Source organism: Camponotus vicinus, unplaced genomic scaffold, assembly GCF_025532165.1.
Source record: "Camponotus vicinus isolate PSW18456_S1 unplaced genomic scaffold, iyCamVici1.0 SCAF_1, whole genome shotgun sequence".
NCBI classification, from domain to species: domain Eukaryota; kingdom Metazoa; phylum Arthropoda; class Insecta; order Hymenoptera; family Formicidae; genus Camponotus; species Camponotus vicinus.
Genome location: NW_028141945.1, coordinates 24738684 through 24882862, shown reverse-complemented (window position 1 = coordinate 24882862; position 144179 = coordinate 24738684). Strand labels below are relative to the sequence as shown.

At 30.4% G+C, this 144179-nt stretch overlaps 10 protein-coding genes, 3 long non-coding RNA genes and 1 other non-coding gene across 18 annotated transcripts in view; 5 read left to right on the top strand and 9 right to left on the bottom strand.

Annotated features, from left to right (window-relative positions):
- The window catches only part of LOC145961392 (uncharacterized), a 3970-nt gene extending 3233 nt beyond the window's left edge, over positions 1-737 (bottom strand). The window contains exons 1-3 of the mRNA XM_083081570.1: positions 567-737; positions 387-439; positions 1-257 (exon numbers count right to left, since the gene is read on the bottom strand). The exon at positions 1-257 is cut by the window's left edge and continues 125 nt beyond it. Of these exons, the coding sequence (XP_082937696.1) occupies positions 1-257; positions 387-439; positions 567-737 (481 nt within the window). The remainder of the gene's footprint in view (positions 258-386; positions 440-566) is intronic.
- Positions 738-28120: 27383 nt separating this feature from the next.
- Positions 28121-70093, top strand: LOC145959838 (proto-oncogene tyrosine-protein kinase ROS-like). Its single transcript, XM_083079031.1, has 10 exons — positions 28121-28165; positions 39878-40104; positions 41618-41762; positions 41837-41930; positions 42070-42705; positions 42931-44405; positions 68014-68121; positions 68316-68533; positions 68792-69265; positions 69503-70093. Exons 2-10 carry the CDS (start codon positions 39961-39963, stop codon positions 69848-69850), a joined length of 3642 nt encoding a protein of 1213 aa, XP_082935157.1. The 5' UTR covers positions 28121-28165; positions 39878-39960; the 3' UTR covers positions 69851-70093.
- Positions 29211-29330, top strand: LOC145959909 (5S ribosomal RNA). The gene has a single exon (XR_014435226.1). It is a non-coding gene; the product is annotated as a 5S ribosomal RNA (ribosomal RNA).
- Positions 52868-54118, bottom strand: LOC145959839 (insulin-like growth factor 1 receptor). Its single transcript, XM_083079032.1, has 2 exons — positions 53588-54118; positions 52868-53353 (listed from the first exon to the last, which is right to left on the bottom strand). The coding sequence occupies exons 1-2, from the start codon at positions 53687-53689 to the stop codon at positions 53006-53008; spliced, it is 450 nt and encodes a 149-aa protein (XP_082935158.1). The 5' UTR covers positions 53690-54118; the 3' UTR covers positions 52868-53005.
- A 13461-nt stretch (positions 70094-83554) lies between the features above and the next one.
- Positions 83555-118385, bottom strand: LOC145959837 (RCC1 and BTB domain-containing protein 1-like). 4 transcript variants are annotated; one of them, XM_083079030.1, is made up of 10 exons: positions 118298-118385; positions 117976-118191; positions 117654-117793; positions 117361-117557; positions 116234-116664; positions 115978-116100; positions 115786-115879; positions 84087-84415; positions 83882-84012; positions 83555-83772 (listed from the first exon to the last, which is right to left on the bottom strand). In XM_083079030.1, exons 5-8 carry the CDS (start codon positions 116294-116296, stop codon positions 84351-84353), a joined length of 345 nt encoding a protein of 114 aa, XP_082935156.1. In that variant the 5' UTR covers positions 116297-116664; positions 117361-117557; positions 117654-117793; positions 117976-118191; positions 118298-118385; the 3' UTR covers positions 83555-83772; positions 83882-84012; positions 84087-84350. The 4 variants fall into 4 exon arrangements, with proteins under 4 accessions (XP_082935156.1, XP_082935155.1, XP_082935154.1 ...); XM_083079029.1 differs by lacking the exons at positions 83555-83772; positions 83882-84012 and having other exon boundaries at positions 84406-84415; positions 115793-115879; positions 115971-116100; positions 116191-116360; positions 116487-116664; XM_083079028.1 differs by lacking the exons at positions 83555-83772; positions 83882-84012 and having other exon boundaries at positions 84406-84415; positions 115793-115879; positions 115971-116100; positions 116191-116664.
- LOC145977603 (uncharacterized) lies at positions 85593-115168 on the bottom strand. Of its 2 annotated transcripts, XR_014440574.1 has the most exons (3): positions 114967-115168; positions 85703-86020; positions 85593-85625 (listed from the first exon to the last, which is right to left on the bottom strand). It is a non-coding gene; the product is annotated as an uncharacterized LOC145977603 (long non-coding RNA). The 2 variants fall into 2 exon arrangements; XR_014440575.1 differs by having other exon boundaries at positions 85597-86020.
- LOC145972871 (peritrophin-48-like) lies at positions 94004-95416 on the bottom strand. The gene is made up of 2 exons (XM_083101892.1): positions 95325-95416; positions 94004-95166 (listed from the first exon to the last, which is right to left on the bottom strand). Exons 1-2 carry the CDS (start codon positions 95329-95331, stop codon positions 94151-94153), a joined length of 1023 nt encoding a protein of 340 aa, XP_082958018.1. The 5' UTR covers positions 95332-95416; the 3' UTR covers positions 94004-94150.
- On the top strand, positions 104451-105851 carry LOC145972864 (peritrophin-48-like). Its single transcript, XM_083101880.1, has 2 exons — positions 104451-104542; positions 104701-105851. Exons 1-2 carry the CDS (start codon positions 104536-104538, stop codon positions 105714-105716), a joined length of 1023 nt encoding a protein of 340 aa, XP_082958006.1. The 5' UTR covers positions 104451-104535; the 3' UTR covers positions 105717-105851.
- LOC145972858 (uncharacterized) lies at positions 111837-112816 on the top strand. The gene is made up of 3 exons (XR_014439300.1): positions 111837-112076; positions 112198-112302; positions 112438-112816. It is a non-coding gene; the product is annotated as an uncharacterized LOC145972858 (long non-coding RNA).
- Positions 113792-114399, top strand: LOC145959168 (uncharacterized). Its single transcript, XM_083081405.1, has 2 exons — positions 113792-114272; positions 114350-114399. Coding segments are annotated over exons 1-2 (324 nt in total). The 5' UTR covers positions 113792-113950; the 3' UTR covers positions 114352-114399.
- Positions 118114-119478, bottom strand: LOC145961325 (RCC1 and BTB domain-containing protein 1-like). Its single transcript, XM_083081446.1, has 5 exons — positions 119383-119478; positions 118720-118841; positions 118516-118568; positions 118298-118428; positions 118114-118191 (listed from the first exon to the last, which is right to left on the bottom strand). The coding sequence occupies exons 1-5, from the start codon at positions 119476-119478 to the stop codon at positions 118114-118116; spliced, it is 480 nt and encodes a 159-aa protein (XP_082937572.1).
- LOC145961259 (RCC1 and BTB domain-containing protein 1-like) lies at positions 118730-121518 on the bottom strand. Its single transcript, XM_083081321.1, has 6 exons — positions 121285-121518; positions 120307-120450; positions 119978-120238; positions 119758-119885; positions 119383-119665; positions 118730-119057 (listed from the first exon to the last, which is right to left on the bottom strand). The coding sequence occupies exons 1-5, from the start codon at positions 121516-121518 to the stop codon at positions 119662-119664; spliced, it is 771 nt and encodes a 256-aa protein (XP_082937447.1). The 3' UTR covers positions 118730-119057; positions 119383-119661.
- A 1475-nt stretch (positions 121519-122993) lies between these two features.
- LOC145959836 (uncharacterized) lies at positions 122994-130854 on the bottom strand. The gene is made up of 21 exons (XM_083079025.1): positions 130570-130854; positions 130244-130383; positions 129961-130166; positions 128748-128948; positions 128394-128670; positions 128177-128304; positions 127771-128082; positions 127268-127392; positions 127047-127165; positions 126848-126978; positions 126540-126745; positions 126209-126351; positions 125918-126117; positions 125064-125216; positions 124710-124974; positions 124515-124642; positions 124141-124422; positions 123733-123857; positions 123536-123648; positions 123337-123467; positions 122994-123230 (listed from the first exon to the last, which is right to left on the bottom strand). The coding sequence occupies exons 1-21, from the start codon at positions 130647-130649 to the stop codon at positions 123090-123092; spliced, it is 3606 nt and encodes a 1201-aa protein (XP_082935151.1). The 5' UTR covers positions 130650-130854; the 3' UTR covers positions 122994-123089.
- Positions 130855-133286: 2432 nt separating this feature from the next.
- LOC145959834 (uncharacterized) lies at positions 133287-134439 on the bottom strand. Its single transcript, XR_014435194.1, has 3 exons — positions 134283-134439; positions 133951-134105; positions 133287-133531 (listed from the first exon to the last, which is right to left on the bottom strand). It is a non-coding gene; the product is annotated as an uncharacterized LOC145959834 (long non-coding RNA).
- Between the last annotated feature and the right edge of the window lie 9740 nt (positions 134440-144179).

Below are 144179 nucleotides of genomic sequence, written 5' to 3'. Positions count from 1 at the left end.
TTAATCTTTCACTGATGTACTCTATCTGCGCAATGTTGCTTTCATATTTCTGGGCTATTAAGATACCCACGCCCGATGTCGCTCTTTCATTTTTTTCCTTGCCACTATACACAAGCAGGTAGTCGCCGTATCTCACGCATTCTTTACCCTTTTTCTTTGTTTCTGAGAGTGCACACACGTCGAGACGATGGTTCCTTGCTTCGTCAATTATTTCTTGATCTTTGTTGTTAAAGAACGTGACGTTCCAACATCCTATTCTAAGTGTTTTCGCATTTCGTACTCGTTTGTTCCTTCTTCTTGCCAGGTCGTCATAGTTGTTTCCAATTCTATCCGAGGCATTTCTGTCGGTGCTAGGAGCGATGTTTTTTTACGGGCAGGCTGCTAACCTCACCCACGAACCCTCCTCTTTAATCCGGGCTTGGGACCGGCAGCGCAGCCGCTGTCACAGCAACCTCGCAGGCAGAGTTTATAAAAATTCATATAATTTATATCTTTATTAGAAAACTCACATTTGTTCTGTTAATTTAGAAATTAATTTGATACTGCTTGAAAACATTAATTCTTACCATTCCGAATGAGCCGCTACCAAGAAGTTTTATTAATGTGATTTGATTACGTTCGATTTTAGGTATCGCATATTCATCTGAATTATAATGTAACATAGGACTGTAAATCATATTGAATTCAGTATTTCGGCAAGGTACTTCATGTAGAATCGCTAATTCCATGTCGACCATTGTTGAAGACAAAAGTTGCTTATTATTATTTCTGCGTTGTCGATATACTATTATAAAATTTGGATTTAATTATGTAATAATATGCATTATAAAATTTATCGCTATCAATGGTAGGTAATATTTTGTAGCTAATATTCCGGGAGTGTTCGAAGTATCATCTATATTATGCAAAAATATAATTTTAATATCTTCGTATGTGTGTGCTTTTAAAAATTTATTTCTACTTATAACTATTATAAATATTTAATTTTTTAAATTTTAGGCCTATTTATATCTAAAAATATCATCACATAATATTATAATATCTCATGCAGCATACACCGAAAAAATTGTATTCTTGAAATGTATACTTTATAAGTCCTCTTAATAAATATTCTTAATAAATAAGAATATATTCTTAATGAATAAGAATATATTCTTAATTTGCGACTTCTACGCCGCAACTCGATTTTCGTGTGCGCGACATGTTTCTTCATTTGCCGCTACGCGGCGACACCACTCTTAATTTTTCTCGTATTCAATATTTATCATGAAATGTATATAAAGGACTTGTATTAACGTAAGATCTAAAGTATATTTTTTCCCTTGGCAGTGGTGCGAAAGAGAGGATGCTGCTCACACACAGGTTCTCTGTGTGCATGTGAGCTGGCATCCTCTTTCTGACATCACTGTTTATCAGTTTAATTTTAAGCTGAATTTAAAATAATTTATTTTATAATCTGGATTCCTTGTTGGGATTCAGAATATTAAACAGATTATTTGAAATTAGGCGGAAAAAAACTTTTAGACCAATAATTAAATTTATTTGACTTCAACAAAATTTATTAAATCTAAAGAAATATTTTTCTCTGTGTATTAAGAATATCTCTTTAGAAGATTTTCCTCTTAACTTAAGAGGATCCTCTTGGCGCCTATTTTAGTGGTATATATTCTAAAGATAAGTAGCATATTCTTAAGTTAAGAATACAATTTTTTCGGTGTAGAATTATACTAACTAGTTTGCAACAATGTTGCAATATTGCAAATTGTAATGCAACATTACGGAAACATTGTAGAAATATAAATTAACAAAATATCAGTTAGATATTAGCAATACGATATTTATATTTCAGAAGCATTGCAAAACTGTAACACTCTTTAATTTATCTATAAAAATAATGTAATGATATATTTTTTTTATAATAATATATATGCGACAATTTTTAATTTTTTGCAGGTAAAATCAAATGAATTAATAACACAAATATAATATCGATGGATTAATATAATTCTAAGTTAAAGGTAAGCAGTGCTATTTTCTCTATTAAAAGATATAGATAACATTTTATATCATTGTTACAATGTATTTTATGATATATTTTCAATACACTCATGTATAATATGATAAAAGATTTTCAAAGATAATATATTTTATTACTATATTAGTAATATTTAATATTTTATCTATCATTATACTTTTTATTTTTATATTTTTGTGCATTTTAAGTATTTTTCACATGCAAATATATGTGATTGTAACGGATTCTTAAAATTATTAAATGAAAGTATTATTAGTAATAAATATATAATTAATTCTAATTAATGTTTATATATTTGTACTCTCATTATAGAAGTATAGAACATTTAAAATAAAAAGAAAATTCATATAAATAAAAGTTTAAAATAACTTTGTATCCAAAATATTATATTTTAAGTTATATGATTATGCTTAAATATAATTGTATATTATCTTAGATATATGAAATCGCTGCAAATTTCTATTTATATCAAGCTTTTAAATTTAATTATGCTTCTATTGCTTTCACATGCTTCCGAGATACCTATTCATCCGTTAGAAATAAAAATATTCTAAGTAATATTATTAAATGATTGTAATAAATTGTAATAATATTATTAAATGGTTGCATTTCAAATTTATTACATTGCAATGTTGCTATAACGTTTCATTGCAAAATTACAAAAAATTGACATTTTAACGTTGTCACAATCTTGTAACAATGATTCAGCTGAGTTTTGCAATTGATTTGCAATATTGCAATGTTTCAATGAAATTACATCTTCATTATACATCTGCAACCTTTTTGTGCATGGGTATCTTCATTTGCTTACCAAGTGTTAAAAAATGAATCTTTCATTACCTGGCCATATAAAAATTTCCTCATATTCGAGGTATTTCAATATTAAGCGAAACTGGTATAAAGTTCCCGGCTGTAAATTTTTGATATAGTACATTACTTCTTTGTTATAATTCATTTTGTAATAATTCATTTTAATATAATCCGTTGTTTGCCACTTTTCTATTGCAACATCTTTATACTCTAGTGCAGAAAAAATCGTTGAATTGATATTTGAGATTCATGAAATGTCCATGCTATTTATGTTGACGTCGTTCAAAGTAATATCATTTGGCTCTAAATATATGTGAACGATCTCGTTTAAACACTCGTTGTAGAAATCGCTGAAATTAACTGGATATACACGCACGTATATCAAGTAATCTTGTCTGGTAGCGACAAGTTCATCTTTGTGAAAAATCGTCCGTCTGTCATGCGTTTCGGCATATTGATAAATTGTTCGCTCTTTTGCGTGTCGTTCACTAATGTAACTGATTCCAATGCACTTCGTAGATCACGGCCACGCAATTCAATTTCTTGGGTGGCATCCAATGAATTACTGCTATAGTAAGCGTCAGAGCTTGAACACTTAAGTTTTTCGGTGCATTGAGTTTGCCCGAATCAGTTTTAATTAGTATCACATTCGAGTCGAGTGGATTTATCGATAATCGATCAAAATAAAAATTACTTAAAGCAAACTTCAACTTGTACTCTGTAAGCGGTGTTAAGTTCTGAATCTCGTAATATCGCTCGAACGTCTGCACATTGAATTCTCCAGTCTTATTGAGATTGTTGTCTACACAATGGCTTACTGAGATAGTATATATAGTATTATATTTTTTGCATTTACTCTTTACAACCGGCTCCGGAAGATTTACAATAATGCTGTTTATTGTTGGAGTCACTTTTTCAAAATTGTAAACTTTTTCCTCAGGTGTCAGACATCTCATTGGAGGATATGGTTGTGACGATTTATCAAAAGCGTAAATTCTAAAAAAATATTGATTTTCAACTGAGCTTATCTTTTCAACATATTCGGCTGCATTTACGCTCTTGAGACTTGCATATTTCTTTTTCAAAACGTAGAGAATATATTGAAACGAATCAATTGCTAAAATGTAAATGTTTGTTTTGTCAATCGTCATAGATTTGAAATTGACGTTATCACCTACGTTTTTCTTGTGTAAAATCGTATTGCATATAGAAACGTTAATGTCTGTTACAATTGTGTAATTCTCACTTAACCAGTAAAATAACGGCTCCATTATTCATGTTATCAATTATCATATCACGAAAAGAATGTATATGATAAAATAGGCAAAAGGATGCATTTATCTGAAAAATTTGCTCGTTTTTTCCATCGAGATGATATTTCATCATATCATATTCTCCATTCTTCCGATTATATGATATGCGATATAAAATTCTAAAAAATATATAATTATTTCACTCATTATAAAACATTATTTTAACAAAAACAGAAACTTATATGTAGTAAAAATTCGAAATTCTTATAATTATATAATAACTTGTTTTTTTTTTTTTACTTACGATCATAATTATAAAACCACGTAAAATTATAGAAAAATTATAAATTTGCATAAATCTTTAATGGACAATTATTTTTTCAGGTGAACGGTAGTAAACGTACCCCATAGACGGTGGTACAATTAAATAGTCAAAAGTAGTTTTTGCTTGGAAAATCTCATCAAATTTAATTATGCCATTTTCCCACATTGTTAAGTCTAATTTTACAATATAAAAGTAGCCTGACTTTGTACAGGCTAAATATAGATTTCTTGCTACCCAGTCAAGGCAGAGATCATGTAGTTCTTTATTATATCTAGCCATCTTTGTGATATTATTTTCGTAAATCTTTAATGTCATTAGGTGTTTTCCGACACTCCAATAAATTTGATTGTCTTGTATCGAGTAAGCGACACCTAATATACTGAAAAAAAGAGCCAACTACAAATATATAGTGAAAAAATTATAGTTAAAATTTCTATTCTTATAATTATTACTACTATAATGTTGATAATAATAAACTTGTGTATAATAATAATAACTTTAACTTTATAGTTAGTGTTAAAAATAATTTATGATAATTATAACTATGTTTTTTTATCAGTATACGTACTTTGACATTACGAGATAAGTAGTGGTATTTGAATCTAGGTCCCATATTCTGATACTGTTATCTGTTGTGAGTAATAATTTAGGTATTGGATTTTCATGTATAGTCGACACATTGATTAAATCCGTGTAAGGATCAGCAACAATTTTAGTATGCGCACGTACTCGAAAATAATATGTCGTGTTAGATGTTAGATTGTGCACCGTGTGCTCCAATTTTGTAGTTGTGATATTTTTATCGTCGCAGATTTGAATCTCTTTTAAGTCCTCGATGGAAAAACATTGCACTGTGTACCCTTGTATTATTTCATCGGTAAAGTTAGGTTGGTTCCATCTGTAAAAGAATAACATTTCAGTCTTTTTATATTTAGTAAAATCATAATAGAATTAACATTTTGATATAGTTATGTCGTTGAATTTAAGAAAAGAAGAAAAAAATGAGAGAATATAAACTGAAAATTTAGATTTTTTACCTCAATGTCACAAAAATGTCGTTTACTTTTTTTGTGAATTGACTGTCGAATTGTACAAATGTTCTGAAAGATGTTGGCTTGTTCAAACTGCTTTCTAGAGATTTTAAGATCGTACATATTAACATAATTATATATAAGATTAAATGGATTATCTTAGTAAATCAGAAAGAACAATTTAATGTAACAATAAAGGAAAGAGAAAAAAATAAATGTAAACTACAAAATATGGAAATTAGCACAGTATTGACCTTTGAAAAAAATAATATAAGAATTCTTTGCGTCATTTAAGATTTAGGAAAATAATCGTCAATTCATGGCAAAAACGAATAAATAACTTTCAATAAAATGACAAGTACTTTTCGAAAAATTCCTATAAGAAATCAGAAGTATAATATTTGCGATTGCTTTAAAACAAAGTAGGAAATTAATAAAATTGACTTTACCTTAAATCATGACAATTTTTATGTACAATGTTATGTTTATATTATGCTTTTCTATTTCTTTTTGGACGGAATTAGAATTTATATTCGTCTCACTACTAAAAGACATTTTTAGATTTGATTTCCACTCTCTCTTGAATTTAAATTATATTTACACTTTTTCGTCATAGATTTTGTTATTAATGTTATATGCATTTTTTTGCAACTTACCGATAGATTCTGGGATGATAGAAATATTTGCAAGTGTAACTTCATCGACTTCTCGCTCATTTCTCACAGTACTATCAGAATGACTCCAGAATCAGATTTGAAATGTAGGATATGATGATCACTTTTCTCGGACATTGAAATATCCTTCATAAAGTGTAACATACGAAAAGAATTATAAAGTGAATATCGTTGAAGCGGTTGTTTCTGGTGCTTTTAATGATAAATTATATAAATTATAAAATTAAACGAAAAATTGCCATTCGTTTTTTGTTTGCTTAATAATGCCGGTTTGATATATACCATTTCTAAGTGATATATAAATGCGATGTAGTTTTATTCATATTGTAAAATCTACTTCTTATTTTTTTTTTAAGGCATCTTGTATATCAAACATAACTCATATTAAAAAGAAAATCATCATATAGGTTAACAAGAGTCAATAAGGAATTATAACAGCTTTTAGCAAGTAGTACAAGCGAAAGTGTAGCTCTTTGCAATTATTAAAACAATTTTGTCTAACAATTTGATTCTTTCTCATGATAGGTTAGTTAACTCTTCTCAATTTTACCGTAACTTAAATTTCTTTTCAAAAATTTGCTGATATTACTAAAGTTTTATTAATGTTTGTACTTCAAGAATAAAAAGATTAAAAATATTGTTTCTATACAGTTATTAAATATTAGTCATAGAATTATATAAATTCTTTTATTTATAACCTTGTCAAGTTTTTTCTCGAATGTCGTTATATTTTTAACACAAACAAATCCTGGAAATGATAGCATAAACCGATAATGCCTCGATAAAAATATGTGCATATAATTGTATACAGGATGTATCTGAAATGATACACTAAACTTTAGGAGCGTATTCTAGAGGTCAAAAGAAGACTTTTTTTTCCTATGAACATGGGTCCGCAAATGAACCCCCTTCCGAGCTAGAGGCCCCTAAAGTTTGGGGAAAAATTTAAAAATTGGCTGTATTTCAGAAAAAAAGAAGGTTTTGACGTTACCTATCACCCTCTCTTGAGAGCTAAATAAATTTGCGTTGCGGGTGTTTGGTCAATTTCACACATTTTCGAATTTTAGCTCGGAGAGGGGTTCATTTGCGAACCCATGCTTATAAGAAAAAAAAGTCTTATTTTGACCTCTAGAATACGCTCCTAAAGTTTAGTGCATCATTTCAGATACACCCTGTATCAATGGATATATACAATGAAAATTAATATAAATTCTAGCGATTGTTATTGAATATATTGTCGATCGAAATATTAGCGTTAATAGATACAATTTGAAGAATGTTTGATGAATGATTTTTTTATTAGACAGATTTTCTATCTCGATATTTAGTAGCTCTGTTCCGTTATATAATTATCCTTAACACAAAAGAAAGATGCTAACTTTCTAAATTAATTTCATAAAATAAAATCTACATTAGTATAAATCTTACTATATATCAATAAATGTTATAAATATCAACTAAAAATGAAAAGTGTTAACGGTCCGTAAAGTAATAACACAAATTTAAATAAGAAAAGGCTTAGGACCATGACGTAGGGTGGTGGTACGGAATAACAATTCAAAAAATTAATAATGCTAAGACAGAGCCACAAATTTAGAAAGTAATTTAATAAGGAAACGTCTGTCACACACACACACACAGAGCAAATAATTATTTAAAAACATTTAATAGACATAATTGTCTATTAAATGTTTTTAAATCATTATTTGCTCTGTGTGTGTGTGTGTGTGTGTGACAGACGTTTCCTTATTAAATTACTTTCTAAATTTGTGGCTCTGTCTTAGCATTATTAATTTTTTGAATTGTTATTCCGTACCACCACCCTACGTCATGGTCCTAAGCCTTTTCTTATTTAAATTTATTATAAATATCATTAAATAAATATCATTAAATAAATATCATTAAATAAATATTATTAATATCAAGAAAGATAAATAAATTTTAGAAATTGAAGAATAATAACATAAAAATCTGTTGAAGAGTGTCATCGTATGTATATATTAATGTAGCGGATAGTAGACAACTTCATTAATTTTAAAAATTATTTTTAGAAATAATAATTATATACATATATATATATATTTTTATGTTTCGGTATATGTCAGGCCCATTTCGGAGACGCAATGGCACATACCAGGACTTTTGGCACATATCAGGACCGTCCCGGTATTTTTCTATATAAAATGTGATTTACCAGGACCGGTCTCAATATTTCCAAAGATATGTAACGTATCAAACCAGGACCAAAATTACTTTTTACATATTGTATATTAGCAGGTCCGGTACCAATATTCACAATATATGTAACGTCAAAAATCGGGACCATCCAATATGAACAATTTTACTTTGTATTAAGTTGCATAGCCTCTGTCAACACTCATTATTTTTTAATCCTAAAAAAGTTATTGTGCACTAATACATTTAGAAAAATATTTGTCACCAGAACATAAACTTTTTCTTGCAACTTCGATTTATAAATAATGCATTACTGTTTAAAAAGAAAAATACGCGCGTGAAAAAATATTATGGTGATGAATATAACTAAATTTAGAAATTGCTTTAACGAAGTATTGTGAAATGTGGGGACCGATTTCCGTGATGTAATGGCACAAAGCAGGACCACTCATTTTGATTAAAATTTTTACAAAGTTTAGATAGAAACTATGTAATTCCGTTATAACGATTCAAATTGAAGCATTTGTCACTTCCACGTTTAATTAATTCTAATTGATAATTATTATTACTTAATTAACAGAAAATATTTTCGAGGCTCTAGTAAACTAAGAAGTTTAAGCTGGGAGAAATATTTATCATTTTCACGTACACACTCTGTTGCTTCTAACTTCGACTTTTTAAACAATGTACTGTTGTTTAAAGAAGAATACGCAAAGATATTACAGCTGCGCAGATTACTACAGCTAAATTGGAAAAATGCTTTCGCGATGTATCGTGAAATACGAGGACCGATTTCCGTGATGTAATGGCACAAAGCGGGACCACTTATTTAAATTACGACTTTAATTAATTTTACACAGAAATTATACATTTCCGTTATAACGATACAAGTTGAAGCGTTTGTCACTGCCACGTTTAATTGGTTCAAATCAATAATTATTATTCATTAATTAACAGAAAATGTTTTTGGGGCTCTAGTAATTTAAGAAGTTTTAGCTTAGAGAAATATTTATCATTTTTACATATACATTCTGTTGCTTCTAACTTCGATTTTTGCACAATGTACTACTGTTTAAAGAAGAATATGCAAACATATTACAGCTGCGCAAATAAATATAGCTAAATTCAAAAATTGTTTTTGCGACGTATCGAGAAATACGGGGACCGATTTTCGTGATGTAATGGCACAAAGCAGGACCACTTATTTAAATTACGACTATAATTAATTTTACACAGAAATTATACATTTCCGTTATAACGATACAAGTTGAAGCGTTTGTCACTTCCACGTTTAATTAATTCTAATTGATAATTATTATTACTAAATTAACAGAAAATATTTTCGAGGCTCTAGTAAACTAAGAAGTTTAAGCTTAGAGAAATATTTATCATATTTACATATACATTCTGTTGCTTCTAACTTCGATTTTTGCACAATGTACTACTGTTTAAAGAAGAATATGCAAAGATATTACAGCTGCGCAAATAAATATAGCTAAATTCAAAAATTGTTTTTGCGACGTATCGGGAAATACGGGGACCGATTTTCGTGATGTAATGGCACAAAGCAGGACCACTTATTTAAATTACGACTTTAATTAATTTTACACAGAAATTATACATTTCCGTTATAACGATACAAGTTGAAGCGTTTGTCACTTTCACGTTTAATTAATTCTAATTGATAATTATTATTACTAAATTAACAGAAAATATTTTCGAGGCTCTAGTAAACTAAGAAGTTTAAGTTGGGAGAAATATTTATCATTTTCACGTGCACACTCTGTTGCTTCTAACTTCGACTTTTTAAACAATGTACTACTGTTTAAAGAAAAATACGCAAAGATATTACAGCTGCGCAGATTACTACAGCTAAATTGGGAAAATGCTTTCGCGATGTATCGTGAAATACGAGGACCGATTTCCGTGATGTAATGGCACAAAGCGGGACCACTTATTTAAATTACGACTTTAATTAATTTTACACAGAATCAATTTTATACATTTCCGTTATGCCGATACAAGTTGAAGCGTTTGTCACTGCCACGTTTAATTGGTTCAAATCAATAATTATTATTCATAAATTAACAGAAAATGTTTTTGGGGCTCTAGTAATTTAAGAAGTTTTAGCTTAGAGAAATATTTATCATTTTTACATATACATTCTGTTGCTTCTAACTTCGATTTTTGCACAATGTACTACTGTTTAAAGAAGAATATGCAAAGATATTACAGCTGCGCAAATAAATATAGCTAAATTCAAAAATTGTTTTTGCGACGTATCGGGAAATACGGGGACCGATTTTCGTGATGTAATGGCACAAAGCAGGACCACTTATTTAAATTACGACTATAATTAATTTTACACAGAAATTATACATTTCCGTTATAACGATACAAGTTGAAGCGTTTGTCACTTCCACGTTTAATTAATTCTAATTGATAATTATTATTACTAAATTAACAGAAAATATTTTCGAGGCTCTAGTAAACTAAGAAGTTTAAGCAGTGAGAAATAATTATCATTTTCACGTACACACTCTGTTGCTTCATACTTCGACTTTTTATACAATGTACTACTGTTTAAAGAAGAATATGCAAAGGTATTACAGCTACGCAGATTAATATAGCTAAAGTGAAAAATTGCTTTTGCGATTTATCATGAAATATGGGAATCGATTTCCTTGATGTAATGGCAACAACCAGGACCACAAAGTTAATCGTTTATTTAAATATAAATACTGTCTGAAATTGTTTGATAAATTCTTATTGTAATTTGTAATTTTATTGTGAATTGATCTGAATGATTTTTAAATTTAAACTGTTTTGTCGCACGTTACATAAAAGTTTCAGAGGGCGGTTCGATTGATTGACTAATAGATCCTAGCAATAGCATTTATTTCAATAGCATTTATTGAAAGTTAACGTTACATATACTATACACTTAAAAGCACCTTATATCGATAAAAGAGGATTCAGAGAATATGGGCTATAGTATATTATATATAAATTTGATAGTCTTTTAATTTTATTCGATAACTTGAAATTTATTATTTGTGTTTAAAATTTTTCAGATTTTTACCAATCATCTATAAGTTGGAGCTCTTAATAATGGATTCTTAATGTCTCATTGTTGGAAAAACACGTTCTCGGGGAATTTTACACTCAGATTCGTGAATTTGACCTGTACTTTGTTAATTGACAAATTTAATTATCTGGGTTATATGTAAATAAAATAGGATACTATTTTTATAAGACACATATGTCTGTATATATTTTAAGAAACTTTTTTCTCACTACCTCTTTATCTGAATACATTTTTTTCTTACTACCTCTTTATCTGAATACATTTTTGTTTCTTTTATCATAAGAATAATTAAACTTAATTAAAAGAATAAAATATAAAATAACACTAATATTGCAAAATAATTACGACGTAAATAATATTAATTTTGCAACAAGAGATATTAAATGAAAAATACTGCAGCAATATAAACTCAAGATACATATAATAAACACAAAGTAAACTTAATAAACACAAAATAGATGTAATAAACATAAGCGAAAGTCATCATCTTTCAAACTTCTAAACATAAATTATCTTCATTAATTAAACAAATAATTCAGTAAATTGAATCAAATAAATAAAGAAATATCTTCTGTTTAAATAAATATAGTGAAAGAAACAAATATTTGTTTTATTTTAAGTAAATTCCTTATCATTTAGACCTTTCTTTATTTGATTGTTAATCCATGTTTTAATTGCTGCACAATTCCTATTAAAAATGCATGGATTCGCATCCTTTAATTTTTGAATTTCCTGGAGAGAAGGTAAAGTCCTTGAGATAATATGCTGCTTGAATGCTGCGTATGCAATATTCTTTTCTTCTGTAGTCCAACGTGAACGAACACATTTTCCAAATGGAGATGCTAATAATAAAAATAAATATGTAACTAATATGCCGGATGATTTGTTCTACAAGTGCAGGAATTCATATCCATTAACTTTTGAATTTCTTTGAGAGAAAGTAAAGTCTTTGAAGTGATATGTTGATTGAATGCTATAAACAAATCTAACTTACTTGATCGCTTCTTTTTAGTCTTATGATATATTTCTGAAGACGATAATGAAGATTTTTTCTTGAAAGACTTTGATCTGTACTGTTCTTACTTGCATTAGATTCTTCAAGATTTACTGAATCTGTAAGAACGTACATAAAGCATTAAAATATAGTGTTAATCAAGAGACACGGTAGTGTCTCGCGCCAAGTTCATGCGCAGCAACAGCATGCGCAGCAACAGCAAGGCACTCCGTGTATCTTTACGCGAGTCGGCTAGCTGAGAGTACCTTAAATTATTGCATCTCAATAACGGCTGAACCGATCATATTTTTAATAGGCTTAATCGATAGCCTGGGGTCGAATTATATAATAAAAGTATCTTTATTTTTCTTCTGCGTGTCGTATAAACGGAGATATCATGACGCAAAGTCGAAACATGGAAAATATCATTTTGTCCTGAATATTGCTTTGAGGGAATTTCTATTTAGATGGCAATCATGATCATAAAGTAAGTGACATTTTCTTGTATGTACATACTATGTACACATATTTCCATATAAAATGTTAGCAAATTGTTTGTGTAAAAATTCATTCTAATTTCTATATGTTAATTCAAAAGAAAAACATATTGCAATTATCATTATTATTAAACACTAATTTAATAATTATTGTGAAATATTTTTGTAGAAAGAGTACAATTTAAATATTGAATTTGTTTCAAATGTACAAATTTGTAAATTGGTTTAAATGAAAGAATATGTCTTTCATTTTTTATGACTATATAATATTCTGCGTACTGTTTATCAAATAATAAAGAATTAAAATAATATAAATTAATATCAAGAGACATGTTAACTTACATCATTTCAATTCTTTATTATTTGATAAATAGTAAAGAGAATTATATATTGCGATAAAAAAAAAAGACATGTTTTTTCATTCAAACCAATTTACAAATTTGTACATTTGAAACAAATTCAATATTTAAATTGTACTCTTTCTAGAAGAATATTTCACAATAATTATTAAACTAGTGTTTATTAATAATAATAATTGCAATATGTTTTTCTTTTAAATTAATATGTAGAAATTAGAATGAATTTTTACACAAACAATTTGCTAACATTTTATATGGAAATATGTGTAGTATGTACATACAAGAAAATGTCACTTATTTTATGATCATGATTACTATCTAAATAGAAATTCCCTCAAAGCAATATTCAGGACAAAATTATATTTTAGATGTAGATAACAAATCCATCGATGAATCATGACTCATTAACATAATGTTTCGGTTTGATGGAATCTCAATCATGAGAGGAAATATGTACCTTGCAGTATCTTTTACATCACGCACACATCATATTTCATTTCTGTCGTTCTTTTATAGAATCTGATATAAGATACAATATAATCTGAATTGGTAAATACTTTTATTTGAAAATTAGGTATATTATATCGTCATTATGTCCAATATATTGTTTTAAATAAAAAAACTGCTTTAATTATTAAATTTAAACAAAATTATAATTTTAAAAACAAATTAAACATTTTCATATTATATTATTAAACACATTAAACACAAAATTAAACACATTTGACATTTTTATACGTAAAGTAATATTTAATACTTATTTATTTAAAGATATTTAACATATACTATAAAAAAAAGAATGATATAATCCCTAAAAAACTAACCTTTTCAAAAAAAGGTAAAAAAAAAGGCGCCAAGTTCACGCGAACAAGTGGAAAACTATTATATATATGTATATATGCATTTATATACAAAATTAACAAAATTAAGTAAAAAAACTTTTGTAAAATCTATATAAAAATAATATTACTATAATTTAAAATAATTATCTTAATACTTGAAAATAAAAACTTATTATTTTAACCAAAAGTTGTACAAAAGATTTATTTTAATTTTCCACATTTGTCTTAATATATATCAAAAATTAATGATATCAAAAAATTGCGCCAACTGAAAATAAAAATCTAGAAAATAAAAATCTAGAAAAATTAATAATTAGAAACTAATGCAAAGAATTAAAAATTTATATAAAAATTAAAAATTAGTACAAATAAAAAAATTTTAATTAAAAAAAACTTGGCGCTGCTAAATAATATGCTGTATACTAAATTTGACATCAAAATTAAAATTACTATTTAACTGATTTAATATACTTTGAAATTTAGCAGCGCCGTTTTTTTTAATTAAAATTTTTTTATTTGTACTAATTTTTAATTTTTATATAAATTTTTAATTCTTTGCAGTTTTTAGTTCTTTGCAGTTTTTAGTTTCTAATTATTAATTTTTCTAGATTTTTATTTTCAGTTGGCGCAATTTTTTGATATCATTAATTTTTGATATATATTAAGACAAATGTGGAAAATTAAAATAAATCTTTTGTACAACTTTTTGGTTAAAATAATAAGTTTTTATTTTCAAGTATTAAGATAATTATTTTAGATTATAGTAATATTATTTTTATATAGATTTTACAAAAGTTTTTTTACGGTTAATTTTGTATAAATGCGTATATACATATATATAATAGTTTTCCACTTGTTCGCGTGTAATATTATACTTCTTTAAATATTAAATGAAATTTGCTTGTGTATCATAATAATATAAATCGTATTTTTTGGATTGTAATTGATTAGGATAACAATAGAAATTGATTTAGTTTAAAGATTTAGTTTAAAGTGCAATTCATGTTTTAAAATAAAAAATTAGTATAGCTCAGATGTTTAAATCACGTTGTAATATTAAAAATTACATTTTAAGAAAAAGTAGATTTATACATAAAGAGCAGTTATTAATTATGATAAACATATTTTTTTAGTATGGATTTGCACTATAACATTAAAAATTTAAATAAAATAAAAACTTATCACTAAATTTTTGCTTGTTCGTATTAAGTTTGCTTTCTTATATAGAATTACTATCTTCTATAAAAAACATCAAAATTATAATTTTAGAACTGTATCAATCTCACTGTAATTGTGTGCTATGCTTTGCTTTATTTTGTTAATTATGAATAATATAATAATTATTGGTATAACTAATGTTAATAACGTATGTTGACAACTTAAGTATTAAGATAAACAAAGAGAAACAAATAAACTTACGCGACGATATACTTTGATGAAAATTATTTTGCTCTATATCAATTTCCTCTGTTTCTTCATCACTGTCTTTTCCATGTACAATCTCTAATAACTTAGACACTTGGAATATTTCTCTACTCAAAATGGGCTGCCGATAATGTTCTTTGTGTACTTTATCCGCATGACCCATAAAATTAGCCAAATCGGAAACTTCATGATCTCTTAGATTTAAATTAGTGCACATGGTAGCTATGTGCTTTCTTAAATTAGTTCCTCGCAATGTATCTGGATTTGAAGCTCCACATTCCTGTGAATATTTTCTCATAAGCTCACATGCTCTTAAGTAACGATAATCTCCCTTTAATATGCCAGGTATTCCGAAAAGATATGGATTTTTTAGATGAACTTTTGCAGTTTCACGATGACTTAGAAATAATTGTAAATGTTCTAACATTTGCCTATGAAGTAAAACCGGTACAGTGCGGCCTAATTTCCCTCTCATAGTGAATCGAACATATTTTTGTGCTGCTTTCTTTTCTTCACTGCTAAGCGATAGGTAAGACGTACCTATTGTATTTTCATTCACTGATTCATAATTCTGGAAATCTTCAATTAAAGCACGTTCGATTTCTCCAGCTCTACGTCGGTTAAATAACTGAATAGACAGCAAACAACATTCTACCAATGTTTTCCAAGTGTTTAAAGAAAATGTTTGCTTTAATGAGTCGGAAGCTGTTTTCAGTGTATCATTTAAATAAGTTTCTAACTTCTTAATATCATCTTGAGATGGTAGTAATTTTTTGGAATATCTTTTTTTCTGATGCAGTGTTTCAACAGCTGTTCGAGCAATAGAAGATGAATAATCTTCTATTAATAGATTTAAAAATTGTTCTGCAAGTTTTCGTTTTTCTTTATCGCGTCTCTTTATCATTACGGTAATGCATCGCTTGCAAAGTTGTTTTAGTAAAGTACCCAAAGATGTTGCTACTGACGGGGTTTTAAAGCCAGTTCCTAACTCATTTAAACCTGCTAAAGTTCTAACAGCTCTGAGACAGTCATCATAATTGTCTGGTACAAAAATTGTAAAGAGATCATCGATTTTATCATTTTGATTCTTTATTTCAAGAAATAGACGACCAATCAGACGCAATTTTTGTCGTATCATGTCATAAAAGTGAGGATCTTGAAATTTTTCACATAGTTTATTTGCAAAATTAATAGCTAATTCATCATATCTTATAATTCTTGTAACATCGTCATCTCTCAATGTTGGAAAAACGCGTTCTCGGAGAATTTTACACGCAGATTCATGAATTCGACCAGTAATTTTCCTTGATTTGGATAATATATTTCTATTGTATGTAGAATTTCGTTTACTGCATCTTCTATAATCGAACAGCTGATTTGGAATAGTTACCCTTGCATTGAGGGCATATAGAAAAATCACTAGCATTTTTATTATGTTTAGCATTAGGACGTCGCATAACTTTCAATTCACCTGTATTGACATCTGAATTAGTATTAAAAAGATAATGTCCATTTTTACGAATTTTGTTAAACAAGATTCTACGCTCTGGTTGTCCCCTAGGAATATTTAAGATATCCTTTACTTCTTTTACATTGCTGTGTTTTCTGCTGAGATGACGACTCAGTTTGGATTGTTCCGTGTGGCAATAAACACAAAAATCTTTCTTATTTCCAGTTTCTACAGTTTTTACAAACATATTTGTGTCATCTGGCGCATGTCTAGGAGAAAGTGACCTTTCTAGAGTTGTATTGTGTGATGTTTTAGAAATTTGTAAATCTTGATTTTTGTCTATCATCGAAGTTTTCGAATTATTTTTATCTCCTATATTACTGTTTCCAGAAGTATCTGAATCAGGTCTATAAGATGAATCATTTGATTCACTGATCGAACTAGTACGACTTACTTCATCTTCGTCTTCTGCAATAAGAAATAAAATGTTTACTGCTACTCTTTTACTTAATATAAAAAATAATTATTTCAATATATATTTAATAGTGTCTAGATATTCTAAAATATAATGCGTAAAAATGTCAAAATTACTATTATAAATTAAAATGTATCTAATTGATTCTAATGATAAATTTTAATATAAAATTACAATATGAAATTGTTGTACCTTCTTCTCGTACGTTTATTAAATTAAAACGAGGTGGGTATGATACATCGTCAAAACTATTATCACAATATTCATTTATACTGTAATTTATAGCTTGAGAGTCAAATGTTTCTTGTTCTGTTATTTCAAGCGGTGATAAAATATTCCTACATCACATTATAATTTTAGTAAAAATGTTTTTAATTTAATAGCGAACGAAAAAAAGAAGCAACCCATTATTACCCATTATTATTAGAATTAGTGAGCAAATCCAAACTTATAGACGACCGTTGAAAATCTAAAAAATTTTAAACAGAAATGATAAATTTCAAGTTATCCAATAAAATCGAAAGACCATCAAATTTATACATAATATACTATGTATTTCTTTTACCTTGCTCATTTAATTCACCTATGCTAAAATCTAAAATGTTTTGACAATCCACAATAGGTTCTGTAAAACGTTGATTAGAATTATCTGATAGGTTAACTATATTAAAAGTAATCAATTCTGTAGTGATAAGACAGGTGTGGGGGATAGGTAAAAGGAGGTTTACGGGAGATTGGAAAAGAAGAATTTGGCTGTGTGAGAGGTTGGTAGGAACGGTAATGGAGTTCGGTGCAGAAATATGGGGGTGGAGGGAATGGAAAGAGGTGGAGGCAATGCAGGAAAGATGGATTAGGTGGACGCTAGGGGTGGATTGGTGCACACCGGGGTATATGGTAAGGGAGGAGACTGGAAAGGAGAAGTTTAGGATAGGGACAGGGAAAAGGGCAGTAGGATTTGAAAAGAAACTGGAAGAAGGGAGAGGCGGAGGCTTAGCGAGGAGTTGCTTTGAGGAAATGAAGAGGAAGATACGAGAGGGAGGGGAAATGACAGCGTGGGAAGAGGAGAGGAGGAAATTTTTTGAGGACAGGGGAAAAGAAGTGAAAGAGATGGAGGAGAAAAGAGGAAGGGGAGAAGAAGTATATGATGGGTGGGAGCAGAGGGATAGAGAGATGCAAAAGGAGGAAAGATGGGAAAGGATTAGAGATTCAAGGTACAATAGATGGTATGGGGAGGTGAAGGAGGAAGGAATACCGGCATATCTGGAAAAGGGATGGGGGGAGAGTAGATGGAGGAGGGTGATAAGATTTAGGTTGAATAACGAGATAAGAGAAGCGAGATATTGGGAATCAGAAGAAAGAAGGAAGTGTAGGCGGTGTGGGGGGGGGGGGAGGAGACATGGGAGCATGTACTGGGAGAATGCAGAGGAGGAAGAAAAGAGGGGAATTGGTGGGAAAGAATGGAAGAGATCTTGAGTCAGGAAGGGGAAGGGGAATGGTAGATGAGGGAGATAGAGAGTGAAAGAGAGAAGGAAAAGGGGGAGTATGGAGGAGAGGTGGAAGGAGAGAGTATGGTGAATGGAGGGGGGTGTGTGGAGTGAAGGAGAATATGTGGAGTATATGGAACCGGAAGTCGAAAAGTTAGGGGTAGATCTCTCTCTCTTAGTTAGGTTAGATAGGGTAGTTTGTAAGGTAGAATGTAAGGCGGTCATAAGCCGAGGATAGTCATAAGTTAGTGTTAAGCAAAGCGAGTGGTTGTTGGACAGGCGGTGTCTTCCCTGCGCGGCGAATCACAGCATAGGTGCTATGTTTGATGCAGTATGCTTATGGTTTATTTTTATTTTTATTTTTAGTTTATTTTTTGTTTTATTTTTATTTTTCTCCGTTTTCCTTTATTTTCACTGTGGTTTATTATATTATGTTTACTGTATTTATTTTTATTTTTATTTTTATTTTTATTTTATATTTTCTTGTTATTTTCCTTCTGTTTATTTTGGTTTGCGGATTCTGTATTCTTTTTATGTGAAAGGTTTGTAAGAGGTTCGGGTACGCTCCTCGAAAAAGCGCCTTCAATCCTCAAGGGGACGAATAAAGATATCATCATCATCATCATCATCAAGTAATCAATTCTGTATATTCATTATTAGTTGCTTCCGCACCTAAAATAATGTTACTTTATAATAATGTATAATAAATAATCATAGTTATTCTCAATATTGCTAACTCTATGATATATTATATATGCAAATAATTTTTTTACTGAAATATGTAATATTAAAATTTTTTGTCAAATTGGAAATATTAATAGAAACTTAATTTAATAATTTAAAAACAAGTACAAATAAGAGCAAAATTTATTGAAAGCAAACTATTCAAGGCTTAATAAACATAATCTATATAAAAAGGATAATTTAATACAATAATATTAATATTTATACCAATATTATTGAAAATGTTAGGCTTTTCATTTGTAGTATCTTTTGCAATATTTGATGGATCTCTATTTTCTGACTCTTCTCTATTGTGCCTGTCAACAGATACTTAAGAAACGTTTATTAATTACAAAATAAATAAAAATAAAATTGAAAGAAGTTATTTTCATTAATGTTTAACAATACAGTACTAAACGTAAAGTGCAAAAGTAATGAAAAATATTCAGTTAAATGAAAGAAATATTTCTACTAGTGTCATTCGAGGTTTCCATTATATCTTTTTCTGTTGACTTTATGTTATTTAAATTGTTAGATATATTTCCATCTTGTGTGGAATTTCCATTTTGCTGTAATTTGTTCGTATTGCGTCTAGGCACTAAAAACATGTATGAATGTTATTGTTAACTAAAGTGCAAATATAAATAATAATAAATATATTTTTTTTATTACCATTATATTTTTTAACCCGCTTTTTCGTATTAGTCACCAGGCCTGTTTTTTTATTTAGAGTGCACAAATTTTCCTTTTCATTACCATTATATTTTCTATTCTGCTTTTTCATTTTAATATTCATCTGGCTTGTATTTAGAGTGCATAAATTTTCCTTATTTTCAAATAATGCAACTTTTCTTGATTTTCTTTCATTAACATTGCTATTATAGACTTTAACTATAAATAAATGAAATAATAATATTAAGTTTTCTAATCCTTATACTTTCTAAATTGTAACAATGTGGGTTTACTTACTGGACTGCTTTTTATTTTTCATATCATTTTCATTCTCCATTTTAACTTTTAGGGTTTCCAATTTTTCATAATTATCTAAGGATTAATAAAAGGAGAGAAATTTATTACAAACCAAATATAAACAAATATTTAATCTAGTCTTTTGTCAAAAAATAGTCAAAATAGAATATTCTTTTAAATATAATATAAGAGTGACACAGTGATTTAATTGAATAGCAATAAAGTATTATATTTTAATCTATTTTTGTATAATACAAAAGAGTAACCTTTGTATTACAAAGTTAAAGTTACTTTTATAAGTAAGTAGCATTGTGATAAATATAAATTTAATCTATATATATAACATTAAAATGTAAACTCGTATTAACATTAGGTTACATTAATTTAAGTGCCATACAATTAAAATAGTATGTTGCAAAGATACTAAAAATTTTTACTACGCATATAATTTTTACATACTTTCATAGGCAATAATTTCGCCAGCATATCGTTTGCCATTTTTGTATTTAATACTGCAACTGCTTTTTCCTTTTATTATGTCTGTTTCTTTGCAGATGTAATATACATTATCAGAAAATAAAACTAATGCAAACATATTTTGTCTTTAACTCTGGAAACTGGAAATTTTGAATTAAATTCAGCATTACGCTTACAATTAACTAATGTATCTTCTAACAGAATGCTGTTAAATATTATAGAATTATATGTGCAAAAAATATATATTTATGAAATGTTTAGTTAATCGTCGAATGAAACAAACTTAGTAGCCATAAAACTTAGTTTAATACTTTAATTATTTTATTGACTCACTTCAGGAAAATAATCAGTTATAACCTCTATATTAAAAACATGAAATTTATGAGATGACTGCTACGAATTAGCAATATCAGAGATATTGTGCTGAATTTGTGTACAAAACACTTTCCTGCATAGAAAATAAAGATTAAATAATTATAGATGTGCATACGAAATAAAATTCAAGTTTGATAATATAAAACATGATGATTAAATAAAAATTAAAATTAAAATAACGCAAAAACAATTAAAATAACACAAAAACAATTACTGACAAATATTTACATACTAAACCCGTTTGTTAACAAGCGAATCATGCATATTCAATAAAATTTTTACGTAATAATACATTACATCATAAACTACGAAGTATAATAAAACAATTGGTATAATAAAACAGTAGAAACAATTGAACATATAGTCAATCAATTGAAAACGCCCTCTGCAACTCTTATGGCTGTGTTCCGAAATTCACTGGCAGTACTGCTAGCATGTCGTTATCCTTGTCTAACACTTGGTAAATAACAAAGATGACGATATGCTAGCAGTACTGCCAGTGAATTTCGGAACACAACCTATGTAACGTGCGACAAAACAGTTTAAATTTAAAAATCATTCAGATCAATTCACAATAAAATTACAAATTACAATAAGAATTCTGTGTCCGTTATATATCGATAATTTAGAGTAGTTTACGTATAATGCCCCGGTCCCATTAAAATACTATACATAAGAAACTTCCTTTTTTCGGTATAATGTTTATTACAATGCATACAAACTACAACTAACTACGAAATATAATGCATACAGCTATTGCAAAAACATGTATGCTGCATTTAACACTATGTATATCGTTTATAATAAGTTTTTGATACAGTTTTTAATGGTACCGACAATTAACGAATTATAAAAAAAATTAAATTTTCATGTATCTTTGTTCATTGGATATACATATAAAAAATAATAACGAAATACACATTAAAAGGTCAATGTAGACGAATGTATACATATGTATATGTCACTTGTAGATGGTCCCCGTATCTACCGAATCATAAATATATATATATATATATATATATATATATATATATATATGTATATATATATATATATATATATATATATATATATATATATATATATATATGTATATATACAAGGTGTCCCATTTTAACTTTCACACTCGAATATCTCGAAACCATAGCGGTTTCGGTGAAAATGTTTTAAACAAAAGTTGTATGGTTTTAAGGGACCCATAAGATGGTGTCATTGGTTTTACCTTGAAAAGTCGTTTGAAGGTCACGTGAAGGTCACCTCCAACTTTTTAAATGGGACACCTTATATACTTTTGCATATTCTTGTATCTTGCCTCGAGAGCTTTCCAAAACACTACAATTAAACATTTTTTCATTAAGTACTTTTCGAGTTATGAGGCTTGAAATAATTTCTTAATTTTACATAAACCATAAAATATCTAGTAAAATATTCATTTTTCGATTACCTTACCTTAATACTTTTATGTACAAAATAATGAGAGGAATCAATTGGTGTAAAGAAAAAACATATCATATTTAGAGAAATAATATTTCCTTCAGAAAGGAAAAAAAGAGAAACTATTATGGTGTGAAAATTTGTAGTATTATATAAACAATCGGGTCTTCAAAAGAGAATTTATGAAAACTTTTAGATTTCCATATCAATACCTGTGCATAACTTATGAAATCTCAGTGTCACCGTATTACATAATTCTCTTCGAAAATCATAGAATCTGTTATGTATAACAAAGTATGATTTGAAGATTTGTAATATTTTTATAAATATTATATATTTTACGAGTGTTATCTTTCATTTTTATAATGTATATCTTTTGTTAGATTTTATATCGATATATCTATCAAAGTGTATCAATCAAGTCAAATGAGATGCAAAGTACCATTAGTATAAAGTTAGTAAGTTCGACGCAAAGTATCGTTAGTAGAAATGTTTTACGCTAAAGAATATTTTTCTTAAATGTAAATAACAAAATATTTTTTGCTTCTATAAATACGTTACGTTCAAAACCAAGAGAAAGATGAGTCGAAGAAAAAACATATTGTTACAATTGTGTGTTCCCGAAGTCACACAATCAGTGGTGGATGACTCGAATCGAAGAAATTGTAAGGCTTAAAAAACAAGTAAACGGCCGTTTAGGATCGTTATTATTGTTATGTTCAAACGTATATTCGGTTTCCTTTTCTGCTAAGAGAATCTAGTCTCTTTTACATCACACGGGATCAAATGCAATTTTTAGACTGGAGAACTGGGTTAATCAGTTAATAATAATTTCTTAAAGATTTAAGTTTATTCAGAAAAATAATTCAACAGAAATACTTTTTGATCGATATACATGTTTAACAATAAACGATTATTATCTTCTTAAATGTGTGTTTATTTCAAGGTTACATTAGTATGGAGATCGTCAACAGACGTTATAGGATACTAATTTTTGTTGTGAGATATACTAGCTTGTTGTAAGATCACAGATTAATAGACAGATAGCCAAAGACCCGGGTTAAGGCGAGACCGGCATTTCTCACTTCAGCGCCATACCGTGTAGTAGTGGCTAATATAAATAAATAAATTAAAATAAATAAATGAAATTATTAAACTATTAAAATAAATAAATTAAAATAAATAAGTATTAAAAATTAATTAATTATTAAAAAGGTTTTCAAATTAAAAAAAATTTTCCATTTTAGAAAAGTCTTTCAAACTTTTCTAAAAACATTTTTAAACAAATATTATCAAGGAAAGGCATGGAAGTGTCTCCTTCCGATTTTGATAAGCTTTTAATATGTTGTTTCCTAGGCAAAAATAAGGGACACTTTTTTTTTATACGTGCCCATACGCGTGTTTAGGGGGTAAAACTCCTTTGAAAAAAATCGGTTTTTTTTCGAGATGAATATTTCAGAAATTATAAAAGATACAAAAAAATTTTCAAAGCAAAAGTTAAATGGCTGCAAGAGTACTTCACAACAATAACAAAAAAAATTTTATTTTTTTAATTTTTCAAAATACCCTCACCACTAAATATTTTTTTTAATTTTGAAATTTTTTTATTACCAAGTGAAAGGTTATTTTTTGCGAATCCAACCATATATGATTAAGTGATGTTTCGAAAAATCATTTTCCAGAATTAATTATAAATCTCTCTGTAAGTCCGCTATTCGTGTCCACCCATGCGTTCGATTTTTCGCGCAACACATCCTGTTTTTCCGTAATAGAAGATAATTAACAGATATATTTGAAAAACATTTTATATAATTATCGGAAGTTTTTATCGTGCTAGACATTTAATCCTAAACAGTTGAATAAATATAAATATCAGGACACAAAAATCATACAAAAATAATATATCATATAAATATATCTGACAAACATCATATAAATATATCTGAATCTGTTGGAGCGAGATAGGCTGCGTTCCATTTGAACGCTTACACGCTTAAAGCATCATTCTGTCTTTGTTGCACATCGAATATCAAACGAAGATAGAGCGACGCTTTCAGCGCTGAAAGCGTAAAAAGGAACGCAGCCATAGTATAAGAGGTTTTTGCGAGTGTTAACTTAATACGTGACATCGTTTAATGATATACTAAATCGATGCGTGTGCTCTTGTAAGAGTATTTATTGATATTTTAAAAATCTATTAATTTATATTTTTCTTACGATTTTTGTACTTTTGCGGCTGTATAAAATCACAATTATAACATAAATTTTTATTTTTTTAAAGTATTGAAATTTATTGATACTTATAACTTTTGTGGAAATAACAGATATGTTTATACAAAATTACCGTCAACAAACGTTTATTTAAAATTACCGTCTGTTTTATTGAACAGACTTCTCAAAAAAGAAGAAGAAAATTTAAATAAAAGGTAAAAATAAATACAATAAGCATAAAATAAAATTTATCATTCTTTAAGCATAATTACTAATTATATTTTTAACATATATATATATATTTTATTATATTTTTACAGCAAAATGCAGTTCAATCCGCGAAACATCATAATACTTCTGTTTACTGCCGTTACTTTTAATTTGCCACAAACTCCTATTACAAATGAAGAAACAAAAGTAAAAGAGAAAATAGAAAATATGTTGTAACAAATGTATGAAGAAAAATTTGAAATAGATGAAGAAGATTCTCTTGATTTTCAAAATTCTTTTGACATATACCCGAAACAGAACTAGTAACAGACGAAGATGGAGATGAAGAACAAGAAGCATCATATTATGTAAAAGAAATGATATGTATAAATGATGACATTTCAATTGAATATAAAAAAATGCTGTTGAGTTTTGGAAATCTGCTGATTCAGTTAAAAGAAAATCGTTAGAAACTGTAAAACATAGATTTCGGAAAGTGACATCATTACGTCAATTACAAAGATGAGGAGAATAAATCAACAGAGATGGGATTAAATTGCAAAAGTTAAAGGAAATTTCACCATACATATTAGAAAAATTCCAAGAAAGTCTAGAGAAAGGTGTAACTATTCACGATATTGATATTGCTCGATGGGCCCTCAAAGCGTAACAGGAGATTAATGTACCAGAATTTACAGCAAAGAGAAAAGGGGTAAGGAAATTTAAAATGGCACATAATATTGTTTCTCGTAAAGTCACAAAATTTGTTACAAAAAGGTCTATAAAATCAAAAGAATCTCTGTAAGTAGAAAACAATAAGTTTATTGAAATTGTAAAATATTATATTACGCGTTATGGATATGAAAATATATATCATTCAGACCAAAGCGGTTTTCAATTAGAATTTCGCAGTTCTTCTTCGGTCGTTCTTTAGCAATCTAAGGTACAAGAAAGATAAAGTGCACAGCACAGTTAATATTGGCAACTACAAATAGTTATACTATACAACCAACAATTTCAGGCGATGGTAGATTACTATCGCCTCATTTTATTGTTTTAAAAGAACCCACTGGATCATTTGGTCCGAGAGTAAAAGAAACAATGTTTAGGGAGAACAATATTTTTGTTATATAAATCTAGAAAATTAACATGACACAATCATTTTGAAATTTGGTTAAAAGAAGTTTATTTTCCAAATGTTGGTTCTAAATCAGTTTTATTATTGGATTCTTGAACTGGATATTGTCCAAATATAATTGCAAAAAATAAACCAGAATCTGTTGAAGATATTGTTTTTTTAACTATACCAGCAAGGACTCGGGGTCAAAGACAACCATTAGATGTGTATGACTTTCGCTTGTGGAAAAATTTTATAAAATAAAATAATTTTTCGGATATTGTCATACTTATAGATTTAGAGATCAAACTTTATTCACAATATGCCATTTTAAAATTGCAATCTTTAACACACTATCAATTTTCATCACCGAGATTCAGAGATTTATTTAAATATGCATGACATAAAAGCGGTTATATTGAAGATAGACCAGCACAATTTGAAACGCCAGTTAATTTTTGTTTTAAAAAAAATTTTAAACCAACATGCGATGTTTGCGGCAATATTGCTATAATTACTTGTGCATGGTGTAAGAGAATTCTTTATTTACAACATTTCTTTCATGACCATCATCTTTGTAATTTTAAACCATAATTTTATTTATGTACATAATTATATCAAATACAATTATATATATATATATATATATATATATATATATATATATAATGCGCAATTAAATTATATAATTATGTTACAAAATTTCTTATTTGTCTATTTAATAAAAAGCATTATATATTTATATATGATTTAAAATAAATGGATATTATGTTTACACCTTCTTTTATCTTATCCTTTCTTCTCTTTTCTTATTAATGATCTTTATAAAATTGTATGTTACAATTATAAAACTTTCATATATATTACTTCTTTTATAATATTAATTGCATAAATGTTCAAAATCTAGTTATCTTTCTCTGTCTGAAAAATTTTCATGTGAATGTCTTTCTCCTACACCTCCTTTCCTCTTTTCATTTTTGCTTTAATTCTCATACAATGCAGAACAACTAATAAATTTTGATGTAAAGAAATATCTATCTCTTTTAAATCTTGTAGATTGAATATTATCACTAAAAGATCTAGGTCTTATCCCTCTGCCAAAACTAGAAGGAATATCAATTTTAAACTGATAAAGTCGTACAATGGCCACCGAAACATTTTTTTTACACATTTTATACTATTGCTTCAATGATATATATTTATATTGTATACTTCAAACATTTTCATAATCATTAATCTTTGACTTTAATTTAAATTTTTTTAAGTTTCTAATTTCTTTTGCAAACGTCAAACATCAAGCCATGGAAAAATAATAGCTACGATTCATGATATAAGATAGTAATTCCTTTTCTATATGAAACAATAAGTGTAATAAATAAGTGCAGCATGCACTCCGTAAAGCTATGCAATTACATAATTATATAATTATATTATTATTATTATTATTATTATTATTATTATTATTATTATTATTATTTTATCTTGTGCCGTCTTAAATTAAACAAGTTTAGAGCCTCGTGCGTCATTTTTCATGCATACATTTTGAGCTTATCTATATTTAACGTTTTAATATCTTATCACATATTAACCTTTGTGTCAAGCGGCGCGATCGCGCTTCTTTTGTTCAGTGCTTAAAAGTGCCAGCATATCAATCTGTAAATTCACAGTAACCGCTCGGTTTTTGTCGGTGCGTGTCTCTTTACTGTTACCGTTTAGTCATAGGCAAATTAAGGTGAAATTGAAGTAATATAACACTTCTACACGTGTATATTTTTTTAATATTATAAACAAGGTTGGCCACTTGCCTTTTTTCGACTCGGAATTAGACAAGCACTATCGCGCCGCTTAGCATTTTTCGATCGAGTTTCTACAAAAGTCCGTGGCACTCAAACGGTTAAATATAAATTTAATTTATTATATCAATGTTATTCTAGCTATGCATGCAAAAGAAAACGTGATTACATAGGTAAATGTATCCGTGTTAGTTATCTTTCATTACAGAAAAACAGGATGTGTTGCGCGAAAAATCGAGCGCATGGACGGACACGAATAGCGTATTACAGGAAGGTTTATAATTAATTCTGGAAAATGATTTTTCGAAACATCACTTAATCATATATGGTTGGATTCGCAAAAAATAATCTTTCACTTGGTAATAAAAAAATTTCAAAATTAAAAAAAATATATTTAGTGGTGGGGGTATTTTGAAAAATTAAAAAAATTAATTTTTTTTATTATTGTTGTAAAGTACTCTTGAGGCCATTTAACTTTTAATTTGAAAACTTTTTTCTATCTCTTATAGTTTCTGAAATATTCATCTCGAAAGAAAAAAATCGATTTTTTTCAAAGGAGTGTTTTACCCCCTAGACACGCGTATGGGCACGTATAAAAAAATATGTCCCTTATTGTCTAGAAAACAACATATTAAAAGCTCATTAAGGGGGACACTTCCATGCCTTTTCGTTAGATGGGTGACTGCTTGGAAACACCATGTACTGTTGGCAGCATCTTTTTGTTTTTTGTTAATTTAAATATAATCAATATTGATATAATTTTTTTATTCCAATCCCTATGCTAAATCATTTTCTTATAATATGATAACTATTGAATCAATAGATTGTATATACATTTCGTGAAAAATCATAATAAAATGATAATAAATAACAACATACGCGTTTGAAAATTTATAAATAACTGCGTTCAATACGTTTAAAAATTAATAAAATATGTTCTAAAAATTTAAATCTTAATCTTCAGCAATCGGAAGGCTTATTATCGTCAACGGTCATACCACGTTGTAAAATACCAGTTCTCGTCCGATCACTGAAGTTAAGCAACGTTGGGCAGGGTCAGTACTTAGATGGGTGACCGCTTGGGAACACCATGTACTGTTGGCATTATCTTTTCTTTTTGCTAATTTAAATATTATAAATATTGGTATAATTTTTTTATTCCAACCCCTATACTAAATCACTTACTTATAATATGATAACTATTGAATCAATAGATTGTACGTACATTTCGTGAAAAATGATCATAAATAACAGCATACGTAACGTTTGAAAATTTATAAACAACTGCGTTCAATACGTTTAAAAATTTATAAAATACGTTCTAAAAATTTAAAAATTATATCATGCCGGGGCCATGCCGTCGTTTTTTATGTGATGGTTTTATTACAAGGCACGGAAATGTCCTCCTCCGATTTTGATGAGCATTTAATATGTTGTTTTCTAGACAAAAATAAGGGACACGTATTTTTTTATATGTGCCCATACGCGTGTCTAGGGTAAAACACCTCTTTGAAAAAAATTGGTTTTTTTCTTCCGAGATGAATATTTCAGAAATTATAAGAGATAGAAAAAAATTTTCTAATTAAAAGGTAAAAGGCTTCAAAAGTACTTTACAACAATAACAGAAAAAAAAATTTATTTTTTTTAACTTTTTATAATAATAAATTATAATAATTTCAAAATTTTTTTTTGTTATTATTCGAACTCGCAAGTGGATGGAGGGGGGATAAGATAAAGACTACTTGCTATGACGGGAACTGAGACCTTTCGGTAATATCAGGATAGATCGAGATTTTTGATTCTCGATGGTTTCCAATGATTCCTGACGTCGAAATGATCCGGCGTCACATTACAATAATAAATTCGAATAAAATGCAATTTCACTTTTCATTTATTTATTTGAACAATTTTTACTAGACATCTAAGAATTATTAATAAATTAAAACAAAAAATGCAATAAAATAAATAAAATTTTTTAATATTATGTAATAAAATTTATTAATAAAAAAATATTAAAATTAATAAAATTAATGAGAAAATATGAAATATATGTGTGTGTATTTATATCCGAAACGTACGATACGTAGGCAACTACTTTAATAAATTATTAAAAACTATATTAAATAATTAAATTAATTAAATAAATGAATAAACATAAAATATGTAATTATAAAAATGAAAATATACTGTATAACTATAAAACATAAAATAATAAACAAAATATATAATTATAAATTTATATGTACTTACAAAATTAAGAAAACAACATATTAAAAACTCATCAAAATCGGAAGGAAACCTTTCCGTGCCTTTCCTTGTTAATGAAAAAATACTTTATTATAGTATTTTGTAAAGCTCTCGAGGGAAGCTACAAGAGTTTTTTTTTTTAAAGAGATTGTCCTGACACCCTGTATATGTATATACATATATACATATATACAGGGTGTCCCATTTTAAAAGTTCCACCCTCATAACTTTTCAGGATCAACGTTTGAAGGAAAACGACTCGCATAAAAGTTGTAGGGAACAAAGAGGGCTATCTAATAGTGACCTTGGATTCGACATTAAAGGTCATTTTTAAGGTCATTTAAAGATCAACTTCCGTTTTTTAAATGGGAACCCCTATTTTTTATTACTTATTCTTGTAGCTTATCTCGAGAGCTTTCCAAAACACTATAATAAAGTATTTCTTCATTCAGTACTTTTCGAGTTATGAGGCTTGAAATAATTTCTTAATTTTATATAAACCATAAAATATCTAGTAAAATATTCATTTTTCGATTATCTTACCTTAATACTTTTATGTACAAAATAATGAGAGGAATCAATTGGTGTAAAGAAAAAACATAGTTGTTTTCAAGAAAAAATATGTAATTTGCAATTAACAATTCCATATTTTTATATATATATATATATATAGGGGAAACCGGGGACAAAAGTAACAGTGTCATGAAAGTAACAAGCCTCCTACTAAACTACACAATATGTTGAATAATTTGTACTACATAGTCAAACGCGTATGCCTCGATTCTCTTTCTTTTCAGCTAATTGTTATTATATTGTATATATATATATATATATATATATATATATATGTGTATATATATACAGGGTGAGTCAAAAGTATGTTTTAAAAATTTGTGAGCGTGTTCCTGGATAAAAAGGAAGAACAAATGTTCATATGAACATATGGTCGCAAATGCTTTGTTGTCGAGATAATGGACATAAATCAGCAGTATCAAATAATGCTTTATTTGAACATCTCTTATAAACAACAATAACAAAATTGTAAACGTTCAAATAAAGCATTATTTGATACTGCTGATTTATGTCCATTATCTCGACAACAAAGCATTTGCGACCATATGTTCATATGAACATTTGTTCTTCCTTTTTATCCAGGAACACGCTCACAAATTTTTAAAACATACTTTTGACTCACCCTGTATATATATATATATATATATATGTATATATATATATATACAGGGTGAATTTTAATGGTTGTGTCAATCTTTTTATCATGCGGGAGATTACCGATCGCAATTTTAATAAATTGATCGATACATAGATGTCAGTTAATTGGATCTACCGTATCGAAGGCCGAAATATAATGTGTACAATTAAAGTAAGTGAAAAGCTGAAATTATATAGTATGGATATATTATTATTGTTAAAGCTACGCACTTATTATTATTATTATTATTATTATTATTATTATTATTATTATTAAATATAAATATTATTATATTTATTATTATTATTATTATTATTATTATTAAAGCTACGTATACATATTTAATATATTAAAGCAGTAAGAATACATATTTAAAAATTCAGTTCAAATTTAACACTTTAACGTTTTATGTAAAACTTTATTTCAAATTCCGCATTTATTTTTATGATAAAAATTTTTATTATTGTTATACGCTAAAGGTATGTAGTATTTCTGCCGTCTTGAAATAAAATCACACAATTGTTCCACAAGAAATACATTCTTATGAAACAATTGCGTAATTTTATTTTAAGAAGGAAGAAAATTTTTTGCTGCATATTTTTAGCATATAAAACAATAAAAATTTATCATAAAAATAAATGCGGAATTTGAAATAAAGTTTTACATAAAACGTTAAAGTGTTAAATTTGAATTGAATTTTTAAATATGTATTTCTTCCGCTTTAATATACCGAATATGTATAATAATAAATCCCTAATTTAATCACAGTAAAATAATAATAATAATAATAATAAATATAATAACATATATATTTAATAATAATAATAATAAATGCGTAGCTTTAATAATAATAATAAATCCACACTACATAATTTCAGCTTTTAACTTGCTTTAATTGTACACATTATATTTCGGCCTTCGTTACGGTCAATTCAATTAACTGACATCTATGTATCAATCAATTTATTAAAATTGTGATCGGTAATCTCCCGTATGATAAAAAGATTGACACAACCATTAAAATTCACCCTGTATATATATATATATATATATATATATATATATATATATATATATATATACATACATATGTATATACAATATATATATATATACATATATCCGGTCTACCAAAGCTGTAACAGATTTTGCTAAGTGCCTGTTACAAATTATTATATACATATGCATATATATATACAGGGTGTCCCAAAACTAACGCTTGATATTTTAAAGGCAGATTCTCTGGCCAATTTAAAAACGATTTTTCCTCAGCGTAAATATCGAGAAAGATCATTATTTTTTGCATATTCCCAATTTTTGTCATCATGTATCTTTCTAACTAAGCCTTAAATTAAAATTCTATTAAAGTAAACTCTACCTAAAATTAACTAAAGAATGTGACTTTATTAATATTTTATTCCCATAAGCCTTAGTTTGCGAAAAACCCTTTATTTCCAATCGTTTATAACTCGAAAACTATTAGTGCCGCGACATTTTCGCTGAGGAAAAATCGTTTTTAAATTGGCCAGAGAATCTTCCTTTAAAATATCAAGTGTTAGTTTCGGGACACCCTGTATATATATATATATATATATATATATATCATATTATATATCATATTACATTCATTGCTGATTTAAATTTGAATTACTCTTCAAGCACTTTATTAGTAATTATATATATATATATATATATATTATAGCATGCGCAATAATAAAAATGCTATAAGTCATATGATGTAATGTGATTTATGTATAAGTCTTTCAGAACTAATCTACTACATTTTTTACTTTTAGTATATTAATCTCTCTCGTGTGCTCTGATATTAAAATTAAAAGATTTATAAAAAAGCAGTTGATTAATTTCGTTTCTAAATTTCTCCCACACATACACACACATTATAATTTATATATATCGTTATAGTCTGAGAGACTATAGTATTCTTTCAATATTAACATTATTTTTATTCAAATAGAGACGCGATAGAACGTTCGCGAACCGCGTAAAACGTTTTTTCAGCGAATCACGCGCGTACACTTCGGAAATACGAAAGTATAAACGAAAGGTTTCGATTTTGAATCGCCTGCACTAAGGTTCGATCGGCACGAAAAGTCACTGTGACCATATATGATCATGTCGCTAAGCATTCTTCACTAAAAATTTAGCCAAAACGAAGTAATAAAAGCCATCCATTGCGAGCGAGTGGCCGGCAGTCGCTAATTAATTTTGCACTTATTAAAGTCAATCGCTAAAGGTTTTTTGGAAATAATTGGAAATAATTTAGAATCAATCATGCATGCTGGAAAAGAAAATAATTTACTTCACGCATAAATTACTTCACACTATGTATATAATAAAGAGTATATATATTATACTCGATAATATAAAAACAAACTACAAGAATCTATAATAAAAATACTATACTACAATCCTCCACTGACGAACTCCGACGATTTGTGAATCCTCAAAGTCCTCACGGCACCTCATATGTCATATCTCACATGGCACAACAACGTTCTTCCATTGACTTCCATTGATCCTTCTTTAGATTTGAATCGTAATATCAGTAAAGTTTTCCTTACCTGAGACTAAGACAATTATTTAATATTGTACATAACACATCAAAATTTATTATATAAATTATTTCAATGTTTTTGTTATTCTTTTTTTGAATTTTATAATACACATAGTATATATAAAATAACGATTAAAAAATTAATTAAAAGTAGGCAAGTAGGAATCAGTAAGTTGAACATGAATATTATGTTTGCTAAAATCATATTATATACTAGGAAGGAGAAATTCTGCTTCTTATACGCTGGATGGAATATTTGTATTCGAAATATTTACTTCTAAGTGCAATGTTTGAAAATTAACATCCTTAGGTGATTCTACATTATGAAAACTTATCATCGGTATGACAAACTTTGTATGCGCGAAGAAGATTGTCGATGCTACTTAACACTTTAACTAGGGGTATATATTCGTAAGATAAATAAATGAAATGAATTATTAATGAATAAAATAAATAATTGTAGACTCGAGATAACACAACGTAAGAAAAAACTAATGGAACTAATGGAATTGTCAATAAGCAATCCCCGCACCACAGCATATCTTAAAGTTTCTTATTGACGATAGCTTATTGACGATTGTTTCATAAAATGTCGTCAGCCATTGACAACTGCCATAGTTAAAAGGTTAACTGTCCATTTGATATTAATACTGTGTTGTTTCAATGCAACGAAAATTAAACTAAATTTTAAATATTATCTCGAAAATAATATAGTTCTAAGAAGTAACATAGAAGAGATGATTTATTGAATATAGTAGATGTTATCTAGCTGATATAAATAATTTATTACTAAGGGATAAATTGTAGACGGATTAATACGAGAATGTTTGTTCTTTGCAATATTTCATTAGACATTCGACATGTGCATTTTTGTATCTTATAATTATGTAAGATCTGCGCTTTAATGTAGTATTAATTATTCTGTAAATTCATAAATGTTAACATATACAATTGTAATTTTCTTTTCAAGCCTTTTTTATATTATGTTTTAAAGCTTGTTTCTATTTCAAATTATACATATAAATTTTTGTATATACATATATCATTGCTGTACGTACATATATCATTGCTAAGGAGAATAAGTTTTTATAAAATATTTTATTTTATAAAATACATTTATTATTATGTATTTAAAAAGAGGCCATTATTTAAATACTCGTTTAAATTATTAAAAATATTCTTATGCAGAATGTCTCTTTAATAATTATAAAAATAAAAATGTGTTATATATCATTTGATATATGAATGGAGTGAATAAATTACAAAAGAAGAAGGAACCAAAGCCTCACAAAATTACTTTCAATTGTATTTCACGTAATTAAAGCGTTTATCAAAATTTTTTTGAAATAAAGTAATTGATTTATAGCGAAAGAAAGAGAAAATTTGATTGAATGTACTAATGTACACTGGTGCATATTAAAGACTGTGTCGTATACAAAAAAATTACAATATAATTAAAATAATAAAGTAATTAATACTATACGTTGCTATATTATATTATAAAGTTATATAAGTTATTGTATTATTAAGATTATTTACAAATAACGATAATAATAACTCGTACAATTAATTAATTTACTTATTTTAATTATTTATACTACTGTGTAAATTTATACTTATTTATGCTAGTATTTACGCTAGTATTTACTTCATTATGTATCAGTTGACTCAAATTGCATCATATGAATGTCACGTAAATCATTTTTTTTTAATCCATTATTATTTTTCTTAGAATATCTTTTTATATAGTAAACGTGCCAAAAAGTGTCTTGTACAAAAGAGAAAATTACGTAGAAATAAATTAATGTAAGAAGTTTAATAATTTATTAAACAGTATAATTATTTATATTTATATACATATAGAACTATTTTTATAATATATATAACATTTTGTCAAACAATTTCTAAAGATTTTAATTGTTTTTAAAGTAGTGCTGAGTATCTCCGCGGAGAAAAATAAATTAAGAGGCAGCTAATAAGTTAGTAATAAGACGTCATGGTAACGCATGATCAGATTGATCATTCGAAGTCAGTTATTATTGTGATCGCTAGCTGAAAGACGCTACCGCGTCTTACTTATCGCTTGCTTCAAACATCATATGAATATCACAGAAAACGTGTAATTGTGTATGAATAGTGGATTTTAAAAAGTATACGTAGCACATACGAACGAATTTTACAAAAATTACATTTTTAATAAAACGATATAGCAAAGATATAGCAAAGATCTAAGTAAATTCGATTACACTGTGCGTGTGAGTATGGACAAAAATGTTACAAGATTGGTAATTCTATAATTTCTTTGATCATAATTTGATTGCGATTATCTTTTTATCGACTGTTTTTCTACTATAATATTAAAAGAAATTTAAGAGGAAAGCTGATAATAATTATATTCCTGTGTTCGCGATACAATCAAATGAATATGTATCATTTCTCACTGTCATTTATTTTCCTAAAAAGAAGAAAGACACTATTTACTTAATAAAAGTTCCCTAATTTAATCCTAAGATGTATATTATATATTGACCCCTTATAAAAAGAAATTAAAAACATAATATTAGAAGACAATAACGTGCAATTCGTTAAAACTGAGTTTATAAAAAATACTTATATATATATATATATATATATATATATATATAAATTACAAAAATTAATAAATATAAGACTCGAAATATAAAATTAAACAAAACAGTTATAATGGCAATACGAGTCTAGTGTCGATGTTATAACACATTTATTTATAATACAATCAAATAAATATTGATATTAAAGTATACAAAGAGAGGATAGCGAACGTTTCGACCCTATTTTTGGGTCATCTTCAGCGCGAAAGTATATAATAAAAGATAATATAATGAAAAAATATAATAACAAAGTGTTTTATATCGGAGTCTGTTACAAAGGGTGCTGTCTAAAGCGATAATAAATGTCTCGGTATCTCATTATCTTGACGATGCCTATGTAAAAACAAAGGACAAAAGTAAAATAAGTTAAATAAATAATGTAATTAATATGAACAAAAAAAGAAAAAATACTAAATTAAACATGAAATTATGAGATTGAAATGTTAATTTATTAAAAATGATCTAAATATAAACTGAACATAAAGTCAAAGAAATAAATAAATAAGTTATAAATAAGTTAAATAAATAATATGACTAATATGAACATAGAAAGAAAAAAGTACTAAGAATTACATGAAAATTACGAGATTGAAATTATTTTAATGTCAATTTATTAAAAATGATCTAAATAAACTGAACATATAGTCAAGAAATAAAAATTAAAAGGTTAAAAAGATAAGAAGTTAAAACTACGGAAATAAGACTTACTTCCAGGCATCGAAGATAATGACGCGCCGAGGAGATGAATAGAGACAACTTAACATCTCCGAAGACAAAGATCGACTCGTCTTTAATGGATAAATGTGACTTATATATAAACGGTAAAGAGAGTCAAATAATGTATAAATGTACGCATACGCAAAGTCGCAGACCTATTTGTTATGATAAAAACTGTGTTAAATTTTTGGCAAGTTGTTGACAATATTTAAATAAATTTCTGGTAAACGTTCAGTATCCGTTTGCAAATTGAGACCATTTTTTTGCCTCTTGATATATAGCATTTCGGAGATCAATCTTTTACTCAAATATGGTTCTCGATCCAAAACCTGAACGCCATCCCAATCAAAAGTATGATCAAAACCAACCCTGTGATTCGTGATGACTGATTGAGAATTAGTGTTATGTCTAATGTGGCTGCGATGTTCGTTGATTCTGGTATGCAGTTGTCTGCAAGTTTGTCCAATGTAGGACGCATCGCAATCCAACAATAAAATTAACTTTTTAGATGTGACTTTAATTTCCGACAATAATTTTATAATTTTTGACTGGTACCGTAAAGATACCTTTTCCGGTAGATACCTACACTTCTTATCTCAACATCCTCTCTGCCAAAAAAGAGGCACAGTAATTGGTTTAATAGACAAGGTTTTCCGCTTGTCTCACCCTGTTTTCCATTATAAGAATATTAAATTGGCTATCAACATCCTTTTAAGCAATGGATACCCTTTAAATTTTATTTTCCACACATGTGTCCGCCTTAAGAAACACCTTTTCAAACCAAATTCCTTAGTGAATAATACCCAGGTCATAAACACAAATGATCACATTACTTATTTCACGATACCATACGTTCCTTCAATCTCCGGGCGTTTTAAACATATCGTTAAGGATTTGGATGTTCGACTCTCATATTACAGTATCAATAAAATGAAAAACTTCATCAGGGCTCATAAGGATCCTCTTCCTACTTCCAATTCTTTGAACGTCATATACAAATTGAACTGCATGGATTGCGATGCGTCCTACATTGGACAAACTTGCAGACAACTGCATACCAGAATCAACGAACATCGCAGCCACATTAGACATAACACTAATTCTCAATCAGTCATCACGAATCACAGGGTTGGTTTTGATCATACTTTTGATTGGGATGGCGTTCAGGTTTTGGATCGAGAACCATATTTGAGTAAAAGATTGATCTCCGAAATGCTATATATCAAGAGGCAAAAAAATGGTCTCAATTTGCAAACGGATACTGAACGTTTACCAGAAATTTATTTAAATATTGTCAACAACTTGCCAAAAATTTAACACAGTTTTTATCATAACAAATAGGTCTGCGACTTTGCGTATGCGTACATTTATACATTATTTGACTCTCTTTACCGTTTATATATAAGTCACATTTATCCGTTAAAGACGAGTCGATCTTTGTCTTCGGAGATGTTAAGTTGTCTCTATTCATCTCCTCGGCGCGTCATTATCTTCGATGCCTGGAAGTAAGTCTTATTTCCGTAGTTTTAACTTCTTATCTTTTTAACCTTTTAATTTTTATTTCTTGACTATATGTTCAGTTTATTTAGATCATTTTTAATAAATTGACATTAAAATAATTTCAATCTCGTAATTTTCATGTAATTCTTAGTACTTTTTTCTTTCTATGTTCATATTAGTCATATTATTTATTTAACTTATTTATAACTTATTTATTTATTTCTTTGACTTTATGTTCAGTTTATATTTAGATCATTTTTAATAAATTAACATTTCAATCTCATAATTTCATGTTTAATTTAGTACTTTTTCTTTCTTTGTTCATATTAATTACATTATTTATTTAACTTATTTTACTTTTGTCCTTTGTTTTTACATAGGCATCGTCAAGATAATGAGATACCGAGACATTTATTATCGCTTTAGACAGCACCCTTTGTAACAGACTCCGATATAAAACACTTTGTTATTATATTTTTTCATTATATTATCTTTTATTATATACTTTCGCGCTGAAGATGACCCAAAAATAGGGTCGAAACGTTCGCTATCCTCTCTTTGTATACTTTAATATCAATATTTATTTGATTGTATTATAAATAAATGTGTTATAACATCGACACTAGACTCGTATTGCCATTATAACTGTTTTGTTTAATTATATATATATATATATATATATATATATAGACACATATACATATATATGAAATAACCAGAATTTATCGAAAATATATGTATATATATAAATTAATATCAACTCGATTAGCAGAATGAATTATTAGTAGGGTGAGAAAAACAACTAATTGGAGAAGGAAACTGATTGAGTGCAAACATTTACGAAAAAAGCAGATTATGTTTGGAACAATATTATGCGTTTTATTGAAAAGCTTAGTACTGACAAAGGGAACTATCACGTTAATGCCAAAGGATTATACCACTCCAAACAGCCTCCAGGAAGATAGCGTTTCCATGTATCCGGATTTAAATTTCACACAAGTAAGAGATATTTTTCGTTTGATTAAGAAACAATTGAATGTCATTGCCTTAATAGTGTAACTAAAAATGTATAGTGTAAAAATGTACAATAATAAATTATATACACTATATATATGATGATAAAAAATAAAACTATTCAACATAAAAATAGGATGTATAAGGAAATTTTATATATAATAATAAATTTTATTTTATATATAATAATAATAAAAGAAAATTTTATTCAATGTAAACAAAAGATATATAAAGCTTGGAAATTTTGTTTATGAAAAGATGTTATATAATATGATATAATAAGTTCAATTAAATCGGTAAATTAAAACTTGATTGTATTATTTTTGTCCCTTACTCTCCCTTTCTCTCCCTGAGAGAGAGAGAGAGAGAAGGATATATATACTATTATTATTTCTAAAAATAACAATTTTTAAAATTAATGAAGCATTCTATCTACTTTCCCCTACATATATATATATATATATATATGATGACACTTGAACAGATTTTTTATGTTATTTTTCTTCAATTACTAAAATTTCTTAATTTTTTTAGGTATTTATAACATTTATTGATACATAGTATAAGATTTACACTAATTTAGATTTCATTTTATGAAATTAATTTAGAAAGTTAGCGTCATTTCTTTGTATTAAGGATAATTATATAACGGAATAAAACTACTAAATATCGAGACAGAGAGTCGAGAGTCGATCTGTCTAATGAAACTTTAAATTAACTGTAATGTTAATATTTTAATAGACAATATATGCAACAGCAATCGCTACACCCTAGAATTTATACTAATTTTCATTGTACATATGTTCATTTATATATAATTATGTGTACATATTCTTATTGAGACTTATTGTCGGTTTATACTATCATGTTTTTCAGGATTTGTTTCCATTAAAAATATAATGATAACCTAGAAAAAATTTGACAAGATTTTAGATAAATAAATTTGCATAATCTCTATGAAAAATATTTAACTGTAAAGAAACAATATTTTTAACATTTTTATTCTTGAAGTACAAATTAAAACTTTAATGATATTGGACAAATTTTTAAAAAGAAATTTGAGTTAGGGTAAAATTGGAGAAGAGTTAATTAACCTGTCGTGAAAGAATCAAATCGTTAGGCAAAATTGTTTCAACAAGTGGGAAAAGCTGTACATTCATTTGCATTATTTGCTAAATATTGCAGTTATAAATCCTTATTGACTCTTATTAACCTTTTATTACATGACTTTCCTTTTGATATATGAATCATGTTTGATATACAAGATGTCTTAAAGAAGAATAAAAAATAGATTCTACACAAATAAAACTACATCGTATTTCACATATTATCAATTAAGAGTGGTATATATCAAACGGATATTATTAACCAAACAAGAAACGAATGATAGTTTTTTGTTTCATAATTTATATAATTTATCATTAAAAACACAGAAATAACTGCGTTTCTGCTCCAACGGTACTGATTAAAATCTTTTCGTATGTTATACTTTGTTAAGGATATTTCACCGTCCGGGAAAAGTAATCATCATATATTAAATTTCAAACCTGATCAAAGTCATTCCGATAGTATGACTGTGAGAAATGAGCGAGAAGTCGATGAAGTTACACTTGCAAATATTTCTATAATTCCAGAATCTATTGGTAAGTTGCAAAAAATGCATGAAACATTAATAAAAAAATAATTATGTTAATATGTACGATCTTGAAATCTCTAGAACGCAGTTTGAACAAGCCAACATCTCTCAGAGCATTTGTACAATTCGACAGTCAATTCACAAAAAAAGTAAACGACATTTTTGCGACATTGAGGTAAAGAATCTAAATTTTCAGTTTATATTCTCTCATTTTTTTCTTCTTTTCTTAAATTCAACGACATAACTATATCAAAATGTTAATTCTATTATGATTTTACTAAATATAAAAAGACTGAAATGTTATTCTTTTACAGATGGAACCAACCTAACTTTACCGATGAAATAATACAAGGGTACACAGTGCAATGTTTTTCCATCGAGGACTTAAAAGAGATTCAAATCTGCGACGATAAAAATATCACAACTACAAAATTGGAGCACACGGTGCACAATCTTAAATCTAATACGACATATTATTTCCGAGTACGTGCACATACTGAAGTTATTGCTGGTCCTTACTCGGATTTAATCGATGTATCGACTACGCATGAAAATCCAATACCTAAATTATTATTAGTAACGAATGCTGGCATCCACATATTGGACTTAGATTCAAAGACTATTAATAATCTCGTTGAACAATCGGACATAGGAAATGTCGTTTACTGTGCACAAGAACATAGAATTTATTGGATACACGGAAATAATAATCTAATGACATTGGAGATTACTGAAAATAATATCACAAAAATAGCTAGCTTTGATCATAAGCTATATGATCTCTGCCTTGACTGGGTAGCAAGAAATCTATATATAGCCTATCAGGATAGAGACTACTCTTTCATTGTAAAGTTCGACTTAACAATGTGGGAAAATGGCATAATTAAATTTGATGAGATTTTCCAAGCAAAAACTACTTTTGACTATTTAATTGTATCACCGTCTATGGGGTACGTTTACTACCGTTCACCTGAAAAAATAATTTTCCATTAAAGATTTATGCAAATTTGTAATTTTTTTATAATTTTACGTGGTTTTATAATTAAGATCATAAGTAAAAAAAAATAATAAGTTATTATATAATTATAAGAATTTTGAATTTCTACTACACATAAGTTTCTTTTATTGTTAAATTAATTTTTTATAATATGTAAAATAATTATATATTTTTTTAGACTTTTATATTACAACTCACTTAATAAAATGGATGGACAATTTGATAATATAATACAATGTGATCTTGATGGAAAAAACTCGCAAATTATTCAGATAAATTCATCCAATATGTGCTCCTGCCAATCTCATAAGGATTCATTTTATTCATTTAGTTACATACAAGTTGATGATATGAATAATGAGAAGCCGTTAATTTACTGGGTAAAGAAAGATTACATAATTGTGACAGACATTAACGTTTGTATGTGCAATATGATTTTACACAACAAAGACATGAATGACACAGTGGAATTCAATTTTGTAAAGATTGACAAAAGAAACATTTATATTTTTATACGGAATTACATGGTTACGGTCGATATTTCTATAAATTACTTTTACGTTTTGGAAAAGAAATATGCACTTTTCGATAGCGTAAACGCATTCAAATACGTTCAAAAAGTAATAATAACTCCAAAAGATAGAACTCTTTGGATTCATAAATTTCACGCTTTTGATAAATCTTTACAACCGTACCCTCCAATGAGATGTCTGATACCTGACGAAAAAATTTACAATTTTGAGAATGTGACTGCAACGACAAACAGCATCATTGTAAATCTTCCGGAGCCGGTTGTAAAGAGTGGATGCAAAAAATATAATTTACCAATTATTATATATACTATCTCCGTAAGTTGTTTAGACAACAATCTCAACAAATCTGAAAAATTCAATGTGCAGACGGTCGAGCGATATTACGAGATTCAGAACTTAACACCATTTACAGAGTACAAGTTGAAGTTTACTTTAAGCAATTTTTACTTTGATCAATTATCAATAAATCCATTCGATTCGAATGTGATACCAATAAAAACTAATTCGGGCAAGCTTAATGCACCAGAAAACATAAGTGTTCTAGCTTTGACGCCTACTATAGCAGTAGTTCATTGGATGCCACCCAAGAAGGTGAACTGCGTGGCCGTGACCTACGAACTGCATTGGAAGTCAGTTATATTAGTGAACGGCACGCAACAAAAGGGCAAACAATTTATCAATGTGTCGAAACGTATGGCAGACGGCAGATTTTTCACAAAGATTAACTTGTCGCTACCAGTACAAGATTACTTGATATACGTGCGTGTGTATCCAATTAATTTCAGCGATTTGTACAATGAGAGTTTAAGCAATATTGTTCACATATACTCAGATCCAAACAATATTACTTTGAGCGGGGTTAACATAAATAGTATGGACATTTCATGGATCCCAAACATTAATCTGACGATCCCTCCTACACTAGAATACAAAGATATTGCAGCAGAAAAGTGGCTAACAATGAATTATATTAAAATGAATTATAACAAAGAAATAATATACCATATCGGAAATTTAAAATCCGGAACTTTATACAAGCTTCGCTTAATATTAAGATATCCCGAATATGATGAAAATTTTACATGGCCGGCTGATGAAAGATTTATTTTTTCAACACTTGGTAAGCAAATAAAGATATCCATACAGCACAAAAAGTTGCAGACATATCGAAGAACAATTTCATTGAAACATTGCAATATTTCAAAACAATTCCGAAACTCTACTGAGTCATTGTTTTAAAGTTGTGACAAAGTTAAGATATCCGCTTCGTCTAATATTGCAATGAAATATTATAGCAACATTGCAGTGTAATATATTTGAAAGAACGCAATGTTATGGCAGCCATCTAATAATATTACATGTAGAGTATTTTTGTTTCCGACAGATAAATATCACAGAAGCATATGGAAGCATATAATTAAAAAGCTTGATATGAAAACAGTTTGCAACGACATCATATCTAAAATAATATATTATAAAATTATATTTAATCATAATCATATAACTTAAAATATTATATTTTGGATACAAAATTATTTTAAATATTTATACGAATCACTTTTTTACTTTAGATGTTTTATATACTCTTATATACTCTAATGGGGTAAATATAAAAACATTAATTTGAATTAATTATGCATTTATTACTAATTCTTTTTTATTTAATTTTATTTAAATATTTTAAAAATTCGTTACATTTATCTGTTACATATATTTGCATGTGAAAAATACATAAAAATGCATATAAAATAAAAATTAAAAAGGTAACAGAATGACGTCAAATAACATTTTAATAACGTTTTAATGATATCATAGTAAGTCATTAAGACGTCTTTAGACGTTATTTTGCTACCTGGATATTAATATATCATTAAATATATTGCGTAACGATAATATAAAATATTATCTATATCCTTCAATAGAAAAAATAGCAATGCTTACCTTTAGCTTAGAATCGACTCATATTATTTGTATGTTATTACATAATATTACATAATTTTTATAGATAAATTAAAAGGTATTATTGCAATGTTCCTAAAATATAAATATTGTATTTCTAATATCTACCAAATATTTTGTTAATTTATATTTCCGCGATGTTCTATAATGTTTCATTGGAATTTGCAATATTGCAACATTGCCGCAAAGTAATTGGAATATTCTGTGCTATATGTATATTAATATTATGTGCTTATTTTCTTGGATATTAAAAGGTCTACAAAATTTAAAAAATAAAATATTTATAATAAAGTTATAAGTAGAAATTAGTTTTTAAATGAAACACACACACACGAAGATATTAAAATTATATTTTTTCGTAATATAGGTGATATTTCGAGCACTCCTGGAATATTAGCTATAAAATATTACCTACCATTGTTATTAAGTTTTATCGTTATAGTTATTGTATTCTGCGCCTGCCACTTTTATAGATGTAAGTATATTTGATATACGCGCATATTGACTTGAATTGTAGATTATACATATATATCAGTTGTAATATCTAAAAATTTATTGAAAATAATTAATTTACTTATATAAAGTTAAATTAATAAATACTATTTAAAAGCGATAAATTTTTTAATAGATATTACATAACTAAATTAAAATTTTATTACAGTATATCGACAACGCAGAAATAATACTGGACAAAATTTGCCTTCAATAATGACGGACACGGAATTAATTGTTATGCCTGGAGCGGCACAGGATGTGGGGCGCCGCCGGGAGTAATAAAGAAAGGGCTACGGGATCGTCGAATATTTCCCTTTTTACTAACAAAATTGATTTATTTTCCTTTTTTGTAATATTTTTAAATACATTCACTGTTTAGCTACTCATACAGCTACTTATACAAATCTCGGGTTTCTTTTCTCAGCCTCTTCCTTAGTTCCGTTAGACTTTAAGTACTAAATTTTAAGTACTCCGCTAGACTTTAAGTACTAAATCCTTTTTTTAATAATCGGAGCGTTAAATAGCGACTAGCCCTTCTATGCACTCGTAATTGATTAATTTTTCATTAACTACTGTCCGCCGCGTGCTGCGTTTTTTATTCACTCGTTTTTGGCGAAATTTGGGAGGGGATCGCCTAGCAACATGACCATATAAGGTCATAATGAACTTTTGTGGCGGTCAAATCTTATTGTTAGTGCAAGCAAAGGCGTTTCAAAAGTCGAAACCCTTTGTTTGCACTTTCGCGTTTCCAGCCAATTCGCGCATGGTTCGCTGAGGTGGCGGTTCGCGAACGTTCTATCGCGTTTTAAATTTATATTAACAGTAAAATAAAGTTATAGTTCTTCAGACTATAACATAGTTATTGTACATGAAGTACCTTGCTGAAACACTCAATTCAATATGATTTACAGTCCTATGTTACATTATAATCCGGATAAATATGCAATCACCGAAATCAAACGTAAACAAATTACACTAACAAAATCTCTTGTTAGCGGCGCATTTGGAAAAATTAATTTTTTCACGATATTAATTTCTAGATCAACAACACAGATATACGTTTCCTAATAAAGACATAAATTACATGAATTTTTATTATGGATTATAATATAAAATTTAGATGAGACAACATACATACACTTTATTATGTATTTGTCGTTGAATTATTTAATATAAAGTAAAATATAGCGTTACTTGACATTAAACTATACATTTTTTAATGAAATACGTATGTAAATTTGTGTAAAATATTTTGCAGGTGTTTCAAGGAAATGTGAAGAACTTAGAAAGATCGGGCACAGAGATATCCGTTGCAATAAAAGTGCTTCGAAATGATGCTTCTTCCCATGAGAAAAAGAAATTTTTAGAAGAAGCCAGACTTATAACTCACTTTCGACATAAACATGTATTAAGATTGTTAGCCATTTGTTTAGATGGAGATTCGTCGTTACTAGTGTTGGAATTAATGGAAACTGGTGATATGTTAAAATATTTAAGAGATTGTCGAAATTTGCAAACGTCAGATTCGCATGCTCTGCGTTTGCAGGATTTGCTCGCCATGTGCGAAGATGTTGCGCGAGGCTGTTGCTACTTAGAAGAATTGCGTTTCATACATAGAGATCTAGCGTGTTGTAATTGCTTAGCAGAGAGAAGAATGAGAGGTGTCATGGCCCGCTTTTAAGTGATCCCTGAAAGCGATACGCCCTCTGTGGACCTTAAAAACGTGCACCTAAACTACGAAGCCAAGGTGCACGAATGTTCTCAGAGGGTAACATATAAGGTGCACAATTTTTGGTTCTATTCCGTGCTATGTGCACAAAATGTCGGTAGCACCAGTGCTGTATAGCAATGTGCTTACGTATATCAAATAAATTTTAATATAAATGAGAAATGACGAATTTGCGATCCTCTCACACTCTCTCTCTCTTTCTATATATATATATATATATATATATATATATATATATATATATATATATATATACAGGGTGAGCCATTTTAATTAACGCACGCATTTATTTCGGAAACAAAGCATTTTAGAGAAAAATGTTTCAGACAAAAGTTATTTGGTTTCGAGGGGGCCATAAGATGGTATCATTGGTTTGACCTTGAAGAGTTATTTGAAGGTCACATGAAGGTCACCTTCAATTTCTTAAATGGAACCTACTATTTGTCATTGCATATTCTTGTAGCTTATCTCGATAGCTTTCCAAAACACTATAATTAAGTACCTTTTCGTTAAGTACTTTTTGAGTTATGAGGCTTGAAAGAAAAAACATAGTTGTTTTTAAGAAAAAATATGTAATTTGCAATTAACAATTCCATATTTTTTCTTCAAAACAACTATGTTTTCTTTACACCAATTGATTCCTCTCATTATTTTGTACGTAAAAGTATTAAGGTAAGATAATCGAAAAATGAATATTTTATTAGATATTTTACGGTTTATGTAGAATTAAGAAATTATTTCAAGCTTCATAACTCAAAAAATACTTAACGAAAAGGTACTTAATTATAGTGTTTTGGAAAGCTCTCGATGTCAGCTACGAGAATGTGCAAAAATATATAGGGTATTCCATTTAAGAAATTGAAGGTGACCTTTATGTGACCTTCAAATGACTGTTCAAGGTCAAATCATTGTCACCATCTTATGGCCCCCTCGAAACCAAACAACTTTTGTCTGAAATATTTTTCTCTCCCGGGCTTGGTTTTCGAGATATTCGACTGGTCGGATTAAAATGAAACACCCTGTATACAGGGTGTCAGTGAAATTTTAGCCCATACGAAGTAAGGAGGTAGATTGGCTCAAATTAAGAAGGAAGGACTTGTACTGTTTTGTGATATTCGTAATAATTAACGAAAAATTAAATAAAGAATATCGGCCAATCTGCGTGAGTAGAAGCGCGCGGCGACGAGAGTCGTCCCACTGTAATCTTATACTAGGCGCGCGGCGAAGCGATGGGCGGATCGCTCTCCGAGACATGATGATGGCGTGCGATATATTGCAATACCGCGCCGAAAAATGACCCGTCCTATTAGTGGCGAGAAAATTATGCGCTATCATTTCCACACCACCTTGCGGTAGATAGCATGGTGCGCTTTTTTTATGGTGGTTTCCCCCATAGGCCTATTCCACTCTCAATTTAAATATTTGTGAAAATTGTTCAAAATTTTACTGTACGCTGAATGTATCGTAAATATAAAAAATTGATGATAGTACCTTCGCAAAAATTGATCCGTGGTTGAAAATCCCTCGATAAAATGTGTTGCACACGTTGGTAATGATACGGACGTAATCCATTACACGTAAAGCGTGATGTACGGCGTATCGCGAAAAATCAAATTCGTGTGCCACATGACGCACGCTAGTTCCAGGATTTTCATAAAATGCTTCCAGAATCCTTTCTTCATTTCGTACACGAAGACGCACTGCTGGACCGGTTATCCCGATATTATGCACGATACCCAATTTCACATAATTATTGCACAACTCGTAAAACTGTACGTTCACTTGGCTCTCGTGCACGCCCGGAAAATCATTCCACGTAAATTACGGCCGCGCGATAAGTATTTTCTCCCGCTAGCCCGTATATTCCTGCAGAATACACTTCATTGTCACTATTAATTTACTACGCGAACATAAGATTTTTACTAAAACCGTCTGAGCTCTCGCAGGCTGTTGCCAGAGTGCATACGCCAGCAGCACGCAACTACAGCTGAGCGGACATGCGAGTGTAAGCGTACGTGTGAGCTCGGCGCCTGCGCATTATGATTACACTCCATCTCCATGTCCGCTCAGCTGTAGTTGCATGCTGCTGGCGTATGCACTCTGGCAACAGCCTGCGAGAGCTGAGACAGTTTTAGTAAAAATCATGTGTTCGCGTAGTAAATTAACAGTGAAAATGAAGTGTACTCTGCAGGAATATACGGATATGATTGTGGCATACGGGTTAGCGGGAGAAAATACTTATCGCGCGGCCGCAATTTACGTGGAATGATTTCCCGGGCGTGCACGAAAATTAAGTGGACGTACAATATTACTTGTTGTGCAATAATTATGTGAAACTGGGTGTCGTGCATAATATCGGGATAACCGGTCCAGCAGTCTTCGTGTACGAGATGAAGAAAGGATTCTTGAAGCATTTTATGAAAATCCTGGAACTAGCGTGCGTCATGTGGCACACGAATTTGATTTTTCGCGATACGCAGTACATCACGCTTTACGTGTAATGGATTACGTCCGTATCATTACCAACGTGTGCAACACATTTTATCGAGGGATTTTCAACCACGGATCAATTTTTGTGAAGGTACTGTCATCATCAATTTTTTATATTTACAATACATTCAGCGTACAGTAAAATTTTGAACAATTTTCACAAATATTTAAATTGAGAGTGGAATAGGCCTATGGGGGAAACCACTATAAAAAAAGCGCACCATGCTATCTACCGCAAGGTGTTGTGGAAATGATAGCGCATCATTTTCTCGCCACTAAAAGGACGGGTCATTTTTCGGCGCGGTATTGCGATATATCGCACGCCATCATCATGTCTCGGAGAGCGATCCGTCCATCGCTTCGCCGCGCGCCTAGTATAAGATTACAGTGGGATGACTCTCGTCGCCGCGCGCTTCTACTCACGCAGATTGGCCGATATTGTTTATTTAATTTTTCGTTAATTATTGCGAATATCACAAAACAGTACAAGTCCTTCCTTCTTAATTTGAGCCAATCTATCTCCTTACTTCGTATGGGCTAAAATTTCCATGACTCCCTGTATATATATACACATATATATACAGGGTGAGCCATTTTAATTAACGCACGCAATTATTTCGGAAACAAAGCATTTTAGAGAAAAATGTTTCAGACAAAAGTTGTTTGGTTTCGAGGGGGCCATAAAATGGTATCATTGGTTTGACCTTGAAGAGTTATTTGAAGGTCACATGAAGGTCACCTTCAATTTCTTAAATGGAACCTACTATTTGTCATTGCATATTCTTGTAGCTTATCTCGATAGCTTTCCAAAACACTATAATTAAGTACCATTTCGTTAAGTACTTTTTGAGTTATGAGGCTTGAAATAATTTCTTTATTTTACATAAACCGTAAAATATCTTGTAAAATATTCATTTTTCGATTATCTTACCTTAATACTTTTACGTACAAAATAATGAGAGGAATCAACTGGTGTAAAAAAAACACATAGTTGTTTTGAAGAAAAAATATGTAATTTGCAATTAACAATTCCATATTTTTTCTTAAAAACAACTATGTGTTTTCTTTACACCAGTTGATTCCTCTCATTATTTTGTACGTAAAAGTATTAAGGTAAGATAATCGAAAAATGAATATTTTACAAGATATTTTACGGTTTATGTAAAATTAAGAAATTATTTCAAGCCTCATAACTCAAAAAGTACTTAACGAAAAGGTACTTAATTATAGTGTTTTGGAAAGCTCTCGAGATAAGCTACAAGAATATGCAATGAAAAATAGTAGATTCTATTTAAGAAATTGAAGGTGACCTTCATGTGACCTTCAAATAACTCTTCAAGGTCAAACCAATGATACCATCTTATGGCCCCCTCGAAACCATAAAACTTTTGTCTTAAACATTTTTCTCTAAAATGCTTTGTTTCCGAAATAATTGCGTGCGTTAATTAAAATGGCTCACCCTGTATATATATATATATATATATATATATATATATATATATATATATATATTAGGGACTTGAATAAGTTCCCGCTGCTTTTTCGTGAAAATGAATGCTTTATTTTAAAAAATTAGTAAAGAACATGTCATTGAAAGTATTGTCCATCGCTAGCCACTACTTTCTCCCATCTTTCTGGCAGCATACGAATACCATGTCGAAAGAACGACTCATCTTTTGAGCTTATCCACGAATCGACCCATTTTTTGGCATCTTCATAAGAATGGAAGTGCTGCTCAGCCAGGCCATGAGTCATCGATCGGAACAAGTGGTAATCGGAAGGAGCAATGTCCGGTGAATATGGCGGGTGGGGTAGGACTTCCCATTTGAGCGTTTCCAAGTAGGTTTTGACCGGTTTTGCAACATGTGGCCGAGCGTTGTCATGCTGCAAAATTACTTTGTCGTGTCTTTCCTCGTATTGAGGCCGTTTTTCCTTCAACGCTCGGCTCAATCGCATCAATTGTAGTCGATAGCGATCTCCCGTGATGGTTTCGTTAGGTTTGAGGAGCTCATAATATACTACACCCAGCTGATCCCACCAAATACTGAGCATGAGCTTGGAACCATGGATATTCGGCTTTGCCGTCGATGTTGATGCATGGCCGGGCTTACCCCACGATTTTCTACGCTTCGGGTTATCGTAGTGTATCCACTTTTCATCGCCAGTCACGATACGATGCAAAAAACCTTTCCTTTTCTGCCGTTGGAGCAGCTGTTCACATGTGAAAAAACGCCGTTCGACGTCTCTCGGCTTCAATTCGTACGGCACCCAATTTCCTTGCTTTTGAATCATTCCTAATGCTTTTAAACGTTTGGCAACTGTTGTGTGATCAACTCCTAATGATTCTGCAAGATTATTTTGCGTCTGACTTGGATCTTCATCGAGTAATGCTTCCAATTCTTCGTCTTCAAACTTTTTCGGTGCGCCAGAGCGTTCTTTATCTTCAACATCAAAATCATTATTTTTAAAGCGTCTAAACCAATCTCTGCATGTTGTTTCCGACAGAGCATGGTCGCCGTAAGTCTCCGCAAGAATTCTATGTGCTTCAGATGCAGATTTTTTTTGAAAAAAGTAATGCAGTAAAATTCCCCGCAAATACTATTTTTTTGGCACGAAATTCGACATGTTTAACGCTATGAAAAAATATGTTATTTACACTTTGGCGGAATAACATATACTGTCATTTCGAGCCTAATGGTGGAGCTTCACGATGAAGTTGGCTGTAGTATTACCTGATGCAAAAAGGCTAAGATAACACCATCTGTCGGGAAACAGCGAGAACTTATTCAAGTCCCTAATATAATACAAATTAACGTCAGTATCATGTTGTTTACAGTCGTAAAAATGGATGTGATATTTTTTAATAATCAAGATTTTATGGAAGGTAAGATTACAAAATTTCTTTTACTTTCAATGATAAATCTAACACATTAAGATTAAACTCGAAAATAACAGAATCAATTATCTGGAAATATTTTCCTACATTAAGATTTATTGGGTTGTTTGGAAAATAAGATAACATTAATACTATATGAACATTATATCGACTAAATAACATCGACTGAACTTAGTGAGGCATCTTCTATGTTCTTTCTTAATGCTATAATATTTTTCAGACAAAATTTGAAATTTGGTCTGGCATTTCCTGCACTCCAGCAACGCAGCATCAACTGGTCGAACAACGTTGACGGACAGTTAAGAGTCATCGGCAACCTGCCTCCAGCACGTACATAATTTATCACTTCTTCATTAGTCTTGGCAGTGTAAGGTTGTTTACCCAATGATGTAATTTCCCACATTAATACCCCAAATGACCAAACATCGCTTAGAGAAGTAAATATTCCGATCACCAAAGATTCCAGTGCCATCCAACGAACAGGAAACTGACCTCCTTTCTGAAACATGATTTAAACTAAAACCTAATTTTCCGATTCAAATTGTTCATTTTTAGAATATATACAAAATGAAAAATGTTCATTTATCTCTTGCTTTATATAAATGAAAATAATTTATTTATATTTAATATTATTCAAAAAGAAAATGTACAATATTATTATGATAAAAAATGAAAAGCATTTTCAAAAGAACTCGCTTTTTTAATAATTAATTTTTTAAATAATTATATTTACCTTGCGATAATAATCATCCTTGTAGATATCTTTAGCTAGACCAAAATCTCCAATTTTGATGACATGGGCGTAAAGACACGTCCGACCTCCTCCCACATACATCCCTATCTTTCTCTGGAGGCCTGCCCCGGCCCTATCTTAGGGTCCATCCGCCACTGCTATTTGGTACAGTGGGGATTTTAGTATATACTAGAGGGATCTTGGGGGATGTGGTCACTCTACGGCGTTGTGCTCGTCGGTGCCGTTTCATACGGAAGGCCAGTCGGAAGCCAGCATGTACGCGAATACCTCCATCGGCACTTATTTGGTCAGCGAACGACCTTTCAGGAATCCTCCGTGGCAATCGGCATTGCATCCATCGAGTGAGATACCAACATCGCTCTGGAGTCGCATATCTGTGTTAAAAAGCAGCATTAGATGTGAGGTCTGGATAGCTCAGTGGTCTAGAGCAGTTGCCCGGAAAGCGAAAGACTCGGGTTCGATTCCCGATCCAGCCACTTGCGCCTCACATATTTTTCTAGTCTGCGAATATTGTTTTCTAGCAATTATTCGTTAGGCTGAAAAATGTGTGAATGCTCTCTCCACAGGATATGCGTCAATGCCGTTGCCACGGATGGATTCTGTCGCTCGTTGATCAAATGGGCGTAAAGACACGTCCGACCTCCTCCCACATACATCCCTATCTTTCTCTGGAAATGGTCCTCGCGATTTCTCGAAGATACCAGAGAGAAGAATGAGAGGTGTCATGGCCCGCTTTTAGATGATCCGTGAAAGCGATACGCCCTCTGTGGACCTTAAAAACGTGCACCTAAACTACGAAGCCAAGGTGCACGAATGTTCTCAAAGGGTAACATATAAGATGCACAATTTCTGGTTCTGTTCCGTGCTATGTGCACAAAATGGCGGTAGCACCAGTGCTGTATAGCAAGACGCTTATGTATATTAAATAAATTTTTAATGAGTTTTGTATGACCTCTCTCTCTCATATATGTATATATAATATTTTTTAATTAAGTACTTTTCGAGTTATGAGACTTGAAATAATTTTTTATTTTTATTTTGACTATAAAATATTCATTTCTTAATTTTATTTTAACTATAAAATATTCATTTTTCGATGATCTTACCTCAATACTTTTATGGATATAACAATGAGAAGAATCAATTAGTATAATAAGAACACAATTGTTTTTAAGGAAAAAAGTATGTAATTTGCAACGGGCAGCTATAACTATTTTATTCGAGATATAAACTACTCGGGCACTCCAAGATTTTATATCTTATTTCGATCTAAAGACCATTTATGCCGATTTGCGTAAAACTTTTTTTTAAAATTATTCTAATTTCTAATTTTTTGAATCGCAGAATATATTAAATGACGAAAAAGTTAATATAATAAATAATAATATTATTTTAAAAAATGCGCAATGATTTAATAATGAATGAAATATAACATTATAAAATAAGTTCTGAAAAAATTTTGATAAATACATTGTAATTATATGAATTTAAATTTTATTAGAAAGGCATATTAAAACATGAAAAAATAATATTGATAAATTAATAGATAATAATTGAAATTTTTTACAATCTCTCCATAATATAAAATTTTGTTAGATGAAAACTTTTCCTAAAGTTTCTATTTTTAGTTTGAATAATATTATAAGAAAACATAATTAAATTTTCTTAGCTATATAGTTTTTATTTTTTTGAAATATCTCACATCATCTAAAAAAATTTTTATTGGTCAAATTTATGTACCGTAATATTTTTAACTTTTTCATCTGGAAGTGGAAAGATGCTTGACATATGTTCAAAAGCTTTAATCATGGATACCATGCTATATAATTTATCTTTCGTACAACATAATTCGTTAAATTCTAAAATGTGGAAGAATCGAGTGAAAGTGCTATCAAAAATTGAAATACATTGATGATTTTGGCACGATTGAGAACATGTACTTTCGTATATTCTCTAGAGTTCAAATATTTTGCAATTCTTTCATCAGTTTTCGGGATCATAATTAACACGATAGTATCCTGTAGTATAATTTTTTTATAGATATTATTAAATAAATCCTTATCTATAATTGAAGATTTATTAAGGAGTATTTATGACTATCTACAGTCTTAATATTTAAATAATTAAAAGTATTAAGAAAAACATTGTAGTATCAATTATAACATTATTTTAAAATGATATTTGTATAACATTTCATAGAATTAAGTTATGTAAGGAGTTGAAACAAACTTAAATTTATTTAGCTTAAATTTTTTTAGCTTAAATAATATTTAAATTATATGTAGAATTTAGATTTATCTCATATTTAATAAATTGCACGATAATAAACTGCAGAATACTTTATATAATAGTTTTGAAAATATTATATACTGTTACTACATATTTATTATGCGTACTTATTAAAAAAGAATGTGTATAAAATTTTGCAAAAACTTTAATTACGTAGAATGAAACTAGAAATACAGGGTGTCCCGAAACTAACGCTTGATATTTTAAAGGCAGATTCTCTGGCCAATTTAAAAACGATTTTTCCTCAGCGAAAATGTCGAGGGAGATCATTATTTTTTGCATATTCCCAATTTTTGTCATCATGTATCTTTCTAACTAAGCCTTAAATTAAAATTCTATTAAAGTAAACTCTATCTAAAATTAACTAAAGAATGTGACTTTATTAATATTTTATTCCCATAAGCCTTAGTTTGCGAAAAACCCTTTATTTTCAATCGTTTATAACTCAAAAACTTTTAGTGCCGCGACATTTTCGCTGAGGAAAAATCGTTTTTAAATTAGCCAGAGAATCTGCCTTTAAAATATCAAGCGTTAGTTTCGGGACACCCTGTATAATAAAATTATTTATTATTATTTACTAACTTGTTGTAAGTTGGACATTACTCAACGGAATTGTTCATGTATTTTATCTCGCGGGTGTTACAAGAGTGCGGGGATCATCGGTCGAGACAGAGCAAGGCTGAATCTAACGTTATTTTTATGCTCGATCGGTAGTTATACAAGATGTCCGAAAACATTTCGCAGTTCCGAAGTGTGAAGATAGATTGGCTCTAATTAAGAAGGAAAATCTTCTATTGTTTTGCGATATTCGCAATAATTAACGAATAATTAATAAAAGAAGATCGGCCAATGCGCGTAGCTAGAAGTGCAGCGGCGAAGGTGGTCTCATTGTAACATAATGGCGGCGCACGACGAAGTGGTGATTGGAAAGGGGAGGAGCTTTCGTCGCGCGCCTACACACTCATCGCTCCTTCCACCTTCACATTTCGGAACTGCGAAAAGTTTTCAGACACCCTGTATATTGTATTCCATAACATATAATAAAAACAGAATCTATAATAAAAATGCTATACTACAATCCTCCACTGGCGAACTCCGACGATTTGAGAATCCTCAAATTTCTCACGGCGGTACCTCACATGTCATGTCTCACGTAGCACAACAACGTTCTTTCAACGTTCTTATCCTTCCTTAAATCTGAACGTAACATCAGTAAAGTTTTCCTGAGACTAATGTAAGACAATTATTTTAAATTTACAACACTCCCTCCTTGGTTGATCATTTTCATTTCTCTTTTTCAAGACTTTTCGATTTTTAATTGGCGATTTTCTTGGTCTTGTTATAATTTTTTAAAAATTGTACATTTAGTAACGTCTTAAAACTTTTTAGTTATAGGACTTTTTAAAGTTGCATCACAAAGGCAGCTAACAATTTCCACTTGTACAAAAATTTTTTTTTAATTCTTACGTGTACAAAACACATCAAAATTTATTATATAAAACATTTCAATGTGAAGATAGAGCCATTTCCTCTCTTCCAGTCACTCCTTTTTATTTTAAATATGTCGACAATATCATATTGGCGACTCCTTCTTTACATTTCTTTTCCATTTTGAAAGTTCTTAATTCTGTTCATAAAAGATTACAATTTACGATAGAATTGTCAGACAATAATACTATTAATTTTTTGGAGACATCACTTATTGTGAATGAAAATCGTTTAGAATTTGATTGGTTTCGTAAACCTACTTTCTCGGGAAGATTTCTTAATTTCTTTTCCTACCATCCCATTGCCCATAAGATTGGCATTGTCATGGGTCTTGTGGATAAAGTCTTCCATCTTTCCCATCCGAAATTTCACGAAAAAAACCTTTCTTATATCATTAACATCCTTCTTGAAAATTTTTATCCTATTCCTTTCATACATAGAATTATTCTCCGCTTAAATTTCTTATTTCTAATAACAATCGCTGCTCACCTTCCACTTCCCCTCCATCCCATAATTCACGTTTATTTGTCATTCCGTTCATTGAAGGCATTCCTAGAAGGTCCTATACGGCTTTACATAACAGCGGTCTTAGATTAACATTTACAATTAATAACAAATTAAATGGGCTTATTAAGGGGGGAAGACCCTCCAGACAACAGGTTTTTCAATAATTTTTTACAAAAAACTGAGAGTATTTATTACATTGAATGAAATTACATATTGACATTGATGTTCAAATGTATACACACAAATTTTTTTATAAGAAAAAAAAATAAAATGGCGGCGCTACAGCTGTTCAAACTTGGCTCCTTCAATTTGCGCTGTGGAATGCCCAGCCCCTTGTAGTCAACTGAAATCAACTAATCAAAAGTTTTTCATTAAAATAAGTTATTTCGCTTTGTATGTACCTATTTTTAACGAAAAAAAAAAAAATGAAAATTTGAACACAAAAAGAAAAAAATTACACTTTTCTTTTTATAAACAAATTGTTAAAAACAATATTTTTAGTAATAATTATTACTAAAAATATTGTTTTTAACAATTTGTTTATAAAAAAAAAGTGTAATTTTTCATTTTTTTTTTCGTTAAAAATAGGTACATACAAAGCGAAATAACTTATTTTAATGAAAAACTTTTGATTGGTTGATTTCAGTTGACTACAAGGGGCTGGGCATTCCACAGCGCAAATTGAAGGAGCCAAGTTTGAGCAGCTGTAGCGCCGCCATTTTGTTTTTTTTTCTTATAAAAAAATTTGTGTGTATACATTTGAACATCAATGTCAATATGTAATTTCATTCAATGTAATAAATACTCTCAGTTTTTTGTAAAAAATTATTGAAAAACCTGTTGTCTGGAGGGTCTTCCCCCCTTAAATTACACAAAGATCCACTGCCTAAATTTAATCAATCGAATGTTATTTATAAGATTGCTTGTAATGATTGTAATGCTTCGTATGTAGGGCAGACAGATAGGCGTTTAATTACCAGATTAAAAGAACACCGTGTGAATATTAACAAATCGTTAGAGAACCTTACAGTAGTGTCAATAGATTGGGACATAATTTCAATTGGGAAGATATGACAATACTAGACCAAGAACCTTCTTATAAAAAAAGGCTTGTGTCTGAAATGTTGCATATTTACCAACAAAAAAATGGTTTAAACATCCAAAGCGATACTTCCTTGCTAGATGATTTCTATTTCCCTATTATTAATAAATGTCTTCCTGGTTCAAAACCTCCCGCTCCTATGCCATCTTCTTCCTAATTTTACGTCATTTTTCCTTTTTTCCCTCTCTTTGTTCTTTTTCGGTTTCATTCCTTACTCCTTTCCTTTGCTTCCTTCTTCTCTTACATCCAGTCTTGTCTCGACCTCCTTTGTTATCACATCCTTTTATCATTTTCGTCTTGGCTTTTTCGACCTGATTCTTGCTTATAGGCCTGTACGTATTTTTACTGCGATTTATATTTTTCTATCTGAATTTTCATCTATATGGATTGCTGTTTCAAAAAGATTTTTTAAATTGTCGACTTTTATTTCTGTGGACAACTTTGAATTTTTATTTTCGGACGGATTCATCGAGGGATTAAAACCAGACGCTTTCTCTCTCCGATTTCTTTAGCGTTTTAAAGTTTGATAGCGAGGTAAGCTGTGCTCTCTTTACAACATTTTATAGCCTTTAAATTTTGTAAATTTTATTAATTTTTTCTTATACAGGGTGACCCATTTTAACTTAGGCAGCCAAATAACTCGAAAAATAAGCAAGATAGAGAAAAATGTTTTAGACAAAAGTTGTATGGTTTCGAGGGGGCCATAAGATGGTATCATTGGTTTGACCTTGAAGAGTCATTTGAAGGTCACCTGAAGGTCACTTCAATTTTTTAAATGGAATATCCTATATATTTTTGTACATTCTTGTAGCTTATTTCGAGAGCTTTCCAAAACACTATAATTAAGTACCTTTCCGTTAAGTACTTTTTGAGTTATGATGCTTGAAATAATTTCTTAATTTTACATAAACCGTAAAATATCTTGTAAAATATTCATTTTTCGATTATCTTACCTTAATACTTTTATGTACAAAATAATGAGAGGAATCAATTGGTGTAAAGAAAACACATAGTTGTTTTTAAGAAAAAATATGGAATTGTTAATTGCAAATTACATATTTTTTCTTCGAAACAACTATGTGTTTTCTTTACACCAATTGATTCCTCTCATTATTTTGTACATAAAACTATTAAGGTAAGGTAATCGAAAAATGAATATTTTACAAGATATTTTACGGTTTATGTAAAATTAAGAAATTACTTCAAGCCTCATAACTCAAAAAGTACTTAACAAAAATGTACTTAATTATAGTGTTTTGGAAAGCTCTCGAGATGAGCTACAAGAATGTACAAAAATATATAGGATGTTCCATTTAAAAAAATTGAAGTGACCTTCACGTGACCTTCAAATGACTCTTCAAGGTCAAACCAATGATACCATCTTATGGCCCCCTCGAAACCATACAACTTTTGTCTAAAACATTTTTCTCTATCTTGCTTATTTTTCGAGTTATTTGGCTGCCTAAGTTAAAATGGGTCACCCTGTATATGCGTTTTTGACCGAGTTTAATATCGACCATTGTTCTTGCGTTTTTTAAACAATTTGTAACCGTTCTTAAGGTCCCTCTGACCTTCTTTAGCCTACAGCGTTTATCTTTGTAATTTTTTTTTTCGACATTGAAAAGGAAAATTTTCTGTAGAAAATCGAAACGTGCGTTTGTCCATTAGCTTTTTACTATTTGAAAAATTTTTTGATAGACATTTTTTCTTTATTGAATTTGCTCATTAACATTCGAGGTCTGTTTTTGAATTATTTATTTAATTTGTCATTATGTACCGTCACCCTACGCCGCGGTCCTAAGCGACTTTGTCTTATATCAATTTGAGTTATTTTTAATGTTTTTTTTATTTTATTTTTTTTTTCATTTGAATTTTATAATACACACATTATAAAATAACAATCAGTACGTGGAACATGATATTATGTTTGCTCAAATCATATTATATACTAGGAAGGAGAAATTCTGCTTCTTATTCGCTGGCTGGAACCTTTGTATTCGAAATATTTATTTCTAAGTGTATTGTTTGATGATTTGTATTAAATGAAAAATTAACATCGTTAGGTGATTCTACATTACCAAAACTTATCTCGGTATGATAAATTATGTATGCGCGAAGAAGATTGCCAATACTATTTAACATTTTAACTATGGATATATATTCGTAAAATAAATAAATTAAATGAATTATTAATGAATAAAATAAATAACTGTCGACTCGAGATAACACAACGCAAGAAAAAACTAACGGGACTAATGGAATTGTCAATAAGCAATCCCCGCACCACGGCATATCTTAAAGTTGTTTATTGACGATAGCCATGTTTTATAAAACGTCGTCAGCCATTGACAACAGCCGTAGTTAAAAGGTTAACTGTCCATTTGATATTAATACTGTGAGAAAAATAAATTACGAAAGGCAGCTAATAAAACGTGGTAACACATAAGTATTTATACTCATGAGTATTTATACGAATGATCAGATTGATCATTCGAAGTCAGTTACTATTGTGACCGCTAGCCAAAAAACCGCGTTACCGCGTTACGCAACGCTTGATTTAAACTGCATTGTATAAATACACAAAGTAATTGTGTACGAATAGTGGATTTTAGAAAGCATACGTAATACATATGAACGAATTGTCACAATTACATTTTTAATAAAACCAAAGATATAGCAAATGTCTGAGTGAATTCGATTACACTGCGAGCTTGAATGTGGATGCAAATGTTACAATATCGGTAATTCTATAATTTCTTTGATCGTTTGTAATTTGATTGCGATTATCTTTTTAACGATTGCTTTTCTATTATAATATTAAAAAAAATTAAAAAGGAAAGCTGATAATAATTATATTTCTGTGTTCGCGATACAATCAAATGAATATGTATCATTTCGCACTGTCATCTGTTCTCCTAAAAAAAAAAAAATAGAAACTATTTACTTATTAAGAGTGACCAAATAATTTAATCCTAAGATATATATTGTGATCGACTTCTCATAAAGAGAAATTTGAAAACATATTAGAAAATAATAACTTGCGATTCGTTAAAAGTTGAGTTTTAAGGAATTTATCGAATGAATATATATATGAATTAATATCAACTCGATAGCACATCAAAAATAATTAATAGAGCGAGAAAAACAGCTAACTGAGGATCAAACGGAAATTGATTTAGTGTAAACATTTACGGAAAAAGCAAATTATGTTTGGAACGATATTATACGTTTTATTGAAAAGTTTAGTCTTGACAAAGGCAACTATCACGTTTATGCCGAAGGATAATACTACTCCAAACAGCCTTCAGGAAGATTGCGTTTCCATGTGTCCGCATTTAAATTTCACGCAGGTAAGAGATATTTTTCCCTTGATTAAGAAAAAATGGAATGTTATTGCAGCTGATGGTGTAACTAAAAATGTATAAGAATAAATTATACATATTTTATTCTTATATGTATATACACTAATTATACATATATAATTCATATATGTAACAATAAAATAAAACTTCAACATAACAGTAAAGAATACGTACGATGTAGCATAAAAAAGGATGTATAAAGCTTGAAAATTTTGTTTACAGATGGATATTATGTAGTATAAAATTAAGTTTAATTAAAACGGTATATTAAAACTTGATTGTATTATTTTTGTCTCTCTCTCTCTCTCTCTCTCTCTCTCTCTCTCTCTCTCTCTATATATATATATATATATATATATATATATATATATATATATATATATATATATACAGGATGACCCATTTTAACTTAGGCAGCCAAATAACTCGAAAAATAAGCAAGATAGAGAAAAATGTTTTAGACAAAAGTTGTATGGTTTCGAGGGGGCCATAAGATGGTATCATTGGTTTGACCTTGAAGAGTCATTTGAAGGTCACGTGAAGGTCACTTCAATTTTTTTAAATGGAACATCCTATATATTTTTGTACATTCTTGTAGCTCATCTCGAGAGCTTTCCAAAACACTATAATTAAGTACATTTTCGTTAAGTACTTTTTGAGTTATGAGGCTTGAAATAATTTCTTAATTTTACATAAACCGTAAAATATCTTGTAAAATATTCATTTTTCGATTACCTTACCTTAATAGTTTTATGTACAAAATAATGAGAGGAATCAATTGGTGTAAAGAAAACACATAGTTGTTTCGAAGAAAAAATATGTAATTTGCAATTAACAATTCCATATTTTTTCTTAAAAACAACTATGTGTTTTCTTTACACCAATTGATTCCTCTCATTATTTTGTACATAAAAGTATTGAGGTAAGATAATCGAAAAATGAATATTTTACAAGATATTTTACGGTTTATGTAAAATTAAGAAATTATTTCAAGCATCATAACTCAAAAAGTACTTAACGGAAAGGTACTTAATTATAGTGTTTTGGAAAGCTCTCGAAATAAGCTACAAGAATGTACAAAAATATATAGGGTATTTCATTTAAAAAAATTGAAGTGACCTTCACGTGACCTTCAAATGACTCTTCAAGGTCAAACCAATGATACCATCTTATGGCCCCCTCGAAACCATACAACTTTTGTCTAAAACATTTTTCTCTATCTTGCTTATTTTTCGAGTTATTTGGCTGCCTAAGTTAAAATGGGTCACCCTGTATATATATATATATATATATATATATATATATATATATATATATATATATATATATATATATATATATATATATATATATAGAGAGAGAGAGAGAGAGACATATATATATATATATATATATATATATATATATATATATATATATATATATATATATATATATATATACAGGGTGTTTCATTTTAATCCGACCAGTCGAATATCTCGAAAACCAAGCCCGGGAGAGAAAAATATTTCAGACAAAAGTTCTTTGGTTTCAAGGGGGCCATAAGATGGTGACAATGATTTGACCTTGAACAATCATTTGAAGGTCACATAAAGGTCACCTTAAATTTCTTAAATGGAATACCCTATATATTTTTGCACATTCTTGTAGCTGACATCGAGAGCTTTCCAAAACACTATAATTAAATAACTTTTCGTTAAGTACTTTTTGAGTTATGAGGCTTGAAATAATTTCTTAATTCTACATAAACCGTAAAATATCTAGTAAAATATTCATTTTTCGATTATCTTATCTTAATACTTTTACGTACAAAATAATGAGAGGACTCAATTGGTGTAAAGAAAACACATAGTTGTTTTGAAGAAAAAATATGTAATTTGCAATTAACAATTCCATATTTTTTCTTAAAAACAACTATGTGTTTTTTTTTACACCAATTGATTCCTCTCATTATTTTGTACATAAAAGTATTAAGGTAAGATAATCGAAAAGTGAATATTTTACAAGATATTTTACGGTTTATGTAAAATTAAGAAATTATTTCAACCCTCATAACTCAAAAAGTACTTAACGAAAAGGTACTTAATGATAGTGTTTTGGAAAGCTCTCGAGATAAGCTACAAGAGTGTGCAAAAATATATAGGGTGTTCCATTTAAAAAAATTTAAGTGACCTTCACGTGACCTTCAAATGACTCTTCAAGATCAAACCAATGATACCATCTTATGGCCCCCTCGAAACCAAATAACTTTTGTCTGAAATATTTTTCTCTCCCGGGCTTGGTTTTCGAGATATTCGACTGGTCGGATTAAAATGAAACACCCTGTATATATACTATTCCTATTTCTAAAAATAACATTTTTTTAAATTAATGAGGCTTTCTGTTTACTTTCTCCTACATTTATATACACATATGATGAACTTGAATAGATTTTTATTATTTTTCTTCAATTTCTAAAATATCTTTATTTATTTAGATATTCATAGTAACATTTATTCATACATAGTAAGATTTATATTAAATTTCATTTTGTTGAAATTAATTTACGAAATTGGCATTATTTCTTTGTGCTAAGAATAATTATATAACGAAACAGAGCTATTAAATATTGGGAAAAAGAGTCGAATATCCGTCTAATGAAACTTTAAATTAACTATAATGTTAATATTTTAATCGACAATATATGCAATAGCAATCGCAACACGCTAGAATTTATATTAATTTTTATTGTACATATATTCATTTATATATAATTATGTGCACATATCCTTATCGAGAAATTGTCGGTTTATACTATCATGTTATCCACGATTTATTTGTATTAAAAATATAACGACAGAAAAAATTTGATAAGATTATAGTTAAAAAAATTTATATAATTTCTATGACTAATATTTAATAACTGTAAAGAAACAATATTTTTAACTTTTTTATTCTTGAAGTACAAATTAAAACTTTAATAATATCCGAAAAATTTTTGGAAAGAAATTGGAGTTATGGTAAAATTGGAGAAGAGTTAAGTAACCTATCGTGAAAGAATCAAATCGTTAGGCAAAACTGTTTTAACAAGTGAAAAGAGTTAACACATTTACTTGTATTATTTGCTAAATGTAGCGATTATAAATCCTTATTGACTCTTATTAACCTATTGCATGACTTTCCTTTTGATATATGAATCATGTTCGACATGTTTATACAACATGTCTTAAAAAAGAATAAAAAATAGATTTTACACAAATAAAACTACATTGTATTTAACATATTGGTAAATGTTTACTTTACGTCACACAGCTCGAAAAATTTTTATTTTCACATATGTTGTAGAGGATACATTCCTAAGTAATACACCGTTTGAATTTTGTGGCGCTCTCTCTTCGTTCCTGAGATATGCAATTTTGAAGTTTCATACTTTCATGTCATCTTTTCGTTATATCCTATTTATGTGTTTCAGTCACCTACGCGTCGAGAAACAAATTCGTACAATGTAACGCGTCATATAATCTGTAATATACATATATTGTTAACATCGCGCTGGGGAAGGATCAAAAGATTATCTGAAACGTTCGCTTTTTGTTGTTGTAATATGAGTTTTCAATAAACTAATATTGAAAAAAGGAAGAAGTATTGTTACTTCTCTGCGCTCCAACTACCGCGCGTTGGCTCTTATGCCATTTTTTTTAATTTTTTAAACTTTTACATATACGAATCACTTTTTTTATTTTAAATGTTCTATATACTCCTTTATGGGGAGTATAAATATATGTATAATCATTAATTAAAATTAATTATACATTTATTATTAATTATAGTTTTATTTAAAAATTTTAAAAATCTGTTACATTCATCCATTACATATATTTGCATGTGAAAAATATGTACATAAAAATGCATATAAAAATAAAAGTTAAAAAAGTACAATTTTAGATAAAATATTATCTATTCTTAATATAATAAAAAAGTATATTAAAATTCATTCAATATAATATATTTGTACATGAGTGTATCCCAGGTAACAGAATAACGTCAAATAATAATATTTTAATGACATCATAGTACGTCATTAAGACGTCTTTAGGTATCATCTTGCTATCGGGATATTAATATATCATAAAATATATTGTATAACGATGATATAAAATGTTATCTATATCCTAATTAAAAAAATAGCAATACCTGCCTTTAGCTTAGAATTATATTAATCGACTCATATTATTTTTGTGTTATTAATTCATTTGACTTTATCCGCAAAAAGGTTAAAAATCATCGCATATACATATGTATATATATTAGGTGTATAACTAAGTTCCCGCCGTTTTTTTACTTGAAAAATGCATTTATTTCAATAAGAAAATGAATTAATATTGTAGAATACTGTTTTATTAAAATATATTCAATAAATAAAATCCGGTATAAAATATATATATAACAGGCTATACGAGACAAAACGAGCCCCGAAATTCATGGAACTCTCTCACGCTCAATATCTATCACACGTCCTTTCTGTCTTTTCGCTTTTACTTCTCGCACACCCGACACACTCTCTGACTCTGCTACCTCGAGAGCGTCTCTCCTCGTATCATCCCTACTCGCATGCATAACGCGTGTCCCGTTATTATTGGTCGATACCAACGATCGATGCCGCACGCGCGACAATCGACCGCTAAATCCAACATCCTACAATGTATTAATCAAAATATAATCCTTTGTTTTCTATGACTTTTTCCCATCTTTTTTACAAAAGTTGGATTCCGCGACGATAGAACGACTTGTTTTTTTAAACAATCTATTGATCGATGCATTTTTGGACTTCTTCGTAATTGGAGAAATGTGTATCGGCGAACACGTGTTGCATTGATAGGAAAAAGTGATAATCCGATGGGGCCAAGTCTGGAGAATAGGCGGGTGTGGGAGAACTTCGCATTAGAGCTCCAATAGTGTTTCTTTTACGATTCTTGCAACATGAGGTCACGCGTTGTCATGCAAAAGAATCACTTTACGTCGATTACTAGCCTTTTTCGCATCAATTCATCATTCAATCAGTATAATTGTTATTGGTAGCGGTCAGCCGTGACTGTTTCAGAAATCAATCGATGAGCTTCAGCTGTAGTTTTATTTAAATCAAAGCAGTGAAGAAGTATATATCGAAAAAACAACTTATCACGTTTCATTTTAAATCGATTCAAAAAATATCTCTTTCACAAAAAATGAATCTTTGCGCACTCAATTTTATTGACAAATGCCTAACTTCACTACATTTGCAGCTGGAGCCATTTAATTATGAGCGGCGGGAACTTAGTTATACACCTAATATTTTACATTATTTTTTATAGATAAATGAAAGAATGTTATTGCAATGTTTCCAAAATATAAATATCGTATTGCTAATATCTAACAAACATTGTTAATTTATGTTTCTACAATGTTTCTGTAATGTTGTATTGCAATTCCCAATATTGCAAGATTGTCGCAAAGTAGTTGTAATATTCTGTGCGATATGGATATTGTAACAATATATTCTTACTTTCTTGGATATTAAAAGGCCTGTAAAATTTAAAAAATTAAATATTTATAATAAAGATTATTTATAAGTAGAAAAAAGTTTTTAAATAAAACACATACACACGAAGATATTAAAATTATATTTTTGCGTAATATAGGTGATATTTCGGGCACTCCTGGAATATTAGATATAAAATATTACCTTCCATTGATATTAAGTTTTATCGTTATAGTTATTGTAATCTGCGTCTACTACTTCTATAGTTGTAAGTACATTTAATATACGTATTTGATATATGCGTATTGACTTGAATTGTATATTATATATATATATATGTATATCAGATGTAATATCTAGAAATGTATTGAAAATAATTAATTTACTTATATAAAGTTAAATTTTTCAATACAAACTATTATAAAGCAATTATTACATAATTAAATTGAAATTTTATTACAGTATATCGACAACGCAGAAATAATAATGAACAACTTATGCCTTCAATAATGACGGACATCGAATTAGCTATTCTACATGAAGTACCTTGCCAAAACACTCAATTCAATATAATTTACAGTCCTATTTTACATTATAATCCGGATAAATATGCAATAACCGAAATCAAACGTGAACAAATTACACTAACAAAACATCTTGGTAGCGGCGCATTCGGAAGGGTAAAACTTAATTTTTTCAAGCAACGTTTCACGATATTAATTTCTAGATCAACAACACAGATATACGTTTCCTAATAAAGACATAAATTACATGAATTTTTATAATAGATTATACTTTAAAATTTAGGTGAGACAACATACATGCACTTTATTATGTATTTTTCGTTTAATTATTTAATATAAAGTGAAAACGTGACATTAAACTATACATTTTTTAAAATGAAATACGCATGTAAATTTGTTTAAAATATTTCGCAGGTGTTTCAAGGAAATGTGAAGAACTTAGAAAGATCGGGCACAGAGATATCCGCTGCAATAAAAGTGCTTCGAAATGATGCTTCTTCCCATGAGAAAAAGAAATTTTTAGAAGAAGCCAGACTTATGAATCACTTTCGACATGAACATATATTAAGATTGTTAGCAGTTTGTTTAGATGGAGATTCGCCGTTACTAGTGTTGGAATTGATGGAAACTGGTGATCTGTTACAATATTTAAGAGATTGTCGAAATTTGCAAACGTCAGATTCGCATGCTCTGCGTTTGCAGGATTTGCTCGCCATGTGCGAAGATGTTGCGCGAGGCTGTTGCTATTTGGAAGAGTTGCGTTTCATACATAGAGATCTAGCGTGTCGTAATTGCTTAGTATCTTCGAGAAATCGCGAGGACCGTGTCATCAAAATTGGAGATTTTGGTCTAGCTAAAGATATCTACACGGATGATTATTATCGCAAGGTAAATATAATTATTTAAAAAATTAATTATTAAAAAAGCGAGTTCTTTGAATGAAAATGCTTTTCATTTTTTATAATAATATTATTGTGCATTTTCTTTTTGAATAATATTAAATATAAATAAATTATTTTCATCTATATAAAACAAGAGATAAATGAACATTTTTCATTTTAAACATATTCTAAAAATGGACAACTTGAATCGGAAAATTAGGTTTTAGTTTAAATCATGTTTCAGCAAGGAGAAGGTCAGTTTCCTGTTCGTTGGATGGCACCGGAATCTTTGGTGATCGGAATATTTACTTCTCTAAGCGATGTTTGGTCATTTGGGGTGTTAATGTGGGAAATTACATCATTGGGTGAACAACCTTACACTGGCAAGACTAATGAAGAAGTGATAAATTATGTACGTGCTGGAGGCAGGTTGTCGATGACTCTTAACTGTCCGTCAACGTTGTATCAGTTGATGCTGCGTTGCTGGAGTGCAGCGAATGCCAGACCAAATTTCAAACTTTGTCTGAAAAATATTATAGCATTAAGAAAAAACATAAAGGATGCCACACTGAGTTCAGTCGATGTTATTTAGTCGATATAATGTTAATGTTATCTTATTTTCCAAACGACCCAATAAATCTTAATGTAGGAAAATATTTCCGGATAATTGATTCTGTCATTTTGTCAGATTTAATCTTAATATATTAGATTTGTTGGAGATATATAAAAATTTTAAAGTCTGCGCCCTTGTATGAATTTTGAAGGTTGGTCACATTGTCTAGTAGTGCTGCCGTTGCACGATTGCGTATTGCACAGTTTGACACATTGATCTCTTTATTATAGTTAGATACACATACAGGAAAAAGAAAGTTACTATGTGAAAAACCAAGGTATTTTATATAGAGCTTCTTTTATAAAAGCCTTTAAGTTTTCTTTAAGAATCTATAAATAAACTTTATATTGTGGTATAAAGAGTGTCGCATCATCAATTGAGCCTGGTCTTTTTACTCCCGACTGCTGCCAACCGTAGGTTGGCAAAAGACGGAGGAAATAGGCGTTTCACCGAGCTCGGATCGGTTCTGGTCACTATTCTCGATAAGAATAACATAGTTCGGTGTCATTTTTTGCACATCAGTTTTTTATTATCCATTTATCGGCTTCTCTTCATTCACACATGCTAACAAGATTTACCAATGAAAATAAAAAAAGTTTTTTAATCTTACCTTCCGAAAAATTTTGATTATTAAAAAGTGCACTGATAAAAAAATCGATGATAAAATTGACTATAATTGCATGGTAAAAAAATTATAGTTAGGATACTCATTTTTATAGTAAATTTTACTATAATACTGGTAATATAAACTATATACGCATGGTACCGAGAAACAATGAAACTCTTTACTATAATTTATAATAATTTCAAATATCATATAAGTAAAAAATGAAAGAAAGGAATGATACATATAATTTTACTATTCATATAGTCATTCTAACATTAATAATGGTAAATATTACTATATTATTATCTTTCGTTTAGATATTAATATAGTAGTAATAAATGAAAAAAATTATAATAACAGCTATATCTAAATAGTACGTGGAACCTGATGAATAGCACATTTAACAACATAAAACTTATTATTTGGAATGATTGTATGTGGCACATGTTTCTTCGCTTGCCGTTACGCGGCGCACTACTCTTAACTTTTCTCGTATTCAATATTTAGCATAAAATGTATATAAAGGACTAGTGTTAAACACGTAAGATCTAAAGTATATTTTTTTCCTCTTAGCAGTAGTGCGAGAAAGAGGATGCTACTCACACGCAAGTTCTCGGATTGTATGCATGTGAGCATCCTCTTTCTGACATATCACTGTTTATCAGTTTAATTTCAGACAAACTGAATTTAAAATAATTTATTTAATAATCTGGATTCCTTGTTAGGATTCAGAATATTAAACAGATTATTTGAAATTATAGACGGAAAAGGACTTTTAAACGTCTTAGTGCTGCGTATATTAAAAATTTGTAATATACGTAACATGTATTACAGATTTTCAGTACTGATAGTGAATTTCGGAACACTACGTATACCATAACCATATGGTTACATGAAATGGATATTATGATTTTACGAACTATATTTTCATGTTATATCAACTATATTTTTTATAGTAAAATGCACTATTATATATGCTTGACGCCTTAAGATACTATAAATTATAGTGAAATTATGATAATTTCAACTATAATTTTTTATCAGTGTGCCATATCCGTTTTCATGATAAACGTAATACTGACGCTGATTTTCGAGCATTCAAGGCGAAACCTAATGGTTGCCATTATATATATTAGGGTGATTCAACAAAACAACCTGATGTCCTTGGTATGTAATATTCTGGAACGAATTTTGAAATGATTTTTCCTTTTACAAAAATTTGTCTGAAACTAGTTTTTACGTTATAATTGACAAATAGTTAACTATTCACGAGTCGGTTACAACGGGCAGACAAGACGGAGCAATGCGTCATAAGACTATAGCTACACGGTCTACATTATTACATAATTTTGTTATTCTACAATATTATTGATCGTTTGAAATTTAATGAATTATTATTGCATTATATTATAAAATACTATACAATATTATCAGTATCTAAGGAGTATCTTAATATGAAGAACTGAAAATGAAATTTCGATAACGCGATTTTTGCATAATTGACAACTAAAAAATTACCCAAATAAATAATATGGTTTGATTAAGTATTCTTGCTTTAGAGAATCAAATGAATTTATAATTCCTTTGTAGGGTTTGTTCATCTTATTAAATCACAGAACTTTTCTGAATTCTACTTGACATTTTACAAAATTTCATAAGAATGTCTTACTGGAAACGTAATTGTAGGACTTCACTATTACTTGCAAATATTAATTCTTGCACTAATTAAAAAAATAAATATATATATAAATTGACTGTAACTTAAGATAACTAGGATAAAATTATATCACTAATTCCACAAATTAATATTTTTTTAACTACTATTATATTGATATATTGATAAGGCAAATATTTATAACATACGCAATCAAGAGCATATTATATCCCAGGTAGCAAGTACGCGTCATTTTGACGTTTCAAATTGATCAGTCACTCATTGACGTCACGAGTTGACGTTTTTATGACGTAAAAGTGGCGGTCTAATGTCACAGATTCTTGACGTCATGACATGTACCGCATTTTGACGTGATAAAATGTATCATATTTTGACGTCTTTTTCTTATATAATAATATTTTGTCTTATTTAATAATGTCTTTTTCTTATATAATAATAATTCTTATAATAATGTATTTAATAGCGTTGTCGAATAAAGCAGATTAATCGATTCGAGAGCATCATTGAACAATTACAGCCATTCTATTCTTCAGAGGAATCTCGAATCGATTAAACTGCTTTATTTGAAAACGCTGGAAAACACAAATGTGATAAGAAAAAAGGTCATAAGTTTTATATTTGTTATTATTATTTTATTTAAATATAAATAAAAACTTACTTCTAATATCATATAAAATTTCAACAAATAATGTCTTCCGTTGCCTACGTTTTATAAAAATATATTTTGCCAATCAACTGAATTATAAAAAAATTTATATATTTTTTGGCATTTTAATTACACTCGATTGATATAGTTAATATTTTCACTGTGCACTAATTTAATGAACACTTGAGTGGTTAAGCAACATGAGTCGTGCACAGATAAATGCATGCGTGGAAAGAAAAATTGTCTGATCGCGAAAGTCATGTTATATAAAAAATTTTAAAAGATTTTTTTATGGGATTGATGTACTAACTAATCACATTAATAATCAAATAATCGCCAGTTCATGACTGAAATATGACGTCAAAATAATGTTATATCAAGACGTCAATATAAGTCATGTAACAAATCAGTCACTTTAACGACATATGACCAAAAATGACCAATTTGGAACGTCAAAATGACGTGTGCTTGCTAACTGGGATATTGTTGCATCCGTGGAACGCCCGCGACACAACCGAAATCTTTGATATCGCATACTTCATGTTCAAATTATCGGAATATTGTATTCCATATTCAAAAATTTAAATCTTATATTAGCTGGTGGCTTTCAAATTCTTAAAATTCAACTGCAGTTATGCAAAGTAAATATTTTTCTATTAATTTTTGTGCTTATCCGTAATTTCATGGAAAATTGTAGAGATTCTATGTCGATATAAATATTATATTAACTTTTGCTTGTTGTATTTTTCACGAAAGATAGAGTATTTTCATAATGTACTTTACATTCACATTCTAATGTGAGCTGTGTCATTCCTGTGCATTCATTTGCAATTCGCATCTTTTTATTAATTTTGGCAATAAATCGTAATTTTTTTGTTAAACAAACTGATTGACTGTAAAACTGTTGTATCATTAAATAATTACACTGACATAACTAAACCAGCTTATTGTATAATTAAATGTAGGCTGTAATTGCATATATGTTATCAGTAGACATAAATCTCTGTTTTTACTGGAATCCATCAATTCTCTAAAAAATTATATATAACTAGTCAATTGTACAATCTTTGATTTTCAATCACAATTTCAAGAAAAAAGAAAATCAAATTGCGTTCGTAAAAACAGGAAAGGAAAATATCATTAGCGGTTTAATAAATAAGAGATACTTATCTTATTTTGCAAGATAAAGGAAGTTCATTCTACATCTTATTTCTCGCTGAGAATCCAGTTTATGTAGATTTACCCAAAATAAGTTCAATTGTCCCGCATAGATTTTCAACTTTTTACGCGAAACGAGGTTTACTCCATTCCGCTCCCTGCTTTAAGTGCAAAACTATATAATCTATTATTGCATAATTTCACATAAATTTGCAGTAATCCACGCAAAACGATTTACATTAATATTATCATCGGTTTATCTTTTTTAATTATTTATAACTTTGTAATAAACAACAAGCGACGGCTAAAATCTTTTGAATGTCACTCAGGAACATGTCCTTGACAACATATGTTAGAGTCATCGGAATTGGTGAGGTCGTCACTAATATAAAGCGCTTCATTCCTTAAAATTTACCCCCCTCCCCTTTTATTTAAGGTATGTATAAGGATGATGTTATTTTAACTATTCCTCCTTCTTTTTTCAATCATACTCTTGATACCTTTAATTCTTTCCATCCTCGTCTACAATTCACAATGGAAATTGCTGAAGACAATGAAATTAATTTTTTAGATGTGACTTTAATATCAGACAATAACTTTATAATTTCTTACTGGTATCATAAAGATACCTTTTCCGGTAGATTTTCCTGCACTTTTTGTCTCAGCATCCTCTTTGCCAAAAAAGAGGCACAATAATTGGTCTGATAGACAAGGTTTTCCGTTTGTCCCACCCTGTTTATCATTATAAAAATATTAAAATGGCCATCAACATTCTTTTGAACAATGGATATCCTTTAAATTTTATTTTCCATACATGGTTGGACCGCCTTAAAAAACACCTTTTTAATTCAGATTCCTTAGTCAATAATACTCATGTCACAAATACAAATGATCCCATTACGTATTTCACTATACCATATGTTCCTTCAATTTCCGAGCGTTTCAAACATATTGTTAAAGATTTGAATGTTCGACTCTCGTACTATAGTATTAATAAAATGAGAAGTTTTATCAGGGTTCATAAGGACCCTCTTCCTATCTCTAATTCCATAAATATTATATACAAATTAAATTGCATTGATTGAGATGCATCCTATGTTGGACAAACTAGCAGACAACTGCACACCAGAATCAACGAACATCGCAGTCATATTAGACGTAACACTAATACTCAATCGGTCATCACTAATCACAAGGTTTCGATCATTTTTAATTGGAATGAGGTGCAGATTTTAGATCGGGAACCATTTTTGAATAAAAGATTGATTTCTGAAATGCTATTTATCAAAAGACAAAAAAATGGTCTAAATTTGCAAACGGATACTGAACGTTTACCAGAAATTTATTTAAACATTGTCAACAATTTGCCAAAAATTTAACACAGTCTTCTATCATAATAAATAGGTCTGCGACTTTGCGTATGTGTACATTTTTATATATTATTTGACTCGCTTTATCGTTTATAAATAAGTCACATCTATCCGTTAAAGACTAGTCGATCTTTGTCTTCGGAGATGTTGAGTTGTTTTCATTCGTCTCCAACGGTTCGTCATTGTTTTCGATGCCTGGAAGTAAGTCTTAATTTCGTAGTTTTAACTTCTTAACTTTTCAATTTTTAATTCTTTATGATTCTATATTTAGTTTATATTTATTTAATAGTTTATATTATAGTTTATATTTAGTTTATATATATTTATTTTTTTCTTATTATTGTTGACTTTTAAAACATTGACATAAAAATTTCAACCTCTTAACCTTTCAAGTTTAATTTTATTACTTATTTCTATCTTTGTTCACATTAGTTTACATTATTTATTTAATTTATTTCACTTTTTGTTTCTTACTTTTATATAATTTTTTCTTTGACAAATTTAACTGATTTTATTACAGGCATCGTCAAAATAATGAGATACCGAAGCATTTATTAGACGGCACACTTTGTAATTGACTCCGATATAAAACCTTTTGTTAATTTTTATCACATCATCAAATTTGCGCTGAAGATGGCCCAAAAATAGGGTCAAAACGTTCGCAAACTTTTCTTTGTAATTTGTCCCATATTTATTTGATTGTATAATAAACTGTGTTATAAGATCGACACTTGACTCGTATTGCCGCGTATTGACGCGTATTAAAACTGATTTGTTTAATTTTATATTTCGAGTCTTATATTTTTTTTTATTAATTTTAATTAAGGAGGGAAATTCCTGTAAACGACGTGTTTTTCAATAATTTTTTACAAAAAACTGAAAGCATTTATTGCAATTTCTGAAGTTACATATTACTATGAAAAAATTTTTTTATGAATAAAAAAAAACAAAATGGCGACGCTACAGCTGACCAAACTTGACTCCTCGGATTTGCGCCGTGCAACGCCCAGGTCCTTGTAGTTATCTGAAATCAACGAACAAAATTTTTTCCATTAAAATATGAAATTCTTCTTTGCATGAACCTAAAATTAACAAAAAAAAGTGAAAAATAAAAATTTGAGGACAAAAAGAAAAAAAAACACTTTTTTTCATAAACAAATTGTTAAAAACAATACTTGAAAAACAATACTATGAAAAAAGTGTTTTTTTTTCTTTTTGTCCTCAAATTTTTATTTTTCACTTTTTTTTGTTAATTTTAGGTTCATGCAAAGAAGAATTTCATATTTTAATGGAAAAAATTTTGTTCGTTGATTTCAGATAACTACAAGGACCTGGGCGTTGCACGGCGCAAATCCGAGGAGTCAAGTTTGGTCAGCTGTAGCGTCGCCATTTTGTTTGTCTTTATTCATAAAAAAATTTTTTCGTACACATTTTAACGTCTATTGTAATATGTAACTTCAGAAATTGCAATAAATGCTTTCAGTTTTTTGTAAAAAATTATTGAAAAACACGTCGTTTACAGGAATTTCCCCCCTTAATAAATAGTTACCAATTATAAGTTTGCAGCAAAATTAACATAGCTATCTTCATGATATTGTTTTGTGCTATATATTACAAAAGAAAGCCGAATAATCACTCGTGAAGGATATCAGATTTTATTTTCAAATTATTCAATTTGTTCGGGACAATTCGAGTTATTAGAACTAAAAATATTGTTATAGTTGATAGATGAGTATTACCTTCAATATTTCTTTTAAAACTTGCGTTGTTGTTGTTGAACTTAGCTGCTTGTTAACAAAATTTATCGTTAACTTCTTTTATTCCTCGCCTATTTCAATTCCTCTAGGACATTCGAGAAATGGATAAAGACCAAGTGCAACATTAAATTGTAAGAATTATTTTCGTACTAAAACCATTTTCTTCAGCTGCTCTGCGTGTAAAATTAATTATAGTATTTGTGTCTAACTTTGTATACTCTTCCGATGATATTACAGCGCTGTAGTGATGGCACGCAAACTGGAAGCAGAATTCCTCGAGTTCCTGTAATTCACACGATATTCGATGATATATTGTACACACATAAATAAATACATTGCAATTACTAAATTCCAACAGTAATAGTAATTAACTACAAACTGTGATACTTACCTTAGCATCGTATTCGATTGCCTTTTTGTAGAAGAAAAGTACATTTGGCACAGTAACGGCTTTCTTTATTATTTGACTGCAAGCTTTTATAAGATTAGTTTCAGGTAAATACAGGTCGGCCAATTCCATAAGCTCTGTAACAAAATGCCGTTTCAGTTTCCGAGATGAAAGTAATAATTTTTGAGTTTACAACTTCAATTACCTAATGCATTCCCCAAAGGTAGATCAACTGTGCCGGTATATAAGTATTTCAAAAAAGCTTTATAGACGATGTAAGAAAATTGATCATAAATTAACAAAGAGATTTAAGGATATAAAGCTTATAATCTAAGATCGAAATTTCTAAATTCCAATTTACGATTACTTACACTTATTATAAGCAACTTATTTGCCTATTCACGCGAAAATTTTCTTTGTCACTATCCGATTAAATCAATTACCTTCAATAAAAAATGCGAACTAAATAACAAATCTACATTTAAATTAAATGCGATAGGCGACTGATCATTTCTGATTAATATAGAAAATTGACTGATGAAGCTTTGTGATCAGAATTCTTTGAAATTCCGAGAATTTTCTTTGTCGCCATCCAATTAAATCAATTATTTTAAATAAAAAATATGCGAACTAAATAACGCTGACAAGAACTAAAATAGATCTGTAATTCCTCCTATCATTAATTACTCAAATGCTTAATTACAATTACATATTGCTTGTATTAAATTTATTATTCAACGATTAAATCAGTTTTTATTATCCAGTCTAAATCAGTTTTTGGAAACACTACAATATATATATATATATATATGTGTGTGTAATTAAAGAAATATACTAAATTCTTTGAGATAGAATAAAAATATTTTGCCACTAAAAAATTAGGGTCATTTAGGATACATTACAAATGTCCCGTTGCCAGTTGTCAAACCATTGCGATCCAATTAGCATCAAGCTAGTTTGATTATAAATAAAATAAAGGCGCACGTATTTTTTCCATTTTATTATAATCTATTTTAAATCTATTATAAATATAATATTAATAATATAAATAGTAATTATAATTATAGCTGTTTTGTTCATATAATAATTCTATTTTATTTATATAATAAAATGGAAAAATAACTATATATTTACTAACTCGCCTCGTGTTTACTGCCGCATGATTTGCTTATCATTGATGAGACAAAACATGTGGCAGCGTGTGGCTGAGCCAGCAAGGCTCTTGCTCGCCATATGAATAAAAGAGTCGCGGGTTCAAATCCCGCTAAGGCCAGAATTTAATTCTGGCGATAAACCAGCCTTCAGGTGAAGTATGGGGAGTGGAAAAAAGAAGAGGATTGGAGCAAACATATCGATATAAAACATATCGAATCATCGAATGCTGATTTTAGAGATTCCAATATATTAATTCTTCAGTTAATTTTCCAGTTAAGTTTTCAGTTAATGTCGTTGCAAAAGGTTGGACGATGCACTGTCCAAAGTGATAGCCCTATATGTAGATCGTCCCGTTGCAGTTAACGGCAACGCTCATATTGACATAAGCAGCGATGTCCTTTGTTATCTCGGGCATGTTCACATGTCAATCGTCAATCATTTTTTATTATTCTGTTTCTCCTTTTATTCATCATGGCAATTATTAAAATGTTTTTTATCAAAAATTAAATCAAAATTGATAAATTAAAGCCACAGCACGGTAGTTGGAGCGCAAGGAAGGAACAACACTTCTTCTTTCTAATTACTCGGATATTTCAAATTGAATATTATTACATTAACAAAAATGAACGTTTCGGATTATCTTTTGATTCATTTTCTGCGCCACTTAATAATACGCGTTACAAAGTGTTATATAGTGATGTATTAAATTATAAAATTATCTGTCCATCGACGCACTAAAATAACGCGAAGTTGTATCTCGCAGATATCTCTGATAAGCACTTTGTTCTAAATAATTCTTCCAGTTATTGTATAATGTGTCAAGTCCTAATAAATCTAACTAGTCAAATAAAAATCCGAATCTAAAGAAGCATTACACGAAAAGTAACTTTTTAATTCTATAATTTAATACGTTTACTAATTTTATAGTTTAATACATCACCGTATAACACTTTGTAACGCATATTATTAAGTGGCACAGAAGATGAATAAAAAAATGATCCGAAACGTTCCTTTTGTTAATGCAATAACATTCAATTTGAAATATACGAGTAATTGGAAAGAAAAAAATGTTGTTTCTTCCTTGCGCTCCAATTATCGCGCTGTAGCTCTAATTTTGATTTAATTTTTAATTATCATTATTCTATCTAATTTCAATTTTATTTAATTTTTCATCAATATTCATTTCATGAATTACCACGATCTGATATAGTTAAAATTAAAATATAATTAAAGTTAAAATCGCGTTAAACCAATCGTTAACCAATTATAAAAGGTAATATTTGACAAAATAGTAAAATGTAATAGATTAAAAATTTATAAAAGTTATAAAAAAATTACAAAAATTAAAATTTTTTCAAATTTATAATATAAACATTTTCAAAATTTATAATACAATAAATAATATTATTAATATTATTTTATTTATTTATTTTATTTTATTTAATATGTAACGCCATGTTACTCTTGCACTTCGAGCGTTTTTATTCCTATACTCTCAATTCTCGCTTGCACTGATTCAGTGCAAGATCAGTTCTAATTCAGTCTAGTGCAAGAATAAAAAACAGACCTTATTTCATATCATCGAACGCTTTTTGTTTCTTTTTATCTTGCCGGCATCTACGATTATTTGAATGAAAAGGAAGAGGAAAACAAGGCCATCAAACTTACTCTTTTTCCTTAGCTATTTCCAAATTCCTCTTCTCTATATCCTCCGGGGAACAGAGCTTCTTCGATGTAATCGACATAATGTAGAGTAATCCGACTTTGTGTCAGCGTAATTTTAAATTAAAACTTAAAGAACGCGCGGACAATGATGTACTTTATATATGCGATTGCCAAACTGAAAAGTTAACTCTAAATACTGAGTCTCTGATGTATGTATACTTTTAAATAAAAATAAATTTCATATTGGGAAAAAACGAAGGACGTGAAACAGATTAAAAGAATATACATGAAAAATGAAATGGCGCGTTCGCATAATCGATTTGCAAAATATTCATTGCCATATTAAGAATATAAATATAAAACATATATATATACCCAGTAAGCAAAATGTTAGCAGGTTGGCAGCAGATTGGCAGCAAATTCGATCAGATTTCCATATCAGAACCGTAGCCATCTGTGTCCGCATTAAGCTTTTGTTTTGGCGACAGAGTCTGTAAAACATAACCTGTCAACAAACTGTCAGTAGAATCTGTAAAACCTAACCTGACAACATATTGTCAGCAGTATCTGTAAAACATGATCTGACAACAGATTGTCGGCAGAACCCGAGCAGAATCTGTGCACGCAATCTGATGGCAAATTTACAGCAGAAACCGAGCAGGATCTGCGCGATGCAATTTGATGTTAGATTGCCAGCAGAAACCGAGCAGAATCTGCGCATGCAACCTGATGGCAAATTGACAGCAGAAACTGCACAAGATTTGCGCTTACTTTTATTAATATTATATAAATGCAACAAAATTGATTATTACAAGTGCTAAATAAGAATATTATCGGCAAGTTAATTACAATTTTCTTCTAAAATGATATATATGTCATATGTTATATCGTAATATATGTTAATATAATATATGTTATATCGTAGTTATATCTCATATAGCGAAGGACTAATTTAATTTAATTAAATTAAATTAGTCCTTCGCTATATTTAATAATATATAATTAATAATAAAGTAAATGATAAAAGTAAATGTAACTTGTAAAACTGGAGATGTAATTTATTTAGAATTAAATTCTTGCTTTATGCCTCAAATAGGCAGTACATGAATAATTTTCCATTTATCATATTGATTCCAATCAGTTTAATATTCTGAATCTCATCTGCTTGTATCAGATATCAGAAATTAAAGTGATAGAAATTAAAATGATAATTACTATATTTTTAGTCTTTTCTTCATATTCGCGACTTTATATATATTTCTGACAGAAATTAGATTACGAGAAAGTACAGCTCACGTTACAGCGGTAAGTGAAAGAACTATCGAATCATGCAAACTCTGTTCCGTTTCTGCCGTAAATCTGCTATCAGAGATTGTGTGCGCAGATCCTGCTCGATTTTTGTTATCAATTTGCTATCAAATTGCGCCTCACAGATCCTGTTAAATTTCTGCTATCAATTTGCCGTCAGTTATATCTGCAGGCTCTACTCGATTTCTGCCGATAATTTGACATCAAATTTCATTGTGCAGATCCTGCTCGGTTTTTGTTATCAATCTGCTGTCAAAATTGCGCCGCACAGATCCTGCTCGGTTTCTGCCATCAATGTGCCGTCAATTATATCAACAAGTTCTGCTCGGTTTCTATTGACGATCTGTTGTCCAGTTATGTGAACAGATTTTGTTGTATGTCTGCTGACATGCTGGCAACATGATCGAATATATCAATTCCTCTATGCAAACTGTAGTCTCTCTGCCTTTAAAATTTGTAATGGGTGTTTGACGAAAATCTGTTCTAACAGATTTGGCTATCTGGGTACATATATATATATATATATATATATATATATATATGTATATATGTATATATATATAAACTTAAATTTAAACGGGCAGTAAGAGCCAAACGCGGATGGTAGTGCGTAAGTTCAACGAGAATTAAGTTTTCGTTGAAACTTATTTGTGTGCACAGGGCACAAATTTTCTTGGTACGATACCAAGCAAATTTAAAATAATTCTGAATTCGAGACTTTATTTTAATTATTATCCCTCTTTTTCCCCCCTGTAATGTTGTAGGCGAGAAAAATATCGGGCCGAAAGTCGCTGAATCGGGAATCGAACCCGAGTCTTTCGCTTGCCGGGCGACTGCTCTTACCACTGAGCTATTCAGACCCTTCAACTCGATACTTCTCGGTCGCCTACAAATATATATTAAATTGAAGAATAACGCAAGCGAAAGACTCGGGTTCGATTCCCGATTCAGCGACTTTCGGCCCGATATTTTTCTCGCCTACAACATTACAGGGGGGAAAAAGAGGGATAATAATTAAAATAAAGTCTCGAATTGAGAATTATTTTAAATTTGCTTGGTATCGTACCAAGAAAATTTGTGGCCGGTGCACACAAATAAGTTTCAACGAAAACTTAATTCTCGTTGAACTTACGCACTACCATCCGCGTTTGGCTCTTACTGCCCGTTTAAATTTAAGTTTATGTTTAATATACAGAGCCTAATTTCTTATAGTTATTTAGATGTATATATATATTACGCTATTAATATTTACTTATAAATTAAATCCACTCATTTATTTTTTTAATTATGTATAAATTAACAAGGAAATTTAAGGATATAAAGCTTATAATCTCAGATTGGAATTTCTAAATTCCATTACGATTACTTACACTTAGGTAACTTTGCCTATTCATGCGAAAATTTTCTCTGTCGCCATCCGATTAAATCAATTACCTTAAATAAAAAATATGTGAACTAAGTGACAAAAACTGACAAAAAAACTCAATGGACCTGTAATTTCTTCTTCTTATTAACTACTCAATAATTGCTTAATTATAATTACATTATACATGTATCATTTAGGATTTATATTACATATAATAAAAATATCGTAGATGATTTTATTGAAATTTATAATATTATTTATCTCTATCTTTCATAATTTCGATGCATACATACTGTATTTGATAATACAATGATCATTCTTCTTATATATTCGCTTTTTGACAAAAGAAAGTAGTGAGAGAAGTAAAAATTTCTTATGAGTAATATCAAATTTAATATTTAAGAATTGTGTTTTATTTATCAATTTTATAAATATTTCGATTGATAAATAAAATTAGATAAAAAATTATTGCATATAAAATTTATATATTTATTTTATGCAGATGTATAATATTACACTAATGGTAACTGGAACTACTTATTATTAGATGTTGATGGCATCATTGATCCACATATAGGAATAAAAAACAATCGGTGCTTTGACTCGACACTTATTCAAGACATTTAGTCAAAAGAATTCTTTAAAAACTTGCTCTTTAAAAAAAATTAAGTCCTAAAAGCACTTTCTTTGGCTGCTCTGTGTATAAAATTATTCTTTATATTTATGTCCAACTTAATATACTCTTTCGATAGTATTACATATGTCATATGATGCAGAGCAAACTGGAAGCAGATCTCCTCAAGTTCCTAAAATTTACATAATATTCGATGATGTATTGTATACAGATAAATAAATACATTGCAATTAATGAATTCCAATATTAATAGCAATTAACTCCGAATTGTGAATACTTACCTTAGCATTGTATTCGATCGCCTTATTATTCAAGAAAATTACATTTGACAGAGTAACGGATTTCCCTATTATTTGACTGCAATCTTTTTTAATATGAGTTTCACAATACGTGTAGGCCAATTTCATAAGCTCTGTAACAAAGTGTCGTTTCAGTTTCCAAGTTGTAAGATTGTGGTAGTTTTAGTTACATTCAACTGCAATTTACCTAATGCGTTCTCCGAAGGTAAATCGACTGTGCCGGTATATTTCAAAAAGGCTTTATAAACGACGTAAGAACATTCTGATACGTTATACACTGACGATGAATCCGATGTACTGTCAAAACGCAATGTGACATTATGTAATAACCAAAGAGAAATTGTAGTAAAATATTCTAATAAGAGTACCGATTTTTTTTCTAAATGCTTATCTTTGATCATTTTCAATCCAATCATGTTAAAACGTGTTTTTGAAATACTGATAACGAATCTTAAGAATACTTTTGTGAACGTGAATAGATTGTCCTTCGACTTGTATAGTAAAATCGCTCGTCAACTGAAAGACAAAAATTAATAATGTAATTTAACAATATAATAATTTAATAATAACAATTTAATAATTTAATATTAAAATTAATGTAATATTAATATAAAAATTATCATAAAATGTGTTTTATCAAAAATATGTAATTTTTTTATTTTTAATGTTATTCAATGTAAGACTGGAGACCAGAAATCTTAATCAAAACAATTTTTAATTTATTGTTATCTTATATATTAAAAGTTTTCCAAATTCTTTTTTACAAAAATCTACACATCTCTTACAAATCCCTATATTCTTTTATAGCAATTAACCAAACTAATATGAAAACATATATTATATATATTTAGATACATGCTATATAATGTAAAAAAGCGCATATTACACCACAGAACATTGCAGTAATATTGCAGCAATATTGCAATGTTGCTGCAATGTTACAACAATATTAATAATACTGCTGCAATATTCTGTGCTGTATGAGTATAGAACAATAATATGAAAGATAGCTCTAGTTGTGGGAAAAGGATAATGCTAAGTGTGTGAAGAGGACAGTGCGACAAGGATGGCATCAACGTGTGACAAGGATGGCGTCAACGTGGGACAAGGATGGCACATTGTAAGATGCTGCATAGGTGGGAGAAGGACGAGGTAAGTGAGTGAGTGATAGCGACGAGCATATGAAAGAGAGAGAACGATATTGCAAGAACAACGCGTGCGAGAGAGAACTATAATATCGCGAGATTTAGAACGATAATAGCGCGAGAACAATGCGTGCGAGAGAGAACGCATACGAAAGAGAGACTTATGATTAACGCGTGCGAGAGAGAGAGAACTATAATATCGCGAGAATAACGCATGCGAGAGAGAACGATAATATCGCGAGAACAACGCGTACGAAAGAGAGAACGATATCGCGAGAACAACGCGTGCGAGAGACAACGATAAATTCTTATAACTAGCGCGAGAGAGATAGCGCAAGGGATGGGAGCGCAAGGGAAAGGCGCGTAAATAATTAGATTTTTTTTTCTTTTTTAATTAAAATATATAAAATTTATTATAGTGTGTAATACAATTGTGTGCGTGCGTGTGTGTGTGTGTGTGTGTGTGTGTGTGTGTGTGTATGTACTTAATATATAAAATATAATAATAATAAAATATAAAAAAAAATATATATATATATATGGGGGGGGGGTGATGCGCCGGGCTAAGGGGGAGGCCGCTCCTGGAACAGAAAAAAGATGCTGCGTTAATAGAAATATATTACGAAAAGATTTATAAAAAGAAAAAGAAAACACTTACATCTGTCAATCCATTCCTCTTCTCTTTTTTCATCCTGCTCCTCATTCTCTTCTCTTTCCCCATCCTCCTCTTCTCTTTCCTCTTCCTCCTCCTGCTCCTCTTCCTCTTCTTCTATGTTCCAATTTTCTTGTACTCACTGTTCTTCTATGTTACCGTAGGGCTCTTCCCCGAAGAGCCGCCGCAGGTCGAAAATATCTTCAACCTGGCGACTCTCCGGGGTGTCGCCCCCCACATGTAGGAGAAGTCCTCCCTCTCAGCCCGCACCCAGCGTCGACGCTCAATGTTCACGAACCCGAGAATTTCCATTTCGTCCTGGAACTATATCAAAAATATTTATTATTACACAATTTTTTTTTATCACAAGTTTTTCACAATTTTTCACAAAATATTCACAAAAACGATACTTACATTCCACAGAAACGTCAGCTTCATAAATACGATGCATAACATATCGAATACTGTTTCTTTCCACTCGGGGTAAATATTTATGCGATCCATATATATTCCTTTATTTTAAATCTTTACTTAATATAATATTTCTTCTTAACTCGTGCACCGGTCAGAACTTTCTGATGAGAGAACGAGGTCTCGGCACGAGATTTTATAGTAGAGATGTGGCATTATCACCATATCAAAAACACGTCGTAAGACAAAAGTATGCGCGGTCCCATGCAACTCAGCATGGTATATAATATAATATTAATATTATCATATCGCGACTTTGTGAGGAAACAACGAGGTCTCGGCACGAAACTTTAGAATAGGGACGCATCATTATCGCTTTACCAAAAACGCGTCGTAAGACAAAGTATGCATGTTCCCATGCAAATTAGCATGATATAATATAACATTATAATATAATGCGTCAACCCTGATCGAACGGTTATTGAACGGTCATCGAACGCCCGTCGAACGGAAATGAACGACCGTTGAACGGCTATTGAACAGAAATCAACGCCCGTCGAACGGCTATCGAACGGAAATGAACGGTCATTGAACGCCCGTCGAAAGGTCATCGAACGGTAATTGAACGGTCATCGAACGGAAATGAACGACATTAAACGACTGTCGAACAGCTATCGAACGGAAATGAACGGCTATTGAACGGCAATTGAACGGCTGTCGAACGACCGTTGAACGTCATTAAACGGGTATTGAACGCCCGTTGAACGGCTATTGAACGGAAATGAACGACCGTCGAACGGCTATCGAACGACTGTTCAACGCCCATCGAACGGAAATGAACGACCGTCGAACGGAAACGAACGGTCAACGAACGGAAATGAACGACTGTCGAACGGCTACCGAACGGCTATTGAACGTAAAACTATATTCAAATATCAAACAAATATTTAAATGTATTACAATGTATCACCATGTATCGAAATATAATATCTGTGGCAGCTGTGTCACGTACGGAAACACAATACTGCGCACGTACATAGATAAGGAAAAGGAAAGAAAGGAGAGAATAAGAATGACGATAAAAATATATTGCATCATCAATTTATTATAAATATGGATTCGATGAATCATTATCATGATGTTTCAGCCACCAATTATAAATCTTAAATACATTTTGTAAAGCGCAATTTTTTCATTTTTCGACGCGGTATTGCGATATATCGCACGCCATCATCATGTCTCGGAGAGCGATCCGCCTATCGCTTCGCCGCGCGCCTAGTATAAGATTACAATGGAACGACTCTCGTTGCCGCGCGCTTCTACTCACGCAGATATTGGTCGATATTCTTTATTTAATTTTTCGTTAATTATTGCGAATATCACAAAACAGTACACAATACGTCCTTCCTTCTTAATTTGAGCCAATCTACCTCCTTACTTCGTATGGGCAAAAATTTCCCTGACACCCTGTATATGCACAATGACATACTTTTGCTACAGATTAAGAGGATGCCGGACCTTCCTGTATTATCGCTAAATTTTGTGCACAGAAAACTTTTTATTAGTTGCACAGAATAATAAATACTTCTCCACAATTAAATTACACATAGCAAGAAATATGAGAGTGAACCATTTTATGTTTAAAATAAAGAAAAAATAGAAAATTACAATTTTCTTATCGGCTTCTGACATCAACTCGTAACAATATTAGCTGAATATAAAAGTTTTGTAGTTTGTACGTACAAAATAAGAGCACACTCAGCTCGGAATTTCCTGAAGGAATATAAGTGAACAGTCAGAAATGCGTTTAGAAGCGTAGTAAAAAAAATTTCTGTGCAGAAAATTTTTGTGCATATGTGTTTGTGTGACATCGATGCAAAAGAGTAAAACAGACCTGTAGATTAGTTGCCCGATGTCGCGATAGATGGCGCTGTAATCGGTTTGTGTGACAAGGAGAGTCAATCTCGTACCATCCTTCTCTTTCATCTTGCGTGTAATAGTATACGTCAGTATACATGTACGCGCACACTAAAGCATTACACTCTTGCGTTTTCTTTCTCGAATTTCGCGTCATAGATACTCGCTGTCACGCAGTGGCGTAACAATCGTACGCGTAACAAGCTGCGGAAAAACAGCGTTACAACGTGTTCCGTAGAAAATATTATATGTAAGTTATACATATACACAATATATATATATATGTGTGTGTGTGTGTGTGTTGCGTGCGTGCGTGCGTGCGTGTGCGTGTGTGTGCGTGTGTGCGTGTGTGGATGTGTGTGGGTGTTGGTGTGGGTGTATGTATGTATGGACGTATGTATGTACAAAAGTGATGCGAGAGTTACGTGAAGAAGCGAGAAGGTAATAAGAACGAGCAAAATAACAATAAGAACGAATGAGATAGAAATAGCACGAGCAACGAGGACTCGAACTCGAGAATCGGATCTTTCTTTCACACTATTATTTTCCTCTCGCTCGCATCTAGTACTGTCTCGCTCGCTCCTATTATTGTCTCGCTCGCATCTATTACTGTTTCGCTCGCTTCTATTATTGTCTCGCTCGCATCTATTATTGTCTTGCTCGCTCTCCATTCTTGGGTCCGCTTACCTTTTCGAGCTGTCTATCACGATTGTCAAGTGTGACGGAGAAAGCAAGACCATGAGTAAAGAGCGAGCGAGATGACCTATCATCAAAGAGTTCCGAAGTCTCTTACAATCGGTTCCTTCGCTTCCTCTATTCCTTCCGAATTCATGAAAATGTAAACATCTTATAAAATAAAAATTGAAACTTTTATTTTTAATTTCATCGGTTTGAAAATAATTTTAATGAATTAATAAGATTTTTGCGATTAAAATGATATCAAACACGGCGTAAATCGGGTAATTTTTAATTAGTCTGATAATACAAGTTTTATAATTATATATTTAACTAAATTTATGCGATTTATATCGTGTTTGATATTATTTTAATCGCCACATTCTCATTATTCTATTAAAATTACTTTCAAATGAATAAAAAATGCATTTTATTTTCTGACATATATTCGTGAATATTATAAATAAAGTCTCATGTAAGAGACTTCGCAATGTTCGACATCGGAAACTCTTTCGTTATTTATAATAATTCATAATAATTTATAATATAATAATTTACGACTTTAAATTGCCATAAAATAAAAACTAAAACTTTTATATTTTATTTCATCTTTTTTGATAAAAAGGGATTAATGAAATTTTTGCGTTTAAAATGACATCGAACACAATATAATTCGGATAACTTTTACTTATTGTTATATAAGTAAAAGAATGTATCTAATTGAAAATTATTCGAATAAAATGTTGGGTTGTTTAATGTGATTTTAGTAAAAATCATATTACTTCTAAAATTATATTCAGTAAGGTAAATTAAGTAATGTAAAAATTATAGTTTCTAATACATTTTCAATGTTATCAATTGTGATGTTCACATGATGTCTCCTGGTCTAAATATGGTCGATATAATTAATATTAAATGATCTATATATTGTGCAGTGAAACAAATTATCTTAATTTATTATACATATTAAAATAATTTATTTATTTCTTTCACATATTTAAATGTACCAGAAGATGTCATGTGAACATCACAATTGATAACATTGAAAATGTATTAGAAACTACAATTTTTACATTACTTAATTTATCTTACTGAACATAATTTTAGAATTAATATGGTTTTTACGACTAAAATCACATTAAACAACCCAATATTTTATTAAAATAATTTTCAATTAGATACATTCTTTTACTTATATAACAATAAGTAAAAGTTATCCGAATTATATTGTGTTCGATGTCATTTTAAACGCAAAAATTTCATTAATCCCTTTTTATCAAAAAAGATCAAATAAAATATAAAAGTTTTACTTTTTATTTTATGGAAATTTAAAGTCGTAAATTATTATAAATAAAAAACGAAAAAGTTCCCGATTTCGAACATTGCGAAGTCTCTTACATGAGACTTTATTTATAATATTCACGAATATATGTCAGAAAATAAAATGCATTTTTTATTCATTTGAAAGTAATTTTAATAGAATAATGAGAATGTTGCGATTAAAATAATATCAAACACGATATAAATCGCATAAATTTAGTTAAATATATAATTATAAAACTTGTATTATCAGACTAATTAAAAATTATCCGATTTACGCCGTGTTTGATATTATTTTAATCGCAAAAATCTCATTAATTTATTAAAATAATTTTCAAACTGATGAAATTAAAAATAAAAGTTTCAATTTTTATTTTATAAGATGTTTACATTTTCATGAATTCGGAATGGATAGAGGAAGCGAAGAAACCGATTGTAAGAGACTTCGGAACTCTTTGATGATAGGTCATCTCGCTCGCTCTCTATTCATGGTCTTGCTTTCTCCGTCACACTTGACAATCGTGATAGACAGCTCGAAAAGATAAGTGGACCCAAGAATCGAGAGCGAGTGAGACAGTAATAGATGCGAGCGAGAGGAAAATAATAGTGTGAAAGAAAGATCCGATTCTCGAGCTCGAGTCCTCGTTGCTCGTGCTATTTCTATCTCGTTCGCTCTTATTGTTATTTCGCTCGTTCTTATTACCTCGCTTCCTCATGTAACTCTCGCATCACTTTTACATACATACATACGTCCATACATACGCACACCCACACTCACACCCATCCACACACACACACACGCACACACACATATATACGCGTACAGATTATATATTTTACCAGATGCGGCATGTGCGCTCTAGTTATTAATTAAAAAATATTTTTTAAAAAATATTTATCCCAGAGACGATTTATTCGTGGACTGGTGGTTTTTAAAAATATTTCATACCAGATGCGGTTTGTATGTGCGCTCTGGTTATTAAAATATTTATTTCAGAGGCGATCTATTCGTGAGCTGATTATTAAAAAAAATTCCAGAGGCGATCTAATTCGTGTGCTGGTTATTCAAAAAAATTCCAAAGGCGATTTAATTCGTGTGCTGGTAGTTTTTAGAAATGTTTCATACCAGATGCGGTTTGCATGTGCGCTCTGGTTATTAAAATATTTATTTCAGAGGCAATCTATTCGTGAGCTGATTATTAAAAAAAATTCCAGAGGCGATCTAATTCGTGTGCTGGTTTTAAAAAAAATCCAGAGGCGATTTAATTCGTGTGCTGGTTATTGAAAAAGAATCCAGAGGCAATTTATTCGTAGGCTGGTTGTTTTTAGAAATATTTCATATCAGATGAGGTTTGCATGTGCGCTTTGGTTATTTAAAATATTTATTTCAGAGGCGATCTATTCGTGAGTTGATTATTAAAAAAAAATCCAGAGGCGATCTAATTCGTATGCTGGTTTAAGAAAAACCCAGAGGTGATTTAATTCGTGTGCTGGTTATTCGAAAAGTATTCCAGAGGCGATTTAATTCGTGTACTGGTTATTCAAAAAAAATCTAGAGTCGATCTAATTTGTATGTTGATTATTAAAAAAAAATTCGAGAAGCGATCTTAATTTGTGTGCTGGTTACTTTCAAAAATGTTTTACATCAGATACGATTTGCATGTGCATTCTGGAAGCGAAATTTAAACGAAATTTAATTCAGAGATCATAAAGACACTGCCTCAACTAAAAGGCATATTTGATAAGAATAAAAATCCAGATAAAATGAATCATTGAACCGATTTTTACACGTTATGAGAGGATTCTTATTTTGAAAGTGTGCTATATATTGCGATAATTCTTATATAATTGTAGCATGTAGCGACAAAAGCTAACAAATTATTGGAGCAAATTATACTGATCGCTGGCGATTTTTTTTGATGACACCAAGCTTCGAATGTACGATACCTACCCGGCTATGTGGTGTCTATTGGTGCTTAAAAGAAAATTACTTTCATTGCCGTTGTCTACAAATAATATAATATTTGAAAAGCTTCGACTTGATAGCATATGCTGTGAAATTTATGCTGCGGCTTTCACTATACTACTATAAACTATAGCCTTAGAAGGAAATCCTTGTAAGGAAAAATATTTCAATAATGTGAAATGTACAAAGCAACATTTTTTTTAAATTATAGCAGAAAGTAAATTGCCTTTTCCAAAGTGATAAATTATTCATATATCTTACATTTATCATATCTGATCACGATATTCCAATGAATATCGTTAGAAAAAGACGCCTCAGTACAAATATCTCATTTGCATATATCGGAGAAACAAAAAAAATATATATTATGGTTGCGTCTGGAAATGGACGATGAAACCTATTATATTATCGATATAAATCTATCATTTCGTTGCTTTTGAGACAAAGAATGTATTATGAAAATATTTATATTATTTATAAATTTTACATTACATCAATTTGCATAAAACATTTTATATTGTTAGCTTTTGATTATATCGATTTAACAAATGTCGTGCTTAAATTGTAATTTGTAGATAGTTATATGCAAATATCTCTTTTATTGTATATACAGAATGTCGCAGAGTACTATACATATATAAGCGCTTGTGAGGAGCGCAGTAAATTGAAGAAACAAGTCCCATAGCATTTTACGATTTTCGCAATAATAGAAATTATAAAATAAATAAATTATATAATAATATTAAATAAAATCGAACGAATGTGTATCTACGTGTGTGTTTGTGTTTGTGAGAGAGAGAGAGAGAGAGAGAGAGAAAGAGAGAGAGAGAGAAGCGCTCGGCCGTTCGAGCTATCGCATGATCCAGTGTGTTTGGCATTTTGTCGGCGCGCGGCAAGGGGAGGGACAGCGCGGCGCGGCGATGACGTTGTAACGAATGACAACGGCATGTCCCGCTGTTCTTCCCCTTGCCACGTGCCAACGAAATGCCTAACACGCTGGACCATGCAATAGCTCAAACGACCGAGCGTTTCTCTCTCTCTCACACAAACACACAAACACACACGTAGATACACACATTCGTTCGATTTTATTTAATATTATTATATAATTTATTTATTTTATAATTTCTATTATTGCGAAAATCGTAAAATGCTATGAGACTTTTTTCTTCAATTTACTACGCTCCTCACAAACGCTTATATATGTATAGTACTCTGCGACGCTCTGTATATACAATAAAAAGGATATTTGCATATAACTTTCAACAAATTACAATTTATGCACGACATTTGTTAAATCGATATAATCAAAAGCTACAATATAAAATGTTTTATGCAAATTGTTTGATGTAATATCGTATTCGTAAAATTTATAAGTATATAATATTTCTAAATATTTTCACAATATATTTTTATTGTATATATAAAGAGACATAGCTAAATGAGAGCAATGATATTAGAATTATGTTTAATATGTACGCAATAAAGACAGATCTATGCTCTAAAATCGTTGCTTGTGCGAGACGATAGAGTAGTGAAAATGTAACATATTTTTTGTTCCAATAAACACAATTAAACACAATGTCAAGAAAAACTTTCACATTGCTTTCTAAAATATGCATGTCTTTTTATTCTAGACAATATTGTCGGTAACATAACTATAAGTGTTGGTAATGACACTTTTAGTTATGTTAAAATGAGGGCGCCTACCCGTCGGAGTTCGGCTGCGACTCCGACATCCTCTTAAGGTCCATATTGTGAATCCTCTTTTATCGATAAAAGTGCCTCTAAAAGTGGCTTATAGCCAATCAGAAGGCTTATAAGCCACTTTTAGAAGCACTTTTATCGATAAATGCAGATTCAGAATATGGACCTAAGTGAGAATTTTTTAATCCTTACATAAATCTTATATCTGAATTGAAAGTTTACCATTTGTATATCCATAATATGGTATCAGAAGATCGATGATAATAAAATTTTAGGAAACAATCTTATTGTTAGATTATATATATACACACATCAGATTTATTAAAATATCTTAGCGAAAAAATAATACATTCCTACAATATGGTAACACATTTCTAATAAGCATTACAATTAATTCTTCGTACTATATTTTCGTTACTATACTTTTAGCTTCTCTTCTTACCCTTCAAAATTGATAGTTACTTAGTTAACCAGTCGTCCCAGGTATTTTGACATTTGGGACTCACTTTTTTCGCTTCTTCGCATACCTGATTCACGTAATCAAAATATTTGCCCCAAGCGCAAATCTGTAGTTGCTTCTTATTCTCTATGCACTCGTAATACAATCTGCAGTCACATTCGTGACGCCATAATGTGGGGACACCATCTGGACACTCGCCAGGTATTATAGGTGTAGGTGTAGGTGTAGAATTGCATTCATCAGCTTCTCTCTTTATACATTTCTGTTCTGTCGAGCTAAAATATTGACCTTTCTTACACTCCTGAGCGATCCAGCCTTCATTTTCGCATGCGTAATATTTTTTACAGTTACACTCGTGTTTCTTCTTTTCGCCCTGAGTACACGTTTCGTTATTTACCGGACAAGTGCCTTTTACGCATTGCGACGAATCTATATCAAAGTAGTATCCTTCCATACATTCGTGCAAGATCTTCTGACAGTTTATACATGAGTAGTATTTATTACATTGGCATTCGTGATTGATAAGGAGGTTACCGTCTTCACATTCGGTTCCTACTGCCTTGCAATTTTTCCCTGGAACGCAAGTTTTTCTATCCTTGTCAAAAAATTGTCCGAGCGGACAATCGTGCAGGACCTTTTTTTTCTTTTTGCATTCGTAAAATTTAGTACATAGGCACTCGTGCGGAAGTAGATCGTCATTGTTAACGCATTCGGTTTCCTCGCCACCCCCGGAGCCACCCCCATCATTGCAGTCGCACTCCGAGTTTTCGGGCTTAACGCAACCTTGAAATTTGTTACTAAAGTATAAACCGGTCTTACAGGTTTTCAAGATCTTTTCTTGATTTTTGCATTCGTAATAGTGACTGCAATCCTTTTCGTAGTATATCAATTTCGGCGGGCAAGGGTCCACCGCCGGACATTCGTTCTCTGCTTCAAAAGTAGAAGATTCATTTCCGGCGATCACATATGCGGCGGCCTGAGATGCCAGGAAGACAATGGCGATTAAGTATATTTCTGTGCCGAACAAAAAATATTGGGATCAAATTGACTGTTACAAGTGAAAAAATCTATTATTTACATATAAGATTCGGATTCGTGCAAAAAGAAATCTTGAGAAGTATCTCAATCAATTTTTCATAATCTTATTCTAGAAATTCATTAAACATGCTCACCCTTCATCGCCTGTCACTTGCTTTACTCGTTCTTGAAAAGAAGAGAATATCGTATCGTATATAAATATATCCTATTAACACGTCACTGTGATTCGTTTATAACTGTCCGAATTAAGGCGTATCCGCTTTTATAAATATGCATGGCGTTATCGCAAAAATCTTATGTTGCTTTATCGCAAAATACAAGGATAGATTATCACATCTGTTAAAAAAGATTAGCAGAACTGTACTTATTTTTTATGGAACCCTAAATACATTTTCTCTAATTCTCATATAAATTTGCATAGGTCCACAGAAAGAGACTATCATGTGTATTTAATAAAGATATAATAAAATATTTATTTTTGAATTAATAAATGTAACACGTTTCATACACAAATAAATTATTAATTTAAAAAATTTGTATAAATATTTTATAAAAGAATTACAATTTATACAAACATTTTCATATACCATAATATTTAAAAAAATATTTTCTTTATTTCCTTTATTGATTTGTACAATAATATAATTCATTTAAATCGCAAACTTTACTATAATTTTGTGATTTATCGAAATTTTTAAACTTGCAAGACATTCATCTAACATCTAGTAGCATTCAACTAATGCTTAGAAAATATGTACGATCTTGATTGAAAATGTATTCTTTTTTAGAAGAAAGGATTATCAGTCTTATTACTCCGAAAAAGATATATTGCACAATAAAGCAATCTTTTCGTAATAATCATAAATTGATAAGTTTATGAAACATGAGGAAAGGAAAATTGAAATTATATTCATATATAAATTTGATTTCAATCAAGATAAGAGAAAGAATATTATTATATATATTCATCGTAATTAAAAAATATAAATAATGCATATATTAATTTTATATTAATTTTCGTATTACAAATGAATTTTAATTTAAATAGTAATCGCAATAAAATATTTTATCATTAACTCCTTTTAGATACGGTAAATCCATAATGTGAAATAATTCGCAATATTATTTATCGAAGTATTAATCGGCTCATGGCCGATGACAAAAGATGATAATAATAGAAAGATTAAAGTATTAATTCGTGATTCTCGGTTATAATATCATATCTATGGAAAAATCACAATTATACAATTGTGTGTATCGAGAAAGTAGAGACTTTTTAAATGAAATACTCGTGCGTAAATAGTTTCTAGTTCTTTTCAGTTCATTTTATTTTTTAATTCTTATGATAAAGCAACATAAGATTTTTGCTAAATAGCATTAAATAGACGATTTTAAGATTTGTTAAAATCAAAACTTTATTAGATAAATTTGTTAAAAATATTTCAACTTGTAGCAGATTATTTATTTATTACTTGTTAGATTTATTTTTTGTTAAATTTGTAATAAATTCGCTTGTTAGATTCATAACAAATTTATTTTCATTTATAATTGTTAAACTTATCATTACAGACAAAGATAAATTCATCATATATGTATAATTATCGAGAAAATTTTCAGAGATATGTATTATATTGAAACTTTTATTTCAAAAAAGAAAAAGAAAAAATGACAAATATTTCTTTAATATATTGTATTTTCCTTTGGCTTAAATTATATATACATAGGAATATACTACAGAAAAAAAATATTGTTATTGTAAGCATATTATTTCTTATCGAAACTTATTCCATCAATAAAGTATTTTATCAATAAGGAGTTGTTAAAGTCCGAATTTGATATAATCTTTTGATATCAAAGTGAAAAGTTGAGATTTTATTTTGGCGATATCTCGATTCATTATTACGATATTATCAAGAGTATAATGTGCGTATAATGTATATTGATATAACATATAATAACTGATAAATATTAGAAAAGATTGTATTTAGCAAAAATAATTGTTACGTCCAGCGGATTCCACGATTCTTTTCTTTCCTCGAAATTATACGATAAACATTGGTAGGGCCAATTCTTACTCGTAGATATCTGAGACAGAGAATAATAAATGGAATCTGACATTAAGCGGATGACCAGTCGCTGTCAACTCAAATTTTTTACTATAAAATCAAATAGTCGTATATGTTTATAATTGGTATGTCCGGTGAAATGTAAAACTACTTGCGCTCAAACGATCCTTATCAAGTACCACGTCAACAATAGGCATATTATACTCTGTCTCTTAGAGTAAGAAACAATAAATAAAAATAATACTAAGGGTGACCAGTAGTTATAACTTAAGATTTCTAAAACAAAATTTTAATTACAGCTGTCACGTAAAAATCCAAGTGCTTCGCATGTTTATAATGCTCCATATGAAATCCTTCCAGTCGACACAATTTGTTACTGCTATATAACTTGGGAGTAATACTTTATATAACAAATGTTTTGTGATATTTATATCACAGTTACTTCTATTTATCGCTTTCTGTTATGTAATATAAATGTACGAATGCAACATATTATTTACATAACAAGCATGTGGTGCTTCAATATATAACCAATATTGCAGTATGATATTGCAGCAACGTAAAATCAATATCATTAATCAGTTATATGATAATATTATTTTTATATAGAATTTAAACGTTGAAACTACATAGATGTTATATTATGGCTGCGTTCCGAAATTCACTGCCAGTATTGTAAATCTATAGTTTACGTTACGAATATTGTAGATTTTCATTACTGCAGTATTTTCAAGTAAGTACCCGACAAAAACAGTTACGTCACATCCTCGTCGAATCCACGTATTTTACGTGGCTTACGTGGATGCAGATTTATCCACGAATTATCTACGTGGATACAACTTTCTTTTTTCATTATTACATCGAGGTACTTTATTCTCGAAATATCAATGTAGATTTCATGTGGATATTTCTATTGAAATTATGATTAATCATTCAACGACTCGGTATATTGTAATGTTAAAAGATATTTTGTCACGGACGAATTCCGCGCTCGCCGGCGGATAATCGCAGCCGGGGTCAGGATTCGGTTTTCAGTTAGGCAAGCTCAAAGATCACGCTTGGGGTTTTCGTCAGAAAATAAAAGCGAGGTTTTATTCGTGTTAAATATGTACAGAAGAGAAATGTATAACTGGTCGAACGTATGCGTGTACAGTGTGACGGTACGATGCAGCGTATATAAATAAAAAGTATAAATGTTCGATCGTATGCGTGTACGGTGTGCCGGTACGATGTAGCGTGTATACGGTCGCGATGCACAAGTAACCCGTACTTTAATCTCTTTCGCGGTTTCGCACGTTGGAATGCGCGTATACCGCGTGTGTTTACAAACGGCGCGGTCAATGACCGTTTGATGTAGCGTGGCTCGCGTTTTTGTCGCTCGTCTGGGCTTTCGGTCTAGCCCCGTTTTTACGCAGATGATAAGCGTGCGGTTCTTGGAAATTCGCGAGTATTTCCTAACGGAGATAAGAAATTCCGAGAACGCCGTGCCGACGAGAATGCCTCGTCCGAGGTAGCTCTCCTCTCTACCCCGAGGTGTATGCACCGGGCGTTTAGGCGGTCGGATGTTAGACCGATATCGAGATCTCTCGATCGAACCGGAGTGCACTCTGATTCGGTTTATTTCGGTCGGATAATGCTCAGATGGAAGGAGCCTATGTCAAGAATCGAGAGTGCTCGATGGAGGAAGAGTTCTCTCTACCTCCGGATCTTTAAAGTTGGCTAATTCTTTTGGAGCGGTCTAGGTTTCGAATCGTTTCACTTGCGTGAGCGGATAGGAAAAATAGGTGCTTAATTTGTCGAATGCGGCCTTTTTATACCGGCTAATTACCCGCATCGGCGCGCGGCGGTATTACCCCTTCCGAACGGGTTTCGGGAAAACAGTACGGTCGGGCTCGTTCGGAGGGGTTCGGTAAGTTCGCCGAACGCGGGTTTTCGCCGGTCGGCGATTCGGGCCGCATCGGCGACGCTCGGTCTTTTTCGGCTAATTTAGCCTAACGGCTTAAAGCCGTATACGGTACGTGTTACACGTTTAAAAAATGTGGGCGCACCGCGCCCCTGCCTCTGCCCGGCGGGTGTTCTGCCGGGCGGCAGCTTCCGGCGGATCGCATGCCGGGAACAAAGTAACGTGCAGGGGGTGCATCGTTACAATTTTATTAAAATTTTTCAATTGTAATTTTGTATCTGAAATATTTCAGAAATATACCTGCATCATGTTTTTTATAATTATATTATAATATTATAATATTTATATTTTATATAATATTGTATTTGCAATATTTCTGAAATCTTTCAGAAAGATAAAAAAGTTTGCTAAAAAAATGATTATATCTGTATGTTTCTAAATATGTAATAGTACATATGTATATAGAATATGCTTCCTCGCTTTGCCGCTATACGGCGCTGCATCAAATTAGCTAACTCGTATTCAACTTTTCGTCATAAAGTGTATATAAAGAACTGATACTAACACGGTCCGAAGTTTATTTTTTCTTTTAAGGACCGTCTACGATGGAAGTAATATTGGTGGACGATGGAGTAAGGCGTAAGCGAATGGTTCTTTTCCATTTCGCATTACTCCTAGTCTTACGCCTTACTCCACCGTCCACTCCACCGTTATTATTTTCATTATAGACGATCTTTTAGTCAGTTTAATTTAATAAACTGATTTAATTTAAAATTATTTGTTTAATAATCTGGATCGCTTGTTGGGATTCAGAATATGGAACAGATTATTTGAAATTAAACGGATAAATGGGAGATAGCCTATTTATATATTGCGTATATTAAAAATAAAATATAAATAAAAATAAAATTATTCTTATGGCCGAGTGTATTTATATATTTTTATAAATGTCCAAGATATTCACTTATCAAAAATGAAGAAAATAATATGTCTCGAAAGTTCATGAAATTTTCACATAGATTCCACGTAGATTCTAGTACCGTTTTTGAGCGGATTATCCACTCGAATATCCACGTGGATTCAACGATATTAATCTACGTGGTAATAACGTGGATTTCACGTACTGTTTTTGTCGGGATACGTAACATATATATAGCAACTATGTTTTTCGGTTATGTATTTGTAACATAAATGTATCATCACCGTTACTTTTGAAAAGGGGCGAAATTATAATATAACTACAACATTGCAGCAACTTTCACGTTATATAAAATGTGATATTGAAATGTATAGCTGTTATATAGTGAACACGTAATTGTGTCGACTGGGCTTCTACTTGACAATTCAAACAAAAGCATACTGCATCTCGGAAAAATTATCAAAAAGAAAATTAAACAATCTTTGAGACGATACATACCGTGTAAGAAGCAAAAATGTGACACGTAAGATTTGATTATTTAAAAAATTTTGTTATTTATTAATTTTTTAATATTTTGGTCTAATTATTTATATTTATATAGCATTCAGCTTCGTCGTGCGGCTCGCATACTTGGAAGAAGGTACGCTCTAACCCCAACGTCGTATAAGTATTTGGACATTGGAATAAGCGTTGGAGCTGTATCGTACGTGGAGCTGATTCTCGGGGATAATCGAGGCAATCAAATAGTGTTGCCTTTTTCAACGTGGAATTTGTTGATGCAGAAGCAAGCAGACATTGACTGTTTTCTACAATCGAGTACTCCCTCATTAAGGATTGGAGATCTAATGCTCGAAATGTATCAATCGAAAATTGTAAAACTCACATTATGCGAAAATTCTTTGTATATGAAACCACAAATATTATTACATTTATTTAATTTTGAAAATTATATCGATCATATGCACAATTGGTTATGCGAGAATACCTATCTCGTGAATGAAAAATTTAAACAATTTGAAACTGTATTACAACGTAACAATATTACTACTGTATGCGATGCTGTAAAAACGATACGCGAGAGTGATGTCTTTAACAGCGAATCATTAATTGATTGCGAATTACTAACATGTGCTGTAAATGATATTCTTTACGATGCGTGCAATAAATAATTATTTTTATTCCATTTGTGATTTTAATTCTTTCCTTCCATACGAATAAGAATAAAATAGTTGATAATTTTCTCAACACGTTCCGCCAAAGATGTAGAGAAATGCTAAGATTAGGTGAGACGTGATGCTCTAGTTAGAGTGAGACGAAAGATATTAAAAGATATGTAATGAAGAGGAGTCTGCGACATTAGAATATTATTTCTTTCGTTGTTCTGTGTTTCGTTGGTCACGTATAATGGCTGAAGAAGACGTTATTATCATCGATGACGATACGGATGATGATGATTATTGGATGGAGCGAGAGATAGAGAGAGAGAGAGGAGAGAGAAATGGAGAGAGAGAGAGGAGAGAGAGAAATGGAGGTAAAATATTTTTGTCGATGTGTAATAAATTTAAAACACTTAAAATTATTATGTTTGATTTTAGAGTTTACGCGATGATTAATCATAATTTCAATAGAAATATCCACATGAAATCTACATTGATATTTCGAGAATAAAGTACCTCGATGTAATAATGAAAAAAGAAAGTTGTATCCACGTAGATAATTCGTGGATAAATCTGCATCCACGTAAGCCACGTAAAATACGTGGATTCGACGAGGATGTGACGTAACTGTTTTTGTCGGGTATTTACTTGAAAATACTGCAGTAATGAAAATCTACAATATTCGTAACGTAAACTATAGATTTACAATACTGGCAGTGAATTTCGGAACGCAGCCATAATATAACATCTATGTAGTTTCAACGTTTAAATTCTATATAAAAATAATATTAGCATATAACTGATTAATGATATTGATTTTACGTTGCTGCAATATCATACTGCAATATTGGTTATATATTGAAGCACCACATGCTTGTTATGTAAATAATATGTTGCATTCGTACATTTATATTACATAACAGAAAGCGATAAATAGAAGTAACTGTGATATAAATATCACAAAACATTTGTTATATAAAGTATTACTCCCAAGTTATATAGCAGTAACAAATTGTGTCGACTGGAAGGATTTCATATGGAGCATTATAAACATGCGAAGCACTTGGATTTTTACGTGACAGCTGTAATTAAAATTTTGTTTTAGAAATCTTAAGTTATAACTACTGGTCACCCTTAGTATTATTTTTATTTATTGTTTCTTACTCTAAGAGACAGAGTATAATATGCCTATTGTTGACGTGGTACTTGATAAGGATCGTTTGAGCGCAAGTAGTTTTACATTTCACCGGACATATCAATTATAAACATATACGACTATTTGATTTTATAGTAAAAAAATTGAGTTGACAGCGACTGGTCATCCGCTTAATGTCAGATTCCATTTATTATTCTCTGTCTCAGATATCTACGAGTAAGAATTGGCCCTACCAATGTTTATCGTATAATTTCGAGGAAAGAAAAGAATCGTGGAGTCCGCCGGACGTAACAATTATTTTTGCTAAATACAATCTTTTCTAATATTTATCAGTTATTATATGTTATATCAATACACATTATACGCACATTATACTCTTGATAATATCGTAATAATGAATCGAGATATCGCCAAAATAAAATCTCAACTTTTCACTTTGAAATCAAAAGATTATATCAAATTCGGACTTTAACAATTCCTTATTGATAAAATACTTTATTGATGGAATAAGTTTCGATAAGAAATAATATGCTTACAAAAACAATATTTTTTTTCTGTAGTATATTCCTATGTATATATAATTTAAGCCAAAGAAAAATACAATATATTAAAGAAATATTTGTCATTTTTTCTTTTTCTTTTTTGAAATAAAAGTTTCAATATAATACATATCTCTGAAAATTTTCTCGATAATTATACATATATGATGAATTTATCTTTGTCTGTAATGATAAATTTAACAATTATAAATGAAAATAAATTTGTTACGAATCTAACAAGCGAATTTATTACAAATTTAACAAAAAATAAATCTAACAAGTAATAAATAAATAATCTGCTACAAGTTGAAATATTTTTAACAAATTTATCTAATAAAGTTTTGATTTTAACAAATCTTAAAATCGTCTATTTAATGCTATTTAGCAAAAATCTTATGTTGCTTTATCATAAGAATTAAAAAATAAAATGAACTGAAAAGAAACTATTTACGCACGAGAATTTCATTTAAAAAGTCTCTACTTTCTCGATACACACAATTGTATAATTGTGACTTTTCCATAGATATGATATTATAACCGAGAATCACGAATTAATACTTTAATCTTTCTATTATTATCATCTTTTGTCATCGGCCATGAGCCGATTAATACTTCGATAAATAATATTGCGAATTATTTCACATTATGGATTTACCGTATCTAAAAGGAGTTAATGATAAAATATTTTATTGCGATTACTATTTAAATTAAAATTCATTTGTAATACGAAAATTAATATAAAATTAATATATGCATTATTTATATTTTTTAATTACGATGAATATATATAATAATATTCTTTCTCTTATCTTGATTGAAATCAAATTTATATATGAATATAATTTCAATTTTCCTTTCCTCATGTTTCATAAACTTATCAATTTATGATTATTACGAAAAGATTGCTTTATTGTGCAATATATCTTTTTCGGAGTAATAAGACTGATAATCCTTTCTTCTAAAAAAGAATACATTTTCAATCAAGATCGTACATATTTTATAAGCATTAGTTGAATGCTACTAGATGTTAGATGAATGTCTTGCAAGTTTAAAAATTTCGATAAATCACAAAATTATAGTAAAGTTTGCGATTTAAATGAATTATATTATTGTACAAATCAATAAAGGAAATAAAGAAAATATTTTTTTAAATATTATGGTATATGAAAATGTTTGTATAAATTGTAATTCTTTTATAAAATATTTATACAAATTTTTTAAATTAATAATTTATTTGTGTATGAAACGTGTTACATTTATTAATTCAAAAATAAATATTTTATTATATCTTTATTAAATACACATGATAGTCTCTTTCTGTGGACCTATGCAAATTTATATGAGAATTAGAGAAAATGTATTTAGGGTTCCATAAAAAATAAGTACAGTTCTGCTAATCTTTTTTAACAGATGTGATAATCTATCCTTGTATTTTGCGATAAAGCAACATAAGATTTTTGCGATAACGCCATGCATATTTATAAAAGCGGATACGCCTTAATTCGGACAGTTATAAACGAATCACAGTGACGTGTTAATAGGATATATTTATATACGATACGATATTCTCTTCTTTTCAAGAACGAGTAAAGCAAGTGACAGGCGATGAAGGGTGAGCATGTTTAATGAATTTCTAGAATAAGATTATGAAAAATTGATTGAGATACTTCTCAAGATTTCTTTTTGCACGAATCCGAATCTTATATGTAAATAATAGATTTTTTCACTTGTAACAGTCAATTTGATCCCAATATTTTTTGTTCGGCACAGAAATATACTTAATCGCCATTGTCTTCCTGGCATCTCAGGCCGCCGCATATGTGATCGCCGGAAATGAATCTTCTACTTTTGAAGCAGAGAACGAATGTCCGGCGGTGGACCCTTGCCCGCCGAAATTGATATACTACGAAAAGGATTGCAGTCACTATTACGAATGCAAAAATCAAGAAAAGATCTTGAAAACCTGTAAGACCGGTTTATACTTTAGTAACAAATTTCAAGGTTGCGTTAAGCCCGAAAACTCGGAGTGCGACTGCAATGATGGGGGTGGCTCCGGGGGTGGCGAGGAAACCGAATGCGTTAACAATGACGATCTACTTCCGCACGAGTGCCTATGTACTAAATTTTACGAATGCAAAAAGAAAAAAAAGGTCCTGCACGATTGTCCGCTCGGACAATTTTTTGACAAGGATAGAAAAACTTGCGTTCCAGGGAAAAATTGCAAGGCAGTAGGAACCGAATGTGAAGACGGTAACCTCCTTATCAATCACGAATGCCAATGTAATAAATACTACTCATGTATAAACTGTCAGAAGATCTTGCACGAATGTATGGAAGGATACTACTTTGATATAGATTCGTCGCAATGCGTAAAAGGCACTTGTCCGGTAAATAACGAAACGTGTACTCAGGGCGAAAAGAAGAAACACGAGTGTAACTGTAAAAAATATTACGCATGCGAAAATGAAGGCTGGATCGCTCAGGAGTGTAAGAAAGGTCAATATTTTAGCTCGACAGAACAGAAATGTATAAAGAGAGAAGCTGATGAATGCAATTCTACACCTACACCTACACCTATAATACCTGGCGAGTGTCCAGATGGTGTCCCCACATTATGGCGTCACGAATGTGACTGCAGATTGTATTACGAGTGCATAGAGAATAAGAAGCAACTACAGATTTGCGCTTGGGGCAAATATTTTGATTACGTGAATCAGGTATGCGAAGAAGCGAAAAAAGTGAGTCCCAAATGTCAAAATACCTGGGACGACTGGTTAACTAAGTAACTATGAATTTTGAAGGGTAAGAAGAGAAGCTAAAAGTATAGTAACGAAAATATAGTACGAAGAATTAATTGTAATGCTTATTAGAAATGTGTTACCATATTGTAGGAATGTATTATTTTTTCGCTAAGATATTTTAATAAATCTGATGTGTGTGTATATATAATCTAACAATAAGATTGTTTCCTAAAATTTTATTATCATCGATCTTCTGATACCATATTATGGATATACAAATGGTAAACTTTCAATTCAGATATAAGATTTATGTAAGGATTAAAAAATTCTCACTTAGGTCCATATTCTGAATCTGCATTTATCGATAAAAGTGCTTCTAAAAGTGGCTTATAAGCCTTCTGATTGGCTATAAGCCACTTTTAGAGGCACTTTTATCGATAAAAGAGGATTCAGAATATGGACCTTAAGAGGATGTCGGAGTCGCAGCCGAACTCCGACGGGTAGGCGCCCTCATTTTAACATAACTAAAAGTGTCATTACCAACATTTATAGTTATGTTACCGACAGTATTGTCTATAATAAAAAGACATGCATATTTTAGAAAGAGCAATGTGAAAGTTTTTCTTGACATTGTGTTTAATTGTGTTTATTGGAACAAAAAATATGTTGCATTTTCACTACTCTATCGTCTCGCACAAGCAACGATTTTGGAGCATAGATCTGTCTTTATTGCGTACATATTAAACATAATTCTAATATCATTGCTCTCATTTAGCTATGTCTCTTTATATATATAATAAAAATATATTGTGAAAATATTTAGAAATATTATATACTTATAAATTTTACGAATACGATATTACATCAAACAATTTGCATAAAACATTTTATATTGTAGCTTTTGATTATATCGATTTAACAAATGTCGTGCATAAATTGTAATTTGTAGAAAGTTATATGCAAATATCCTTTTTATTGTATATACAGAGCGTCGCAGAGTACTATACATATATAAGCGTTTGTGAGGAGCGTAGTAAATTGAAGAAAAAAGTCTCATAGCATTTTACGATTTTCGCAATAATAGAAATTATAAAATAAATAAATTATATAATAATATTAAATAAAATCGAACGAATGTGTGTATCTACGTGTGTGTTTGTGTGTTTGTGTGAGAGAGAGAGAAACGCTCGGTCGTTTGAGCTATTGCATGGTCCAGCGTGTTAGGCATTTCGTTGGCACGTGGCAAGGGGAAGAACAGCGGGACATGCCGTTGTCATTCGTTACAACGTCATCGCCGCGCCGCGCTGTCCCTCCCCTTGCCGCGCGCCGACAAAATGCCAAACACACTGGATCATGCGATAGCTCGAACGGCCGAGCGCTTCTCTCTCTCTCTCTCTCTCTCTCACAAACACACAAACACACACGTAGATACACATTCGTTCGATTTTATTTAATATTATTATATAATTTATTTATTTTATAATTTCTATTATTGCAAAAATCGTAAAATGCTATGGGACTTGTTTCTTCAATTTACTGCGCTCCTCACAAGCGCTTATATATGTATAGTACTCTGCGACATTCTGTATATACAATAAAAGAGATATTTGCATATAATTATCTACAAATTACAATTTATGCACGACATTTGTTAAATCGATATAATCAAAAGCTAACAATATAAAATGTTTTATGCAAATTGATGTAATGTAAAATTTATAAATAATATAAATATTTTCATAATACATTCTTTGTCTCAAAAGCATCGAAATGATAGATTTATATCGATAATATAATAGGTTTCATCGTCCATTTCCAGACGCAACCATAATATATATTTTTTTCGTTTCTCCGATATATGCAAATGAGATATTTGTACTGAGGCGTCTTTTCTAACGATATTCATTGGAATATCGTGATCAGATATGATAAATGTAAGATATATGAATAATTTATCACTTTGGAAAAGGCAATTTACTTTCTGCTATAATTTAAAAAAAATGTTACTTTGTACATTTCACATTATTGAAATATTTTTCCTTACAAGGATTTCCTTCTAAGGCTATAGTTTATAGTAGTATAGTGAAAGCCGCAGCATAAATTTCACAGCATATGCTATCAAGTCGAAGCTTTTCAAATATTATATTATTTGTAGGCAACGGCAATGAAAGTAATTTTCTTTTAAGCACCAATAGACACCACATAGCCGGGTAGGCTATCGTACATTCGAAGCTTGGTGTCATCAAAAAAAATCGCCAGCGATCAGTATAATTTGCTCCAATAATTTGTTAGCTTTTGTCGCTATATGACATGCTACAATTATATAAGAATTATCGCAATATATAGCACACTTTCAAAATAAGAATCCTCTTATAACGTGTAAAAATCGGTTCAATGATTCATTTTATCTGGATTTATATTCTTATCAAATATGCCTTTTAGTTGAGGCAGTGTCTTTATGATCTCTGAATTAAATTTCGTTTAAATTTCGCTTCCAGAATGCACATGCAAATCGTATCTGATGTAAAACATTTTTGAAAGTAACCAGCACACAAATTAAGATCGCTTCTCGAATTTTTTTTGAATAATCAACATACAAATTAGATCGCCTCTGGATTTTTTTTAATAATCAGCTCACGAATAGATCGCCTCTGAAATAAATATTTTAAATAACCAAAGCGCACATGCAAACCGCATCTGATATGAAATATTTCTAAAAACAACCAGCTTACGAATAAATTGCCTCTGGATTTTTTTTCAATAACCAGCACACGAATTAAATCGCCTCTGGATTTTTTTAAACCAGCACACGAATTAGATCGCCTCTGGAATTTTTTTTAATAATCAGCTCACGAATAGATTGCCTCTGAAATAAATATTTTAATAACCAGAGCGCACATGCAAACCGCATCTGGTATGAAACATTTCTAAAAACAACCAGCACACGAATTAAATCGCCTTTGGAATTTTTTTGAATAACCAGCACACGAATTAAATCGCCTCTGGAATTTTTTTTAATAATCAGCTCACGAATAGATCGCCTCTGAAATAAACATTTTAATAACCAGAGCGCACATGCAAACCGCATCTGGTATGAAACATTTCTAAAAACAACCAGCAAACGAATTAAATCGCCTTTGGAATTTTTTTGAATAACCAGCACACGAATTAAATCGCCTCTGGAATTTTTTTTAATAATCGGCTGACGAATAGATCGCCTCTGAAATAAATATTTTAATAACCAGAGCGCACATGCAAACCGCATCTGGTATGAAACATTTCTAAAAACAACCAGCACACGAATTAAATCGCCTCTGGATTTTTTTTGAATAACCAGCACACGAATTAGATCGCCTCTGGAATTTTTTTTAATAATCAGCTCACGAATAGATCGCCTCTAAAACAAATATTTTAATAACCAGAGCGCACATACAAACCGCATCTGGTATGAAATATTTTTAAAAACCACCAGTCCACGAATAAATCGTCTCTGGGATAAATATTTTTTAAAAAATATTTTTTAAATAATAACTAGAGCGCACATGCAAACCGCATCTGGTAAAATATATAATCTGTACGTGTACATATATGTGTGTGTGCGTGTGTGTGTGGGTGGGTGTGAGTGTTGGTGTGCGTATGTATGGACGTATGTATGTATAAAAGTGATATGAGAGTTACATGAGGAAGCGAGGTAATAAGAACGAGCGAAATAACAATAAGAGCGAACGAGATAGAAATAGCACGAGCAACGAGGACTCGAGCTCGAGAATCGGATCTTTCTTTCACACTATTATTTTCCTCTCGCTCGCATCTATTACTGTCTCACTCGCTCTCGATTCTTGGGTCCACTTATCTTTTCGAGCTGTCTATCACGATTGTCAAGTGTGGCGGAGAAAGCAAGACCATGAATAGAGAGCGAGCGAGATGACCTATCATCAAAGAGTTCCGAAGTCTCTTACAATCGGTTTCTTCGCTTCCTCTATCCATTCCGAATTCATGAAAATGTAAACATCTTATAAAATAAAAATTGAAACTTTTATTTTTAATTTCATCAGTTTGAAAATTATTTTAATAAATTAATGAGATTTTTGCGATTAAAATAATATCAAACACGGCGTAAATCGGATAATTTTTAATTAGTCTGATAATACAAGTTTTATAATTATATATTTAACTAAATTTATGCGATTTATATCGTGTTTGATATTATTTTAATCGCAACCTTCTCATTATTCTATTAAAATTACTTTCAAATGAATAAAAAATGCATTTTATTTTCTGACATATATTCGTGAATATTATAAATAAAGTCTCATGTAAGAGACTTCGCAATATTCGACATCGGGAACTTTTTCGTTTTTTATTTATAATAATTTACGACTTTAAATTTCCATAAAATAAAAAGTAAAACTTTTAAATTTTATTTGATCTTTTTTGATAAAAAGGGATTAATGAAATTTTTGCGTTTAAAATGACATCGAACACAATATAATTCGGATAACTTTTACTTATTGTTATATAAGTAAAAGAATGTATCTAATTGAAAATTATTCTAATAAAATATTGGGTTGTTTAATGTGATTTTAGTCGTAAAAACCATATTAATTCTAAAATTATGTTCAGTAAGATAAATTAAGTAATGTAAAAATTGTAGTTTCTAATACATTTTCAATGTTATCAATTGTGATGTTCACATGACATCTTCTGGTACATTTAAATATGTGAAAGAAATAAATAAATTATTTTAATATGTATAATAAATTAAGATAATTTATTTCACTGCACAATATATAGATCATTTAATATTAATTATATCGACCATATTTAGACCAGGAGACATCATGTGAACATCACAATTAATAACATTGCAAATGTATTAGAAACTAAAATTTTTACATTACTTAATTTACCTTACTGAATATAATTTTAGAATTAATATGATTTTTACGACTAAAATCACATTAAACAACCCAACATTTTATTCGAATAATTTTCAATTAGATACATTCTTTTACTTATATAACAATAAGTAAAAGTTATCCGAATTATATTGTGTTCGATGTCATTTTAAACGCAAAAATTTCATTAATCCCTTTTTATCAAAAAAGATGAAATAAAATATAAAAGTTTTAGTTTTTATTTTATGGCAATTTAAAGTCGTAAATTATTATATTATGAATTATTATAAATAATGAAAGAGTTTCCGATGTCGAACATTGCGAAGTCTCTTACATGAGACTTTATTTATAATATTCACGAATATATGTCAGAAAATAAAATGCATTTTTTATTCATTTGAAAGTAATTTTAATAGAATAATGAGAATGTTACAATTAAAATAATATCAAACACGATATAAGTGGCATAAATTTAGTTAAATATATAATTATAAAACTTGTATTATCAGACTAATTAAAAATTACCCGATTTACGCCGTATTTGATATCATTTTAATCGCAAAAATCTTATTAATTCATTAAAATTATTTTCAAACCGATGAAATTAAAAATAAAAGTTTCAATTTTTATTTTATAAGATGTTTACATTTTCATGAATTCGGAAGGGATAGAGGAAGCGAAGAAACCGATTGTAAGAGACTTCGGAACTCTTTGATGATAGGTCATCTCGCTCGCTGTTTACTCATGGTCTTGCTTTCTCCGTCACACTTGACAATCGTGATAGACAGCTCGAAAAGATAAGCGGACCCAAGAATCGAGAGCGAGCGAGACAATAATAGATGCGAGCGAGACAATAATAGAAGCGAGCGAAACAGTAATAGATGCGAGCGAGACAATAATAGGAGCGAGCGAGACAGTACTAGATGCGAGCGAGAGGAAAATAATAGTGTGAAAGAAAGATCCGATTCTCGAGTTCGAGTCCTCGTTGCTCGTGCTATTTCTATCTCATTCGTTCTTATTGTTATTTTGCTCGTTCTTATTACCTTCTCGCTTCTTCACGTAACTCTCGCATCACTTTTGTACATACATACGTCCATACATACATACACCCACACCAACACCCACACACATCCACACACGCACACACGCACACACACGCACACGCACGCACGCACGCACGCAACACACACACACACACACATATATATATATATTGTGTATATGTATAACTTACATATAATATTTTCTACGGAACACGTTGTAACGCTGTTTTTCCGCAGCTTGTTACGCGTACGATTGTTACGCCACTGCGTGACAGCGAGTATCTATGACGCGAAATTCGAGAAAGAAAACGCAAGAGTGTAATGCTTTAGTGTGCGCGTACATGTATACTGACGTATACTATTACACGCAAGATGAAAGAGAAGGATGGTACGAGATTGACTCTCCTTGTCACACAAACCGATTACAGCGCCATCTATCGCGACATCGGGCAACTAATCTACAGGTCTGTTTTACTCTTTTGCATCGATGTCACACAAACACATATGCACAAAAATTTTCTGCACAGAAATTTTTTTTACTACGCTTCTAAACGCATTTCTGACTGTTCACTTATATTCCTTCAGGAAATTCCGAGCTGAGTGTGCTCTTATTTTGTACGTACAAACTACAAAACTTTTATATTCAGCTAATATTGTTACGAGTTGATGTCAGAAGCCGATAAGAAAATTGTAATTTTCTATTTTTTCTTTATTTTAAACATAAAATGGTTCACTCTCATATTTCTTGCTATGTGTAATTTAATTGTGGAGAAGTATTTATTATTCTGTGCAACTAATAAAAAGTTTTCTGTGCACAAAATTTAGCGGTAATACAGGAAGGTCCGGCATCCTCTTAATCTGTAGCAAAAGTATGTCATTGTGCATATACAGGGTGTCAGGGAAATTTTTGCCCATACGAAGTAAGGAGGTAGATTGGCTCAAATTAAGAAGGAAGGACGTATTGTGTACTGTTTTGTGATATTCGCAATAATTAACGAAAAATTAAATAAAGAATATCGACCAATATCTGCGTGAGTAGAAGCGCGCGGCAACGAGAGTCATCCCACTGTAATCTTATACTAGGCGCGCGGCGAAGCGATAGGCGGATCGCTCTCCGAGACATGATGATGGCGTGCGATATATCGCAATACCGCGTCGAAAAATGAAAAAATTGCGCTTTACAAAATGTATTTAAGATTTATAATTGGTGATTGAAACATCATGATAATGATTCATCGAATCCATATTTATAATAAATTAATGATGCAATATATTTTTATCATCTTTCTTATTCTCTCCTTTCTTTCCTTTTCCTTATCTATGTACGTGCGCAGTATTGTGTTTCCGTACGTGACACAGCTGCCACAGATATTATATTTCGATACATGGTGATACATTGTAATACATTTAAATATTTGTTTGATATTTGAATATAGTTTTACGTTCAATAGCCGTTCGGTAGCCGTTCGACAGTCGTTCATTTCCGTTCGATGACCGTTCGTTTCCGTTCGACGGTCGTTCATTTCCGTTCGACGGGCGTTCAACAGTCGTTCGATAGCCGTTCAATGGCCTTTCAATAGCCGTTCATTTCCGTTCGATAGCTGTTCGACAGTCGTCTAATGTCGTTCATTTCCGTTCGATGACCGTTCAATTACCGTTCGATGACCGTTCGACGGGCGTTTGATGACCGTTCATTTCCGTTCGATAGCCGTTCAACGGTCGTTAATTTCCGTTCGACGGGCGTTCGATGACCGTTCAATAACCGTTCGATCAGGGTTGACGCATTATATTATAATGTTATATTATATCATGCTAATTTGCATGGGAACATGCATACTTTGTCTTACGACGCGTTTTTGGTAAAGGGATAATGATACGTCCCTATTCTAAAGTTTCGTGCCGAGACCTCGTTGTCTCCTCACAAAGTCGCGATATGATAATATTAATATTATATTATATACCATGCTGAGTTGCATGGGACCGCGCATACTTTTGTCTTACGACGCGTTTTTGATATGGTGATAATGCCACATCTCTACTATAAAATCTCGTGCCGAGACCTCGTTCTCTCATCAGAAAATTCTGACCGGTGCACGAGTTAAGAAAAAATATTATATTAAGTAAAGATTTAAAATAAAGGAATATATATGAATCGCATAAATATTTACCCCGAGTGGAAAAAAACAGTATTCGATATGTTATGCATCGTATTTATGAAGCTGACGTTTCTGTGGAATGTAAGTATCGTTTTTGTGAATATTTTGTGAAAAATTGTGAAAAACTTGTGAAAAAAAAAATTGTGTAATAATAAATATTTTTGATATAATTCCAGGACGAAATGGAAATTCCCGGGTTCGTGAACATTGAGCATCGACGCTGGGTGCGGGCTGAGAGGGAGGACTTCTCCTATATGTGGAGCGACACCCCGGAGAGTCGCCAGGTTGAAGATATTTTCGACCTGCGGCGGCTCTTCGGGGAAGAGCCCTACGATAACATAGAAGAACAGTGGGTACAAGAAAATTGGAACATAGAAGAAGAGGAAGAGGAGCAGGAGGAGGAAGAGGAAAGAGAAGAGGAGGAAGAGGAGGAAGAGGAGGATGGGGAAAGAGAAGAGAATGAGGAGCAGGATGAAGAAAGAGAAGAGGAATGGATTGACAGATGTAAGTGTTTTCTTTTTCTTTTTATAAATCTTATCGTAATATATTTCTATTAACGCAGCATCTTTTTTCTGTTCCAGGAGCGGCCTCCCCCTTAACCCGGCGCATCATCCCCCCCCAATATATATATATATATATATATATTTTTTTTATTTTTTTATATTTTATTATTATTATATATTATATATTAAGTACATACACACATACACACACACACACACACACACACACACACTCACACACACACACACACACACACATACACACACACAATTGTATTACACACTATAATAAATTTTATATATTTTAATTAAAAAAGAAAAAAAAATCTAATTATTTACGCGCCTTTCCCTTGCGCTCCCATCCCTTGCGCTATCTCTCTCGCGCTAGTTATAAGAATTTATCGTTGTCTCTCGCACGCGTTGTTCTCGCGATATCGTTCTCTCTTTCGTACGCATTGTTCTCGCGATATTATCGTTCTCTCTCGCACGCGTTATTCTCGCGATATTATAGTTCTCTCTCTCTCGCACGCGTTAATCATAAGTCTCTCTTTCGTATGCGTTCTCTCTCGCACGCATTTTTCTCGCGCTATTATCGTTCTAAATCTCGCGATATTATAGTTCTCTCTCGCACGCGTTGTTCTTGCTATATCGTTCTCTCTCTTTCATATGCTCGTCGCTATCACTCACTCACTTACCTCGTCTTTCTCCCACCTATGCAGCATCTTACAATGTGCCATCCTTGTCCCACATTGACGCCATCCTTGTCACACGTTGATGTCATCCTTGTCGCACATTGATGCCATCCTTGTCGCACTGTCCTCTTCACACACTTAGCGCTATCCTTTTCCCACAACTAGAGCTATCCTTCTCACACCACCGTCTTCTTTCCGCGGATCCCCGTTCTCCTCGCGGACCCCCTCGTCCATCGCTCGCGCCGCGGATTCCCCTTCCCCGCGCGGACCCCCTCGTCCATCGCTCGCGCCGCGGATCCCCCTACCCGCGCGGACCCCCTCGTCCATCGCTCGCGCCGCGGATCCCCCTTCCCCGCGCGGACCCCCTTGTCCATCGCTCGCGCTGCGGAACCCCCCTTTCCCACGCGTGACGTCACTTCCCCCGCACCGCGCGTGACGTCACTCTCCCCCCGCACGTGACGTCATCCCCCCGTGCGTGACGTCATCCCCGCGTGACGTCACTCCCCGCGGTTCCTCTCGCCTTCCGCGTGACGTCACCCCCACCCCCCGCGTGTGACGTCACTCCCGCGGTTCCCCTCGCCCCTCACCCCCCCTGAGATCCCTGCGTTAGAACCCGCCTTGTATACCTAGTATACCGGTTCATCAAATGCTGCTCCCAGAGATTCAATATATTCAGTACATCAACATACTTGTAATCATTCGTAGATAACAACGTCAACGGCTTGTGCATGCCTTTCCACATACTGTACGCAAACGCGTTGTGAATATTCGAAAACTACATGGGAAATGGGATGGTTATACAATAACCAAAATAAAAATTACCCCATACATAGATAGTCCTATCATAGCCGACAGCAATGCTCAAGCAACCGTTGGCAGCGATGTCCAACACCTTTCTCATCTTGAGCACGTTCACCTGTCGATTGTCGATCATTCTTTATTATTCTGTTTCTGCTTTCATTCATCATGGCGATTATTAGAAGATTTTTCATCAATAATCTATGTACAAGTTACCACGATCGGGAGGGAGGGTTGCAGTTTGTTATCCCACTTGTCCATTACTGTTATTGTCCCAGGCATAGATCTCTCCTTTATCTGTGAGCACCAACGTATGCTCGTATCCGCAGGCAATCTTAACTGAAACATCAATCTCGATCATGAGAATGTTCGATACTGCAACATTCTTAGAGATCAAATCTCAGACACGAATTAAAAAAAAAGATTTACTTATTTTATCCGAGAATGTGGTAATTTCGCATGGGTCACTCACATAATCGCTAACCATACCCCAACCATATAGTTTGTTTTCGTCAGTCATAACTATGTTGAACATTGAACCACACGCGATATGGACAACTTTCTTCTCCTCCAATTCATGTTTCACCTGCCTCGGCACACTACGACTCAAAACAGTTGAGTTGTCATAATGGAGACTACAATTATTTTTTCCCAAAACATACACCTAAGTTACAAACAATTGTTTAGTAAGAAATGAATGATTATTATCGTTATTCGATTATTACGTTCAATTCATTATTTCAATTTTTAGCTCAGCTTTCCATCGCTAGTCAGAGCGAGAAAATGATAAAGACCGCATGCGATGTCCACGATTCGTTTCTCGCTTAAGTCGGCGACTCGAATAAATGTAGACATGACAGATTCATTCAATCCTCTGCACCTCTTGAACTCTCAGTAATAAACCTTTCAAAAATAGTACAGCTGTAATTTTTTTTGATATAATTTATTGAATCTTATTTTATATTATGTAGAATGTTACATTTAAAAAGCAATGCTAGAAAAAATTTGACAAAAAATTGATAAAGTTTGACATTCCATCCTAAGTGTTTTTCAATTTGATAGATTTATATAAATTCATCATGTAAACAAATATAAAAGAATTGCATGTTTTCTCATATTTTTAAAATATTATTTGAAACCAAATGCGTGCATTGCTTTAATTTTTACAAAACCAGATTTAGTGTAAAAATGATGTGCTGTAATATTTCCTTTTCTTCCATTAGAGATATTTTCGAAAATTTTTTCATATTTTCATTTATCTCTTATCAAAAAAATAAAAATTACATCATTACAATCTTTCACGTTCTATAATCTTAATTTTAAAAATATTTGCATGTTGAAATAAATATTATGGTCAAATATATGCACTTCTATAATCAAAGCAATTTAATTATTTAATATACTCTTAATTAATTTATCTACTTATATTTTATTATGTGATTTTTTGATGTTTTATGTGATTTTATGATTTGACATACATGTGTATATGTAGTAATTTTCATTTTCACTTATTCCCTAAGAAAATTTCATGCTTTAGGGATATAAAACCTTTTAATATCAATTTTATTCATTCAAGAAATATATAAAACTCTGATATACCTCCCCCTCTTCTGTAAGTGCCACGATGAAATAATAACTGTGAGCAAAGGTTTTTATATTTTTTCCACACAATTCTTCTATCTTTTTTGAATAGAGAGTAGTATGTATGTCACCAATCGTTGAATCATCTTCATAATAATTTAAGCTGTAAACATTCTTATCCTTCGTCACAATTATAGCTCTACTACCGCAGTTACCTTCAAAATATTATGATATATAAAATATATTAAAATATATAAATAATAATATTACATAGCGAAAAAGACAATATAATGAAAAATGGTAAATTTTACCATATACCATAACCATGTGAATTTGTAGGATAAATTCCGGCTTTAGCAAATGAAAGAATGGCCAACTTTTAAGATCTATTGAAATTATCTTCTCCGCTCGAATGCATTGCAAGCTTCTTTCCTCATATTTCTGCATCTCACTACAAATTATTTGATAACTTTAAGTTTAGTTACCTGCTCATTCACTTTAATTTTAATTAATTGTACTTCATGTCATCGCACACTTTTAGTATTCTCCTATTACCTTGCCGACATCTGCGATTATTTCGGTATCATCCAGTAACAACATAAAAAGAAAGAAAAACAATGATGTAAAACTTACTCTTTTTCGCTAGTTGCTGTTTCTGAATTTTTCTTTTCTATATCTCCCGGGGAACAAAACTTTTTCGATGACATGGTAGTAACGCGACTTTGTGTCGCTGCTCTGTGTATAAACTTAGCCTGCGTACTCATGTCTAATTTAATATAATCTTGTTAGCGATAATGTGTTAGCTGTCATGTGATGCAAAGCAAACTGGAAGCAGAACTCTTCGAGTTCCTAAAATTCATATGATATTCAAAGATATATTGTACACATAAATAAATATATTGCAATTAATACATTCCAACATTAATAGTGATTAACTCTGAATTGTAGTACTTACCTTAGCATTGTATTCGATCGCTTTATCGTAGAAGAATGCTACATTTAACACAATAATGGCTTGCTTTATTATCTGACTGCAATCTTTTTTAAGATTGATTTCCCAATACATATCAGCCAATTCTATAAGCTCTGTAATAAAGTGTCAATTCAATTTCTGAATTGTAAGTTTCTGAGTTGTAAGTAATTGTGATAGTTTCCATTGACAATTCCAATTACCTAATGCGTTGTCAGAAGGTAAATCGATTGTGCCAGTATATATTGCAAGAAGGCTTTATAAACGTTATAAGAAAATTTATCTGATACAGTGTACACTGAATCCGATACACTGTCAAAAAATAATGTATTGACATTATGTAATATCCAAAATAATGACCAAAGTTGAGAAATTCTCAATAAGAATATCTGAGTTCATTTTTTTACCTTTGAACATTTTCAGCCAAATCATGAAACATGTTTTCGAAATATTCACAACGAGTCTTAAGAATAGCCTTGTGAACATAAATAGGCTGTCCTTCGACTTGTATAATAAAATCGCTCGTCAACTAAAGAACAAAAAATATTAAATAATTTAATAATATTCGATTAATATAAAAATTGATACATCCCCTTCCGTTCTTGCAGATAAAGAAGAATAGCATTTTTTGTACTACGTGCGGGTGGCACTCGATTGATCATGTCACCAATTGGTCAATTCAAAATAGGATTCTCTGATTGGTCAATCGTTGCTGGTTACCCTAGGCACAGGTCGATATAATTGGCTGCGGTCAATCACAACATGATCAAACGGGACGTTCCCATAAAAAATACATAACTTTTCACTTTTAATGTTACAATTCAATATATGAATGGAGTGAGACCAGAAGTCTGAATCAAAACAATCATTAATGATTGCAATTTATTTTTTCTGTGTAGAAAAAAGTTTTCCAATTCTTTTTTACAAAAATCTATAAATCTCTTACAAATCGCTATATTCTTTTATGTCAATCAACCAAATTAATATAAAAATATGTATTATATATACATATATTTAGTTTTATGCTATAATTCAAAAAAGTACATACAGAATAATAATATGAAACATACCGGATCATCAAATGCTGCTCCTAGGGATTCCAATATATTGAATACTTTTCCAATATAATTGTAATCATTCATAAAGACAATCAGTGGTTCGTGCATGATTCTCAATGTACTGTGCGCAAACGCGTCGTGAATACTCGAAAACTTTGTGAGAATGGGGATGGTAATGTAATAATCTTGATAAAAAAAACCCATACATAGATAGTCCCATCACAACCGACGGCAACGCTCAAGTTATCGTAGGCAGCGATGTCCAATACTTTTCCCATCTGAGGTTCCCATTCACCTGATGATTGTATCATTTTTTATTATTTCGTTTCTTGTTTCGCTCATCATGGCGATTATTAAAAAGTTTTCTAATTTTCATTCATGACTTACCACGACCGGAGCGGACGTTTGCCAATTGTTATTAACGCCCACTTGTCCATTACTGTTCCTGCCCCAGGCATAGATCTCTCCCTTATCTGTGAGCGCCAACGTATGATCATATCCGCAGGCCATTCTAACTGAAATGTTAATTTCCATCTCAATCATGAGGATGTTCGATAATGCAACATTCTTAGGAATTAAATCTTAGATATAAAAAAAAATTACCTACTTTATCCGAGATTGTGGTAATTTCGTAGGGGATCGAGTAATGTGCTCGTTCCCAAACGATTGAAATCTGACGCCACATGTTATCGCCCCAACCATATAGTTTGTTTTCGTCAGTCATAACGATGTTGAATTTTGCACCACACGCAATATGGACAACATTCTTCTTCTTCTTCAATGTACTTTCTTGCTTCACACTACCATCAAAAATAGCTATGTTTTCGATACTATCGTGAATATAAAGATTGTCTCCCCAAGTATATACCTAAATTACAAACAATTGTTTAGTTTATAAGAATGATTATTATCGTTATCATTTAATCTTTTGCTTACCTCTCCATCGCTAGTCAGAGCGAGAAAATGATAACTGCCGCATGCAATGTCCACGACACGTTTGTTGCTTAAACTGTGGACTCGAATAGGCGATTCGCGTTTTTTAACATTCGATTCGCATTTCTTGAATTCCCAGAAATAAACCTTTTAAAAATAACATAGCTGTAAAATGTACTTCTTGATTTCATTTTTTGAATCTCTAATTTTATATTTATAATGTTAAACATTTAAGGATGAAAGCACTGCTAGAAAAGAAAAGATTAATGATGAAGTTTTATATTATTTCATTGTCAAGTGCTTTTCAATTTGATAAATTTGTACAAACTTATTGGCCATTTTGATATTCCAAAAAAATTGTATTTTCTCATATTTTCAAGATATTATGAAAATCAATTAAGTTACAATTGTATGTATGTGTGAGTACGTGTATTGTTTTAATTTTTACAAAGCCAGATTGAATGTATAAAGAATTAAAAATGTGCTGCAATCTCTGTTTTTTCTTGTTCAGCAAATATTTTCAAAATTTTTTCATTTTTTCTTATTAAGAAAATAAAAATTACATAATTACAATATTTCACATCCCATAGTCTTAATTTTAAAAATATTTGTATGTTGAAATAAGTATTGCATTATGGTCAAATATCTATACTTTTAACCAAAGCAATATATTTATTTAATATAAATTTTAATTAATCTATATACTCATTATTATACAGTATATTTTATTATGATTTCGCACACATATATTTGTGTGTATGTGAAATCATAATAAAAAATATGTGTGTGTGTGTGTGTGTGTGTGTGTGTGTGTGTGTGATTTCAAAATTTTCATTCATTTTCTAAGAAAAGTTCAGAGCATAAGAGAGGCTTTTAAACCTCCTAATATCAATCTTATTTATCAAGCAAGTTAAAATTTATTTCCAGAAACTCTGATGTACTGTCAAGACACATTCAAGAAATATAAACTCTTTGATATACCTCTCCCTCTTCTGTAAGTGCCAGGATGAAGTACCAGCTGTGAGCAAAGATCTTTATGTTTTTTCCACATAATTCTTCTATCCTTTTTGGACAGAGAGCAGTATCTATACCAGTATTCAAATAATAACCTCTATCATGACCTAAGCAGTAGACATTCTTATCCTTCGTCACAATTATAGCCCCACTACCACAGTCATCTATTTCAAGATGCCATGGCATAAGTAACGATGTCATATAGCAAAAAAAAAAACAATATAATGAAGAGAGAAAAAAAGAGAAATCTTACTATATACCATAGCCATGTGAATTTGTGAGGTAAGTTCCGGCTTTAGCAGCTGAAAGTATGACCAAGTTTTAAGATCCGTTATTGGAATTTCCTTCTCCGCAAGAATGCATTGCAAGAGTCTCTTCTCATATTTCTGCATCTCTCTACAAATAGTTAAATAACTTTCTGTTACTTGCTCATTTACTTTGATTTATATTAGTTGTACTTCATATTATCGCACACTTCTTGTTTTCACCTATTATCTTGTCGGCATCTGCGATTATTTTGACATCGCTGTCGCCCAGTAGCATCTTGTATAAAAAGAAGGAGAGAAAACTATCAAACTTACTCTTTTTCGTTAACTGTTGTTTCTGAATTTCTCTTCTCTACATCTTCCGGGTACAAAACGTTTTCGACAACATCGACATGATGATAATGATACGATTTTGCCACAATATTTGACGTCGTTGAAAGGTGCCATTAAAAAGTTCTGCCTCTATTTGGAATAGTTATCTTCATTATAACTGTCACAAAACTGTCTTGGTTCTTTTCCTCTCCGAGAAATGAAATCGAAACGCACTCATACAATGATAAAAATAATTGAAAATGAATGAAGAACTATTCCTTTTTGCACGTACTATTCGTTCCTCTCTGTTAATTATTGAATGTCATTATTTTAATAAGATGCGAAGTAACAACATCGTACCAAAACATTGAAGCAACTTTGATGCTACCATCCGGAGCTGCGCATGTCATATTTTAAACGCACGTGACGAGAAAAAATGGCGGGCAATCTACATTTAAGTTAAACATGCGATATGCGATTGATCATTTATATGATTAATAGAAAATCATCCGATTAAGCTCTGCGATAGAAATTCCTTAAAAGAGAAGAATTTTTCTTGCCAGAATTTTCTTGTTGTCATCCGATTAAATAAATTATCTTAAATAAAAAATAGGCAAACTAAGCGACAAGAACTAAAATAGATCTGCAATTCCTCCTACCATTACTCAATTGCTTAATTATAATTATATATTGCACATGTGTGTATATATAGGATCCATATTATATATAATAATAAAATTATCTATACTGTAAATGATTTTATTATTGAAATTTGTAATATTATTTATCTCTGTCTTTAATAATCTCGATGCATAAATGTTATATTTGATAATACAATGATTACAATACAATAATTATTATATATCATATATTCAATTATTATATATCATATATTATATATCATATATTTTTGAGAAGACAATAATGCCAAAAAAATCTTATAATATTAAATCAATTTTTTATAATAGCATTAAATTTATTATTTAAAATTTGAATCAATTTTGTAAATATCTCAATTGATAAATAAAAATAATAAATAAAATTATATATTGTATATTTATATTATGTAATATTACGTTAAACTATAGAATGGTAAATGGAACAAGGTTTATCGGACATGTATAGCTTCATTGATGCATGTATAAGGAATAAAAAAACGATCTGCAATTTAGCTCGAAACTTATGTCAAAAGAATCATATTCCGAAAGTATTTCCTTTAGCTGCTCTGCGCATAAAATTATCCTTTGTACTCGTGTCTAACTTAATAAAATCTTCCGATAGTACTACAGCTTTCATATGACGCAGAGCAAACTGGAAGCAGAACTCTTCGAGTTCCTAAAATTCATATGATATTCAAAGATATATTGTACACATAAATAAATATATTGCAATTAATGCATTCCAACATTAATAGTGATTAACTCTGAATTGTAGTACTTACCTTAGCATTGTATTCGATCGCCTTATTGTAGAAGAAGGCTACATTTGACACAGTGATGACTTCCTTTATTATCTGACTACAATCTTTTATAAGATTGGTTTCACAATACATGTCGGCCAATTCCATAAGTTCTGTAATAAAGTGTCGTTTCAATTTCTAAATTGTAAGTTTGTGATAATTTACGTTTAGATTCAATTACCTAATACGTTCTCCGAAGGTAAATCGATTATGCCGGTATATAAATATTTCAAGAAAGCTTTATAAACGACGTAAGAAAATTTATCCGATACGGTGTACACTGAATCCGATATGCTGTCAAAAAATATTGTTCGACATTATATAATAACCAAAGTAGAGAAATTCTGAATAAGAGTACCAGTTTTTTTCTAAGTTTACCTTTGAATATTTTCAGTCCAATTATGTTGAAACATGTTTTTAAAATACTGACAACGAATCTTAAGGATAGCCTTGTGAACATAAATAGGTCGTCCTTTGACTTGTATGGTAAAATCATTTGTCAACTGAAGAGCAAATTATTAAATAATAATATTATTAATATAAAAATTATCATAAAAATAAGTAATTTTTCACTTTTAATGTTATAATTCAATATATGACTGGAGTAAGAAGTTTTAATCAAAACAATCATTAACAATTTAGCAAAATCTTTTATAACAATTTAGCAAATCTTTTATAAATCTCCATTCTTTTATAACAACAACCAAATCAAAATGAAAATATGTATCACATATAGTTTTATACTATAAAATAAAAAAATTCATACAGAATAATAATAAAATATACCGGATCATCAAATACTGCTCTAAGAGATTCCAATATATTCCATACTTCTTCAACATACTTGAAATTATTCGTAAATACAATCAATGGTTTGTGCATGATTCTCCGCAGACTGTGCGAAAACACGTCATCAATCTTTGAAAACTTCGTGGGAAACGGAATAGTAATACAATATCCGTAATAAAAGATACCCCATATATAGATAATCTTATCATAGCCAACGGCAACGCTCAAGTTACCATGAGCAGCGATATACAAAACCTTTCCCATCTCGGGGACGTTCACCTGTCGATCATATCTTTCCTTATTATTCTGTTCCTCGTTTCACTCATCATGGCAATTATTAAAAAGTTTTTTAATAATAATCCATGAATTACCACGATCGGACCGGAGGGTTTCCAGTTGTTATTTACGCCCAATTGTCCAAAATTGTTGCTGCCCCAGGCATAGATCTCTCCTTTACTTGTGAGCGCCAATGTATGCCAGGATCCACAAACCAGTTTAACTGAAACGCGATTATGAAGATGTTCGATACTGCAACTTTCTTAGAGATCAAACATAAAAAACATTACCTATTTTATCCGAAAATGTAATAATTTTGCGTGGGTACACGTATCGTTCTTGTGACTGTATGATTGAAATCTGGCTTTTCTCGTTCATGCCCCAACCGTATAGTTTATTTTCGTCAGTTATAACCATATTGAATTTGTTACCACACGCGATATGAACAACATTCTTCTTCTCCAATTCATGTTTTACTTGCCTCACAATACCATTCAAAATAGCTGCGTTTTTGTTACCAATCTGCTCATGATAATTTTTTTCCCAAACATACACCTAAATTACAAACAATTGTTTAGTTTATATGAATGTTTATAAGAATGTCTGTTATCGTTATCATTGTGATAGTTTAATCTTTTACTTACCTTTCCATCGCTAGTCAGAGCGAGAAAATGATAACTGCCGCATGCAATGTCCACGATACGCTTGTCGTTTAAGTCGGCGACTCGAGTAAACGTGGATACGTAAGGAATCTCACGACTGAAAAAGGTCTTTCTCGCGATTTCGCGGAAATAAACCTTTCGAAAAAAGCATAGCTGTAATACATTTGTTTGGTCTGATTTTCTAAATCACAGTAGAATATTTAAGTACGAAAGCACTACTAGAAAAGACGTGACAATAAATTCATGATAAAGTTTGATATTATTCCATCCTCAGAATACTTTTCAACTTGATAAATTTATATAAATTCATTGGCCATGTTGATACATGTAAAAAAATTGAAAGTTTTCTCACATTTTTAAAATGTTACGTAACTGTGTGTGTATGTGTGTGTGTGTGTGTGTGTGTGTGTGTGTGTATTGCTTTAATTTTTACAACCAGATTGAATATAAAGAATTAAAAATTAGGTGCTGCAATATCTGCTTTTCTATATCCATTAGAGATATTTTCAAAATTATTTTCGTAATTTTTATCTTATTAAGAAAATAAAAATTACATCATTACAATCTTTCACATATTAATTTTAAAAATATTTGCATATTGAAATAAATATTATGGCCAAATATCTGTTCTTCTAATCGAAGCAATTTATTTATTTAATATATATTCTTAATTATAATTTCACTACTTATATTTTATTAGGATTTCACACACATGTGTATATGTAATAATTTTCATTTTCATTTGTTCCCTAAGAAAAGTTCATGCTTTAGGAATGATATAAAACCTTTTAATATCAATTTTATTCATTCAAGAAATATATAAAACTCTGATATACCTCCCCTTCTTCTGTAAGTGCCACGATGAAATAACAGCTGTGAGCAAAGGTTTTTATATTTTTTCCACACAATTCTTTTATCTCTTTTAAATATTGAGCAGTATGTATGTCACCAGTCTTTAAATGCTCATCTTTATTATAATCTAAGCTGTAGACATTCTTGTCTGTTGTTACAATTATAGCTTCACTACCAAAGTCATCTATTTCAACATGCCATTGCATAAGTAATGATCATATAACAAAAAAGACTATAAAAGAATATAATAAAAAGGGAAACAAAAATAATCTTACTATATACCATAACCATGTGAATTTGTGGAATAAACTCCGTCTTTAATAGCTGGAAGAATGGCCAATTTTTAAGATCCGTTATTGGAATTTCCTTCTCCGCTAGAATACATTGCAAGATTCCCTTCTCATATTTCTGCATCTCACTACAAATTATTTGATAACGTTAAGTTTAGTTAACTGCTCATTCACTTTGATTTGAATTAATTGTACTTCATGTGATCACATTTTTAGCATTTTTCTATTTTCTTGTCGATATCTGCGATTATTTCGGCATCACTATCGCCCAGCACCAATATAAAAAGAAAGAGAAAAACAATGATATAAAACTTACTCTGTTTCGTTAGTTGCTGTCTCTGAATTTCTCTTTTCTACATCTTCCGGAGAACAGAACTTTTTCGACGACATGATAGTAACGCGACTTTGTGTTGTTGCTCTGTGTGTAAAGTTAGCCTGCGTACTCATGTCTAACTTAATATAATCTTCTGATGATGTGTCACTTGTCCTATGAGCAAACTGGAAGCAGAACTCCTCGAGTTCCTAAAATTCACATGATATTCAACGATCGGACACACAAATAAATACATTGCAATTAATGAATTCCAACATTAATGGCGATTAACTCTGAATTGTAGTACTTACCTTAGCATTGTACTCAATCGCTTTATTGTAGAAGAATGCTACATTTGATACAGTAATGGTTTGTTTTATTATCTGACTGCAATCTTTTTTAAGATTGGTTTCACAATACATCTCGGCCAATTCCATAAGCTCTGTAATGAATGTCGCTTCAGTTTCTGAATTGTAATTTATGATAGCTAATGTTTACAACCCCAATTACCTAATACGTTGTCCAAAGGTAAATCGATTGTGCCAGTATATAAGTATTTCAAGAAGGCTTTATAAACGATGTAAGAAAATTTATCTGATACGGTGTACACTGATGATAAATCCGATGTACTGTCAAAAAATAACATACGACATTATGTAACATCCAAAGTTGAAAAATTCTCAATAAAAATACCAGTCTTTTTTTCTAAATGTAAAAAAATAAATGTCTACCTTTGAACATTTTCAACCCAATCATGGTGAAACGTGTTTCTAAAATACTGACAACGAATATTAAGAATAGCCTTGTGAACGTAAATAGGTTGTGCTGCCACTTGTATGGTAAAATCGCTCGTCAACTGAAGGACAAAAATTATTGAATAATTTAATAAGATTAAATTAATATAAAAGTTATTATAAAAATGCATAACTTTTTACTTTTCACTTTTAATTCAATATATACATATATACACACACACGCACACACTTATAATTCAATATATGACTGGAATGAGACCTGAAGTCTTAATCAAAACAATCATTAACGATTGCAATTTATTTTTTTCTATATAGAAAAAAATTTTCCAATTCTTTCTTACAAAAATCTACAAATCTCTTACAAATCTCTATATTCTTTTACAATCAATCAAACCAATATGAAAATATTTATTATATATATTTAATTTTATTATATATAATGTAAAAAGGTATATACAGAACAATAATATGAAACATACCGGATCATCAAATGCTGCTCCTAAGGATTCTAATATATTTAATACTTCTTCAATATATTTGCAATTGTAATTATTCGTAATTCGCGCAGTGTGTAAAGAATCATGCATAATCAATGGCTTGCGTATGCTTCGGCCTAGACTTTGCGCAAACGCATCAAAAATCCTCGAAAATTTCGTGGGAATGGGGATGGTAATTAAATAATTCTGATGAAAGACACCCCATATATAAATAGTCCTGTCATAGCCGACGGCAACGCTCATGTAACCATAAGCGTCAACATCCAAAATCTTTCCCATCTGAGGCACGTTCACCTGTTGATTGTATCATTTTTTATGATATCATTTCTCGTTCCACCCAGCGCATGGCGATTATTAAAAAGTTTTTTAATTTTCATTCATAAATTACCATGATCGGACCGGAGGGTTTCCAGTTGTTATTTACGCCCACTTGTCCATAATTGTTTCTGCCCCAGGCATAGACTTCTCCTTTATTTGTGAGCGCCAACGTATGCTCGGATCCGCAGGCCACCTTAACTGGAACGTCAATCACGATCATGAGGATGTTGGATACTGTAACATTCTTAGAGATCAAATTTCACATATATAAACTAAAAAGAATTTACCTATTTTGTTCGAGAATGTGGTAATTTCGCTTGGGTACGCGACGTAGTTGAAATATTTTTCAGCCTGGCCGATTGAAATCTGGCCATTATGGTTGTCGCCCCAACCGTATAGTTTATTTTCGTCAGTTACAACTATATTAAAACGTAAACCACACGCGATATGGATAACATTCTTCTTCTCCAATTCATGTTTTATTTGCCTCACACTACCATTAAAAATACCTGTGTTTTCATTATCACCCTGCATACAATAACTGTCCGCCTCCCAACCATACACCTAAATTACAAACAATTGTTTAGTTTATGAGAACGATTATTATCGTTATCATTGTGATAGTTTAAGCTTTTGCTTACCTCTCCATCGCTAGTCAGAGCGAGAAAATGATAACTGCCGCATGCAATGTCCACGATATGCTTGTCGTTTAAGCCGGCGATTCGAGTAAACATGGGTACGTCGGGTTGCTCATGATACGAATCGCCCCTTTTCATGAATTCGTGTACGTCGGGTTGCTCATGATACGAATCGCGTCTTTTCATGAATTCGTAGATATAAAGCTTTTAAAAATAACATAGCTGTAAAATGTACTTCTTGATTTCGTTTTTTGAATCTCTAATTTTATATTTATAAGATTAATGATGAAGTTTTATATTATTCCATTGTGAAGTGCTTTTCTCTCAGTTTGATAAATTTTTACAAACTTATTGGCCATTATCATATTCCAAAAAAATTGTACGTTTCCTCATGTTTTTAAAATATTATGAAAATTAATTAAGTTACAATTGTATGTATGTGTGTGTATGTATATTGTTTTAATTTTTACGAAACCAGATTGAATGTATAAAGAATTAAAAATGTGCTGCAATCTCTGTTTTTTCTTGTTCAGCAGATATTTTCACAATTTTTTCCTTTGTTCTTATTAAGAAAATAAAAGTTACATTATTACAATATTTCACATCCCATAGTCTTAATTTTAAAAATATTTGTATGTTGAAATAAGTATTGCATTATGGCCAAATATCTATACTTCTAATCAAAGCAATTTATTTATTTAATATACATTTTAGTTAATTTATATACTTATTATTATATAGTATATTTTATTATGATTTCATACACGTGTATATATGTAAATGTTCATTTTCATTTGTTTGCTAAGAAACATTCACAATTCGGAAGTCTATAAAACAGGCCTGGCCTCGTGGGCGCCCACGGAGCACGAGAAGAGGAGAACATGCCCCCTCTTCTCGCGGCTGCCTCTTCCCGTCTTTCCTTTCAGGCCCCTCGATCCACCTATCCCCTCTATAAGGCTGTCACTCTCGCACGCTCTTCCTTATTCCACATATTCGTCAACACTCTACACTCATTGTCAGCATGTACAGTACGTGCACGCGTCTCGCGCCAGTGGAAGGGGAAGCGGGGAAGCACGAGCTATAGTTTGTGGGCCAGGCCTGCTATAAAACCTCATTCTACATCAATCTTATCTTTCAAGCAATTAAAAATTTATTTATTCCCTGAAACTCAAATATGCATCAAGGCACATCAAAGAATATGAACTCTTTTATATACCTCTCCCTCTTCTGTAAGTGCCAGGACGAAACTCCAGCTGTGAGCAAAGGTTCGAATGTTTTTTCCACACAATTCTTTTATCTTTTTTGCGTAGGAAGCAATATGTACGCCACCAGTCTTTGAAAGATAATCTTCATTCCAACCTAAGTTGTAAACATTCTTGTCCTTCGTCACAATTACAGCACTATTACATACATCAAAGTTACCTTCAAAATATTATGGTGTAAGTAACAATATTACATAGCAAAAGAAGAGACAATGAATGAAAAAAGGCAAATTTTACCATATAACACAACCATGTGAATTTGTGGGATAAATCCCGGCTCTAGCAAATGAAAGAATGGCCAATATTTAAGATCCATTGGAATTATCTTTTCCGCTAGAATGCACTGCAAGATTCTCTTTTCATATTTTTGCATCTCTCTGTAAATAATTGATAACTTTCAGTGTAATTACTTGCTTATCCACTTTGATTCGAATTAATTATACTTCATGTCATTGTACGCTTTTTGCTTCCTCTTATTATCTTGGTGGCATCTGCGATTATTTCGACTCACTATTGCCCATAACTTGTGAAAAGGAAGAGAAAAGCAAAGGTATCGAACTTACTCTTTTTCGTTAGTTGTTGTTTCTGAATTTCTCATCTCTATATCTTCCGGGGAACAGAATTTTTTCGATGAAATCGACATGATAGAAACGCGACTTTGTGTCGGCAAAAGTTGGAAAATGCCTTTTCTTCTTCTTATTCTCTCAAACAGAACACATTCGAAATGCACTTATTACTTTCTTCACCGAAAGATCGAATCGAAACGCACTCATACGATAATAAAAATAATTGAAAATGGATGAAAAACTACTACTCCTCTGCACCACGTGTTCTTCACAAATCCTTCCTTGTCGAATGTTGCCGCTTTAGGGCGCATTCAGACCTTGGCAGAAAAGCGGAAAACAGAAAAGCAGAAGCCAATCACAATTCGCACTGGTAGTAAGCAGTACATTCTGCTCTTTTGTGATTGGCTCCTGCTTTTCCTTTTTCCGCTTTTCTACCAAGATCTGAATGCGCCTTTAGGAAGATCATGATGCAATCACGTGGTACAAAAAAATCTGCAACAGCGGAGAGGGATATATAAACACTTTAATCGACGAGTTTCGCTTATTTCTTCGTAAAGATTAAGAATTTCGCACAAGTAAATACTTTTATACGAATAACGCACATGTAAAAATATATATGCAAGAATCAACAAAGAGATATTATTCTAACTTGAGGAATATGCGGGCAGAGACATGCTTACTTCGCATGTGATTTGTTCCCACAACTCCCTGAATTTATAAATTAAATCCTCTAATTTATTTTCTTAATTGCATATATAAATTGACAGAGATTTAAGTATATAAAGCTTATAACCAAGATGAGAGTATCCAAGTTCTATCGCGGTTATTTAATTACACCTATACAATTTTGCCTATTCACGCGAAAATTTTCTTTGTCGCCATCGATTAAATGAATTACATTAAATGAAAAATATACTAACTAGGACGACACTGAGAAGAACTAGAATGGATCTATAATTTCTTCTTTCCATTACAACTAATCAATTCTTTAATTATAATTATATATATATATTGCATGTGTATATATAAGATCTATATTATAATAAAATTATCTGCACTGTAAATGATTTTCTTATTGAAATTGTTAACATTATTTTTCCCTGTCTTTTATAATCTCGATGGATTTTAATATTTTTAGTAATTCTTCTCTTTTTCATTTTTTGATAAAAGACACTAGAGAGAGAAAAAAAATTTTTTATGAGAAATAAAATTTCTTATTTCTTTTTATCAAATTTATTATTACGGAATTGAATCAATTTTGTAAATACCTCAATTGATAAATAAAATTGATAGATAAAATTATATATTATATATTTATATTACGTAATATTATGTTAAACTATGGAATGGTAACTGGAACAAGATTTATTAGACATGTACACTACCGCTCAAAAGTATTTGGCCACCCTTAATTTAAGAGAAAACTCGAAAACGAAATTGTGTCTATTGCCTTTCATCGATGTTTATTGTTTATGCGCTAACGGAAAGTCGTTCTCAATAGCTATATTATAAATATCACTTCATGTTTACTAACAGATAGCTACAAAGCCAAATAAGGTATTTATGGCTCTTTTCCTAGAATGAATACTTTTAAGTTTTTACTACAAAGGCGCGTGTTTCATGGAATTTTTTTGTTTATTTGATATTTTAGAATGTAACGGATATAGATTTGCGTCAGTTATCTGCTGCCATTTGAACAGAAAACACATCTCTTGACGCATATTTTGCAAAAATAATATATAGATAGAGAAGATATAGATACCCACACAGCACATGTAAATTCCGAGAATGTTCTGAGAATATCACAAAAGTATATTGCGTATGTTCCAGGAACATTCGAAATACATACTGCGATATACTGAGTATGTACTAAGAATGCTACTATGTCCGATTTTTCCTGCTTCTCAGTACATACTGAAAATATCTTTTAGTATATAATAAGTATATCTATAGAATGTCTTGAGTATGACATTGGTATATACATATATGTACTAATAATATACTCAAGACATTCTATAGATTAACTTATATTTTCTATATTTTATATATAAATATAAATGATATATGTTACCGTAAACACCCCATATCCGTTTTTTCATATACTTACTAGTAAAAATATGCAAATTTTGACTACTAAGTATACGGAAAAACAGATTTCGAGTGTTTACGGTACATATATATATAATCCATTTATATTTATACTATAAATGGATTATTGGTGTAAAATATTAACATTTTGTTCACATATAAAATCTTTTTATTCAAATTTCTTAAATATATGTTATAATTGCACATATATTATTTGAACATATAATTGCACTTTTACATTTTTTTATATAAACATTTTACTTATTATTATTTATTATAAAATTTTATTCTTTTATATATTTATAATATACTTTATATATATGAAACACTTTAACACATACTATTAAACATTTACATAAACATGACATTTTTATAGTTTATATGTTTAGCTATATTATATATATATTTAAACTCTAAAAATCTCGTCGGTGCGGACTCTGTCATTTAAAAATTGACAGTCCCAGCACCCACCGGCGAGATTTTCATAGAATTCTTCTTAATGAATATAAAAGAGTTTACATACATTATAACATTCACTAAAAAAATTTTAGTACTGATAAAACAAAAGAAAACTTAGGACAAAATTGTGTGTGTGAGTTTTGAAAAATGAATAAATCTAAAGAATAGCTACTTAAAATAAAGGACGGATAATCACCGTAATTATAAACGTTGTCAACAATAACTCAAAACAAATTATAAATTATAAAGATTCAAGAAAAGACTGAAGAAAAATTCAACGAAGTACTATTTTAGTCCTTTTCACTATTCAATGTTTGTCTCTGCATACGCTCTTTGGCATGAGCCAACCATATTTTTATTGGAGCTGAAATCTGTTCGTCTGTAGCATTGATGTGCAATTTTCTTACTGCACCTGGAAAAGTTTTTAAAATTGTTTATGAATTATTGATAAATAAAATTTCTTTAATTTTTTTAAAATTTCAAGTTAAATATTGAAAAAAAAATTTCGACCTCATTTCTACAATATATGTATACAGATGAGCGTTTAAAACTATAAACATATAAAACAATTGGAACATTTCTAAGTAATTTAATAAATAAATTTTAGTTATTTTTAAATTCATTTTGCCTCTAACATTAGCATTAATTAGTACTTTCCAGTTAAATTATATATACATAATTATATATTTGATACGTAAACATTTTTGTAAAATATAAAATAATTTAGTGTAGTAGTGAATTTAAATAAGACTTTAGTAATTTTAAATCGTTTTACAAGTAATTGCAATAACAGCTAGTTTACTTACACTAAAAAATATCATTAAATCTTACTTGATTTGTTGTGATTTGTTGAGTCCGCAGTTTATATTTCCTTGTTTTAAATATATATTGTAAATATCCCACGTATATATATGTATATAATTTTTCTTATTTCCCAGAAAGTATTAGATCACGAAGTTGATAATAATGTTCTTTTTGTGCAAACGCTGTAACATATAATAATAATTTCACATAAGAATACATTTAATATCTAACATATATTTAATAAGCTCTATGTTGTTACTGCAATTAACTTTTAAAATCATTTTAAAAATTAATTGCAGTAATAACTTAGCTCTTACTTAATCGCACACTATATAATTAAAATATGTTATAAAACTCACTTGATTTTTGCGAATCCAGAGTTTTACTTTTATTTTTTACATATCCCATCTATATATATACAGGGTGACCCATTTTAACTTAGGCAGCCAAATAACTCGAAAAATAAGCAAGATAGAGAAAAATGTTTTAGACAAAAGTTGTATGGTTTCGAGGGGGCCATAAGATGGTATCATTGGTTTGATCTTGAAGAGTCATTTGAAGGTCACGTGAAGGTCACTTCAATTTTTTTAAATGGAACATCCTATATATTTTTGTACATTCTTGTAGCTCATCTCGAGAGCTTTCCAAAACACTATAATTAAGTACATTTTCGTTAAGTACTTTTTGAGTTATGAGGCTTGAAATAATTTCTTAATTTTACATAAACCGTAAAATATCTTGTAAAATATTCATTTTTCGATTACCTTACCTTAATAGTTTTATGTACAAAATAATGAGAGGAATCAATTGGTGTAAAGAAAACACATAGTTGTTTCGAAGAAAAAATATGTAATTTGCAATTAACAATTCCATATTTTACGGTTTATGTAAAATTAAGAAATTATTTCAAGCATCATAACTCAAAAAGTACTTAACGGAAAGGTACTTAATTATAGTGTTTTGGAAAGCTCTCGAAATAAGCTACAAGAATGTACAAAAATATATAGGGTATTCCATTTAAAAAAATTGAAGTGACCTTCACGTGACCTTCAAATGACTCTTCAAGGTCAAACCAATGATACCATCTTATGGCCCCCTCGAAACCATACAACTTTTGTCTAAAACATTTTTCTCTATCTTGCTTATTTTTCGAGTTATTTGGCTGCCTAAGTTAAAATGGGTCACCCTGTATATATGTGTGTATGCGGAGATACTTTTTCTTTAGAAAGATTCTGCAGAGATCACAAAATGATAATTGATATAATATACGACAATTGATAATGACGTCCTTTTTTGTGCAAATGCTGTAACATAATAATAAGAATTTCACATAAAAATACATATTTTTGATACATTATAATATTCGATTGTGAGGTTATAATTTGCATTAATGAGGTTAATTTGTGTGTTTATAATTATGAAGTATTAATAAATCATTGAATAGCTTTTATAAAATACCCTTTTTACATTTAATTTATTTGAAAATAAAAAGGATTACCTGCGATTAATCACAATCGTAATATAATTGCACCAGATTGCACATAGCACTTGCACGTGGTCAGTGAAGAAGAAGAAGGAAAAGACAAATGACGGCAATAGCGGAAATTACGTATCCAAAATGGCATACATATCCGGTCATAAGTAAAAATGCGCGTAATTCAATAGTATATTATGAGAATATACGAAAAATAATATACTATAAGAGATATTAAAAGTACATTCTGAGAATATACGAGAATATACGAAAAATAATATACTACACAAGATGTTCTGATAATATCCTGTGAATATACGAAAAATAATATACTACACAAGATATTATAGAGATGTTCTCAGTATATTACGTACAGTACATTCACAGAATGAATATAGAATATTCGTACGATATCATGTGCTGTGTGGGTAGATATATAGATAATATACAGGGTGTCCCATTTTAATTTGGACAGTAAAATATCTCAAAAACTAAGCCCAGCAAACAAAAATGTTTCAGACAAAAGTTGTATGATTTCGAGAGGGCCATAAGATGGTACCATTGGTTTGACCTTGAAGAGTCATTTGAAGGTCACGTGAAGGTCACTTCAATTTTTTTAAATGGAACATCCTATATATTTTTGCACATTCTTGTAGCTTATCTCGAGAGCTTTCCAAAACACTATAATTAAGTACCTTTTCGTTAAGTACTTTTTGAGTTATAAGGCTTGAAATAATTTCTTAATTTTACATAAACCGTAAAATATCTTGTAAAATATTCATTTTTCAATTATCTTACCTTAATACTTTTATGTACAAAATAATGAGAGGAATCAATTGGTGTAAAGAAAACACATAGTTGTTTTAAAGAAAAAATATGGAATTGTTAATTGCAAATTACATATTTTTTCTTCAAAACAACTATGTGTTTTCTTTACACCAATTGATTCCTCTCATTATTTTGTACGTAAAAGTATTAAGGTAAAAAAAATCGAAAAATTAATATTTCACAAGATATTTTACGGTTTATGTAAAATTAAGAAATTATTTCAAGCCTCATAACTCAAAAAGTACTTAACGAATAGGTACTTAATTATAGTGTTTTGGAAAGCTCTCGAGATAAGCTACAAGAATATGCAATGACAAATAGTAGGTTCCATTTAAGAAATTGAAGGTGACCTTCATGTGACCTTCAAATAACTCTTCAAGGTCAAACCAATGGTACCATCTTATGGCCCCCTCGAAACCATACAACTTTTGCCTGAAACATTTTTGTTTGCTGGGCTTAGTTTTTGAAATATTTTACTGTCCAATTTAAAATGGGACACCCTGTATATATAGATAGATATATAGATAATATATATATATAATATATAGATTAATATAAATGAATGATTTTTATTTATTTATAGTCATTTAAACACAATTTACCTAGGTGGCCAAATACTTTTGAGCGGTAGTGTATATTATTATTAAGTTATTGAATATATATCAGTAATGATTTTATGGCTAATAATAATTATATTCAATTAATATCAATATAAAAGGCAATAGAGAGCATATAAACAAGTAATATTGCAATCAAAATGTAGGAAAGAATATAAAACAAATATAGTTAAAAATACAGTAATTTAATAAAGCAAAAAAAAAAATACAAAAATAAAAATCGAATTATAACGGACGTTTCTGGCTCTTGTTTTGAGCCTTCTTCAGCGCAAAAAAAAAATTAAGCAATATTGGAAGTTACAAAGATAAAAACAGAAAAAAGAATGAATTAAGATCAATAATCTAATTTAGACGAGGTGTCAATAACGCATGAACGAAAATTAATAGGCGTTTATCCAACCGTTGGCTCTCCAGAAAAGAATAACATTATTGTTTGGCGGAAATGAAGAGTGCAGAATCAAGATTTGAAAACATTGACAAGTGCCTCCTAAAAATGGCACCATCCGAATTAGTCCGCTAATAAAATATGAAATACAAAAAAAAAAAAAAGGAAAACTTACAATAAATTGTTCTGCCAGAATATGATCGTTGGAGAGGCAACGTGATATGTATGACGATCGATTACTGTCGAAAACGCTAATGAGAAATAAACATATACACTATATACCTAAGTATGACATATACCTAAGTATGACATATCAATACTTAGGCAGACTGTTTATAAAACTATGATAAACAGACGGCAAATTTTCTGTATCCGTTTGCAAGTTTAAACCATTTTTCTGTCTTTTAATATGCAGCATTTCAGATATCAACCTTTTACTATACAGTGACGTTTCATCCAAAATCTCAGCATCATCCCAAGAAAATCATGATTATATTGCAGTCTATGATTAGTAATTACTGAGCGATTAACATAATTTCTATTAATCTGGGATCTATGTTCGGAAATTCTAGTCTTCAACATTCTGGAAGTTTGACCCACATAAGACGCATCGCAATCAGAGCAATCAATCTTGTAGACTACATCTTTATGTTTAATTATATTCAATAGTATGGAGAAAAGTACATTATAGTAGCGTGTATACTAATGTAAATGTGTATTTATTATAAAAATTCGACGATCATTAGTCAGATGAGAAAGAGAATTCTAATGTCAAAACTTTATGTTATGAATAGAATATAATTAATAAAATAAGTAAAAATAAGAAAATAAGAAAAACGATATAATATAGGAGACGATATAATATAATATAAGGTCAAAATTAGATTTCAATGGCGAATATATAAATTAAAATCGAAAATTTTTATTGTAGAGTTTATATTGTGCAAAGATGTGCGAATACACTTACATTTGTCTACTTCGACGATTCTTCGTAACTTCGCGATCGTGATTCATTTATTAATTTTTTAAATTTTCTTTAAAAAAGTAATTATAATGTAAATATAATAAAATTGAGAGAGAAGAAATTTTTATAAGATTATAACCCTAAGAAGGAAAATATGATCGCAACGCACAAATATAAATAACGTTCAAAAAAGCAAAAAATTTCCATTAAAATAACATTGAAATAAGACCATGAAACCATAGATTCCAAGAAGTGAAGAAGGTCTTGTCTTTTCAAAGAATTTGTCATACGTATACCTGCTCCTATTGTCTGACTTTTTTTTACCAATCAGAACTGAGGAATCTGTGTCCCTTTTGTCCTGGTTAGTAAATTAAATTCTTTGAATTATTTCTAAGAAAATATCTTTAGCACGGTACAGTAACGCAACTATGGCAATTTCAGCGTGGACAGAAATGAGCTGCACATGCGCGAGCGAAGTACGTAACCAATCAAAGCAATCTTGATCTTCTGTCTTAATTTATGGTTATAAAGAAGAGGAGAAATGGCCTTCACACATTCTTTTATAATGATTTTTATTAATAATAACACAACTTATAATAATATAATTATATAATATGATTTTTATTAATAATAACACAACATGAAAAATAAAAAGTAGGATTTCTTTGAATTTAACATCTTAATGTAGAAGAAAAGGAAATAGATTATTAAATTTCTTCTCTATCATTGAACAAAACTAAAATTGAAAACTAAAATAAATTTTTTGTTTCTAAAATCTGAATATATGAAAAAATATGAGTCGAGAGAGATATCGATAGCGATTATTTTACAAGGCACCGCTTCCAGTTCGTTTCAGTTTGTATAGTGCGCGACGATTCGTTTCATGGGGCCTTTTGCAAGGAGAACGAATCGCTGTCGCGGATTATACTATAGTTTAATGCCGATGCCTTCTGCATTTATTGTTAAATATGTGCTCAAATGGACGAAATAATATGAAAATCAGGCAAAAAACGAAATTTCGCGATTTGAGATAAAACTCGCGATTTGAGAGCGATTTCGCGTTTCTCAAAATCTTGCTCAAAAGCTGTTGGTCGAATAAAAACAGAAATACAACTTCAGCCTGTCATATTTTGATGAAATTCGTGTTTTCGCTTAATGCGAAAAGTTCAGTTCCCTGGTCATTTATTATATATTGATTTTTAAATTATGTCATCAGAAATTATTTTTTAGAGAATTATAATGTAATAAGAAAAAAATTTATCTTGAGAAAAAAGTGTGTTTAACATAATATTATTTATTTATTTAAAGCAAATACTTTCTTTGTTTTTATCTTGATTGAGAAAAATCTATTGAGATGATCACAGATTACAAATGATTGAGTTGAAATAATAAATCGAAATAAATAAATATAATATATATATTTTAACGTCGAGAGATGTCTCTTACTTGGAATAGTCTACATGCAATAAGATAAAAAGAGGGAAAAAGTTATAAGAAAGAATAAGTGAAACAGAAGATATTGTCGTGATTGGTTACATATCTCGCTCTCGCATGCGTAGTTCATTTTTGTCCACGCTAACATCAAAGGTATCGACTGAGTTGCGCACTGTATATACTACATATTTGTACTCACTTGTAGCGCTGGCTACTTTAAGGTACCAGAAACAATACGTGAGTCTGAAAATAGTTGGCCTGTAATAACTTCAAGGAAAATCTCAATGGGTCTGTTCTTTTTAGCTGCACTGCTGCACTAGTGCAATTAGTTATTGTGAAAGAAAGTATGTTTGTCTCTTTCTAACTTATTGCACTAGTGCAGCAGTGCAGCTAAAAAGAACAGACCTAATATGTGATTTGTAAGTAGCAGCATTTTAGAAAAATAATATTTATCTCACTAACAACTGAGGCAATACAATACGTACAACGTCTCTACACGTCTAAAAAATGTTGTATAGACATGCGAGTCTTGGACCTTGGTTTCGGGACCACGACTTCATCAAGAGTTAGATTATATTTTCGGTTCTTAATCGTCGCCAGCGCCGCACTTGGTACTAATAGACAGAGTCCGGATCTCGGTGCCGTTTTCCTCACTCCAAGTGCATACTAGCGGTCGAACGCCGCGAAAAGCAATACCGTCTATGCCGGTCGGCTGATGGCAGAGAATGAAATGTAAGCGCTTACATCTGTCGTAGTGAACGTAAAGTAAGGCAGAGAAAAACGTATACGTAAGTTGCATGTACGTTTTTCTCTGCCTTACTTTACGTCCATGACTACGACAGACGTAAGCGCTAACATTTCGTTCTCTGCCATCAGCCGTCTAATGATGGTAACAAAGAAGGCACCGTCGCGTAGAAAAAAAAATATATATATATTAATGTAGAATATATATTTATTTAATATTATATATAATATATAAAATAATATAATATAATAATATACATAATATATAAAATATAAAATAATATAATAAATTATTATATTTCTTTTTGTATGCGACGGTGCTCTCTTTGCTACCACGGCAGAGACAGTATCGCTTTTCGCGGCGCTCGGCTGCTAGCATACACTTGGAGTGGAAAAAACGGCACCGAAATCCGAACTCTGCCAATAGATGTACAGATTTCGGCTTTACTCTATCAAGCCTAGTTCGATCTCTGGTTTCTAGTCTTCATAGTATACTGTCTTTAGTCTGAACCACATCGAAATGCATGTTACAGACGCGTCGCGACAGGCGACCTACCTAGAAATAGGAGTAAAATTTGTGTGCTTACATTCGTAATTAGTTATAAATACATAAATTAATAGTACGAAAGTAAATATCGATTGGAAGCTTTTTGTGAATCGTTGAATTCTAATGACTACGATAATAGATTTGCCCGATGAAATAATTACTATAATTTTGGAAAACAAGGACATCAACCTAGAGGACATCGTGAGTCTTAAATCCACGTGTAAGAGACTTGATCAGATAAGATTCAGCCTTAAATTTTGGATAAGGAAACTTAATCAAGAGATGCTGGTTTGTATTAGCGATAAGTTTTTTAGATTGAATTTTTTATGTTTATTTCCCATACAGCACAGATAGATCCTGAGTATGTATGCAGTATATCGCAAACGTAGATTGTGTATATTCCATTAATATTCGATATACGTACTATGATATTTTGAGAATACGGAAGATGTTCCTATGTCTACCTTAGAAACTTTCTTACAATTAGTATATACTTGGAATATTTCTTGATGTATTATGAGTATATTTTTAGAATATTTTAAGCATATTACACCAATAAATTATATATAAATATAGAAGACAGTTGGATTATATATATATATAAAATAAAAAATAGATCCTTCACGTAAAAAATAAATGAAAATGTGAAATTATTTACTTTATAAATAAAGCTTTAGACAAAAATGTTATTTTTAATAGATTAATATAAAATGTTTAAAAAAAACGTTTAAAAACGTATTAGTATTTATTAAACGTTTCTTGTTGAAATATTTATCTCAATAATCTCTCTATGTACAATTATCTAAGTATACTTGGTAATAGAAATGCTTTAATAAACGTAGTAAATGAACACACACTATTTCTCATTTTAATTTCAAATAATCTGTTTAATATTCTGAATCCCAACAAGGGATCCAAATTATTAAACAAATTAATTTAAATTAAGCCAGTTTATCATAAATTAAACTGACTAAAAAGAAGAAAAGAGGAAACTTTGGAACGTATATGTTAGTACCAGTCTTTTATGTCCATTTCATGAAAAATCCCATACAGCGCACAAAGATTGCATACACATTGCAGCAATCTTTCACCGCAATATTGCAACGTTGCAAATTCACTGCAAAATGTTGCTGCACCATTGTTGTGGGATTGCAGCAACGTTAAAATGTCCGCTTTTAAGAATATTGCAATGTAAGATTGTAGCAATGTTACGGTGCAACGTATTTGTAATATTAAAACGCGTTTTGCTACAAATGCAGACACCGTTTTAAATTTAATAAATAAACTTTGAAAATATAAGAAAATGTTTAAGAAAGATAGGAAAAAATGCCTTTAAAAAAACATCTATTAGTGTTTTTTATTAGTTTCTTAAATATTTATCTCAATAATATACATACAATTATTTTACATACATTCGACACCAGAATATTTTAATACGTGCAAATGAACTATTTTCTATTTATCCATTCAATTGAGAAAAATCTGTTTAATATTCTGAAACCCAATGAGGGATCCAGATTATTAAACAAATTATTTGTTTAATAATCTAGATCCCTCATTAGGATTCAGAATATTAAATAAACTAAGTCAGTTTATCAGAAATTAAACTGACACAAGACAAGAAATATAATTACTACATTAGTCCTTTGTAGACCTTATATCCACTTTAGATGAATTCGAATACGAGTTAGTTAAATTTGGTAGCGGCAAGTAAAGAAACACATCCCATACAGCACAGAAGCTTGCATCAACATTGCTGCAATGTTACAACATTGCACTTAGCAGTGTAATGCTGCAGAAATATTGCAGAGACATTATTTTGTAATATTACTTTGGCAATGTTGCAACAACATTTTAACATAGCGAAAATGTATAACATGTGTTTCTTTACTTGCCGCTACGCGAACAAATAATTTGTTTAATAATCTGGATCCCTCATTGGGATTCAGAATATTAAACAGATTTTTCTTCATTAAATATATATATATTTTTTTTATCTTATAGAACATTTTATTTCATATTTTATTTTTGTTTTTCTGTACATTATTTCTATGTATTTTTCACATACACATATATGTAAATGGATCTTAACAATTTTTAAATAAAAATATGTAATTAATTCTAATTAATGTTTGTTCTTTTATATCATTATAAGAGTATATAAAAACATAAATTAAGAAACTTGATATAAATAAAAGTTTGCAATGATTTTATTCAAGATAACATATTATAGTCATATCTAAATATATATATTTAGATATGACTTTAGAATATATTATTTTAAATAAAATCATTGGAAGAAATAGTTTTTGATAGATGAATCTTGAAAGTTTATAAAAACATAAAATAAAAAATCTTGATATAAATAAAAGTTTGTAATGATTGTATTCAAGATAAGATATTGTAAAGTCATATCTAAATATATATATTTAGATATAATAAAATCTAAATATACATATTTAAATATGACTTTACAATATATTATCTTGAATACAATCATTACAAATTTTTATTTATATAAAGATTTTTTTATTTTATATGTTTTTTATAAACTTCCAAGATTCATGTGTCAAGAATTATTTCGAAAAAATGTTTTATATGCAATATTGCTACATGATTGCAGCAACGTTGCATTTTTTCAAATATATTACATTGCAATATTGCTGCGACATTTCGTTGTAATATTACAAAAAGCGGACATCTTAACGTTGCCGCAACTTTACAGCAATGTTGCAGCAAAGTTTCGTAACCGATTTGCAATATTGCAATGTTTCAATGAAATTATTCTGCAATATATTTGCAACCTTTCTGTGCTGTATGGGATGTTATACATTTTCGCTATGTTAAAATGTTGCTGCAACATTGCCAAAGTAATATTACAAAATAATGTCTCTGCATTATTTTTGCAACATTACACGGCAGTGAGCAATGTTGTAACGTTGCAGCAATGTTGATGCAAGCTTCTGTGCTGTATGGGATAGAGTACGAGTTTGGTGGCACGCGTAGTGGTAAAATAAAGAAACACATGCAATATTATAGAGTATTTGGAAAATATACGAGAAATAATGTACTAATAAGAAATATTTAAAGTATATCCTGAGAATGTACGAGAAATAATATACAACAAGACATGTTAATGTTTTGAGTATGTTACATCTGTAACATATATTTACAGTATGAGTATAGAATATTCGAATGTCACGTGCTGTGTAGGCACGTACATATAAAATGTCTTAAAAAATTTTTTAAAATGATAAAAATAA

Bases quoted from the DNA above. Each gene is read 5' to 3' on its own strand.
- LOC145959838 (XM_083079031.1), top strand. From the start codon at position 39,961: ATGTTTGGAACAATATTATGCGTTTTATTGAAAAGCTTAGTACTGACA. The intron at 41,931-42,069 runs GTAAAGAATCTA...ATTCTTTTACAG, and splicing joins GACATTTTTGCGACATTGAG to ATGGAACCAACCTAACTTTA. The intron at 42,706-42,930 runs GTACGTTTACTA...ATATTTTTTTAG, and splicing joins ATTGTATCACCGTCTATGGG to ACTTTTATATTACAACTCAC.
- LOC145959839 (XM_083079032.1), bottom strand. From the start codon at position 53,689: ATGTATGTGGGAGGAGGTCGGACGTGTCTTTACGCCCATGTCATCAAA. The intron at 53,354-53,587 runs GTAAATATAATT...ATCATGTTTCAG, and splicing joins AGGATGATTATTATCGCAAG to AAAGGAGGTCAGTTTCCTGT.
- LOC145959168 (XM_083081405.1), top strand. From the start codon at position 113,951: ATGGAAATTCCCGGGTTCGTGAACATTGAGCATCGACGCTGGGTGCGG.
- LOC145959837 (XM_083079026.1), bottom strand. From the start codon at position 118,106: ATGAGTACGCAGGCTAAGTTTATACACAGAGCAGCGACACAAAGTCGC. The intron at 117,794-117,975 runs GTAAGTTTTACA...AATAATTTGTAG, and splicing joins ACAGCAACTAGCGAAAAAGA to TGAGATGCAGAAATATGAGG. The intron at 117,558-117,653 runs GTAAAATTTACC...AATATTTTGAAG, and splicing joins TCACATGGTTATGGTATATG to GTAACTGCGGTAGTAGAGCT.
- LOC145961325 (XM_083081446.1), bottom strand. From the start codon at position 119,478: ATGCACGAACCACTGATTGTCTTTATGAATGATTACAATTATATTGGA. The intron at 118,569-118,719 runs GTAAAAAAATGA...ACGTTTATAAAG, and splicing joins TTGGCTGAAAATGTTCAAAG to CCTTCTTGCAATATATACTG. The intron at 118,192-118,297 runs GTAAGTACTACA...TATGAATTTTAG, and splicing joins CGATCGAATACAATGCTAAG to GAACTCGAAGAGTTCTGCTT.
- LOC145961259 (XM_083081321.1), bottom strand. From the start codon at position 121,518: ATGACATCGTTACTTATGCCATGGCATCTTGAAATAGATGACTGTGGT. The intron at 120,239-120,306 runs GTAAGCAAAAGA...TTTGTAATTTAG, and splicing joins CTCTGACTAGCGATGGAGAG to GTATATACTTGGGGAGACAA. The intron at 119,886-119,977 runs GTAGGTAATTTT...TTAACATTTCAG, and splicing joins TTACCACAATCTCGGATAAA to TTAGAATGGCCTGCGGATAT.
- LOC145959836 (XM_083079025.1), bottom strand. From the start codon at position 130,649: ATGTCGATTTCATCGAAAAAATTCTGTTCCCCGGAAGATATAGAGATG. The intron at 128,305-128,393 runs GTAAATTCTTTT...TTGACGTTCCAG, and splicing joins CACATTCTCGAACAAAATAG to TTAAGGTGGCCTGCGGATCC. The intron at 123,858-124,140 runs GTATATTTTATT...TTTGCTCTTCAG, and splicing joins GAGCAGTATTTGATGATCCG to TTGACAAATGATTTTACCAT.